The sequence below is a fragment of the Sylvia atricapilla genome, chromosome 2 (assembly GCF_009819655.1).
Source record: "Sylvia atricapilla isolate bSylAtr1 chromosome 2, bSylAtr1.pri, whole genome shotgun sequence".
Lineage (NCBI taxonomy): Eukaryota > Metazoa > Chordata > Aves > Passeriformes > Sylviidae > Sylvia > Sylvia atricapilla.
This window is the reverse complement of record NC_089141.1, coordinates 50,968,322-51,095,851: the sequence shown is the minus strand read 5'-3', so window position 1 is coordinate 51,095,851 and position 127,530 is coordinate 50,968,322. Positions and strand designations below refer to the sequence as shown.

The following is a 127,530-nucleotide window of genomic DNA, read 5'->3' as shown; positions in this document are numbered from 1 at the left end:
TATATAGAGGAAAACAAGGAATGAGAAATGCACCTGAAAATGGTGAAACATTGACAGTAGAATGTTGGGGAATATTGTAATAGATCATATTTATGACAAAACAGAAACTCAACACCCTGGAAAACATACAGAGCTCTTGAACTGTGTTTACTTCCAGGCACATTGGCCTTTGCATAGGGGTGGGCCGGGTGATTCAGCTGAATCTGAAACCTGATAAACTCTTGCCTTCTGTTTTTACATCACAGCCAGTGATTGCACATGACACATTAGGAACAGATACCGCTATGCAGAGGCTACCTTTGGTATTTATTGTATCAGTCCTGGTCAGGATCATTCCTTGGTCATGCTGCACTTCAGCCTTTCACTTACGAGTGTGTGTATGTGGGTGATAGAGGATATATGTTTAAATGGGGGGTCTTGAGCCTGGATTGTGAGTTGAGAGAAAGGCTTGTGTGAAATATTTTCTTCTGCTGAGCTTCTGTTTGCAAACTGTGACAGCAGACTCTGGTTCCCAGTAACTTAATTTAAAATTAAATTCTGATTCCTTATAAAATTGCCATTTAGAAATGGTTTCACAAAACTTTACCCTTAAACCTTTATTGTTAACATTTTTGCAGTTATTGAGAACAAATGAGGTATGAACAACACCAAAGGAAACTGTTCAAAAACACATAATAAATATTTTTGTTATCTATTTTTAGGAAATAATGTTTTTTAATATTATTTTTTTAAAAAAAAATATGTAGCTAAATATTTATTGGGGCACTTCTTTTAAGCCAGGGAGGTTCATCGTCAGCGGCCTTTAGGTCTGCACCAAGATTTTGGTGGCCCAACACCTAGCAGCTCCATCTCCTAGCCTGGGAGGCACAACCCCACCTTTGTCCCACTTGACAAGTCTCTTTTACCCTTCTTCCTGGCAGCAGTGCCTGGCAAGCCCTCTGGCCACTCTCTGCCACCAAAGCTGCTACAGAGAAATTGGGGGAGGAGGAAGGAGTTGGCTGCAGGTTGTTGCTGTCTGGTTTGAAGACTCACTGTCAATTGCTGGTGGTGGAGGAGAGGAAGAGGAGGAGGAGGAGGAGAAGGAGGGTGAGGAGAAGCAGGAGCAGGAGAATGCGGCTGTGGCTGTGTGAACCCCAGTCACAGCAGCCCAGCTCCCTGCAGCAGTCCCTGGGGAGATGAAGGGAGAAGTGTCTGGCTGTTTGAGCAGCTCTGCCATCTCCAACCACAGTTCCCCATCTCCTCTGAAAAGAAGGGGTGGGCTGCCTGAAGCTTGTCTGGGGGCTGGAGTTGCACCACATTGTGCAAAGATCTGTCAGTTCTCAACTCTGAAATATGTCCAGTGAGGTGGGCAACCAGTGAAGTCAGCACATAGTCCCAGTTCTAGCCACATGGATGTAAATCCAGTAGGGCCTTGCTGCTTCTATGGGAGCATTCAGAATTTTTCCCTGTGTGTAGGAGATGGATCTAAACCAAGATAACTTCAAGCCCCTCACCAACAAGTACCCTGTGGTGACAGTACAACTCTGTGGTGACACGAATTTTTTTATTTTAAGGACCTGGACCAAAGCTGGTCTGTGAGGTCCTCTGCACATCATGTGAATTCACAGCGGGCAGCTTTCCTCCCTGCAAAGGAGGACAAGTAATTTTGCCGTTGTTTTGCCGTCTCTCTGCAGCATCCTGTTAGCCTGTAAAGCCTTTGTGTGCACAGCCTTTTTCTCACTGTTGATGCAATGGCAAGAGGGGTCAGAAATTTTGCATTTTCCATGTCAAGTGGGATGAGTGGGATTTGCTGGCCTAAAGTCAGCTGGCTGAAAGTGACTGTGAAACACCTGAAGTAAGAGCCTGGCACCTCCATGTCCGATCAGCTCCACTATCTGGGGTGGTGAATCACCCACGGGAAGAACATATTTCTCTCCAGTGACCATGGAGTGACCCTAAATATGACACCCCACCTCTCCCTGGGCCAGGCAGACCCTGACCTGCCTGTGGGGGCTGCTCTCCGAGGCGGGAGGCAAAGAGCAGGTGGAAAGGGAGTGGGCTCACCAAGCTGTGGTGAGGGATCAGCAGATCTTTAAATTCCATCTGTGGTTCATGCGGTTGGTGGGGAAAGGTGTGCAGGCCCAGGAAGTAACTCACAGCAGTGAAGCTCCTGGTCTGAAATGCCATGCAAGAGGGACTGCCTTTCTCCAGTGGCTCTTTAAGAAGCCTCAGATGGCTTGGGAGAGCACTAGATCCTTCGAACTCCCTTGGCAGGGCAGTGTAAATGCCTTGTTCAGCCAGGACATGTCCAAACCCTTCCGTGTGGGGCAGCCCTGGGCTACCCTGGGCTGGAGGGGGGACTGAGGTGCCCTGCCTGCCTTCTGGTAACTTAGGCTGCTCAGAAACATGCACTGCAAATCACGTCCCCTCTGAGGTTCAGGGGAGGAAACTGGAGGTGCTGAACTACCTCATACTTCCTCAGGAAATAGGATTTCTCCCAGCTCTGATGATACCAGACACAACTCAGTGTTTCATTGTTGCTTTTTGTGCTGTAAAATCATTTGTACTCTCTCACTATGCACATACGTGTTAAAAAAAGAGCTGTACATAGAGTACGAGTGCTTTCAACTTCATGTAATCTCCTGATGAATTTAATCATAACCTCAGAACGTGAAATATACAGACAGTAGTAAAAAGACAGCACAGATCCTTTATTTTGGCTGCTTCAAACCCAGAATATGAATAGAAGGCTCTGCTTTATTTCAGTGATGATAAAAGGCAATCTTCAGGTCTTAAATTTGAAAAAAATACAAGTTGATGCTAAGGTAGATAGGAGATATTATATTGTAGAGGAGTAGAAAATGGGAGCAGGAGTAGGAGTAGAGAAATGAAAAGGTGGAGTGTAGGAGGAGGAGGGTGGGAGTAGAAAATGAATTGTGGTGTATCCATCAGCATTTCAGCATTGTGGGAGATGAGATAAACCTAATGCTGTCATTTGTAGATGCAGTAAAATTTCTTGTACTTTCTTCTCATCACTGTGCTGAGCTGTTTTAGGAGGAGGAAGCTCTCCTCAGCAGCTGAATGGGTGGGTTTGTTCTCATAGCATTGCCTAAGGGTGGTCAGCAGTGTTGGAGTGCGCTAGGAGAGCAGTGCAGACAGGGTTAGACACTTTTATTGTGCCTAGCATGTATTGTTTTGACTCTAAAATCTGTTGATTCAATCCCCAAATTCTTGATGGAGCGAAGAAATTCTAAAAAGAAAATATGGCAGATCACATACGTGTGGACTGGGGCCCTACAGAAGAACTCGCTCACCTGGGTGGTCCTGCCAAAGTCAGAACAAACTACCAGGACTACTCATTCCAGCAAAATGCACAGCATTGTCTCACTGGCCTTCATCCCTCCTCCAACCCTCAGCAGACCTGGTCCCAGATGTTGGCATGCACCAGCCAAAATCTCTGCAGCTCAGCTCTGCCTCTTGCATTGTGAGTCACGGGGCCACACTTACTGGGCAAATGCATAATTTAGAAGGTTCTGGTTCTATCTTCTCCACCTCCATGTCCCTCACATCTTATTGCAAACTTCTGTCTGCACTCTCTGTGTTCGCTGCTAACTTTTGAGCTGCAAGAACATCAGTGACATGGGGCACAAAGGCAGCAGAGCCCTGCCAAGAAGATGAGGGGAGTGACAGCAATGTCATGTAGGGCCAAGAAAGGGGAATACAACCTCTATCCTGCAGAATGACCTAGGCTGAACTACAACTGCACTGGGGCTTCCTAGAATCTCCCCCAAGTAGCTTTCTTCCCAGTTTTCACAGTTGGCATCTGACAAAGGAAAACTAGGTTTTTTGTTTGTTTTTTTTTTTTTTTTTTTTTTTTTCAACATCTGCATATACCAATAGAGTTCAGGGAATAGCATCTCTACTTTGGACAAAATAGAAGAGCAGTGACTGCAAGATTTAAAAGAAAAACTCCTTAAAAGAAAGCCTGGGTAATAAATCCACTTCCTTTAGCAGGATGGGTGCCAGTCTGGCTCTTAGACCTTTTTTTTTTTTTTTTTCAGACACCAAGGAAAGAGAAAGAAAATGTTTCTGTGTTCTCAAGCACTTCTTTTGTTTTGGCTCCCATTTAAACACATCCATTTGCAGCACGTCCCTGGCTGCTTCTCACCATTATATAACCTCTGCTTCTCCAAGGCAGGGTGCTCTCCCTTAGTGCAGGGCAACTACTGCAGCCGAGTTGTGTAACAGTGCCACATAAAGCTGTTCCAAGCTGAAACGTGGCATGAAAGTTATTAGGTTGAACTGGGACTACTTTCTTTTCTTTTCTTTTCTTTTCTTTTCTTTTCTTTTCTTTTCTTTTCTTTTCTTTTCTTTTCTTTTCTTTTCTTTTCTTTTCTTTTCTTTTCTTTTCTTTTCTTTTCTTTTCTTTTCTTTCTTTTCTTTTCTTTTCTTTTTCTTTTCGTATTTTTCCTTAAACTGAAAAAAAAACACCAAAAAACAAACCCCGAAAAAAAAGATGTTTTCTAAAATCCGTGGGCTAAACAGTATAAATTTGTGGGTTGAATTTTTTAAAGGTTTTACAAAACATAGAAATGACTTAAAGGCAAAGTAACTCTGAAATCTGATGAGCAGCCAACCTATAATGAGGTATAATCACCTTTGGCATTTGGTAAATAAACATCACAAAAACAGTGCTTTAAAATGTGATCAGTTACTATGCACTTATGCATATTTTGCTGTATAGTTAGGTGTCATCACATATTTTAAGAAGTGTTTTCATAATAGACAGCATGAGTATCTAGATGTATGATCTGACACTAAATTACATGCTGTGGCCTAAATCCAGTCTTGTGTTCTCTCCCCTTCATTATTGTTACTCATTTTCAGAAAATATTTTTATAGGAACAATGAACTGCATTTAAATAACATTAACACTTTCTGCCTTGATGCAGAGAGGAGGGAAGGGTAACAGGTTTTCTGGCTCAGCTTTGACAGTTACCCAGCTCCGGTGGTTCTTTGACAGGCAGCGTCAAATGCCATGGCTGGTTGTGAATTTTGTGACTTACAGAGCCACGTCTGAAGTGTGCTTTTTAAAAAGCACTCCTCCTACCGAAAACAAAACAGATTTTCTAAAATGTAGGGTTTGCCAGTTTGAACAAGGTGTTGAGTCGTGTCTCATCCTTGGGATTATTTCCCTAGTTTAAGCAAATGTCTTCTTTTTAAGTTTAAACAGAATAATACTTATATGTTAAATCGAACATATACATCATTGTTGGCGAGCAGGGGAGGCAGAGGTGATGTGTCCTGTGACTGCTGCCTCATTGAAAGAGAAGAATACGAACCGTAACGAACTAAGTAGCCCTGGGGTTTACCGGGAAAACTATGAAGTATGTTCAAAAGTTGATTTAGGATGAAATTATCCCGTGCTTCGTGCCTGCTCACGGAATAAAACACCAGCACACAGTATGAAAACATGCTCAGCCGAAGGGGAGATTTGTCACTTCGGGAGGTGCAGACACTTCTTGGCGAGGAGCCGGCCAGGGAAGGAGGGAGGGAGGTGGGCAGAGAGGCAGGGCAGCTGCGGCACCCCCGGGCCGGCGTGCGGAGCTGCCAGGCGCTGCCGGGATCCCGGCGGGAACGGGGAGACGCCCCTCGCTCCCGCGTACTCCCACAGCCGCCCCTCTGCAGCCGAGGGATGCTGCCAGGTCCCCGCTCATCCCCGCCGGCAGCGACCGAGGTAGAAACCCTCGCGGGGGCGTTTTCCGCGGCCATCCCCCCGCGGCTCGCCGTGCGAGCGCTGACTGCCTTTGGGCAGCCCCGGCCGCGGGGGGCACCGCCGGCCGCCCGCCCGCCGCTCCTCTCCCCGCTGCGCCGCCGGGAAACAAAAACCACCCAGAAGCAGCACGGGGGCACGGGCACCCTCCTGCCAAAGCGGCCCCGCGGCGGGAGGCGGGCGGCGGCGCGGCGCTGCCATTGGCGCGGCGCGGGCCGTCCCTCCCCGCCGGGAGGAGGAGGAGGAGGAGGAGGAGGAGGAGGAGGAGGAGGAGGGAGGCCGGAGGCGGGCCCGCGCGGGGCGGTCGCTCCAGTCGGTGCGCGCCGGGCGGCCGGGTCGCTGCTATTGCAGTTGCCGCGGAGGGCAGGGATCCGGGAGCAGGGCAGGGTTTAGGGCTGCGGGGCCGGGAGGTCAGGCCGGAGGTCTAGGGCGGCGGGGCCAGGAGAGTTGGCGGTCGCGCCGTCGGGTCCGCGCCGATCCGCGCCCGGAGCCTGCATGGGGCGGCGGCGCTGAGCCCGAGCCGCTCCCGCCGCGCTCCCGCCCCAGCCCCGCCATGGCCGAAGCACCGCAGCTGGTGGACATCGACCCCGACTTCGAGCCGCTGCCGCGGCCCCGCTCCTGCACCTGGCCTCTGCCGCGGCCGGAGTTCAACCCGCCCAGCTCGGCCACTTCCAGCCCGGCGCCGTCGTGCGGCGGGCAGCCCGATGGAGCGGCCGGAGCCGCGGCCGGGGCCGCCGCCTCGGGAGCGCTGAACGCCGACTTCATCAGCAACCTCAGCCTGCTAGAGGAGAGCGAGGACTTCGCGCCGCTGCCCCCCGCCGCCGCCCCCCCGGAGGCTGCCGCCTGCCGCTGCGGGGACTTCCCGGCGCCCGAGGCCGGCTGCCGCCTCCACCCGCCGGGACCGCCGCCGGTGCCGCCGGTGCCGCCGCCCGTGGCTGGTCTGTCACCGGGCCCCGTGGCCGGGCAGCCCCGCAAGAGCAGCTCGTCGCGGCGCAACGCGTGGGGCAACCTGTCCTACGCAGACCTCATCACCAAGGCCATCGAGAGCTCCCCCGAGAAGCGGCTCACCCTCTCCCAGATCTACGAGTGGATGGTCAAGAGCGTCCCCTACTTCAAGGATAAGGGCGACAGCAACAGCTCGGCCGGCTGGAAGGTAAGAGGCGGGTGGTGGGGGACGCCCCGTCGGAGGGGGGTCCCGGGAGGCTCCGCCGCCCCCGGGCAGGAGCCGCGGCGCTGCGGGCGGCTGGGCACGCCGCCCTCCCCGGCTGCATGATGCCCGCTGCGCAGCCTGCAGTGCTCCGGCTCCTCGCTTTCAGTTTAACCTCACGTTTCTACTTCTTTTCACCTTTCCAAAGGGAGGACTCCTAAGGGAGAAAAGCCTTCTGGCCCTCCCGCCGCTGGGGCGCTGAAGGGCCCGGGGCCGCCCCCCCGCTCCCCGCGTTCCCCAGCCCTGCCCTGCCCCGCCGAAAGCAAAAGTTCACGCGGTGTCACGGCGCCGTCCCCGGGCAAAGCCGGCAGCAGCGCCACCGCCTCCTGCTGCCGGGGGTGGCGGCGGGGCCCGGGGTCAGCCCCCGTGTGCTGGCGGTGCCGCCGGAGCTCCGGCGCTGCCCGGCCCGGAACGGGGGCGGTCCGTGCCGCCGTCCGCCCCGGAGCTGCAGGGCTTTGCCGTCGGGCGGCGGAGCGGGGACGGAGGCAAACAGGGATGGAGAAAGAGCGGAGGCAGAACAAGGGTTGCAGAAATACCGTGTGTTTAATGAGTAAGCCGCAGTATTTGACCTGATGGCTTTGTTAAACTTGAGTTGCGGGAGAGTCTTTCTTGTGTTACGCGGTGGGACGGAACTCCCTCCTGCCCTCTCTCCCGCAGCGCAGTCCCTGCCGCCCGAGCGGAGCGGTGGGAGCAGCCTGTTGGCGGCCGGGGTTTGTGCTCAGCCCACGCCGGCCGGGGCCGCAGCCGGAGCCCCCCGGGGATCTCCTGGCGCCCGGGGGACCCGCGGGCACGGCTGCCCCCAGACCGTGCGGGGCTGTGTGGCTGCGGTGGCAGCGCCATGCCCGCGGTACCCTCCAGCTTTGCATCCCCGTCACTGATAAAGGCTTGGCGCTGCTGCCAGTGGATTCTCTCTGTCTCCGAGGCCTCCGTCGAGGAAGCGTCACCCACCCGTGTCCCCGTGCGTGGCGGAGGCTCGCCGAGTTTTGTGACACTGCTGCGTGAGGGCACTGTCAGAAGGAGCTTGTGCCGTCTGCGTACAGGCAGAGCCTCCTCCGCCCTGTGAGGGATTGAATGATGGCAATAAACGCACGAGGTGCGCGCACCTGGCGCGGCATCGGCGCGCTCCGATGTGCTCGGGACTTAGTTCCTGTTAGGGCCAGTCAAACTCTTTGCTTCGCTTTCTAGTATTTGTATTATCTTTTTTTTTTTAAAATGTGTCGGCTCAAATACTGCATTTTATGTATTTTTAATTGCACTGCTAGGAATGTTTGTTACATCGGCTTTTTGTAAATTTCGATCTTTTTAGAGGTAAGCAACATCCTGCTAAGGAATTGCAGATTAATCTGTAACTCATTTTTAGCTGAAAGCTTCTAGGGCTTTTGAAAGTAGTTTGTTAGTTTCTAATGATGTGTTTGACTAAAAAATGTAAAGGGTAATTGTCTGAAGACATCTGTCATGAGAAACTTTAATAGGAGTGAAGTGATTGATAGCTGACAGCTTTTAAATAAGGTAACTTGTCACTTGAATATGCTGCTTTTTTTTTTTCCCAGTAGTATTTTAGTCTCCTTAAGTGCCTTTTCAGAACCAGTAGAAGAGAACTAAAAACCAAACAAACGAAAATAAAATCAAATAGCTCCCAAGTTCCGGCGAGCAAGTAAGAAACACTGATAGCTGTGTAACTTAATCAGCACTTACTATTTTATTGCTGCTCGTCCCGTGGTGCTTCAGCAAGGAAAAAGTCTCGCACACCTCCCTCTAACAGATTGAGCACATCCTATGCCCACATACCTCTGCTGTGACAGGGAGAGCCGCTACTGGTGTGTTTTTTGCCTGCAGTACCCTCTGGTAGAGTGCAGTACGTACCCTGCCACCGCTGGTGGGGAAATACACACGGACTCTCCTTCCATTATTAAATAGTCACTCTGTTATGCATCGGACACGTGTTGCCCCCGTCCCTTTGGCTGCATAGCTGCCAGGCTGCTCTGAAAGTTGCATGCTTGCAGGTTTTACCACTTGAGCAGAGGAAGTGCAGAGTTTGTTAAACACACTTTCAAGTGTAGTTACCAGCAGCCGCTGGGTGTCAACGCTGTAACTCCCCCGGCTGAGGCGTGCAGCCCGTTTGCCTTGTTTATCACCGATTCTCCACGGCTCGGCTGCAGTGAGGGTTACTTTTTGGTTTTTTTTTCCATTTGGGAGCCGCTGGTTTGCCCGTGGTGTGGGGAGCTGCTGTAGGTGCAGGCGTAGGGCTGGGAGCGAAGCCTGAGTCAGCCCAGGGCCCGCAGAGGAGGAACGTCGCTCCAGAGATGAGCACAGATTAGTGACTGACTTTTCTGCTGACAGAGGGAGCGCGGGTTCGCCTCAGAGCCTGGCACTGACTTAGGGCTGGGAGTACATTGTGCGCTGCTGACGCAGGCTGGGAAACGGGGGGTATTTTTTTTTTTTTTTCCCTTCAAGTAAAACTTTGAGACTCTTTGTCTTGTTGGGGTTTGCATGATTACAAGTGCAATAAGGTATCTTTCAAATTCTTCACGAAATGTATGGAACGCACAAGAAAAAGAATGTGCTCTTTCTGCATAGTGGCAAGGCAGTGTTTCTCAGGCAGAAGTTGAGGGCTAATTGCTCTAATGCTTGTGAATATGTACTGCCTTGATTTAATGCATGATGTCGAGCTTCTTTTTCACTGGAGAAAGTTCTGAGGTGTCGACATTATCTGGTAGGAGCTCAAACAGTATCCAAGCTGTTCTGAATAAAAACATTAAAATAAAAATGGCTTTTAAAATAAGTGTATAAGCCAAGGGTATTAGCCAAAAATTATCAGTAACATAAAATTATTTAAGTAGGTAACTTGTTCTCGGTTATACATACACAGTAGTTTATTCCAGGTTTTCTTGTCACAAACTGCTTTATGAACAAATCCGCTGTTGAACTCTAAGGGAGCAAAGTCCCCATGACCCCCCGTGGGGTGGCTGCCTTGAATGAAGCACTTGGGATGGGCTCTGCCAGACCTGCTGCATTGTTGGTTGTGAATGAGTGCTGATAGTGACCTGTGTTGCTCAGAGAAAGCCAAAGCAAGAACAAGATCTGCAGCAGAGATAACAAAGAAATTGTTGTGAAAGTGGCATGGAAGAATGAGACTTTTCTTGTAGTATAGTAGTCAAGTAAGAGCAACATTTTGCCTTACCTGTGACAGGGGGAGATACGAGGCTTAAAGCAGAGGAGGCAAGAATTCCACTGCAGCTGTAGATAACTATTTTTTCGACACAACTATGATAGTTTTTTTGGCTATTCATCATATAAAAAATATAGAACATCTCTATGATGTGCATATTTCATGATGTCTTTGCTTTATGGAAGTGTTGAGATTTATTGTAAGGGAGCTATCACAGTTGAGATTCTTTGGACGGTCTCATCTGTTCAGTCTGCTTTTGAAAATGCGTTCAAATAAAACCCTGTGACTTTTTTGACCAGAAAACATGGAGTTTTGCTGTCACTCATCTGGAGGTGGATGTGTTGTTGATTTTTCTTAGTGGCAAATGCTCAGGTCCCATGGGCACATATATCTCCTTGACTTCTAGTCCCAAGGAGGCTTGTTCATCTGAATTCATTTGCTGCCATTGTTGAAGGAATGCGAATAGATACATAGCTGCAAGAGGGATGGATGGTTTTAAACCTGAGGACAAAACAGGCATGGGACAGGTGCTTTGGGTGGCCTTATCATAGAAGCTCTCTGTGGTCAGCACTGTTTTGTAGTGAATTGGTCTCCATGCAAAATGAATTGTGGATTGTTCTGGTTCTATTGTATTTGGTTTGAAAATCACAAGTAGTCAGAAATATTAGAAAGGCTGAAAAATCAAGAATAATTTTCAATGAAGTTTTTCAAACTTTTTGAATCTAGATCAGCAAACAGCTTAAATTGTGGAAATTTAGATTATTTATTTAAGTTGAAATGAGTGCACAGAATCACAGAGTCATGGAGTAGTTTGGATTAGAAGGGACCTTAGAGATCATTTTTGTGAGGGTGTTTTTTTTTTTTTTTTTTTTTTTTTTGTGGGAAAAATCACAATGGAAGATTGCCTTTAACTCAGCTTGTGTATTCCCTCAGTACTGGTTACACACCTGGGGGCATCTACCTCTGTGCCATAAGATGCCTCCTCAGCTGATTTGTGGCCCTCCCAGCATCATGCTTTGTATTATACATTTATACAGCACACACAGGCATATGCAGGTAGAGGTGTGGCTTTCTGTTCGTGGATTCTGTCTAGGTCAGTACTGTACAGTCATAACTTTTCACATGTGGCAAAAAGCCTCAAGAGCTGGCAGCTGCAGTTGAGTCTGCTCTGCCGTGACACCTGGCCTCTGCCCGCCGTGTTGTGAGAAAACCATTTGGGGTCTTGCATACTTGTCACTGCCACCAAAACCCCTCTTGTAGCAGCTGATGTTGTCTGTGAGTCACCAGCTTACATTTTGCTTAGTTTCAGGTGTGGAAGTTCAGCTTAATCTTTGCAGGTGCAATATGCTCTCCTCACCTCTGTCTGAAAAAGTCATGGCTGAGCTGCATCAGTAATTTGGAGCTTCCCACCAGGGCCTTGAATAATGTTTTAATTTTCTGTTAATTTTCTTTGCCTGTTTTCTATTTGCTGTGGTATCTGTTCAGTTACTCGTATGATTATAGGTAAGACTAAATGCCAAAATGAAATGTGTGAGTGGCTTTGTACACTTGACATAATGAACTAAATTTTCCTGAAGTGCCTGACTTTAAAGAACTTCAGTACAAAGACACGGTAACCGCTCTCTGCCACCATATTTTTTATGGCACACTCAGCTGCTTCCTTATTATCATTATTTTCGTATCACATGGTTTTACAAGTAGTTAGTGAAGCTGATTGTTTGGGGAACTGGAGCCTTTGCTGCCTGTGATGGAAACGGGAAGCAGTGTGGTGCAAGGAGATAAAGATGTTTAGGTGAGGTATGTGAAGTTGCTTTCTTTTTCTCTTTTTCCTTCTTTTCAATACAATAAAATAGGCAATAGTTTTGGTGGTTTGGGTTTTTCAGTAAGGCACCAGAAATTGTGTAGTCTTGAGATGTCTGCTCATATCTTTTCAGTTTCCAAAGCATGATGCTGCCTAAATCTCTGTTTACTCAACTGGTGAATCATTTTGTAAAATATGTGCTTGGCTTCTGAAATAAAAATGCAGATGTATTTTGTAGCCGCAGATTTGTGAAATATCGTAGGGCTGTGGCTACAGAAAATCAGTCCTCAGCCCCTTCTTCCCTTTTGGGAAGAAGTTTGTATATGAAGCAAGGATTATCTGATGGAAATTATTTTAAAACCTTGAATAATGAATAATAAACTAAAACGTAGTCAAGATAACCTGAAATACAGTTTATTGTTTTCCTCTTCTAGAAATATGTAAAAAACGGATATATTTACTTAATTGTCAACTCTTATGAGAAAGGAACTTCAAATTCCCTCATGCTGGCTGCAGATAGTTACAGTTAAGCATATGGTAGTGCATGCTAATATTTTAATGAATTTTGTAGCATTTTGTTTGTTAGTCTGGTAGCTGAAATGAGTTTTAAATATTGGAGAAACACTGTTCTTGGTGATGATAGGTTGTGCTTCAGAAATTAAGTGCATTGGAAAGAGTCACGTTTTGAAGAACAAGCATCTCTGCTGCTCCATAGAGAGCTTCAGCATGAATTGAATTGATCTGTGAAGATAAGTGCTATTCACGTTTAAGTATTATTTTTAAATCTACTTAGTAAACATTGACCATGCATGTTCATCAGACAAAGGTGCATCATTCCTGCACTATGGTTTGTGATATGCAGATGTCTTAAGAGCATGAGGTTTCTTGTTAGGTCTCCATTCCTAATGGAGAAGGAATAAAAAGAACTAAGATGCATTTACTGGATTGGTTATTATCTTCTAAGATCTTCATTAACCTTCATGCTTATTCTAGATTTCGATAGTGGGCACTGGTCTTTATGAGATTTCTTAAAATGATACCTAAAGAGGCACATGTGTTAAGTTTCGAAGCACCTCTGTAGTAAGGTAAAGGCTTAGCAATGCTTTATTTTGTGGTAGATAGGACCAGAGGTGGGTCTAGCTTTAGAAATGTAGTCACTCAAAACCTCCTGGGACACTGACAGCTGCTGCATCAGACAGAGATTAGGAGCTGCTGGAGGAGTGGAGGGCAGCAGTAGGTTTGCCCAGAGGACAGTTACTGAGTTGTTAAAGGCATCTTGTATCACTGCACAGCGTCAATGATGTTAGAGTTCTGTTTGAAAATACATCTTATTCTAAAATGAATTAAAGTTAAAGGTACACGTTTTCTCTTGTTTTGGTCTTAGAAACCTAGTTTTTGGGAATGCATCTGGAAGTGCGTTCAGTCCTGTGGCTTCTTCAAGACAGAGTGCCAGGGATGGCTGTGATTGCATTTTTAAGTAGCCCATGTTCCTCCAAGTGCTTTACTGGTGTGTGGAGTGTAGGCTCGTGTTGGTGTGAGTGTGTGGGGCTCCTTTTTAGCTTTGTCAAGGCTATTGCTGTATAGGTTTTGGGGCCTGGCATAGGAGGGCTGGAGAGGATGTACTGGAGACATGGTCTCTGAAAAAGTACATTTTCAGATTTAAATTTGGACTGATTATCAGAAAAGTTCTAAGCATAGGTGCCCTTAACCATAATATTTGCTGACTAAATTATATCTTCTACCTGCGTGTAATATGTAAGAATTCTTATTTTATTAGCATCTTAATTTTTTTTTTTTGGTATATCTTTCTCAGAAGCCACTTAGTGCCAGGCTTCCATGCTGCTTGTGCACCAGCATGTGAAATGATGAAATGGGCTGGGCTCTGCTTCGTGGATGTTGTTGTCTCTCTTAGAAAATGTTAGAAATGCCCCTCCTTTTATTTAGTTGCCACCAGAATGAAATTTTCATCACACGCAGAAATCAGAAAACCTTTTCTTACTGAAATGAGCGTTGTGTATACATACAGCAGTGATACATGTGAGCAGCCTTTGTGGAAAGTTGAAAGTGCATGAGGCAGGAGATGCTGAGGCTGACCTGCAGCTCCATAGCCAAGCGGTATTGGCACCACTCTCACTCCACTGTTAGTGCTGCAGAGGAGGAGGGTGACAGATGAGCAAAGTGCTGTACCTGGGAGAGCTCTGCACCACGCTGGGTCATTTGGAGCTGTTTGTAAATTTCCGTGCTGGAGCTGGCCCTGTGTGGATGGGCAGTGGCTCCTGGGCAACCCTCCTTGGCCATTCTGCTGGCAGAACCTCCCCTGCTGATGGTCTCAGCTTCAGTGCTGCAGTGCTTTGTGCCTCTCAGCATAGACAGGACCTGTTTATCTGTGACCTGTTTATATATCAAATCTATACAGCAGAGAGGGGTCTTCGCTTTTGGTGGTGTGTTTTTTTTTTTTTTTTTTTTTCTTTTTTGGGCAGGGGAGCTCTGGAGCATTGGAATATGGCCATTAATTTTTGTAGGAGAAACTCAAAAGTGTGAAGTCCATGCTTTTTTTCCTTCCTGAATAAGGGGCATACGCATAATTCCGAATGTGGACTCTCAAAACTGTCAATTTACTCTTGGCTGTCTCACTTGCAATGGCAAGGTAGCAACTTCTTCAGTTTTTTTGTGCTTAACTCCAGAAACTGTGATGTGGGTGGGGTTTCACTTACCCATCACTGACTTTTCGAACTGTGCAGTTAGATAAGACTGAAGCAACTTGCTATAAATGTGGTGACTTGTTAAACCACATTTATTGTGCAAATGAGCTTACATCCTGCAAGATCAGCAGAAATGCTTGGTGTTTGCCTGGATGGAAATTAATTAAAATTTAGCTACTGAAATTAAAGGAATGGATTTGTTGTCCATTGTATTACATGAATCTGCCTTTCAGTTCCCACAGTGGAAATTAGCACAGTTGCAAATGGTTTTTTTGGCATATGTGAATTTTAAGTTGGTGCTAAGTTCTGGCATCTGTAGCCTTCTCAGATTTTTACTGCCCTTTAATATGTGTTAAATATATGTGAAGTCACTAATGGGAGTAAGGATACTAACAATCCAAAAATATACTGTGGTGGTGGTGTAGACTCATTTGCTTGTAGTTTGCATTTGCTTAAAAGTGATATGAGTTAGTCTGCTAATTTGATTGTAATTGTTAGAATTAAAAAAAAAAAAAAGGTACCGGTGCCATACATATCTTGGATATATAGCCAGATTTGAATTTTGATTGCCAAAAGCATACTTAAAGACTGAGATCTTTAGTGTTTGCCAACTAAATTATATCTTATAGCAATGCTTTGCAATATATAGAAACTCCTAATTAGATATTCAAAAAGTGAAGATGCTGTTATTCAGACATGCTTCATAGCAGGCCTCCGCAGTTCTATCCTGTCAGGATGTGAAAGGATTACATGCTCTGTGCTCCTGCTCACTGTTAAATGTGTTGATTTATCTTTCCAAAAATACGCTCTTCAAATCTGAACCTTCGAATTGAATGTAATTATTTGCCCCCAACCCCTTCTCCCAGAAAACCTGGCTTTCTGAAGGCATGCTGGTGGTGCTCTGAGGCAAGAGAGCTTTTATGTGCTGTTGTTGTCTACACCTGGGGAAGTGCAGTAAGCAGGTGTAATTCCTAACTGGTTGGACCCTCTCTTCTTTCCTTGCCCTTTGGCACCGTTCCCCTGCAGAACTGCCCTGGGAGGCTCCAGCATCCCAGCCCTGTGGGGCTGAGGGCTGCTCCCAGTGCCCCAGCTCGCCATCCTCACAGGTACCGGCGCTGGAAGGTGTGAGCACAGGGCTGTATGGGGAAGCCTGGAGCCTGGCTTCTGCCCCGGTGCTGGCAGTGTGCTGCTGTGCACGTTTCAGGGAGGGTTTGAGCCATGGCCTGGCAGCTGCCTGGCGCAGGAGCAGAGCCTGCCAGAGAAGTCCCACCAAAACGCTTCCGTCTGCCTGGTCCCATTGTGGGTACTCCGCTGCGTGTGGGTACACACACTGCTCAGGTATGGAGAAGAGGTCAGGGAAAGTAATCATATTTCCTCTTTGCAGTTACCAGAGAAGTTTGTAGTGACTCACTGAATAGATTCTCACTACTTACATCAGTTAAGGTACATCCCTTGGACTCTCCAGCGGGTACCATGCTGCTGCCTTTGCTCCTCAGTAAGATCTTTCAGTGTCTCTGGAGATTCAGGTGAGGAAAGCTTGTGCTAACTTAACTTGGAAGATTTAAACTGAAAGAGAGTACATTTAGATCAGATATTGGGAAGAAATCTTTTATTGTGACGGTGGTGAGGCATTGGCACAGTTTGCCAAGAGAAGTTGTGGATGCGTCATCCGTGGAAGTGTTCAAGGCTTGGGACTTTGAATAACCTGGTCGAATGGAAAGCGTCTCTGCTTGTGGTGGTGGGGTTGAAACATGATTATTCTTAAGATCCCTTCCAGCCCAAACTATTTTATGATTCTATGAAGTGTTGTTTCAAGGTAAATAATGTTTATTGATTAGATTCATTATTACTACAAATAATTTTTTTTAGATTGATTATTGCTACTACTAACTTTTTAAAATGGTGAGGTGTTAAGAAAGGTTAAGTTGCCCGAGCTAAGTCAGGCTTCGATATTTGCAGTTGCTGCTATGCTTGTCCTGCTTTACCCTGGCGTCTTTGAGATGAGCTGATGGGTCTGCAGCTCAAACCAGATGCTATTTGAAATTCAGGATGACAATGCAACCTTATGTTTGATCTGATCAAATTGTATTCCATAAATTAAAAATAAATAAAAGTGCTCTACACACTTCTATCTATCTAGATATATTTAGATTAATATCTAGAAATCTACAGTGGAGAAAGATACACACACACACACACAAAAAAAAAAGCCCACTTTAAAAAAAAAGTGAAAACCCAGAGTGTGGCTGTGTGTTTAACTTAGAGCAGCTTTAATTTTTCCTAGTTTTTATGGTATCTTGGCCCTACCATCATTGGGATGGTATTAAGGCAGAGCTGGAAGGCAGTTAAATGTTTTTTTATGGCTGAGGGTTTACCTTTGTGGCAAGAGCATCTCTCCTGACATTGTGAGTGTATATTCTGGCTGGTGAGGTTTTAATGCTGATCTAAGGTCTGGTCCCTGGTACTGTTTGTGTTTTGTGTCCTCCTTATGCACACGTGTAGTAAATCCACTAAATGCTACCTTGAAATACAAACGAAGATGGGAGTTTAAAGTAGTATATTAAAGTGCAGCCTGTTGCACTTGATTTTGGGAAAAATCAAGAGATGCTATCTTAATGCAGACTTCTCCGTGCTTGTTAGGAACTTGAGTCACTCTCGAATAATCCAGTTTGTACAGTCTATGAAAACCTGATACTGCACTCTTGCCTATTTCTTCTTTACAGTTCTGTGGCAATGACATAGTCATAAGCATTAAAAGGAGAAACCATAATCTTCTCTGCTTGCAGCCCAAGCCAACACTAGTCATCCCCTGATGCTATGAAGTCATTCTTTGCTTTGAGGTTTCTAGCTAAAACTCTGTTCCAAATGTCTGCTCTGGGTGCGCAGTAGAGGCCTTGGGGATGGAGTCCTGGTGCCCTTCCCTACTGCCTTCGACCTCTCTTCAGACCATCCACCTGTGGCCAAGAAGACCACTGCTGCAAAATCCACATTTTCCCTTGACAACGATCCCTCCTTCCCACTTCTGGAGCCCTGGAACAGAAGATGAAAATGAATTTGCAATGATTGCACAACCCGGTTATGCAACGAGGCTGACGTGGTAGCGTATACATATGTAGAAAACGCCTTTTTGAAGAGATGACATTAAGCACAGTTTCACCATCTTCTCCCCAAAGATGAGGGCAACTGCATTACTGGCTTCACCTGGTTAACCTGCATATTAAAGCACACCAGATACTCAGCTTCTGTTGACTGAGGGTTATTGTTGATGGAGCAGAAAAATAAATCAGTTCTTGCGGACTGTTTATTTGGGAAGGAGTTTTTTAGCTTGGGGCCCAGAGCCTGGGCAATTAGACTGCTCAGTCCTGGGGCCGTAGCCTACATTGTAGTGAGTTTTTACTGTCAGCATAATCTGAACCACCTACGAATGTGTTTTATTTCTCTTTTTTAAATGACTGATGGCGTTTCAGTTGGAGGCATCCTGTGCTAGTCCAATAGGTCATTGAGTGAGTGCTCAGCATTCCTTGCATCTGGCAGCCCAATTCCTTGCTTCCTATACTTTTAAATTTCTCTGAAAGAAGACATGCAGCACCGCAGACTCCTGTCTTTTGCATGAAGCAGGGGAACTCATGGCATGGTGCTTTTACTGCATTTTTGAGTCAGGCTGCCTGGTAAAGCTGCCTTAACACTGAATGTGATGCAGGCATTCATTTTGTCACTTCCCTGGCAAGTTACTCTGTGTGCCATGTGTGCTGACGGGCGTAATTACTGATACCTTGGGGCAAGGACAGACTTCCTGTGGTCCCTGCTTCAATGTTTTCCACTGAGCAGATTTGCATTCAGCTACTGGGCATGTGGAAAGTTGTTCTCCTAGGTAAGACGTGCAGTCTGTAGAAACTGAATCTCTCCCATCTCACCCGAAGTGGCTGAGGCAATTGTTAACGTGATGTGCTGTTGCTCTTGGTCTGACTGTGGCTGGGACATTTTTACTTAGGTGTGGGAAAATAAACCTTTTTGTGTCCCAGTTTGCTTCCCTTTGCAATAATTCCTGGTAGGTAGGAAAAGTAAGTGATGTTATCTTCATGTGTAGTGCTTGTTGCTGATTGAAAGGAAAATTCTGCAAACTAAGCGAGTAGACTGACCTGACGACTCTTCATGACAACTGTCTACTTTTAGTTAACATTCAGAATATTTTTATCCTAGTTTACTCCTTAGAGGCTAATAGAGTGCTGCTAGAGTAATTTTCAGATGAATCATGCCATCTGCTATGCATGCTTTGCTGTTTCAGCAGTAGGGGAGGAAAGGGAATATATACATACAGTGGTCTGAAACACTATGTTTGTATTCTCTGTAAAACTAATTTAAGTTTCAGAGGTTTTTTTTTTTGTTTGTTTGTTTGTTTTTTTTGTTTTGTTTTGTTTTATCATTATTATTTGTTTGGATTTTTTTTTGTTTCTGCTTTGGTGGTTTTTTTTTTTTTTTTCTATCAGGGCATTTTATGTTTTTTGCTTTGGCTGTGAGTTTAATTTGGGGCTCCAGCATTGATACTGATCTGTTGGGTGGTCACTGCCAAATTTTGCAGAAGCACTCTGGACATGATCTGAATTGCTAGTGACTTAATGTGAAGCATTGCAAAGTCCTTTTCTGAAAACACTGTAAAATGTTGAACATTTTGGTTGCCAAACTGGATCAGGTAGAATTTGCACCCCCTAAAAATAAAAGATCATAATAAAATTTGGAGAGCAGTATAACTGGGGGATGTGAAGGAAAATCAAATCCTGGGAGTTTTGAAGGAAAGGTTGCTTGTGGAGTGAGTTCTGTGTGGCTCGTGTTCAAGATTTGTTCATCTAGGAGCTGTCCTGAGCCAGGGGAGGAGTGTCCCCTGTGCATGCATGGGGCATGCACCCATCCTACCTGTGAGAGTGTGCAAACTGGTGCTTGTAACTAAAAGTTCACAACCACACTGGATGTGTCTCTTCCCTGCTGTGTTTTGTCCAGAAGCAATTATTTGGGACACTAGCCAATCTGTTAGTAAGGCTTATGGGTTTGGAGAGGGCTGGGATCATAATCTTGAGGAGTTTTTATGTCAACCGTATTCCATCTTTGAGAACCAGGCTGTAATATTAGATAATGCTTTAACTTACCAGGCAGAGTAAATTCTTCTGTTCTAATATATTAAAAGTCTTCATTTGCTGGCTGTCCCAAAGATCTTATTTTCTCATAATATGATTTGGCTGATGAACCATTTGCACTGAAAAGTATGAATAGATTGTGTGCTTTGTTCATGTATTTAAGCTTTTTCCAACAGTTTCAGCTCATGTGCTTGGTATTAGTGCCCTGACAACTGTATTTAAAGAAACTGAGAGCAGAATATTGAAATGTGGAGCAATTAAACTGTTTTCTTCCCTTTTCAAGCATTTCACCCCCACTTCTCAAGGGAATGATATGTCTGGTAAACTCCACTTAATTATGTGAGGTCAGTTGAAGGCTTGAGCAATAGCATGCTCTCTTTTTCAGGCAAGAAAGACAATTTTTAAATGCCAGGAATCAAAAGCAAGGACTGCTTGCCAATGGAGAGGAGTTGTTGCACCAGATATCGAGCTGACATGCAAGCAGATCTCTGCTACCCTTAGATGAGGATTAGTTTATGCCCTGAAGCAAACAGATTATTAACTCTTGTAATTTTATTTTAGCATGTTTAACAACAGATACTGTTGCTTATAAAACCCGTTTAATCCTTTTTTAATCACTGCAAGTCATTTTTCCAGCAGTTATCCTGCAGGCATAGGTTCCAATGGTTAGTTATTTATTGAGGAAAACAGCAAATATCTGTTTGCCCACGTGTATTTAAGTCATTCTTTAATGCCTTGGATTCATGTTTAAAATAAAAAGGAAAAGAAAAAGAAAAAGTTGGGCCTCTACCTCTGTTGCCTTTCTTCCATCTTTAATTCTCAGCTTGTCAAATACCTGCAAGCATCTTCTTTCTTTGGCTCTTTACTCTTTGCGTGCTCTCTGCCACATCCTTAATTCCCCTTCAGTTTTCTCTGGCCACCACTGTTGCTGATGTGAAACACCAGCGGATAATCCCAGCAGATTTTTATTAGCTTGGGCTTTGCTCTGCACCTCAAGGCATTTATTGATAAATAGCAGCCTTGTATTATGGGATGTATGAACAGAAGCATGTGACTGCGTTGGATATGAGAACATAGAGAATAGCAGTGGTGGTGGTGGCATGATGATGCTCTTAAAGGAGGCAGTGCCTTTTCTTGGAGCCAAGGGTGCCATGGGAAAAGGGCTGGCAAACTTTCAGGTGCGCAGGAGGTTTTTCCTGTGTGAAATCAAAGCTGTCAACATCAAAAACTATATGTTTGAGAAGAAATATTTCCATTTTCAAAGATGATGAGAGCAGGAATGTCATTGGCAGGTGTAGAGGAGGGGCACCAGGGGAGGTAGAAGCCTCTTAGAATAGCTCTTCTAAGTGAGAGGGATGAAAGCTGTTGCAATTTAGAGAGGTTGGTAGAAGCAGAGGAAAAGAAAAACCTGCATAGTTAACTGGTATAATTGGTTATATTTTACCCATGTTTCCTGTCTACTCCTGGGACAAGAGCTGGTATTTCCTGTACTTTCCATTGCCAGCTAGCTGCTGTGCTGTGCCGGGCAGGTGCCCAGCAAATAAACTGGTGCTGCAGCCTGTCCTTTAGTAACCAGGCTGGAGTGCACCAAACCTCTTAATTCTCAAGTTATCATCCAGGCTGAGACAGAGGTAACAAATAACTGACACCAAAAATTGCTTACCAGGTCAGGTGTCTTTAGCTTGTCATGATGTGTGAAAGTACCAGCACATGATGGATGCATGGCATACAACTCCCCTGGAAAGAGGGGTGGAGAGCCTCAAGCTTTTTCAGGTTTGTTGCTTAGTGTTGGGATCTTCCAGCATCTTGTAAAAATCTGTCCTCTCCATTCCAGCCACTAGGATACAATGTAGCAGTGCTGCCTTGTGTGTGAGAGTATTTCCATGTTCTGTCTAGTGTGCGTCTGAAACGAGGGAGTGTGTCATAGAAACACAGAATTGTTCAGTCTGGAAAAGACCTTTATGTATATATCTAGAAGCCACTTCCCAGTGCAGTGTGAAAGGTTAGGAGTGAGAATGAGACAGTGGTAACATTTATGTGTTTCTGACTGTAGGAGCTTTGTCTCTTGGCTCTGATTAAGCCAGAGTTTAGCTTGTGAAAAATATTTCTTCATCAAATGTTAGGAGATCTGCTATTATGAGCGATTTTGCTATCAGGGCTGGATGGCATAAAGTGAATATCTGACTGACCTGAAATAATTTGATGGGTTTTTCTTTTGCTAGGAGAATCCCTTGCTCAGTCCTATCCCAGGGATAAATAAATCATACAGAGCAGAAGTTGAAATTGCCAGTAAGGGCTTTAAGTTTGTTGCTGGTAAGTGACTGTTAAATGAGCTTTGCTTTAGGATATATGCCTTTTCCTAGAAATGTTTTAACATGGACCGAATTATACCGAAATACTAAACCTTCTTCCAAATTTAAGGAAAAATCCCAGAGGCTGGAATGCTTTTATAGTCAGAAACTTCTGACCAGGCTTATTGCTAATGCTGCTGATTTGCTTGAGTACCACACTAAATGTTATTACATGAGGAATAGAAATAGAGCAGCAAAGAATATCTACTGACTAGTCCCTTTCCTCATTAACACCTGTTTTCTTCAGCTGTGTAAATCATGTGTCAATGTTCACACAGGCAACACCAATAAGAAAAATAGATCTGGCTTACTGTTTAAGGTTTGACTTCATCTCGTACTGGTAACCTGAAGGTCCTGTGTGTAACTGGCGATGCAAACCAGTTGTGGCAGAGTCCAGTAAGGTTCTGAGGTTCCTCTGCAGCAGCAAAGCTTCCCTGGCCAATTAGCAGGTGTAGACAGCACAGTCCTCTCCTGAACAATGTGTGAGGTTTCCTGCGGGTTCCTTCCTACCTCAGAGGGAACTCCAGCCCTTTATTCAAGCCTAGTGGTTCCTATCCATTTGTTGACTTTTGTGATTCAAAGTACCAGTTGGTGTTGCAGGGAAAGTCCTTGGGTAACTGTAGAAGGGAAGGAAGATAGTTAGACGTGAAGAGGGTTATGTAGTCTGCTTTTATCTTAGACGACTAATCTGTGTGGGATTGGTGGTTGGTGGAGGGGAATAGGTTCCTGTTCTAAATGTTCACAAGGAGGACCTTCATCAGGCACAGTAATTCCTGAGAAAGGAGACAGCCCTTGTGTCTTTCCATAGAGGTCTTTTTTCCTTCTAGACTGAAATTATGAGACACCATTAGTTTAGGAAGAGGCCAAGGGACAGCTTCAAGTGTTGACAGAATAGCCTCATCAAATTCAGATCTGCAGCTCCAGGGGCATGGAACTAAGATGGTAATTTTGGACAAGTCGTTTCCTCCTCATGTGAAGGTTTTGCCTTTTGACTCCACAGGGGGCTGAATCAATTTGCCATGTTGTCCAGACACTGAGAGTTTAGGAACCTCTGGGTTTTCTGTGCAGGCCATAGTTTGGCAAACTGATTTGGAAACCAAGATCTGAGTATCTTTTTACCCATACCACAGTGGGCACTAAAGAACTGGAGAAAAGGTTCTGTAAGAAGGAGTAAAAAAACCAAGTATCCTCTAGTCTGTAGAGAAATCACAGGTTTCACTTGTGATAGTAACAGTCCTCCAGGTGAGGTAGAAAGGTGACAGCCATACATGGGGTTTAAACCCACACCTCACTCCCTGCTTGCCAGTGCTGGGAAGTCTTAACTCTGGTCTCCTAAATACTGAGCACAGCCACACAATTTACACACAGCAGAGGTGGTCTTTTTTTTTTTTTTTTTTTTTTTTTTTTTTTCAGATCAAAGCGTAACTTCCATGCATATGCAGTCCAAGAGGGTTGTCCCTCTTTTTCCTTTTGAAAGCAAGACTAGGGCTACACTGCAGTGTGATGTGTCCAGGTTGCACATGATGAGATACATTCTTTGAGCCAGAGATGGCCATGACATCCATCAGTCTTGGGCTTGCCTTCTCCCATGACAGATGTTGGGCATATCTGAACTGTGAGTTATGTGCTTTCTAGAAAGTCCGTGAGGGCTGGATGGTCTTCATACAGGAGCAAAAGCTGTAACATGCTGGTAACCTCAGCAGGTTGCAGAGAAATTTCCTTTTCTCTGGGAGTAGTAGAGTTTTGAAAATCAAAGCAAACAAATGTGTTTTGGTTGTGGTGTTTGTAAGAAAAGGCAAGAGAGGAAATGAGAAATACTTTGAAATGTGAGTTAAATCGTGAGTGCCATGAGTTGTTGTGTTTTTCTGTGTTTTTTCTCTGTAAAATCCTGCTTTTTGTCATTGAGGCTTAGTTAGGAAAGTTTTACTTTCTAAAGAGAAGACAATATGTGTCACAAAGAAAAGGAATATCTTAAAGGTATGTAATCTGCAACGTAATGGAAGGGTTTGTTATGGAGAAAAACTACAACTGTACGACCTTATAGGATTTCCTATCAGTTCAAAAAAAACAGTCTTTACTTGGAAGCACAACCTCTTCATTAACATTGTAAATGCAGATGAGAATGGAAGAAAAGATACAGAATTAAATGAGTGTCAAAAAAGAAGCTGCAATTAATAAGGAAGATTAAGTGCTGTGAGTTGTATTTAAGGAAATAAATATACCCATCCAGAAAATTAATAAAAAGAGTTAAAGGAAAAGCTTGTGCATTCAGAGCTTATGTGCTTTATCCAGCTTTATTGTTCAGTACAGGGTATGACAACTCCATGCAAATCTGGTCTTCAGAGAAATACATTCTTTTCCTTTTGGGTCAGAAGGAGGAAATTTTTTTCTCTTACTGGTGTAGGATAGAAAAGAGCAGGCTTGTGCTTTCAGAAGCAGTGCTGTGTAATGTCACTGAACAGATCTGTTCACATCACAAGCCAAAACAGAAATGAAATTAAAAAAAAAAAAAAAAAAAAAAAAAAAGTCCAGAAGCTTAAAATGAACCATTCTTCCTGCATTTTTAAGGGCTGAAGTCCAAAGTGTGAAAGGGATTAAGAATTCTAAATGTATCTGAGGGGTATTTATAAATCCCAATTTATTGCCATTCCAAATGCTGAGTGTTTTGTTCTTCTTTGTAATGTTGTCATCAAAATTGTTTTGATTTGTAACACTTGCTTGAAGTGTAGCTCTGATCTGAGATGTGGCCCAAAAAATGTGGAAACTTTGCTCAGTTTAGAAAAAAACCCTTAATGAGTCACAAGGCAGTAATGAATCCAGCTTCTGTGCTCATTGCTGGAATATTCATTATTATGGATGTCAGAAAACATCCTTTAAAGAAAAGGTTCCGTTCAAGAGTTAAGTAACCATGCTTGGGATTACCTGTTTTCTTCCTGGTGGGTAGCAGCTTGCTGGCCAGTCCAGGCTCTTTTAGGGACCTGGTGGATGCTCCAAGGAACGTTGTTCAAGGAGGAGGTGCAGGATGCTGTGGAGTTTGGAGTCCTTTCATCTGGGGCTTGGGGTATTTGAGGGCTGCTAAAGATAAAGGAGTGAAAGTAGTGTAGTTGGAGAGGGGTTGCAGATTGTGAGATTAAGATTATGCCCATGGGAAGCTGTGGGGTGTGTGGTGTGTGTGTGGTGGGGGTGGTGTGGGTTAATCTGCAGGAAATCATGAGAGGTTTGTTGTGCTTGCATGGCTTCAGTGTATCCACCTTTTTCACATGCCAATATTTTCACTAACCTGAAAATATTTCCTGCATTTCTGTTGAGGGCAGTGGGGAGGAGAGGCTGCAAGGGGGACAGCTGTGGATGTGAAGCCCAGAGGCAGGCTCAGGAGGAGTGGGATTCTGCTGTCCTCGCTGCTGGTGGTGGGCAGCTGAGGGCTTGGAGCAGTGTGGGGGCTGGTGGTGGAACCTGGAGCTGAAGCTGGGACCATGAGTCAAAGTCCCATGACTCCATTGCAAGATCATTAGCCCTTTCAAGTAGCTGCCAAGAATTAGGGCTGATGGATAGCACCAGAACAGAACTCAAATTATTTGGGGGTTTTCAGCTTGAAAGCAGCATGGGATGGAAACCAGTGCTGCAGTGTCTCACAGGCAAACTCTGGCATGGCAAAACGTGTGCAGGGTGAAAATCCCAGCCCTGCTGCAGTTGTAGCTCTGAGTCCTGGCCACTGCTACCCACAGGATGTTGATGTTTTAAAGGTCATCACAAAATTGAGTTACCAAAGTGTGCATAAGAAGCTGCAGAAAGGATAGGGAAGAAATGGAAATTGTTCATTTGTCCATTTAAACTGTACATTTAAAAAACTTTAGGTCAAGAGACACCACTCTAACATTAATTTTATACTTTAATCTGCATTTTTTGGTATAGTATTGGTCATAAATAACTTAGTTATTGATTACCAGTTTATTAGCAGTAGTACTCTGGGAATTAACATTTTTTTTCCTACTCCAGTCTAAATTATTAATTTATAATCTGTTATTCTACACAGAATACAGAAAACTGTGAGGATTTTTCTCCCCTACAATAAAATATTGGAAATATTTTATTATCTTAGTGCATGTTATTTTAATTCAAAGAGTTTTGTATTCTTTGTAGGTCTAATGTCAATTATTTTGTCTTTCAAATATGCAGAGTCCTAGAACTTGCAGTCCTTTCGGACAGATATTTCTCTGAAAACAGTTAGGGCTGTCTTTGTGATATTCACTCCCATTTTTTTCCTTAATAATTTCTGAAAATGCTCTCTATTTCTATTTTCTACTAATATAGGTACTTTATTTTTTGAGAATGGGTGTTACTTTAAAAATTAATAATTTGCTTATAGATTTTTCTCTGTTGTTCTAGTTTTTATGTATTATTCTGTTGTTTTAAGTATTCTATGTATGTAGGCCACTCTGTGTGTGTATAAAAATACGTGTGTGCCAAATTTGAGCTTGAAATAATAATCTTAATATATCTACTTTTTGTCCAAGTAATAAAATAATACTTACTTTCTTCCACTTGTTACTATTTGTTCAGTTTGCAAAAAGTGTAAGGGGTTGATTGCACCTTGCTTATAATACTCCTGCTGGTTTATATTTCTGTGCTAAGTAAAGGATGAGGTTTTTTTGAGTTGGTGGCATTTCATGGCTCTCTTAAGAGCTTTCAAGGGGGACATTTTGTGTGGTTTGTGTGTAGTGTTGGGGCAGACCTCACAGAAGTAGGGCACTGTTTGCTTGCCAACAATGTGCAAAGCAAGAGATGGCACCTTTCTTCTGGAGTTCGCAGCTAGAGGTCCTGAGTGTGCAAACACACCACTTGAGTTGTCATCATGTTGTGAACATGGGAGCCTGACTAAAGACAGCTTTTTGGGAGCAGAAGTGCCTCAAGGTTGCAGCCTAGACATTTACCTCAGCTCAGGCAACCTGTTGTTTACAGGAGCCGAGTGTTGGAATCACTTTGGCAAAGAGACTATTTGTTAAATTTCGTGTTCCTCAAATGTTTGTGCAGTATTTTTCTTCGGTATTTTTTCCTAAGGTATTGTTTTTGCAGGCCATGTTGAAAACATACTGTTTTCTCTTTTCTAATTTGATTGTAATAAGTGCCTTGTTAATCAAAAATAAGTGCAATAAGGCAGAATGAGTTGGTTATTTTTACATTTTCCTGTTTGAAAAAAAAAAAAAAAAAAAAAGCCTCAGTAAGTGAGCCACAATGAGCCGTGATGTATTTCCTCCATCAGGATGGAGAATAAGCCATTTATTATTTCAGCTCTGACTCACAGTGAACCTGCTGACACTGAGACATTTTATAATCATAAGGAGCAGGTTAGGGCAGTAACTTGGACGCCAGGCTGGGGATTACCTACTTATTACACTGTTTTACAACCTGGATACTTTAGGTTTTCTGGCAGAATGTCCTAAACCTCACACTAAACATCACGTTGTTATTGTACAATTACTGCTTGCAGGTCTTGCTGTAGGTGGTGCCAGCTAGACAGATGCCTTCATTATAATTATCCTTTTTGCTATATATAAAGATTTCATCCCTTTAATCCATGTAAAATTTACTGCTCTTGAAAGTGACACTAATAGTTAGACTTCTCACCCTTCCTCCTTGTGCTACGTTGTTCCCAAACTGGCTAGGGCTGGGCTTGCTCAATCCAGAAATGGGATTTCCAAGGAGAACTTGGGTTCTGTGAGAAGCAACGTTGATGACAGTAGACGGTGCTGGTGGTCACTGCATAGTCCCCTGACACAGTCTTTGAGAGCCGCAGTGCTAACTCCAGTGTCCTGGCCAAACTCCAGCTGAATAATTACTCTCTGGCTGCCTTGAATTCCTCTACAGCTTCAGCTGGAGAAGTTGAGCTTCATTTCCCTTCTTGTAAACAATCCTGTGATGTTGAAGCGAAGTCGCTGCTTCGTGGCACCTCAGAGGTGACTGTATTTTGCCATGGGGTGAGTGCCTTTAACCTTGCACTTGTGCATAGCCTGAAAAATGCTTGGGTTCATTTTTGGTTGCTAAATCCTGGCTTTCATTTTTTGTATCTGTAGAAGCATCATCCTTTATGCTTGTGTATGTACTGGGAATAAAAATAACCAGAATTTGGGTTTGATTGGCCAAGCCAACTCCTAAAATGCTTCTTTTACTATGACACGTGGCATCATCTTGTACTCTGCTTTTTCAGTAAGAGCTTATTTATTGCATTTACTTATAAATGAGGGCATCTGTGAAATTCAGGGCCATGTGAGATATCTAGGAGTTGAAAGAAGACTTAGAAGGTAATATTGAGATCCTCTTCAGTGGATAAGCTCCTCCCATGTAACTGTTTAAGCACAATGCTCTCTTGCTCTTTGATAAGCAACACAGGAGGCCACCCATGGCTGGGTGTCTCTAGTCTGCTCAAACCCACGGATGTACAGAGGAAATCAGAGAAGTAGGAAGCTGGGTAAGAAAATCATGTCTGCTTTGACAGTCCTCAAAAATAAGAGCATAGCCAGTGCCCTGCCCTCTGGGCATTGGTGTTCAGACAGCCTTGTCTCCCCATGCTGGGAGAAAGGCCAGCTTACTCAGTGAGAGGGAGCAGGGACCAGTCCTGCTGGCAGGTGAGTACTGCTACTCCTTCCACACAGGAGCTCTGCCAATATTTCATTGCTGTTTTCTCCAACAGTGGAGACTTGAGGTCTTCCGCTCCTGAGAGCAGAGATCACTGGCTTTTCTGTAGGTTGGCTTGTGCTGGTGATTTGATTTAACCTGAGATCTGACAGAATGTTCCCTGAGCTGCGTTGCTGATAGATCCTCGTGTTGGCTTGATTTTTGTCAGAAGGTGACAAATGGAGTGTGATTCAGACGTGCCTTTCCACATTTAACACATGCAAAAGTTACTTGCAAGAAACAAAGTGCAGGCAGAAGCTGAAGATCTTGGACTCTTGATTTTCTGTGGGGTGCATAAGAGTTGAAATGCCTTTTTATGAGGAAGATGGAGAAGTTAACCTCAGAGTTCAGCTTATGCTGAGGTTTGCTGTTGAATTAATCTTTTGTGTAATATGTATAATCTTTTCGTTGCCAGATACTGAGTACATGTTGTAAGTACAAATACCATGTTAAAATTCCATGACTCTTCCTATACATGTAAGAGCTAATTTTTTGCCATTTATTCTCCCAAAGAAGTTAGGCATTGCGTGATCCACTCTTAAAATGCCCTTTAGATTCATATAACCACCTCTTCTTGCTAAGGGGACTACTCATTGTTGTCTTCCTGAAGCCTGCTCCTCTATTTAACACATATTTTATTGTTTTGTCTCTTCCCTCCCTGGTTGCTCAGGAAGTACACCAGAGTTGTGGCATTTCTGTCTTGCAATATTGCATCTATTTAAAATCTGATACTTAATGAGAGTCAGAATAGTTGGTTTCTTTACCATTGCAGGTTGCCCACTTAGCTGTGCAGAGTGATTTGAGTAAGGGATCACAAAACTGCTTCTAAGAACTGTTTGCATAACAAATTTTGCTTTTGTTTTTAGATCACCGTTAGGGTGTGTGTTTTACTTAATGTGTTGTCATAATCGAGATGTAAGGAAGCACAACTTAGTTCAAAACTTAGTAGAGAGTCTCATGGCTCCTTGGAAAATGCAAAACTGGGTTTACAAGCAGTTCATTGTAGGAGCCCAGAAATTGGCTAGCTGTGCTGAAGCTCCAGGATGTGTAAAGAATGTGCGATGGCTGAAGGCATAGATGAGTTGGGAAAAAGGTCTGATGGTGAACATGCAGCTTGCTTAATAAGTAAATGGTAATGCCAGGCTTCATAACTTGCTGTCTATATGTTAAACTACATCTTCATAAATCTTAGCATATTTGCATTTAGGAAAAAGTCAATTATTCAACGAGTGTAGTTCTCCTTAAATCATCCAAGGATTCAAAGTTGTACCTGGTTTTCTGTAGGCTTGTCAGCTCGCATGGGTTTCCAGAGGCCTTTCAAGATGCAAAGGAAATACAGGATTCTAGGCTAAAATACAGGCATATCTAATCTGAAAAGTGACAATAGGTAAAGATGTTGTGAAAAATTAAGAAGTTGAAAGACAATGTAAGTTCAAGGGTTAGTTTATATTATGAATCCCTTATTTATCGTGTGAACCATGTTCTTTTAATGACTGGGTTTTTGTTTTGTTTTTGTTTTTCTATTCAATCTGGCCTGAACTTCTGTTGCAAGGAAAACTGGAAGGCCCAGGTTTTGAACAGACTTCGACTATGTTGTTTGCAGACCCAGGGAGCTTCTCCCAGAACGGGCTTAACATGTGAACAGCCCTGGAGCTCCTTTGCAGAGATGGGTAGCAGGTTTGGAGATAGGATTGTAGTCAATCAGTGCTTTCATTGGAGCCATGTGACTGTGTAAGTAGGAAGAGCTGCCTGATAATTTAAAGGAAAAATTACCTTTGTATGTCTATGAACAGAGAAGGTATAAAAAGCTGTTTCTTTGGGAGTTACAAGGTGGCTTTTTTAAGTGAGATTTTTGTGTTGTCGAAGTACTGTGTATTTTCTCTGCTGTTGTTACTTGGTCTGGTGGTAGCACTGTGTTAGGTGTTGGTTAACACAAGCCTTTTTCTAGGCAAGCCAGGTCTCCAGCTGAGAGAGTTTTCTGCTTCATACTTTTCTTTAAACTTAAAAAGACTCAGGCAAATGATTATTTATGAAAGAGAAAAGATATAACTGCACATGGGAAAAAAGTGATAAAAATGAGAGTTGAAGGACTAAATTCTAGGTTCTTACATCAAGGTTAGTAAAGAATATATACAGTGGTTACATGTCCCCTTAGATGCACAATGCTGGATAATAAGCCTCTTTGTAATCACAGACCAGGAATGTACAGGTGATTAACTCCACGCATGCCAAGCATCTTTCTACTGCAGTTATTTAGTATTATTAGCTTCACACTTATTATCAAAGACTTGTTTAAGGCTAAGAATGAATTAAATCCTACTAACCCCATATTTCCATCAATTTATCAAGCTGGATTTGTATTAAGCTCAAGTATGCGTGCTTCCCTCATCATTTGCTTTAAGATTGTTGAAAATTGAATTTTATGCTGAATTTCTGAGAAAAACTTGAGAATGTACACTAGTAAAAATTCAGATTTTTCCTTGAAGAGCAAGTACTTATAATAGGATCACTTCTAAATTTGCTCTACATACATAGACACTAAAAAACTTCCTTGAGAAGTATTCTGCTAGAGCCTATTTGTGGTAGTTATCCCAAATATTTAATAACAATGGTCTTTATGGGATGCATGTTATATCATTTAAAAGATGATAGATAGTAAGCTCACAGTGCAGAGAAAACCCATTCCATGGCATGTCAGAAACCATGGTGTGATCCTTCCTGCCTTTGGGTCTCTGCTCATCTCATTTCTTTGAGCTGTTGCTTCTTTTGTGAACCTACCACTAAGTATCTGGCCAAGAAGCCCCTGCGTCTCAAGGTAATAACCATGGAAAATCAGAGAAGGCAGCAAAGAAGTTTTAGCTATTGCATTGTTGAAAGTATTTAGGTGTGGTTTTGAGTCTTCTTCCTCACTGAGAGAGGGGAACATTCGTTTATGTTAAAGTGTGTTACCAGCACACAGTTTTTCTTGCTCTCCATTTGCTTGGTACAACTGGGTCCCATCCCTTTTGGTTTTTAAATTTTAGAATAGTTTATTCTTCCTTTTTACAGTATTCCTTTTACCTTCCCTCTGCTACAAAATAGCTGCTCCCAGAAAGATGTTCTGAATGGCATCTTGTGGCTTTTTCTTTACATCTGTGGGGAATGAACCTTCTCGTGATGGTTTCTGCAGAGCTGGGGCGAAGACACCTCCCTGCATCCTTGAACTCCAGCCCTTGTGCATGTCATGTGAGGGTGCTGGGGAATGTTACGGAGTATGTGAAGCTGGCAGGGTGACGGCTGCCAGTGCTGGTTGGACCAGAGGCTGTGAGGCACTGATGTGGTGCCCAGATGGCTTATTTTACTTCCCCTTCACACAGCTCTCTGCTGCACTGGGAGGAGCAGTCCATGTTTTTGTGGGAAGGAAACCCTCTTCAGCAGCATCAGTCATCACTCTAGCCTTGTAAGATTGTGGTGAAAGAAGAAAGCCCAACCCTCAGTCTGTGTCCTTTTGCTCCATTCCACTGCCTCCTTTCCCCAAGGCAAAGAAACCCCCTGCCTGGTTTCTTCCCTCTTGCAGCAGCCTGAAATTTGCCTGACCATGATTAAGGATTGCAGCACAACAAGGTGGAGGATTAACGGCTTTTGTAGATGGAATGAGGCTTGGATGGATCTGGTTAGTTGAGTTTGGGTTTGAGAAGATAGAGGATGGGCGTGCTGCAGTGGGGGTGTGTGTGAGGTAGATGGATGGATGGATGGATGGAGGTCATGCTGCAGGGAGTGGGAAACACCTTTTTTGGGGCTGTTCTCAGCTTCCCACTTACAAACCTGGTAATGCCACCAGATTCAGTTTTGCCTACGCTGTTGAGAAACCTTGAGCTGGTCCTAGGCAAGTATCAGTCACACGTATTTTGTCTGGGTGAGGATTTGGTGCCAGAATTGCTAATCGGATCAGGACGTCTGGGTATGCTTTTTTCCACGGCAGTGTGTGGGCAGAATGCTGTGCCTCATGCTCCCGTGGGTGATTGAACTTGCCGGGTTTTATAGCTTTGAGACTTTGGCCTCTATCACATGCATCAGCATGAAATTGGTGCCAGGCTAGAGCTTCTAAAAGAGGCATTTATGTGGGGAGGCTGAGTTCAAAAAACAGCCTTGGAGTCACTGGCTGCAGTAACGCACTAGTGCGGCTGTGAAATATAAGGAAAGCTGTATGAGAATATGCACAGCCAAAGCCCAGTGTTTCTGCTGTGAATGGCCAAATGGGAATTTTGACTGAAATGGGGTAGAGAAACACCAATGAAAGTTATATTTTTATTCAGTGTATATATATCTAGGTAAACAAATTAGAAAATCTGCTATTGCCAGAATTGGGCAGCTTTTAGGGGCTCTTAAACTTATGTTTACGTTGGAATTTCAAAGCGTATAAATAAATGGCATGAAGTTACAAACACGGTAAACAGGATAGACACATGACCGAGTGTTTACGAACATCTATCCTGTCACAGACCTGCAGCGCAGCATGTGATGTTGTTTCTCCTCCCGCAGAAGGTGAGGGGGGAGTCGCTAGAAAGAAGGGAGTATAACTTGGTTTAGTGTAATCTGAAATCCTTTCACAGGGAGTTTTTTAACTTAGAGCACACAGTACTCTGAATCATCTAAAATAAACATACTTATTTTTCAAAGACACTTCTTAGTTCCTTAGTGCGTGATTTCTGTTGCAGTCAGTGTTCAGTGGTGTTGGAAGCTGCAAGTCCCTTGGAAGACGCAAGTCTGTGTTTTGGTTTGAGAGATGCTTTTCTTGAATTGACTAAGTGGTTGCCACTGTTGGAAGGCGTCTTGGGATCCAGAAAAGTCCTTCTTCTTTGGGAGGAGGTGCTGAAATTTTCTCAACTCTAGTGAGCGAGATGCTACAGTTCCTTGTGTGGCGCTGCAATGTTGCAGTGCTGCGAGCTGTGCTGCAGTGCGGAGCCACGCACAGTGGGCTTCCCTAAGTGCAAATCCTTGAGGTCTTTTGTAAATGCAAACATCCTGCGGCCTGCACTGTACAGTGGCTCTTTAAAATGGTAACGAGCAAAAGACATTTCCTGCTCCCAAGCCCTGTAGCCCTGAGAGGCCTGCTGCCAGCGGGGCAGGGTTCTGGTCTCGGCATCGTTTCCTGCATGAACCTTTGCCCTCCCGTCTCGGGGCACTGTAACTCTGCGGCCAGGCTGTCACAAACCCTCTTCCTGTGATTGTTATCCCGACATCTCCCTTCCAGTTTGTTTTACAGCACAATGATACTGAAGGCAGGGAGGAAGAAGTGGGGAGGAGCTCTAGTTGTGAAAGGATTTCTCCCCACTTAGTATTGCCGTCTGTCCAGGGAAAGCTATGCATTCTTCTCCTCTGAGAAGGAGGATGTGTTGGGAGGAGGCAGGCAGTACCCCATGGCAGGGGTTCCATGAGATGTATCTGGCAAGAACAGGGAGTATTTGACCTGTTAGGCCTAATGTCAGAATTGAAACCAATTAATATGGATGTGCTTAGCACGGCCTGCAGGCTCTTTTCATTACCCAGCCACAGTCAAATAATGTTTTAAAAGTGAATTTCAGAATATAGAAGTGGTCTTTTGGGAATAAGGCCTAAGATCATTCTGCTCCAATCTTTTCTCTGCCTGGGATCTGTTCTAATTAAAGTTCAAGATGAAGGCATGCATCCATCCCACTCAAGCAAGGGTTTTGAATTTATTTTACTGAAAGCATGTACCTTTGACTTAAAGTAGATGGATAACTGGAACACTGAATTTTCAAGTTGTGCATATATCTTCATAAATACTACGTTTTCATTTTTTAAATTTGTCATGTGAAATTAAATTAATAAGAAATAATGCTACTGCTGTCACATTCGGCTCCTAAAATATGATGTAGTATTGTTATTTGTGTGCATAAAATACTTGTTAAATTTTGCAAGCTGAGAATTATCATCAAGGAGCTACTTGCTGCTGTTGAAGTTTTTGGTCATATTTCTTCCTAAGAGGCAGAAACAAAACAGTTATTTAATAAAAATGTGAATCCCATTGACTACCCTAAAAAAAATGCAGTAAGGCTGTCTGGTCTTTTAGAATGACTTTCACTAAAATCATTGCAAGCCTTCTTGGAAACAATATCTTTTGCATACTACCGCAAGTCCTGGAAATAAGAAGGCAGAGGGAGGCTACCTTGCATGTACAGACATGTCTGCAAATAGCAGTAAGGACAGAGTTCACTGTCAGCTGTGGATGGGGCTTGTAAAGGCACATTAAAATACTAGGGGTTATTTAAGTTAAACCTCCGGTTAAATATGAAGTCGGGGCAAATGTGATACACAAAAAGCAATTGAAAATGCATGCCAGGCAAAAATATTCAAGAATTTGTGTGTTGGTATGAGCCTTGGATGAAAGGAAGTTATGTGAGCCTGCTTCTGCTTATTCCTTTGGGAGTGGAGCTATGGAAGAGGAGGTGTTACCAGCTGTTGTGCAACTTAAGACTGCCTCATCTTACATTACATTAACATGAGGGTTTCCTCATCTTTACTTGTAAGGATTAAAAATATCCAAACATATATATGAGGAAATACATATATATATTATACCTACCTATAAAATTAAATATTTAAAAAGTAGTGTTTCTGTTGCTATTTTGTGTATGATGTGTCTATATTTTAATAAGCAGAGCCATGTAAAATGGCCAAAACACAAATAATGGTGCTGCTGCAAAGGCAGATGCTGTTTTATGTGCTCAAATCATATTTCGGCAGGAGTTATTTTCATGAGGTAGTTTTAAAGCTGAGGAAAATGTGTTGTGCCATTGTCCAAAGATTAAGGTGAATCAGACCTGAGACATTGCTGCTTGTTATGAGGTCTTCCATTGTTGTAGTCTTACTGCTTAGTGTCTATATATACAGTTTCTTTTTAAATAGAAAATTCTGTTTCTCTCATTTTCTCTGTACCACAAGTCATAGTTATTTTGATTCTCCCAGCACATGGTTTAATAAAGCCCATTTATTATAGGAAATAACTGAGTAGGAAATATTGGTTGAAGGATAAGATTTAGACAGCTGTGGCATACAGGGGATTCTTTTCTGTTTTTATGGGGTTGCCACTAGGTTTAATGTGCACCCCGGGGAAACAACTTCTGCTGATGTCTGCGTAACTGTGTCAGCAGAGTGAATGGAGTGAAGGTACCCCAAGACCTGATTTCGTGCGTAATCCGATTCCTTTATTCCCTTTTCACTTGGTTGTTAAGGATAGAAGATATTCCAAAATCAACAAAAAAAGCATTCATGGAATCCTAGGTAGGAAGAGGGGTTTTTGCTGGATCACGGGTAAGAGTAAACTATAAATTTGGCAGATGGAATGATCTTCAAGGGGAGAGCAATGTTTACGTGCAGCTCTTCAAAGGAAACTGTGTGGGGAGCAAAACTTCAATGTGCGGTGCTGTTAATGAAGCCTTTAGCTGTTGCGTCCAGAAAACTAACGCGCACTTGGATTTTGCCTCAAAATCCTGGTATTCAGAGATAAACAAGTCGTCTCCCCCTTGAACGTCACTGTGGTTTCTCAGCATGGTGGGAAGTTGCTGCAGAGTAGATCCTCCCAATTGGAGGAGGATCAATTATGACTTGTAGGAGAAGCCTTAACAGATAGGTGTAGGTGAATTGGGAGGAAGACTTGTTTCCAGTGTAGTACATGTGGTACATACACTGCTCAGTCTTTTTTTTTGTAGCCTGGTTGTCCTGGGTTGTCAGCCCTCTGGGTCACTGACTTGGTTACTCTCTGCTTCTGGCACAATGAGGCCCTTTCTGCTCAAGGTCTCTGGGTGCTACTGCAGTACAAATATTTAACGATAAAACATGCTTATCTCCCGCCAAAAATCTGGCAGCATCCTTATCAAGATATTATTAAATTGTCAGTTCAACCATATGCCGAGCGTTTTAGGCGAACAAATGTTCGCACTGGCTCTCGCGTGGTACGTGAAGGCTCTGGAGAGAGACAGGTGGCCGTGTTTACACCCTCGAGTACTGCCCGGCTCCTTACAAACAGAAACTTGCATTAAGTGCCTCTTGCTTTATGGCAGATTCAAAATTTATGGACTTGATATGCTTGAGACCATGTTAATTTGATTACACTTAAAAAGGTTTAGTGTAGGTTGGTGGAACCTACATAGTTTGCGTGTTAAAGATGTCTCTGCATTGACCATGGCAAAAAAAAACAATAAGGGAGAAGTAAATTTATCAGGCCCTGCCTACAAGAAAAAAAGAAAGCTTGGCAATGAAACAATGGCTTAAAGTTTTTCAGTACTTTTTCTCTCTGAGTAGTTAACAGAAAAATGCCTTTACCAATAAATTTGACTACCTCTAGTATTTGACACTGATAAACACTCAGGAGAATCCTGGTACTTTTTTTAGGCACTTTTTTTTCATCTTTTCATCCCCTTTCTCCAGAGTACATCACTTATTATCACACCTTGGTTCTTGGAATACTTGAGTCTATGATCCATGAAGTAGTTTTGTCAACCTTTTCATTTTATCTTCAGATTGTCTCTTTTTTAGGAGTGAGAAGTAAGGATGTTGTTCTGTCACTGTACTAGCATTTTTTCCCACACTTTTATTCTTGGAAGGTAGCCTGTTTGGCAAAAAATCAAAATAGTCTGATTTTTGTGTACATGCTTGGAATTTTCTTTCAGAAATCTGTAGCAATATTGCACAGTCTCAGCTGTGGTTCATCAAAAAGATACATACATTCATTTTACTGCTGATTTTTTCCCTTTCCTATGCTCTTGTTTTAAAAATAAATTTATAGATTAGTTCATTGTGAAAGCTGTATACCAGGACAGCTATTTGCATTCTTTTCATTAAGAATTATATTATGTTCTGGGGGACTGCGACAGCTTGTGGTGTATGATTCCACTTCCTTTTTTCTCCCCCTCTCCTTTTTTTTTCTTTTCTGTAAGAACAGACTTTGTACCAAACTTTTGTAATGATAAATGAGAGAAGAAGGAGATGGTACTTCTTCTTTCTTGTCTTTGTCGATGGCATTTGAATGCATCAGGAGGTAATGAGCTGAAAATGAATTAGAATTTATACTGAATGCTTTCTTCAGAAAAATAAATGGAATTCTGAATGCTTAATGCAAATGAATTTCAAGGAAACTGCTTAGCTGTCTTTATTGATGGATATTACTTTGTAATAATTGTGTTTGTTCTGCCTGTGTAATTTCTTCAGGAGAGAGAATTTCACAGGCCAATATAAGTTTAAAAGTAAAACATCAAGAATATGAATACTTGCAATCTTTGATACATGTTTAGGTGACCTTCCCATACTCAAAGCACTAGTTGCTTTGCCAGTGACTTAATTATCTTTTTGACCTGTGTGTTCCTTTTTCTGCAGTCTTTTTTTTTTTTTTTTTTTTTTTTTTTTTTTTTTTTTTCCAGAATGAGAATCTCTGGCTGCAAAGCTGTCCTGCAGCTCCAGAGTACCATGAACATTGCCACCCAGCCTCTAGATGCCTCCCAACACCATCCTTGCAGGTTGAAGCTGGAAGAATTGGGCACCACAGATCCTTTCAGAGTAGCCTTATGGCTGATGGATATCCCTGGGGACACAGAGGGAGCAAGGAGAGGCTTGTTGCTGTTTTGAGCAGAGCTCCTCAGATGCATGCTCTGGGCCTGTTAAGGGTGATGTAAACACACAGTAGCTGAAATACAGCTTGCAGCAACTGCATGTGAACTTTGTTTTCCAAAGCAGAGGAACAGTAATATCTCCTTAACCCATCTTGTTCTTCAGTTCTTCAGTCCATCCTGTTCTCTAGAGAGAAGTCATTATTTCTATACTATATTCTACAGGGAAATTCCACTGTCTAACCAAAACCTGCTCCAGAGCAGTGTAAACCAAAGGTGTGTTGTGCCAGCTCTGTTTCAAGGGGTGGATAGAGTGCATTGGGGGAGCAGTGATGTGGTTTTGGAAAGCGCCAACAGTGATGAGTCAGTGTCCAAGGTGGTTTGGAAACATGAGGCCACTTGTAATCTTCCATTTAATATTTGAAAACATTTTATGCTTTTTGTAAAATACAGAGTTAAAAAAAAAGAAGTTTTTAGTAAAATTCCTTAGGAATTGCTGTGGGCCAAGTTGTCAAAAGAGCAGAAAGGCAGTGTGGGTCAAAGTGATGTTTAATACAGGGTAAATGGCCATCCCACCCGTGGCAGTGGAGGGCCTCCAGGCTGTATAAGATGGCCAGCAGTGGAGACAGGCTACGAGAGACACCACAGAATTAAAGGGTAATGGAGGCAGGAGGGTACCTCTGAGAGATGGATCAGGCTCGTGCCCACAGCTGGATCTGCTGAGGCTATGCTCAGGGTCAGATCCAGCTGGGTTCTGAATATCTCCAAGGGTGGAGGCTCTACAGCCTCTCTTGAGCAAGTTTTGCCTCTTCTTGGCCGTGATCACAGTAAGGGGGTTTCTTTTCTTAGAACATAGGCTGATCCCCTAGGGAAAAGTGGAGACAGTTCCAGAGACCTGGTGAGGTGCTGTTACAAAAGCAGATGACTGATTTTGCTAAAGGATATGAAGCACATTTCAACCAAATTGGGGATCACTGTTGAGAAGTAAGAACTTCTCAAGTAAGTAGTAAGAAGAACTGTTTATGTTTGAACTCTGCCTCTAACTATGAGAAAAGCACCGTGTATCCATTCACAGTGTGGTTGCAGAGTTAACACCCCATATCCCTAACTGGGCCATGCCGCATCCTTCCTAACCACCTCCTCCACCCTCCCCTGTCTGTCACGTCTGATCTGAATGGCTCATATTCACTTTCAGGGCCTCATTAAAGCTACTGTCATTTATCCTTCTACTTTTACTCACTCCTGTGATGTTCACACTAGGTTCTAGTATGCTTGCAGTATCTGTTTCCTTTGCCTACTTGATGCACCTGTACAAAACTTATTTCAGTGGTCTCTTGTTGGAGAGAAACCTACAAAATTGCTTCATTTTCCTCATTTTAAAAGCCTGTTTCAGCTCTTTTTAGTATTTTAAAGGCCTTGGTGAAAGGCTTGGCTGCTTGTGTGCTCAAGCTACTCCCTTCCAGATGAATGTTCCCTCATTGATTCAATGTCATATTGCTCCCATATCACTGGTTGTCTGTTCCAGTAATGTGCTATGTCATTTTGACTGAGAGGCTGCTGGTTTCCTCTGCAGAGGGCCTTCTAGAATGGGATGCAGTCTCTGGATTGACAGGATAATCCACAACACAAGAAAATTACAGTGGATCTATGATGTTGAGATCTGATTTGTTACGTAGGTGAACTTGAATGAACAGTTCCCTTTTACAGGGAGCCCCGTGGTCCAAAGGTTGCAGTCAGGTTTAAGCACTTAAGTGAAAACATATAAAAGGAGACAACAGAAAAATCCTTAGTATTCTTGTAACCTGAGCTTTGTTAGATGAAGAGGTCTGAACTCTTAAATAGCATGGGCTTGGTTTGCATGTGGGGGTAACAGCAGTGGGGTGATTTCTTTTTTGCAAAGCTGCTCTGTATCAGTTTTGGCAGGGTTGTCAAGAAAGATCAGCCAGATGAAGCCCACAGAAAATAAACTGGAACAAGTTTGGTTACTGGGAATTTTGGCTTAACTCCTGTGTCTCTACTCTAGTGTACTCCATCCCTGGTTTTTGGGCAATACACTGCCCAAATCATCCTTGTGCTTGTGGTGGCAAGAAGCTGCCAGTGGTTGGGTTGGAGGCAGGGAGAAGTGATGTAGCTGCTGGTGGGTTGGTGTGCTCCTGTTGGATTTGGTGATATGACCAGCCTAATCTGGGCATCGCTGGTGCCTGTCCTGTCTGTGGTTGTGTCTGTAATACAAAGCAGCCACCAGCTGGCAAGATAAGGTGGCTATGAGTACAGTGACTGCTGTTATAAAGTTTCTAGAACTTGCTTCTTCCCCCTTTCGAGAGGGGTTATATAGGTAACATCACTAATATAGAAAAAAGTGAGAGGTCTTGATGCATTAATACAGAGTTGTTTTTTTTCATTCTTATAATGTGACATCTGTCTGTGGCCTAAAGCAGAAGCATGTTCTTGCCACGACTGAGATAGTACAGAAGTAAATGACACTGAAGCTAAATGAATCCATTTAAAAATAAAATTAACTTTATAATTGGATGCAGAAAGTTGTCTCATCACAGCTGTGCTTAGGAGTTGTACTAGCAGTAAATCAAACTTTGGGATACATTAGCAGTCGTAGGGACAGTGACAATTAAATGCTGGCTTTGAATGTCTGAACCCTTTTCGAAGGGGTGCTCTCTATTATGGAATAACTGAATTGAGTATTAGTAGTGTTTCATCACTGAGATTACTGTCACACTTACGGCTCTGAAATTCTGGTTTTAATATACTTAGTATTTTAGAAAAGCTGGAATACCAAAGAGCTCTATTTGTTCTCAGTAATTTTTTATTCTTACTGCAATGCCCGGATGCCCCATGATTTGACCTGCTCAAAACAAATATGTATTGGATGAGTATTAATCCAAGCCTTCTTGTGTGTGTCTTTTTTTAAGATATGTTTGCACTGTAGCTTAAAAAAGTCTTACATGTGTTGAGGCAACAAAAATGGCACGTGACTGTCCAACACAAGTAAACGTATTTGGTTGAAGTTAGATGAATATGATGGAGAGCCAGTTAAATGCTGGAAAGCGGCTGAATTTCTAAAGTCATCAGCTTGATGACTTGTTTGCTTTTTGGAGTTCAGAAAGTAAGTTTTAGTGTATTTGTCATTTGAACTAATTGTATGTTGCAAATTGTTTATGCTCTACATGGTAGAGCTCTGGTAACACCAACAGCTTTGATTTTTCTGGAAAACTCAAGATTGTAACTTGAAAGTTTATGCTATGTCAAAGAATGAACAGACTTCAGTCTGTGGCTTTGTAATCATTATAAGCAAAAATATATATGTGTACTGTATCTGCTGATTTTAGGAGGTCCTGAATTTTTTTTTCTATTCCCCATATCATGTTCCTTTGGATTATTTGGTATGACTGAGCTTTAAGTTTAAGCTCTGATTTTTGTGCTTAAAAAAGGAGTTTGTTAATTTTATATAGAGGGGAAGAAAGGACACTGTTTTCTTACGTGCATCAGACTGTAATGCTCTGTGTTATCATGAAATGTCATTATCCCATTCTTGTTTCACTTCTCCTTCCCCCATATCCATATTACATTTTTTTAGTGTTTTATGCAAATCACTTCTAACCAGTTGTTTAGTCATCTTAACGGAAAAGTTTGGTCTCGGATGGGTGCTGAATTTCAAAAAAATCATTTTAGTTTTTTTGTCTTAGGCTAGAACTGTTGTGTGCCTGTCTCCTGCCAAACACCACCAGTTTTACATAGTCTTTATGAACACTATTTGTCTGTATGAAGTTGGCCATTGCTAAGGAAGACAAGCTGTGGTGGAAAGTTTGTTGAAGGCCCTAGATTGCATGGATCTGAAATATTTTGACTAAGATCTGTTTTCTCTGTCTCAGTGCAGAATACACTGTGATTCCCTATCAGGTCAGTATGTATTGACCATAAAAACAACAAAAAATGCAGTAAACATGATTGTCTGGCTGAGTAAGTTTATCAAGACCAGAAAAGCAGTGTGGAGGCAGTGTGTCCCAAAGCCCAGGAGTCACATAGAAAAGGTCACTACCATCCAATGAACTTTGCTTTTGATTCCTCTTATGAAAGGCGAGGTGGAGCGACAGCGTGCAGGTTTTAGGTTTCTCCATCCCTGTTTATGAGAGCAGTCTCAGACATCTGCTCCTGCCGCAGTGGTGCGGTTGTGCTCCGGTGCCCCCCGCTGAAGCGTGACCCGTCTCTGTGCCTCCGCGCACATGGGGACGGTCAGTCTGAGCTCTGCCTGGGCAGGCTGAGACACCCGACCAGCATGCCCACATTCCAGCTGCAAGCAGAGATGTTCCTGGCCCTGCAGGATAGGATGATCTCTCTCCTGCCGCAGGTCAGACCCTTTTACAGATGGTGGCCGTGGATTTTGGGGCTGCCCTGATACTCAGGTGAAAGTCCATTGGCAGTGGGGTGGCTGACCACCACCCCATAGTGTGTAATTTCTGGGTTATGCATCCAGGACGTTGACCTTGGTTGCATTTCCCCAGCCTCACGTGTTTAGCTGAAGCTCAGACTTCAGAGGCCTGTGGTTAGCAAGTGTCTTGTGTGTGTCAAGGGTGGGACCCTGGAGAGGGCCTGCAGTACCCTGCAAAGTGAACATCGAGTTTTTGTTTGAATTTAACTCTTATTTTTGGAACCATGGGTGACTTATTCTTGGAACCCCATTTTTCAGAAACCCATCTGCATGCAACATTGCCAGAATTTCTGTTACAAATATTTTGTCATTTGCTCTTGAGACAATCTGTTGTTTCAGTCCTGGATGAAGTTTTGTAATATGTTGCTTGAGATACCATGGAAAAATATCTAAGTGGTGGTACAGTCTTCTAGGTGAAAACACAAGGTTAAGAATTTTTTTCCTTTTTTAAAGAAAAAAAAGATTATTCAGGTTTATCAATTAAGGAACTCTATAAATTAAACAACAAAACCCAAGAGATTAGTGCATCTATTTTTTCTGTCCCTGAAGCAATTGAGTTAGAAATGAGCCACCTTTACTCTTCTGAGCAGTATTTCAAGTTTTCACATTTGCTGCTCATTTTGCTCCATCCCTTCTCACCTATTTCACATGCTCAGAGCATTAATTGTGCTTGGATGCCTGTGTGTTTTCATTTGGATTTTTTCCTCTAGCAACAGAGCTCATTCCCTTCTCTTATACCTCCCTTCATTCCCTTCATTCCCTTCTCTAATACCTCCCTTAGTGTCTGTACAAAATCCTGCTTTTGCTAGCCAGCAAGGTAGCAGAGGAGTTGCTGAGAAGTATTAAAATTTGGAGATTTAAAACCAAAGTTTAATCTTTACTTTTGAATGGCAATTCTTATTCTTTATCAGATTTGTGTGATGCTGCACATATCTCTTTGTGTATACAGAGATAGATGGTACTTTGGTGTGCCGTGTCAATAACAAATGGCAGTATGCTACAAATGCATTTCTTAGGGTGCCCGTTCAGAACCATAGAATGATTTGGGTTGGAAGGGGCCATAAAAATCATCTAGTTCCAAATCCCCAGACAGGGTCAGGTTCTACAAGACCAGGTTGCTCAGAGCCCTTTCTAGCCTGGCCTTGAACACTGCCACAACTTCTTTGAGAAACCTGTTCCAGTGCCACACCACCCTGACAGTACAGAATTTCTTCCTAATATCTAATCTAAACCTACTTTCAGTCACTTTGAAGCTGTTCCACTTTGTCCTGTCACTACGAACCCTTGTAAATCATCTCTCCCCATCTTTTTTGTAGGCTCTCATGAATACTGAGTCTTACAATCAACTGCTCAGTGTTAGTGTTGTCCCTTCTGGTATTGCCAGCTCTGTGATCTCCCCTTGGGTGATGGCACAGGGGGGTGTTGTAGGCTGGTTGCTCTTGCTACCACCGTGAGTAACTACATCAAAGGGGTAACTACTGTAATTCTGTTTACTGGAATGATTTTTTTCTTACTTTTCCATCTTTGGTGAATCTCATGACCTCTGCAGACAGACAGATCAAAAATCTCAGGATGCAGCTCCAAGATGCTATGGAAGAAAACTCTAATTGAGTTAGGTCAACTTTGTGCGTCTGGGGAAGCTGTTGCAGATGAGGTTTCTAACTGTAAAGAGAGAATAATCTCCTCCCACTCCAAAACTGGAGCATGAGTTGTGTGGTTTATTTTGGCAAAATAAGCATTGTGGGTGATGGTTGATGCTAAAGGTGTGCTAAGAAAAGCTCTTCTCTGTGATGAGCAACTTTGAGTTTGAGAGGGCTTTGCATACCCAAAAAATTCACGTAGAGACCTTATGAATACAGCTCCTTTTGGCACTTCCCCTCTTCCCATTCCTATAGCTGTGCCTAGGAGCAGGCAAGTGGTGCTCCTTGCTCAGTCACTGGCAAGAAATTCATTCCTTTAGTGCTTTGCTTCCTCTTGTTTTGCTCTCTGGATACCTTCCTCCTGGCGAGCATTCAAGTGCTTGTGGCTCCTTTGTGCAGGAGAAGTGGGCAGGTCTGACAGCACGTAGCTGTGCTGGTGTACTTAACTTTCACTTGTCTTCTCCCTGCAAAATAAATAAATAATTGATGTGTGAAGGGGAAAAGCGTGGGAGGAAAAATGTCAGGAAATTCAAAGGTGAAGCTATTTCCTCCCTCAGTAATATTTTTCTTCTACGTGTTGTTTCTTCTCCTCAAACAATGGGGTGAGTTAAGAATGGATTCAAACTATCAGCTTTGCCATTGTTTATTGAAATCCTTTCATGTGTGTGACGGACCTCAGGAAAAGCCCACACTTCCACTGCGAGCCCTCTGGGCAGCCTCTCTGCAGTGCAGTGCCAGTACAACAGGGCTCCAGTGTTCTTTGGGTCCCCAAGTGCCGATGAGCTAAAACAAATGGTGAAACATACAAGGTGTGTGATTTAAAGGTGTTGGCTGTGAAATCTGATAGCTCCAGCAAAGCTTATTTTTTTTAAAAAAAAAGCAATTATATAGCCCACCCACTCAGAACAAGGATTTCAGATGCTAATTACTTAAGTAGAAGGTGTTTGTGAACTTTTCGTGTCTGTTTGTGTGTGTGTGTGTGCACACTGCCATTTGGGGGAGGGGGTGTTTTGCTGAAACAGGTGAAAGTCAGCTCTGTAGTATAAAACAGGAAGCAGATGGGTACTAATTAAAGCCCTGTTGATAAAAGCGTGACTGAGCTTTTGAAGCAGCTGCTTTCCTTATTTTATATATAGCCGGTGTGTGCCTCATATGAGAGCCAGGCTCCCCACACTTCATTGTTTTCGCCAAGCCGCAGGAAATGCGTGTGCATGTGCGTGCGTGCTGCCATGGCTGAGGGACGGCGCTTGCTGCTTGCTTCCTCCTCTGCCCCAGAGAAAGCGCTGTTTTCCCAACCTCCAGCAAAGGTGCCAGGCACCTCTTTGTCTCCCTCCTCTTCTCCTCCAGCTTTCCGCCCTCAAGCAGGCACCAGGCTGGTGGGAATGCCTGTTTCTAATGGTGCTGTAGATAAGGGATGGCAGCTTACTTTGTCTCACAGGTTTTTGTGTATCAGATCATTATGGAGAGCTGCATTTGGGAGGGAGACCAAAACACCAGTGAGGGTGTCGGCCTCCTCTGTTCGTGTGACTTCCTATTGTCATGGTCCTTAATCCAAACAGCTGCTCTTTTACTGCCTTTTCTCTTACCTTGAGGCTTGTAGAATGGATAATAAACTAATCTTCTGGGAAAAGAAAGGAAACAACGAGATTTAAATGTAATGTCGGCAAAGGAAAAAATTGCACCAAAGCAGATCAGATCTTCTCATGGAAGAGCTATCATAGAATCATAGAAGGGTTGGCAAAGACCTGAATGATCCTGTAGTTCCAACTACCCCTGCCATCAGCAGGGATGCTTCTCATTAGATTGGGTTGCTCAGGGTACCATCCAATCTGGCCTTGAACACTTCAGGTATGGGCATCCACAATTTTCCTGAGCAGCCTGTTCTATAGCCTTACCACCCTCTGGGTAAAGAATTTCTTCCTGACATCTAATCTAAACCTCTCCTCTTAGTTTAAAACTGTTCCCCCTTGTTTTACCACTACCTACTTGTGTAAAATGTCGCTCTCCACCTTTTTAAAAAGTTCCCTTGAGTGATGAAAGGCTGCAATGAGGCCTCCCTGGAGCCTTTTCTAACTAGCAGTGTTAATTTTAGTATTTTAATGCTATCAATAGAAAAATGTGTGCTGAACACAGAGAAATGTTAAGTTTCTGTTGACTTGAGTCGGGTAAGTTTTGTCTGTATATTGAATCATTGGAACCTGTTTACGGGAGGCTTTTTGGTGTGGGGAAATTTGTTCTTTTACTGAGGAAGGTCCCAGTGTTCAGTCCTTATGTGGGGGATGTCATCATTCCAGTAGAAATAAGCTAAGTTTGGTGTGGGCAGGAGGAGAAAGAGGAGGAGAATTTTGGTCAGTGATGGGCTAGAGTCCAGTAGTGTGTAGGTTCAGGGGTTGGTCCCGGAGGTGTGGAGCAGTATCTTCTGTATGGGGAAGCTGTCCTTGCATTGGCTGAGTTGTTTGGTGGGTGATGTTTGGGAGTCGGGGTGGTGTTCAGATGAAGCTCTCATGGGGTACTCTCTGGTCATCTGCTTGAAGCTGCAGCTTTCCTAATTTCAAGCTGCTGCTGAAGTTGCAAGTTCCTCATTTCATCTGAAGCAGAAACAGCTTGAGTGGCAGACCTGCTCCCAGAGGCAGGTGCTCCTAGCACCCAGTAAGCCTATGACTGCCTCAGAGGAGCTGGACTGTCCAGGGTGCTCAGGGAAGCTTTTCCTGCTTTGGCAGTCAATACTCCTTCCCACCACGAGTGACTGGTATCTACAGTGCCTTGTCAAGTAGCTGTGATGAAACTGCTGTACAATACAAGCCGTGGTCCTTAAAGCAATGGTCTTCTCTTGTTGACAATGTTAGTGGGGATTATTTTCATCATATCTTTTCATTCTCTTGAGAAGACAACCACAAATTGGTAGAGCTTCTTGACTGGTGACCTGTTCTTGTTTGGTTCCTCAGTGTGAGGAGCTGATAGGTTTTTCATAGAAGTAATTCCAAAAGCCGTTTGCCCCTCAGCTGGAGTGAGATGAGGCAGCCAAAGCATCTGTCACTTTTCCTGTACCTTGCTAATATTGCTGATGGATGAACTGTGCACTTCTTCGCTACTGCAGTTCTTCACCTGACTGCTGTCAGGTGAAAGGAAATCTGTCTGGTCCCATTTTACATGGGAGAATGGCAATGCCATCCTCTCCACTGGACAGTGTGTGGAGTATTTTTTTTTTACTCTGGAGTTATCTGGCTCGTCTGCATTTCTGGTTATGGGCTCAGTGAATTGTGCTGCATTATAACAGCCACAACCATTTGCTGGGGTTCACCAGGTGCCAGAACCTGGATTGGGAGAGCTTTCTTTCAGGCACAGACTGCAGGGTTACGAGTCCTCCTCTTAAATGTCCTGGTTTTTACAACCCCTCAGTGTTTGTCAAGAAGCTGTTGCTGTTTGAGTGTACTTTGACATCGTACTTGAGTTAATCTTCTTTGGCCTTATCCTTTAAGTCAGCTTTTTGACAAAGTCTGGGGGCCAGGTTTAATCTTAGATGGTTCTTGCTCTTTTTCTAGAGTCAGCAACTTAAAATTGTCTGTTTTCTTCCTGTGGTGCACGTGTGTTTAAGCCAGGATTACAGAAAAGCCCAGTGCAAACAGACAGAGGACATTTGACTGCCACTACCTCCCCTAGCTGCCTTGTGAGGGATTTTAAAAGTATCTAAGAGCCCCAAGGAGTACGTGGGCTACAAGCTGAGAACAGCTACAATAGAAAGGATATGAGTTTGTCAATAAACTTATTCAAAAAAGTTAGAAATCCATGTGGTTAGGGCTAGTTGAGATGTGGGTAGCCTCTGTGGCAGCGTAGAGGAGTCAAGCAAGCTGAGGCAAAAGTTGTGGTGTGCCTTTAGCTGTGCCAGGAAGCCAGTGCCTTGCCACTGCTGCTCTCTGGCAAGTTCTTTCTTAAGGTGAAAAGGCCTTTAAATCTCCTTTAAATGGGCATCTGTGGTGTTTGTTAGCCAGCTACACTGCACAGAAATCACTGCAGCCAGGGGATTTGTACAAATCATAGGCTTCTCTTCAGTTCTCCTTAGAGGTGAATATGTATCTTAATATTTTGGTTGATTATGCTTAGTCTTGGATGTTTTCATGTTTAAAAACTTCACACAAAAATAGACAGAATATTTGAGAATTAGAAAAAACCCAATCATTCAAGTTTAAAATATTACTTCATTTTTAAAAAGATCTGTGGAACACAGAGATTTGTATTTTTTTCTTGTAAAAATTACTCAGTTACTGCTCTCCTTGGAAAATCAGTCAAATGTGTTGAATACATACGTGTGTGTGGGGGGGGGAAGAGCTGCTGTTGTTATGAAAACTTTGAGGAAGATAACGCACCTCCTTATCAGATGCCCCAGAAATGCTTGGCATTGAAGGAAGCAGACAGCAGTGGACGAGTGAATGTGGGGTCCTTGAATAATTGACAGAGGAGGAAAAAGGGGGATTAAGCCCATGGCTGCTTTGCATTAAGTTTCCATTATTTGAGGAATGCGTGTTAAAGTGGTAGGTCCTAAACTTCTCTGATGCCTTGAGAATTTTATTAAAAATAGTGTCTAAGAGCCATTAAACTTTCTTAAAATTGCAATTGGTGTGTGGATATCTTCAAGGCACTAGGTCCAGATCCTTTGCTCTTTGCTCCAACACTGAATTTTGAAGTATTTTTTACAAAGCCAGTGTTGGAAGAAATGTTTTCTTTTCTTTGTCTCCCTATCCTTCTTAGGTAAATGACAAATTCTTAAGACTTTGCTAACAGAGTGGAGATAGAAATCCTTGTCCATGATAACTGAATGCTTGAAATGCAATGTTCAACTTAAACCTGTAGAAAAAAAAAAATCCTTGAGAAACTTTTGAAACGTAGTTCTGTAATTTCTGCTTTTGTCACAGAGACTGTTTTGTGGGAATTGTGTGGTGTGTGGAATGGTGCCTCTCTTTTTTTCTAATCCATAGGGCATTTTCTGGAGGTCACGATGGGTTTAGTAATCACATCCAGTGCAGACCGTGATCCTGCTGAGCAGCAGTGATGGCACGTAGTTCAAAGTCTCTTTCCTAACTCTGTGCCGTGGTGTCAGGGTGAATGTAGGCAAACAGGGCCTTGCTGGGGCTCTGCCTTGTCCAACTGTGTCACCTGCAAGGCCTGGCTGCATGTGAGCTGACTTCAGAAGAGCTTTGTTGGCTTTCCTGTGATTTCAAAACCAGCCTTCAGCAAATATGTTTACTTTATATTCTACCCCTCTTTTTTTCCTTTTTTTTTTTTTTTGATGTCCTATTTCTTGTTCGTTTTTGTATTTTATTCTGAGCATGTTTGTGAGCCTGTGTTTTACAGGTCGCAAAACTGTAAAATTGTGAATTATCTTGCTGTTGTAAGCCAGCAGCAGACAGGAAGAAAGTGGAAAATACTGAATAGGCAGCATATTGCTGCGTAGGCATTTAATGTTGTTACAGTGTGATATAAGTTAAAATATTGCTTATTTCCTCTTTACTGTTCAAAACAACCTCGGAGCATGTTATGAGCAGGTTCTAAACAATAACTGTGAAAAGTAAACACAAAATTTTTAACAGAGAAGGGCATGGCCTGCCAAATACCCTATGTAATTTATGATTACATGAATAATCAGCAAAAAGAATACTTTAAAACACCTGACTTTCCAGGGCAAGACTTTAATTTCTTTTTAAAACCAAATGAAAATGTGTGAAAAATTCCCTGCAAAATCTTCAAAACCGCAAAGAATCAAAAAATTAAGCGTGAGCAGCAAGAGCTTCAGTTTTTCCTTCAGTGGCTAGCAGTTCAACAGATCTGTGGACATATCCCCAAATATATATCAATAACAAATTATTATAAAATTTCATAAACAAAATTGGCTAGATTCTATTGGAAAACAGGCTTCAGTAAACATACTTTCTTTTTTTGTTTTGTTTTGTTTCATCCTTGTTTTTAAAGAGGACTTTATGTGACCCAAAGAATAAATAACTTCCTGTGTCTTGATAGCTATTGCAAATGACAGCTCCTACTGCTGACATTCCTGCTATTTTTAATCTGATGCAAGTTAATATCCTTTAAATTTTATTATTTTTTACTATTTTGAAACGAGTGCCCCATTGTGACCAGCTCAGTTTAAGTGTTCGCACATGTTTGGAGCTGCACAGGGGGCTATGCTGCTTCTCTCTCTGACTGTGGCTGAACTGCAGTACTTGAAAGAAGCAAAAACTGTCAAATACTGAGCAAGTCCCTATAGAGTAATCTAAGACTTCCTTGTTGCACCCCTTTGAATTGATTTAGGGTGTCTTAGCTCCCGGTATCAGCTGTTCTTGTGCCTTAATATGCTTTAATACATATTTGGGGACAGCTGGAGGGAAGTTCCACTGCCGCCTTCATCTTTGGGAAAAAGGATGGGAGGCCCCTGGCAGGTTTTGTGATTGGGAATCTGACTGTTGCAGTCCTTAAATCTGAGTATTGAGGCTGGCAGGGTCAGGCTGCCCAGTTACACGTGGGCTTCTCATTGAGGAGGATTTGGGGTGATGATGGTAAAGCCTGCACCACGTGAAGACTCTGACCTCCAGGAGGAGGAATTGGGAAGTTCCCTAATTGGGAAGTTGATAAGAGCTTTTTGGTTTTGAAGGATTAGCATAGAGGAGGAGAGGTTTTTCAAAAACAGTGTTTTCTTTTCTGAACTGATGAGTGATACAGTGTCCTCCCTGGGACACTTCCTATTCCAGCTGGTAAAAGACACCTTGTTTCCAGAGCTTCCTGTGTCATGCTCTATTCTGGGGGATGGAGAATGTATGAGGTCTATAAGCAGCTGTGGTAAGGCCAGTTTCCTTGTGTATATCAAACGGAAAGAAATAGTAATGAGGAATAATTAATTAGACCTAGTTGGCAGGAGAAATCTAGCACCCAAAATATCTAACAAAGCTTGTTTTTGCACAAGTGTCCCACTCTGGAAGCTGTCTTATTCTGTGTCCAGTAGGGTCCTACACCTGTAGCAGCAGGTGTGTATGTCAAAGATGATGTCTCAAGCCACAATGAAAAGATTTCTTTTCATTGTCCTCATTGTAATATTCTACTGCTTAAAAAAAAATAATAATAAAAAAAAAGGCATTTGGGTATTGCGATGAGTGCTGGTGCATCAGAGCTCTTGGACTTTACTCTGTTAATTCCATTCTTGTCATTAAAAACATGGGTTTTTCTTGTCCTTTTTACTTCTCTTGTTTGTGAAGGAGGAAAGCAAATAAATACAGAGCTGATATTTAAGGCACTGTTGCCAGATGACATTCTATGGGAATGTGGACTTGCCAGTATGTAGATTGTAAATAGTTCTTTGATGTAATAAGGGTCTCTTAAGTACAGAGCACAGCCTACAATAGTGAGGGACTAGGAATGCTTCCAAAATGGGTGTGAGGGAAGAAATTGCCCTTTAGATTTCCCTCCTCTGGGTGCCCATTTTGCTCTGAGAAATAGTGCTCTGCCTCTTGTACCCTGCTGAAAATGGTGAGCCTGTCAGGGGGGTAGCTGTTCAGAGTTAGTGCTACATGTTTTGCAAGACTGGACGACTCTGGTTTTATAATACTGAGCAGATGTCATAAAACCCAGTGATGGGTGCCAGCAATTCTTGAACTGCAGCGTGAAGAACATCACAGAAAGCAGCATCTGAGAGGAAGATGTTGCCATGAACAGGGCAACCACCCAACAGGAGTCCTCAAAGTCCCAAGGAAATCAACTAAAATCCCTTCTAAGGATAAACTTCACCTTTTAAAAGAGGGTGGCTGCAAGTGGCCAGACAGTGGAGAGGGACAGTGCATGCTGGAGTATAGCCAAAGGCTGTATTGAAATTTGGATGAGGGGTTTTTGCTGGCTTTGGAGTAGTAAATTGTGTTACATAAAATCTGCTAGGCTGTGGGAGCAAACTTGAATTGGTAAGAGCTCTCCTGAAGAGAGTGTGCTGGTGGTCTGACCTGCTTCTGTGGTGGGGGAAAATAAGCACCAAGGCAAACTGTGTTCTAAGAAACTGGGGAGAAACATAATACCTAGTTTATGTGGTGCCTCTTTGGGATGTACAAAGAGGAGTAGTTGAAAATATAAAACTGCTTCTTGTGAATTTGGGGTATAAAAACACAATGAGAAATGGAGAAATAATGACTGTGTAAACCAATATCCTTTATATATTTGCAGATACACAGGAGTTTAAAGAGAACTTAAATATGATCCTATTTAAACTATTTTAATAAAAACATAAGGAATCAATTCTTTTCTGCTAGTACTTTGTTAACAGGAAAATGCTATTTTCTTTTCATGTGTGAGACAGATAAAGGGTAAATTGGCCAGAGGAAACAAAAATAGTAAAACAGTCACCATGAACTGAACTGCATTCAGATTCAGATACAGAGAAAGAAACTAAGGGAAAGAGAAATGTCCTTTTCTTCTTTCCTCAGTTTCTCTTGTTTACTACATCAACATGAGATATTTACAACACTAGGTGAAATTCATGGGGTGGCTGTTATTTTTAAGCTGATACTATCCCCTTACAAATATGAAACCTGCAGCATCTTAACCATTAGATGCACTAAATAGTTTCTAAAGATACCCTAAACCAAACAAAAAGGTCCACTTAACTTTGTTTTAGTTTTCTTTTTGTAGTTTTAGGGACTATGCTAAAATTTTGCTAGTATATCCTTGCACTTGCTGTAGTCAAAATAAAGATCAAATGCATAGTGAGATGCAGCCTAAGATATAATTCAGCCTGTAAATAAAAGGCTTTGCCCTTCTTTTCACAAGCCTTGCAGCTTCCTTAGGCCAGGGATTTCCTGTGGGGCACAGCTAACCCTGCTGCAGAGGAAGCTTGCTGCTTTCATTGACTCTGTTTCTGAAAAACTGGTATTCAGTGACATCCATGACCACAGAATGTGAGTCCTGTAGTCTTTTGCTTGCTAAATGAAAAGACTGCCTCCGCAGTGCTAATACAAGTGTAATGAGGAGATACGTTTACTCTTTTTTATTCTATGCCAAGGGTCAGTCAAGAGAACTTTTTATACTGTTGGGTCTGTACATCCCCTTTGGTATGTTGCTTCTCAAGGTAAGAAATACCAACAGCCCTCGAGCTTCTCCAGGCATGGGCAGTACAGTGGATGGGGCACGTGTCATGAGCTTAGCCCGTGTCTCCAGTACATCCTGCTTTACTTACCTTAGTTTTAGCTCGTTTTTGGCTGTTGTGGTCCGCACATTGCTTGTAAATCCATCAGGTCCTGACAATCATTCCAACCCTTTAGGTTATCAGTGGTTTTGTGGAAGCAAATAGTCTTGATTCATCAAAATGAAGATCTGCAGCTCCCTAGCAAAGTATCCCGCTGAAAACATACAGATCTAGGTTTGCTTGTGCCTTTCCTTAGACAAGTGGCAGAGGTCTGCTTTGGTCATTGTGCAGGGATTTTAGTCTGCAAAACTTACGTGGCTTCTCAGGCAGGGATCTTAACAGTTGTTTCATTTAACCAGTGAAAGCTTTGAGTAAACATATCTGAGGTGCTTGAGTTCGGTTTTTCCTGTGGAAGTTCTCTGTCACTCTTAAGGCAAATGCAAAAAATCAGCCCTATTTTCTACTGCAGTGTGTTTTCACCTCTGTAATTTGCACTTAAGACTTTGGCCTACTTCTGACCTTATTGCTTCTAATTGGTGAGAACATATTTCCAGTGTTCCTTTTAAGATGATCTACTAGTCTAATTAGCATTGATATATTTAGCATGCACACACATTTATACCTCTTCATTAGAGCTAACGAATGTCAATAAAAGGCAACTTAGTTTTAGAAAGGAAAAGAGCTGGGGGGAAAGATTTCTATAAACAGTGCTATAGTCTTTGTGATGAATTGGGTGTAACAGTAGAGAGTGGCAGAGGTGAAGCAGGCTGTCTGTTAAACAGGAAACAAGTGATTAACATTTTTTGTCCTACTGATCATAATTATTCCCACTGGCAGAAAAAAAAATAAACACTGATTAATCTCTCTTTACTATAGGTGCAGCATAAAATTTTGAGCTATTAGTCATTCTGGCATTGTACAGATGAAGTGCTACTTTATTACCTAATTTTTTTTTTTCAGTTTAATGAACTCTGCCTATAGTTGTGATTCACGTTCTCCTTGCAAAAACCTGCTTTTGCTGCATTTGAGGACAGCTTTTCCTCAGACCGTTATGGTTGTGTGATACCTGTGTCCCTGCAGTCGCATTCCTGGCCACTGCATTAGAGCCCACAGTGAAGGCTGGTTTTGAAAGTCTGATTATTTCCCTGACCTCTGATGTTTTATTAATTGAATCCTTCACCAGCTTTTCTATGATAGCACCTGGTCACTCAGTTTTTTCACAAGTCCCCCTCCTTCTCTGGTTTTGTGTTACTGATGTGATTGTGAAGGCTAGAGGTGTGAGTACTTAAGAGAGCAGAGAAGAAGCCCTAGTTTGAAGGGCATCCTGACTTTGAAACATTCCTCTTCAGTGAGATCTCCTTGTTGGCCTCCTGTGTCACTGGTGAACTTGCTTTGTCATGAGCTCTGTATGTGCATACACATATATATGTTTCATATTTGTGGAAAACAGAAATGTTTATTTACAAATATCGAACCCTTATATTTATCAAACACTTGTTTTCCATCTGTTGGAATAGAAAGCTTGCAGTTTAGTAAAGGCAGTATTAGAATTTGTCTGGATCACCAAAAAAATAGTTATCTCTGCTATCTCTGAATTTTTTAATCTGCTATTTATTTCTTCCCTTTTTTCCCTACACTTCACAACTTTCAATAGTGTGTGATAAGTTAATAAATGAAGCCATCATTTATCTGATGGCTATTTGCCTTTTTTTGTAAATGACACTGTGGTGCCTTCTTATTGTTGCTTTTCTTTCGTCTTTGAAAATGGATAGATTTTAGACAAGCTTGTTGGCTGTCTTGGTTCCCAAGATGAGTTTACCAGAGATAAAATGAAGGTCCATTTAACAAACTTCATTTAAAAATCTCATGTTTTTCATGTGCATTTTTTGTCCCTTGTTTTTTTGTAGCTAGTGTCACTTAGTTTCCTTGGCTTTGAAATCCTAGGAAATGCCTATATATTTGGTCTACACTGTGTTGATGATACATCATGCCTGTATTGTGCTCACAGAAGTAAATGTAGTTAGAAAACAGTATTGACACTGATGTAGGTGATTGTTAACCTGGCTGTGGCCCTGTGTCTCTCTTGGTGGTACAGAAAACGTAAGAGTGGTTAAAAGTTTTGGTTGGGGTCATCATATGTGGAACAGTGTCCAGGTGTGTGCTGGCCCTGTGTGCACATTTGACACACTGTAAACCTTGTTCGTGGTTTTCATTTTGTTCTCCCTAAGTGCCTGTGTAGGGAGAGTAGGCAGTGTTACCATGTTGTTAGAAATGTCCAAGCTGCCGTTATGGAAAAGTGCTTTCAAGGTGTCTGCCTAAGAGGAGGAAGAGGTTGTAGGGTATAGCAGTTGGGAAATACTTAAATACATGTTAACAGAGTTGCCTGCTCTGACATGTGGGCATGCATAGCTGGACATCCATGTCTGATGCTGGGTATGATTTTCTGTTCCTACACGTTACCATGATACAGAGAAGAAAACTCCACTGGTTGAGAAATCCCCTCCAGTCCCTGGTGGCAGCAGGATGCAACCTGGAGGATGGCCAAGCACCTTCAGTGTTCAAAGTTTTTTTAGTCTTTCACAGCTGTGAGAAGGAATCACAGGGTAGTATAAATCTGTGAACTTGAATACAGAATGTACAGGACTTAGATTAATGCCACTGACGTATGGCCACAGGAAAGCCCCTCTGTGTTCAGGAGACATGTATAGCAACCATATAGCAATAACACACACTCCATCCTGTTCTTGTACATTTATGCGCGGAAAAAGGGATGCCTTGCTAAAATCTTACCACATGGAACAGTTTATGGAACTGTCTCCATGTTTAGAGGCAGTGTTTCATGGATGGTGGTCTGGGAAAGACTCTCATTATGCTACCACATGTAATGGAAAGCACGGAGAAACAAGTGCAAGGTCCCCCTAGGAAGAGAAATGTATTTCTTTACTTTTTCCAGCTGATACTTCCTAACTGTTTAACAGTGCAGGAGAAAAAATGAAGTCAGACAAAAGCACCTTCCCAAGAACAAAGGACCCAAAAAAGCATGACCTGTTTGGGAGGAAATCCTGCCCTTCCACCTTCATGCAGCTGCAGGTGGCAAGTTTCCAGCATCTTCCAAATATGACTCTTTGACCTGAGGCTAAGTGGCATACTTTCTGTCCATACTCTTATTGGACAACAGAGAAGGTTTCCGAGCTGTAATAAAAAAATACCACAACTGGGTGGCAAAATTAGCTGTTTCATTAGTGTTTGAGGCCTCTGACACTGCAGTGTGGTTGTGTTGGTGAACGCTGTAGTGTCAGAAAACTTTTTGAGAGAGAAATGTGTGCTGTCTGTAGACCAAGTGTTTATGACAATTCAGAGCTAGCTCTGAGGCAAATCCAAGCTCCATGTGCAGCACTGGCATCTGAACTTCCTGTATTTCATAGTTACTAGGTAAGACAAACAGGATTGCCTTACACCAGACTGTTGTACCAAAGGAAATTCTGGCAGGTCTGGAGTTACCAATGTTTTCTTTCCTCCTCAGCCTCTTCATCCAAGCCCCGTAAACTTGGCAGCATGGCTGGAAACCACAGCAAAATGGGTGCAGGTGGTGTGGCTATTGCAGGCAAACCTGCCTGTTCTGCCAGGCATGATCTAACTTAGCCTTGGATAGATGCCACATGGTGCCACTTGCCATGGATAGCCCCTGCTGCTGCTGCTGTCCCGCTGTTAATGCTGAATGAGCCGTGAGCAAGTGTGCTGGAGAACTTTCTGGCCTATATACACTTTCCTAGGAGTGTTAATGACTTCTTTTTAGAGTGGTGCTTGCTGCTGAGGCTCCAGGAGGAGAAGGATGTGAACATCTGGACCTGCTGTAGAGTCCCTATACAAAGACCTAGAGAGGCAGACTGAATGTCTTCTGTAGGAGCGTATGGAAATCCTGGGGGGATGTCTTCACTTCTCTGCTGCAGAACTTCACTTTGGTGTTGTCGCCACAAGGAGATTGTGCTGGCTCAGAAACCTGCTGTAAGCTGTCAGTAACAGGATGTGCTGTTACTGCCCCAGCTGATGGCAGAACAAGCTGGCAGCTTGTGCAGGCCATCCCCTTGGAAGAGGGGTAGAAAGCAGTGAACTCCTGGGATGTCGTCTGAATGAAAACTTAGTGGGCAGTCATTAGACGGTTAATTTTAATGGAAATCCTTGACCTGTGTGTTGTGGAAGCAGTGTTGCTCCTATGGCCTCCCAGTTTGTTATGACTGCATCTGCTTCCAGAGGACAATTCTTTCCTACCTTTATTACTAGTTACTTGTGAATTTCCCTGAGATGCCATGGCATGCTTTATTGCAATGCTGTCAGCCTATGCACCTTGATAGCAAATACACTTGTTCTTGTGAAGTGTATGGACTGTCACATCGATTCCTCACTCTCCCTTTTGGTGGCTATCATGGCATCTTGGTGGGATTAGTGCTGCCTGTACCCATGGATGAAAGTAGGAGGGTGGGAGAGACCATGAGCACTTAGTGCTTTTACAAATTTGGGGTCTTGCAGCTCCCCAGACAATCACAAATTTAGAGCTAGGTCCTGCTTGGAGAGGTTTGCAGTTGAGGTAAGGAGGAGCTCTGCTTCTCTCTGCTTTTGGCTCTAGGGTCTGGGATGGAAGAAAGACGGCCAAGTGTCACTATACGGTCTCACTTCAGGAAGTACAGTGTTGTCAAGGTTAACAAAGCAACTGAGCTTTCAGGTGTTTAGTAAACATCAACCCAATTTACTAAAAAAATAATTAAATACATCAACTTCATCTGGGATAGAGTTATAATTTTTCTCAGCAATTAGTCAAGTTTAACTTAAGTTGCGTGTTTTGCTATTTATGTCTTGGGTTTAAATGCGGTATTGGATATCAGTAGAGCTGTTGGAAATGTCAGAAGTACAGCTGAATTATATAAATATGTAGACTCAAAGGAATAATAATTTTGGCTTCGTGAGTTTTATTAGCTGGGATGTGCTCTTCGCGTTGCACATAGCTGATACCAGTTTTGTGTATATTGAGTCTTAAATCAGAAAGTAGCGATAAGCATATCCACAGTTCCTGGTCTGAATACTGAAGTAAGTTTACTTTATCACAGAGGCAAAAACTCAATCCCAGGAAGCGCTCCACAAGTGGCAGCAGCTCTGCTGCCATCCTGACCCAGATTTTGATAAAATTTCAGTGCAGTTACGCTCAGTGCGATCTGGCATGAACTGCTGCTGTGTAAAGACCCGCTTCAAAATGCAGATGTTTGCTTTCGGAGCCATTCAGGCCAGATTTTGGGAGGCTTTGCTTTGAAGTCCAGGTGGAACCCATGGCTGAAGGCATCTCTGCAGCGTTCTGGGGCTGGTAGTGCTGCCGCACGCCCCAGCCACTAACAGCTGCGCCATTCCTCTGGCTGCCAAGATCCACTGCTGAAACTATACTTTTTTATCAGGTCATGTTTGCATCTGGCAAGGATTTGTAGACACAACATCATTAACAGCAGTGCATATTTTCACAAGATTTACCTCTTCAACACTTTTTCCAAGTTAGTAAATCATAGCTTCTTTAATGTCCTGCTGGCTGCGTGAAAAACAGGAATTTATGTAACAAGCTCTGGGCCGCAAACCTTTTCCTGTTAGGAAAATTTTTTTTCATTGCTGGCAGAGTTAGGAGACAGCTCTGTTACTCAAAGAGCGACCTCAAATGTCCTCGGTACAATAATACCAGATTATAACATTTTTTGATGACTAAGGAATAGCAGCGATTTCTTAAATATTTAACACTTGTGTAGCAGAGAAGCGGGAGCTGAGCCTCATCACGGTGTTTTCCCTGACCGATGTTTTGTGTGTTTGATATGGCTATTTTGATACTAAACAGTGATCCTGAGCCAACCGGGTATGTTTACAAAATACAGTAAAAAAATGAACTGGCGCAGGAGGTTTTTTAATCAACAGCCACACAGAGCAACTTTCTTGCGACATTTGTAGAGCTGGACTTGTGTCAGCCACAGATTCATCTGTGGCCCTTGAGTGAAAACAATGGGGCTGCGCCAGGCTGGCCTCACAAGGCTTCTTGGCCAGCCCCTTGAGCTGCAGGCAATTCCAAAGATGGATATTCAGGCTTGCCCTCCCTATGGGTTAGCTGCACCTGGTGCAAATAAAATTCCAAGGCCTTCCCTAGCACCCTGTTGCTAGATCAAAGATGGTATTTTGATTGTAAGGTTACCTGAAGTGAAGAGATACAGACAGTCCTACATTACAGCTTCTAGGAGAATTTCTTTTCGAAATTGAGCAAGTAAACACTCAAGTCATAGAGTCATCGCAGAGTCATAGAATGCTTTGAGTTGAAAGGGACCTTAAAGATCATCTAGTTCCAATAGCTCCTGCTGTGGATGGGGATGCTTTCCACTCACCCAGGTGGCTCCAAGCCTCATCCAGCCTGGCCTTGAACAGTGCCAGGCATGGCGAATTTTTGATGGTTTCTGTTTAGCTGGGATAACTTGTAAAGATGGTTCTTTGGAGGAGAGGTTGGAAAGGCTTCTGAGTTTAGGCACATGGTTTGACTCAGTGCTGTGCTGGTTGAACAGTTGTCCTTGAGGCCATTGCTCTGCCATCCTCTGGTGTTAGGGAGTGTCTTGTGCCCCTCTTTGGGGTGAAGCTGCACTTCTGGGGCTATAGTCCCAAGTCAAGCTGCACTTCTGGGGCTATAGTCCCAACCCATGAGATGTTGCAGGGCTGTAACACCTCCTTGCTGCCCATATCTACTCATCTCCTCTTTGATCCCAGAGAAACCACTTCTGTTGAGCTCTGCAGATGGTCAGTCCTGCTTTGTTTGGCTTTCCATGGTCCAAAACATACCCTGGCTCTTGCAGGGAATTTGCAGCTGCTGTCTCTGGTTTAAGACATGAGATGACTGTTAGTACCTTGTTTAGATGCCTTTTTTAGATCTTTAGACAAGTTGCTAAAAATTACTGTGAATGGAAGGCAGGTAGTGAATTACTGATTTCTCTGCCATTGAGATCTAATTTCTGGTTTTACACATTTATTTCATGTGTTGTTTTGTGGTTCCCTTCTCCTTGTTCTGCGTGAATTGCAGTCCCAGCATAGACCATGGTACTGTCTCGCTCTTCTGTTAACATCTATGGCCGCCTGTTTCAGTGCTCTTCGAACTTGGGCCTTTGTTAGCAAACGTGTCAAGATACAGGAAAACTTTTCCATTGATACAATATTTTTACATATGCTCAGGAGAAAATTGTATGAGGAAAAATAGGTTTATTTATAGCTAGATAATGCAAAGATTAGACTCTTGTTAACAGGTCAGCTTGTGGCCTTCCATTTTGGATTTTTTTTTTTTTTTAATTCTTTGTCTGTTTTTAAGAACAAAACACGAAACATTTCATATGGCTGAGGAGGTAAAAAAAAACCCCTCCAGTACCTCTGCTCGTTCTTGGCGCAAGATATCTGGTGCCCTCAGGTATTTGAAGAGTCAATTTTGCATATTAAAATGTTGATTTTAAAAGAGAAAGATGGTTTTAAGACTGATGGTTTCATTACAGGCTTATAATTTACATTCCTTTACCTTCTATGATTTCATAGGCATTCATAAATGATGTTTACTTATAAAAATCAGAACTTAATCCTCAACTGGTTTTCTCTATGTATTTTCTCATGTATCTCATATAGTGATATAAATGTCAGTAATGCTCAGTGGCAATAGTAACAGTTTGTGTGTCGTGTGTCTGTATGGATGTGCAGGATAAGAATCCATTAGAAGGACCATAGAACAGGATTTAGGCATTCCTGAACTTTGCATAAAATAATAATTAAAAAAAAATCCATACGTAACAGTCAGGTTCATTCATTAGACAATTCACTAGAGTTGTCTTCCTGATCTTCTGGCTTATTTTGTCTCCTTTATGTGGAATTTTTATTTCAGAACAGTTCCCGCAGTTTTATTCAACATTTTATAATGTCAGATGTGATGAGGGCAGAGGACAGACAAATTGATGTGGTGACTCTTTGCAAGCTTGTTTCAGCCAGTTCAGACCCATGAGCAGATAAAAGATGTTTCCAGGGTGGCATGTTTTCTTATTTAATGATTACCTCTGTGTTTTCTAACAAAATGAGAGTTTGCTTACAAAAGCAGGTGTTAGTATGCCATAAAAGATGCATGTCTTCTCCATTTCTTACATGCTGTTCTGTTTTTCAGAATTCAATCCGTCACAACCTGTCTCTGCACAGCAAGTTCATCAGAGTGCAGAATGAAGGAACAGGGAAGAGTTCCTGGTGGATGCTCAATCCTGAAGGAGGGAAAAGTGGCAAATCTCCTAGGAGGCGAGCAGCATCCATGGATAACAACAGCAAGTTTGCCAAAAGTAGAGGCAGAGCTGCCAAGAAAAAAACAGCCCTTCAGTCTGGTCAAGAGGGAAATGGTGACAGCCCTGGATCACAGTTCTCAAAGTGGCCTGCAAGTCCCAGCTCTCACAGTAACGATGACTTCGATAACTGGAGTACATTTCGACCTAGAACAAGCTCTAATGCTAGCACAATTAGTGGAAGACTTTCTCCTATTTTGCCAGAGCAAGATGACCTTGGAGATGGGGATGTGCACTCCATGGTATACCCACCATCAACCACCAAAATGACTTCTACTCTACCGAGCCTTTCAGAGATGAGTAATTCTGAGAACATGGAAAATCTTTTGGATAATCTCAATCTCTTGTCACCTAATACATCAATGACTGTGTCAACTCAGTCTTCATCTGCCACCCTGATGCAGCAAACACCAGGTTACTCGTTTGCATCCTCGACCACAAGTATAGGTTCAGCAAATCCTGACTACAGGAAATTCACTTACGCTCAAGCTAGCATGAACTCTTTGTCCCAGATTCCTATGCAGACCCTCCAAGACAGTAAATCAAGCTACGGATCGATGAGCCAATACAGCTGTCCTGCAGGACTTCTGAAGGAGTTACTGACTTCCGATTCTCCCCCACACAATGATATCTTGGCATCAGTGGACACTGGCGTTTCTCAGGCTGGTGGCAGGGCGCTGGGCCAGAGCGTGCTGATGGTTGCCAACTCGGTGGTGCCCAACTACGGCAGCCAGCCACCCCACAACAAAATGATGAACCCCAATGCCCGCCCTCACCAGGGACATAACCAGCCAGCGCCTGCAGTCAATGGCCGTGCCTTGTCACACACAGTGAACACCATGTCACACACATCAGGGCTAAACCGCCTGTCCACAGTGAAGACATCGTTACAAGTGCCTATGAGTCACCCGATGCAGATGAATGCCATGAATCCGTATGCCCCTGTTAACAGTTGCAATGGCTACGGGAGGGTGGGAATTGTTTCCCTCCACCAGGAGAAGCTTCCCAGTGACTTAGATGACATGTTTATTGAACGGTTGGACTGTGACATGGAGTCGATTATCCGTAATGACCTCATGGATGGAGAAACGTTAGATTTTAACTTTGACAGTGTATTGCCTAACCAAAGTTTTCAGCACAGCGTAAAGACAACCACACACAGTTGGGTGTCAGGCTAGGATGTAGTAGGAGGTAAGCTGTGCTTTTTATAATAAATCTGCAAAACAGCTAAAGGGAAAAGAAAGAAATGTCAAGATGCTTGAAACCTGGGAGTTTTGTGTTGGCATGTGAACTCCCTCAGTAACAGTCAGTCACTTTTCAGTCCTTTGTTATTTGAGAATCACGTTTGCGCTGGTGCATAAGGACTGTTGAGTACTGACTTCTCTTACTTCATGTGGAGCGCTAATGTTTTGTCATTGATGTTTTAAAGAAAAACTTGCTGGTTACTAGCCAGTAATGAATATATATTTTTTTCCCATTTAAAGTATCTTAAAGCTAGCTTGAGCATAGTTTAATAGATTTATTCATCTCTTGTGAATGTTAATTTGTTCTTTTTGTTGTTTTTTTCTTTCTTCCTAGGCTATGGTCAAATTCTTCAGACTTGTCTGACAGCAGGAACTGAGAAAAGCAGTACAAAGATGTCCTTCGCCTTTCTTTTTAGTTTTCTTGACAAAGCTGTGCACATGCACTAACTTTTTTTGGGGTCTTTTTTTTTTTTCCTTTTCTCTTCCTTTCGTCAAAGTTGGCAGCAGAGAGAATATTTTCCTGTACAGGATGTTTGCCCAAGGTTTGCAGGTTATGTGCTGCTGTAGATAAGAACTGTGCCATTGGAAATTTCATTACTCTGAAGTGCCAAATTCACTACACCATATAATCACAGCAAAGACTCTTATTTACATCATGTTGTGCTTTCGGTTTTGTACAGTATGATCTGTAGAAGAAGAATTGTTTTTTAAGACTATCTGTTTTGGTCCAAGAAAAGTTTATAAACTTTTGTAAGAATACTGTGATGATCTCATGCCCTAAGTAAGCTTAACCTTCGTTGATGTTACCTGTGTTTTGATGAATTGATATAACTGTGGACTTGCCTTGCAGCAGTACGAACTGCATTATTTTACTCAAAATTGCCACACATTTCATATGGGAATAGAATAGCCTGTTAAATATGATCCTACCTATTAACTCACTGACTATTCAAAGCAAACAGTAGGTTAAATGCCATTTGATAAGTTACCTGTATTTGTGTAAATTTATGCAAGAATACATCTGGATTTCATTGTCAGATTAATCACTTTATTGTTGGGCTTAAGATAATTTTTGGAATACTTTCCAAGCTATTTTTCTTATAATTAAAATCTACTTTTGTTACATAGGCAACTTAAAAAAAAATAAATCTGAGATCTGGCAGCATTCATAACCTCTTCATTTTGTACAGTATTTTAACTGGATTAAGTATGTGTTTTTATAAATTTCCCTAGCACTTGGGAGTCCTAATAAAGGAAAAGCTTAATAAGGATCTTGAATACAAAACATTTCTGTCCCTTTTTTTGTTGTGTGATGTAAAAATATAGACAACTTTATGTTTAGAAATATTTAATCAGTTTTATATATGCATTTTTAGAAATGTCATCTGCTTCTATTATCATTTTAACTACCACAAAGTGTTGAGTATTCATTGTTAAGACGCTTGTACAATGCTTCACGTTTATATTTATTTCATGGAGGTCTCATAATGTTTGTGCACTCAAGAGCAGGACCTTTTGCAGAAAATTTGTAATTGTAATAAAATAAAATGAGAAAATAGTAATTTGTCTTGATTAGCACTAATTATAGGGTTCTTCAGTGTTTCTGTTGTAAAGCAGTAGATTTCAAGAGGCAAAAATGCTACTTTTGAGTGGGAGACTAAAACTTTGACCTTATTGCAGGACAAAACATAACTTTTTTCCAAAAAGAAAGATAAAGTAAGTGGCAAAGTTATACAAATGCATGAGGTTTAGGGGATGGGGGGAGAGCATTAATAGCAGAGATCTTGTTTCTGTGGAAAAGCGTGGTCTTGCTTGAGTGAGCACACTGACAACTACCTGAGCATTTTCAGGAGTGGGTCTCGGAATACATGATTTCTGATTTTTTGTAATTGCATGATGCAGTCTTAATGGATGTGTAAATAACAGGCCTCACCTCTCTTTTCACTGGTTGCTACACAACATTTGTGTTACAGAAATCCTTGGAGCTTTTTTTTATGCAGAATTAACAGCTTTTTTTGCTAGGGTTGGCTGTTACGAAGAAGGGGAGAAACAAATATTTTTAAACTGATTTGGGTTTTTTTTTGTCTAAATAGCCCACAACTAGAAAATGTCCTAATTGAAACTCATCCTCCCTGTAGTGATGGTGTATGGTGGAGAAGGAAACAGGACGTGCCGAGTAAATGAAGTTTAGTAGCAAGCCATATATTTAATGATCCTGTTACGACTTTCCTAAGGCTCTGCAATGTATTTATTGATGTGCTGGCATTTAGCTCCCTGTTGGGCTTAAATCACTACTAATTACAGCTGGTCCTACTTTTTTAGATATGCTATTATAGTTGTCAGGCAGTTTCAGACGCTGATGTGATGCAGGATCTTCCCCAGCAAGAAATTGGTCTTTGAACTTGTTTTGAGCAAAATTAAATGTTCTTAGTGCCAAAGCCTCAATAAAGCCACCTGCTTTTACGGGCAAGTATCTCCAGTAGCATCTTCACCATCAAATGCCTAGTCTCTGAAACATCATAGTAAATCCTGGCAGTGGAGCAAGTGGAGGGCTCATACAGGGGTTTCTGAAGATCATTCTGTCTGCTGCATGTACAAAAAGGTTTGCTCCCAAATAGGCACTGATACACATAGGCCAAAGCAGTCATAAAACCCACCTCTGCATGCAAAGAAAGCAGTAATCAATGCTATACTCCATGGGGATGCAGCTGAACATGCTACATTTAACAATATACCTCCTGTTTATTATTTACTGCTACTTTATAACTTGTGTAAACAGATATTTTATTAATTTCCTTTTATGCCTATGAATAACATAAATGTTGCCTTTCCTTAATTGCAACAGTCTGTAGAAAGCCCTTTTAATTATTGTGAGAAAACGGTTGTAGATAATCAGAGATTTGGGCTGTGTGGTCTATTTGGCATTTTTAGGGGTTTAGGGTTTTTTTAATTTTGAAGGGGTTTTTTGTTCATTTGTTTGGGATTTTTCGGTTTTGGGGGTTTTTTTTGTGGTGCCATTTTAATGTTTTGCAATTGTAATTCTGGAATACTGTGAAGCTGGTGAAGGAGCATGTTGTCTGTCTTGAAAACAAACATTATGTGACCTCTAGTTATAAATCCTTTTTCAGTAAAAGTACCAAGTTTCTGGAGTAAGTTTGTCAGAATTGTTGTAAATGATTGGTTTGTGAATTGTGCAGATGATCTTACCTATGCAGCCTTGTTTTTGACTTTTCTCTGGTTTGTACTGTTATTAAAAATTTATTGTATTATAGAGCTGTTCAGATATTTTAAATATAAAGATGTAATGTTTCCATAATATAGCTATATAATGTATGTTTAGGTAGTAGATGCATTAATTGGAAAGCTCTGCTTTGATAAACTGACAGTTTGCCTACACTTATAAGCAAAAGTCATATTGCTTATTATTGGCTTAAGTCAACAGAGCATCCCTGAGAAGTTAAAATTGGACCAATTATAAAACAGTATAAAATTTGCACTTGTTAAACCACTGGATGTATGTTAGTACTTTTTTATTTTTTTACTGATTTGAAATTCCTATTTTCATTATGAAATTGCTAGGATTCTTAATTTATGACTGATTTTAAATAAGGTATTCTCATTATTATTATTATTATTGTAATTATTATTTTGGTAATTGTAAGATGCAGCATGGTTTATGCAAGCAAAAAGCAAATTATTCGACATGAAAACTGGCCTCTTTTTTGAAGGTGTTCCACAAACCAGCAATATATGAGAGATTGGCATGTACATACTGCTAGTTCTATTTGCGAGTGGTGTGACAGCTCTTCAACGCTTCACTGCTCTGACTTAGTCACATAGCAAAATTAAAATTCATACGTGGATATTTTCAGAAAAAGTGCCTGATGTACTTCTACAGACACATGAGAACAATCCCTGACAGTTTGTTGTATAAAGCCATAAATGTATATAAATTATGTTAAAAAGATTTTGTGTCCTTTCTTGTATACAGAGAATGAGATTTGTATCAGGATTCTACTTGTGATTAGTAATCCTTCTACTGAGATGTTGTCGTAATCACTTTCCTTACCGTGTAATCTTTTTAATAATGATGATCCCGTTTGGACAATCCTGATGGCATTAGCAATTTTATACAGAAAAATACCTCATGGTACCAAGTCTTGCCTGGCGAGATGATAACACATTAACGAGCAAACACTAACTGCAGAATAGTTAACAAATTTTCCATTACTTGGTATAAAGGAATTTTTCTCTCTTGGCATTGCTTCTGGATTTGGAACCGTAGCAGGTACAGGAACCTAATAGGGCTGTGTTACCAGTGTTTAATCACAACCTAGTGTGCTAAAAGTAACTTGTTTACAAGTCTTTGAGACTAAACGCAAGAAGAATCCATGCCTGACTCCCAGGGCTCACGAGACACCTTTGTGTAGAGTTATGTTATTACTGGAAGATGCATGAAGCGGCATCAGACCGTGTTGCCAGTGCTTCAACAAGCATAGTTCAGAGAAAATGGCAAAAAGTCCTGCAATCGTTTCGAGAATGGGTATTGTAAGTATAAGCTCTTAATAAAATTGCTATGACATGAGATGGTAATTAGTGTATCAGAATGTTATGTAATACATTATTAAAGAATAATAAAAAAGGGGATGTTAACATCCATAAAAACACAGGAAAGAATTAGTCTTTTAGTCCAAATTACATGTTGGAACCTAATGCTGTAAATGTTGAAGAGAGTGGGCCCCAGCCCTCTTGGTCCTCTTTCCCCTGGTTTTTGCCTCTACCCCTCCTGAGGTCTAGACCTTTACTCAGAGTAAGTTTTTGCCTTGCTGAAAATTTGCCATCCTTCCTGATGCTGCTCCTTTTGCAGTCATGCTTTAGGCTGTGGTGATGGGAACACTGCTGATGTTAGTGAGTAGGGAGAGCAGGAATGTCTAATTTTTTTTTTTTTTTTAATTTTTTTTTTTTTTAATTTAGATTGTGTTTCAAAACAGAGCTGAAAGAAAGGATGAGAGGCTGCCAAAACAGACAGCCAATAACACCCACGCCACAGTTGTCTTGTGAGGCCCAGATCCCTGCTTGCCTGCAGGTGGGGAGGGAAGGGGTGGCAGAGAGCAGGCTGTAAATGAATTGCTGGCAAGAAAAAGGCAGTTTGATCTTAAAGTGAGCAGAGGTAGACCTAAAGAACATGAAAGAACTAATTGCATGTAAAAATAGAAATATTTAAAGATAGCTAAAAAATAATTTCTGCTTGTACCTTGCAGTTCCATCTTTATTTTAGCTTTCCCCTTTTTTCTTCAGTGTACATTTTGGAAGGGCGTTTGCATGGTAGGGGAAGCTGAGGATATCTTCCCTGACATTTTCAAAAGCCTGACTTCTGGAATGAGAGGATTGTAAGATCCAAAGATACTCTATTTGGGTGTTCATGACACTGTTTTTGGAAAGGATGCACATCTAATTGGTACATGACTAGTTACTGTTGTCAGGAGACATAGTCAAAGCTTGTCTCTTGGGAAGGGACTGGCTAGCAATTTATGCCAATCTGGCAACAAGGGATTTGAATCTGCTGATCAAGCAGGAAAACCTCAAAGCATCTTTGTGCTCTGAGTCAGTTCTGCATCATTGTAATAAACATGTTTTTGTGCAGAAACATCAACTGTGTCACCTCAGTTGATAATCTGGTTAAAACTACAAATGACATTAGGTCTTGCAGCCCTTTATTGTGCAGCTTGTGTGCAAAGATGGGATTTGTGAAGATCCTTGGATGGAATAATTTGCAGTGATCAGTGCCTGTGGTCATGCCCACTGCAGGAATTGCATGCAAATCCCTGTTCATTACCTGGTTGTGTTTTGCTTGGGGTAATGTTCTGGCATGTGCCAAAATGATAGCTAAAACAAGGAGGCAGGGACAGCGCCCCATCCTATTTCTTCTACTTGCTGTTGGACCCTGGGGCATGTAGAAATTTTTGCATGTGTTTTTTGCAAGTAAACTTCTTGTGGAGGTGTTTATCACTGAGATGATGGGAAAAGGAATGAGGGCTTCGTGCAGTACAACTGGAAGAGCATTGCAGGAGAAGCTTCTGATGGGTATAATAGGGCTGTGGAGGGAAGACAAAGAACTTGTTCATAACTTGGAATCTCAACATTTTACATCCTTCCTGTCTGCTTATGTACACTTGCTCATACCGTCCTTAAATGAATTGCTTTTCCAAGAAAGATGAGTTGAGTGTTGGTCTCTTCTCCTAAGTAACAAGAAAAAAGAGGAAATGGCCTCAAGTTGTCCCAGGGGAGATTTAGTTTGCATATTAGGAAAAGTTTCTTCACAATAAGGTTGTCAAGCATTGGAACAACAGGCTGTCCAGGGAAGTGGTTGAGTCACTGTCCATGGAGGTATTTAAAAAGCCGGGTAGATGAGTCACTTAGGGACATGGTTTAGTGGTGGACTTGGCAGTGCTGAGTTAATGGTTGGGCTCGATGATCTTAAAGCTATTTTCCAACCTAAATGATTCTATGATTCTATGGTTATGTTTCATTCTCAGTACCCTGGAGTGACACTACCTGAGCAGGCAACAGCCCAGACCTTTCCACAAGAACCCTGCTGGGTTTCCAGGGAACTATGTTTGGCAGGAAATGTCTAAATTGTTTCTGAAATATTCAATCAACTTCAGTCAAGTCAGCAGAGTTAATGGAAAAGCCCATTATAAAAGTGTATTTGCATTGGAGAGAGGGGGGAGAGATGAGAGATTCTGGGATGAGGAATCGTGGTAAGTGATTGCTTTAAAGGCCAAAGAAGATTGGATTTCCTCTGGGGAAAGGACTAATGGTGCAAATAAAAGACCTTTCTTTTTGTTGGATTTTTAAGTTGTGTCCAGGAGCAATCACAGACAGCACAAAACCCTGTCCTGAATGGTTGCTTCAGTTTTTTTGACCAGGCAAAAACAAGTGGTGAGCTGTGAAACCCTGTGAGTACTGGAGTTTCATTTCAGGAGTCCAAATAAGTTACCACTTCCTGCTCCTCCCTTTCTTCCTCCTGCTCCCCCACCAATTTACAGCAGTTGAGAGAAGTGTTCCTGTTTGGTTGGGGGTTTTTTTATTCATGCTGCTCAGAGAAGCTGGACTAGGCAAGACTCTGTGTCCTTTCATTCCCCACAGTGATGGCTGAGTTGTGCTAAGGAAGTTCTTTCCTGCTCCTTTCTCAGCCCGTCAAGCAGATTCTGTCCATTTAACTCCCAAATAACCCCTGAAGCCAGAGTTCATTTGCAGGAGCCTTCAGCCATTCTTGGATGACTCCAGGAGCCCTTTGAGGTGGCAAGTTTTGTCTGCTTGTGGCTCTCCTGCTGGAGGGGGCTTCCAAATTGAAAACAGCCTGGAGATGACCGGGCAGTCCCTATGAAGGAGGCTTGTCTTGGAGCCATTCATCTGTTCTACGGTTATCCCTGTCTCACTCACTCTCAGCATCCTGTAACACTCTCACTTGTTGGTCTGCAAGGCAAGGCTTTCGCAAGAGGGCTTTCTGAGTAGGGTTTCCATATCTTGTTCTGCCATGGGCAAACCCTTCTGCAATAAGCACATCTGTCTGGAAGTTTATTTTCAGCATAAAATAAGAAATACAGCACTCTTTCCTACATACTCTTTGAGCAGCTGACTGTCTCCATCTCCGTGGTCCTGGTGTGGTAGGTACAGAAAGGCAAAAGCCTGCTGGTGGCTGAGAAGAATACCAGGCAGATAGGGGTAGAAGTGACTAATTATATTGAATATGCTGGACTCCAGCTGCTGGGGTCCTGTTGCTTAAATAGGTCCAGGTATAATAAGTTTTAAAAAAAGTCTTTGCAAGAGGTTTCATCATATTTTGTGACTAGCTGATTAACCAGTACATACGATTGTTGGTAATGTGGAATAATGCACAGGGAGAAGGGGGAAGTGAGTCTAGCACATATGGATACATAATGAGCTGTGGATGAGGTTGTTACCACCATGAGGAGCATTTTAGAGTCATTGAAAGGATTTCTCACGAGCCTCAGCCCATTTAAGCTGTGGACAAAAAAACCCATAGGAGAAGTAATAGTAGTGCTGGCAGACTCCATAGCAGAGATTAAATGGCAGAAAGGATGAGTGAGGGTGGGCATAGCTGAGTAAGGTGATAGGGGTCTGTAAAACTGGGTGCTGTGGAGAAAGTGAATAGGAAGTGATTAATCAGTATTTCTTGTGACACAATTGGAGGCACCCAATGAAATTATCAGGCTACTGGTTTGAAAGAGGAAGTACTTATTCACACACTGTATTATTGAAATTTGGATCTCATTGCCCTGGGATGTGGTGGAAGCCAAAAGTATAAATGGATTAAAAAAAAGATTATACAAGTTAAAAGAAAATACGTACATCAGTGGCTACTAAATACAATGGTCCGGATACGGCCTTTAGCTCAGGAAGTCTCTAAATGGCCAGTGCTGGAAGCTTGGAGCATACACTAGGGAAGGGAATACTCAGTCTGTGGCCTGTCCCTTACGCTGTTTTCTCCTCTACATCTGCTGCTGGCCACTGTCACTGATGGGACATAGTTGTAAGTGGACATTTTGATCTGACCTTGCAAGGGTTGTCTTCAGAGCCTTAATTATGCTGGGAGTAAGTACCACCAGAAACCCTTCTGTGAGGAGGTTTCCAATCTCCATAAGTCCTTTTCCAATTCTCTGTCAGTGGTCATGGACATTGTGTTGGGTGTCTTGCTTGATACCTCTCACCAGGAAGGATCAACTGAGATTACGCTCTCAATGTAATTGGCTGTGAGGTAACAAATGCAAAATACCTGGTTGGATTTTTAAACTTACAGGGCAGAAAAAAATGCACAGATACTTGTCAAGAGGGAGACGGAGCAGGGAGAAACAAAATCTCTGTTCATCCCAAATGGCTCCTTCCTAGCATCTCTATGGAGGCTGTGTTAAGGGTGAATAAGATAGTGTAACAAATCCATCCTCCCCCCTGTGCCTATGACTAAAGCACTACCTTTTTTTTTTTTTTTTTTTTTTTTTTTTTTTTTTTTTTTTTTTTTTTTTTTTTTTTTTTTATTGGCCAGTAAGGAGTTAAAGGCATTCATGTTGGCATTTGAAAAGCCTTTCAAAGATACTCAGCAGTGATGCTGGACACTGAGCCTAGCAATACTGGTCTAGAAGTAGTGGTGTGTCAGTAGCAGGAGCTTCTCCAGTGCTGATAGCCGAAGCCAGCCAGTGAGAAAAGTGTATGAAATGTGCACTTTTACTGCTTTTTAAAGGTCTTAATGGTGTTGAATGGAGTTCCAGTGGAGGTCAGAATAGTGTTTTCTTGTCAGATCCGTAGTTTGAGCTCTTTCCTTTGGATGTTAACAGAATGACACCAGGCTTGTTAACTCACGGACGTGATTAAGAAATGCTGAGGTAAAGATGCCTTGCCCGAAGCTAAACCAGCCCATTATAGGACTTCATGTGAAGAGACACTGAGTAGACATTGCAACTGAGTCTTTAATGCCAGCAGCTATAAATATTGTGTGAGAGTGAATTTATGCTGTAGCTCACCAGTCAACATGCAGGAAATCACAGACTTCACTCAAGTGTTGAAAATATAATGCTAATGGACTACCATATGCATTGCAAACGTAGCTTTCTTTCCTTAGATCTGTGTCCAAAGCTGCTTCCTCTGTGAAGCTTTGAAATGTGAAGTCTGATCAATGCTGACTGTTCTCAAAATATTCAAAAAGAATTTTTAAGAAAGCTGTCACCTCTGTATGTTCCTCTTCAAGACTGAGTGGTTATTTTCTCTAAATTTCCACTTTTAAAAGAAAAGGAAGATACCTAAACCTCCATTAATGCAAACTGTAAGGTGTTTAAACTAACTTAATGTTTGGTACCTCAACTGACTGAAATCTGGACTTTTTAATGTATTTCAAATTGAGTAACGGAGAACCGTGCATTTTGTAAAGCACTGTTAGACTTTATTACCAAGCAGATCCATTCTCTCCTCCCTGTCTTTTCTCCCCCAACTTCTCCTTGGTGATAAGTTTGGCAATGGTTTAAGGACACCCAAATAATGGGTGTAATGTCAGTATCTGGGCATCCAGAGTTCCTTCCTGTTTGTATTGGTATCAGCTATTATTTTGCAGCTCTTCTTTTGTGTGCTTTGGTTAGCAGTGTTCACAAGGTGTGGAGCACTTACTGAACAGGAAAAAAATACTCCTATTATTGAAGAAGCTTGCAACTCACAATTTGTAGTAAGAAATGGTTTTGTATGATTGGTTCTGAAAGCTCCTATGTCTCTCCTAAAAGTTTCGTAGTTTGTCCTGAACCCTGTTTTGACTACATTAACCATTAGCAATACTAAGATGTGTTGAGGTCATTATGAGAACTTCAGGAAGTTCTCTGCCACCCACTCCAGAAGCTGCACAGATACTCTGAGGCTATTGCAAATGCAAAGTGAAACATGTGAGCCTACTCCCTCTGAATAAAGTTAATTTGGAGGTGGTGCATATTAACTATTTTTTTTTTAATTTATTTTTATTTGCCTTTTTTTCCCCTCATGTGCAATAATCTGCTGGTATTTACTCAGTCAGTTACTGCAGGTTTGTGGAGAAGTTATGACTTCTTGCACTTCTGGCAGGGTAAAGGGAACCCAGAACACAGCTGACCGTGACAGCTCCTTTATTCACTCGCAATGTGCATCCTCATAATTTGACTGAGGAAGGCTTCATAATCCCATAATTTAAGAGGCGATTGCATACCAACATCACAGTTGCCTTTTGTGCATTAGTTAACTGAGTGATGATACAAAGCTGTTTCTGGCAGCCAAGGGGATGAAATCCAGCTGGCAGATCTGCTGGCGCAGGGTCTCAGTCAGCCAGCTTTGCACGCTCTGCATTCCTGGGGCTGCTGTGCTAATTGCTGGAATGTGACTCCTACCCACGGCGCAAGGGGAGAGCCCTGGCTGGCCAAGGCTTGCCTATCCCTTTGCCAAGCCATGGCTGCCCCCAGCTCCAAAGGCTGCTGTGCTTTAGGTAAGTCACTGCTGCTTCACAGGCATCTGTGAGCTGCCCACGGAGAGCCCTGAGCCTTCCCTGCTGAGGGCTGCATGTGGGGGCTCACAGCAGCACTGCTTTTTTTATGGGATTTTTTAAGGGTTTGGTTTACCCAGTTGGAAAATACTCAGGGAGGATGGAAGGAGGATGATCTCTGATTCTGCATGCTCAGGTTCTTGGAGGCTTTAGTGGGACAGACATAATAAATTGTACTCAGCAGCTGCAAGAGCAACCTCTAACTTCAGTGGCACTGAAAACCATAGTTAAACAGCATTTAGGGGTGTTTACTAGGGGTGTTCTCTATCTGTTGACAAGATGATCCAGTTCTCTAGGGGTCTGTCATGTTTCTTACAGCAGTAGCATTTTAAAAATTCCTAAGTGTGATTTCTTTTAAGGTCAAGATGTATTTTACCATATTTTTAAATTATTTGCTTATTTCTCACTTGAGAAATCATTCTGCTATACCAATATGAACATATTTAATGACTTATTTTGACTTTTTTTCCAAGGCAAGGCAAAAATACGGCACTGATCAGTGAATTTAAATTTTAAAAAAATCTCTATTCCTTCATGCTCCTTTAGCTTATAGAAAACTTTGAAACACGTTTTATCTATACATTTGAACAAGGCACCTCTGCGTTTCTAGGTTTGTGTGGAGAAATAACTTGATTTTAGTATTACACAGTCTGAAAGAAATCCAGTGGTGTGGAGCATAGATATAAACATACTCTTTGAAAGATGGTGGAAATCAAGGAGGGCTGAGCTTCTAGGTGCCAGTTTTTGTTACATTCCTATGGTCCTCCACTCTTTGAACAATTTTGTACTCCTGCTTATCAGCATTGTATGTGGCAGAATGGAGTCCGTCTGCCTGAGTTTTGGAAAAACCTTCTTCAGGAAGTAATTTCTGCTTTGCAGTCTCTATGGTCTTTGTTGTGAAAAGGGAAACAGACTGGGAAAAGGGGAGACAAACAAATGGATGGAATAGCATGCTGGCAATGAGTGTTACAATCCAAATCTTTCATATTTGATTTTGATTGGTCTAGGAAAAAAGAAACTCGGGGAAGGAAAACCAAAAGGACATGAGTTGCAGAAAGGAAGGAAGGTAAGTGAAAGTAGATTGGGAGAGGAGAGGTGAAGGCCAGGTGGAGAAAGGAACAGCGAAGGACAGACTCAGTTGCTGGTCCATGCAGAACAGAGAGACAGGGAGAGTTATCAGTCATTTGAAGCAGTGGCTGGGCAAGATGTACCTGGTCTGAGAGTTGCTATACTGCAGAGAGCCAGCCAAAATTGCTGGGAGAGCATCTTCTCAGTCACACATCCAGGCAAAGCATCTTCTCAACCCATTTGTGCAATGTGACGCTATGTGGTCTTTTTGCCAAAGCTGATAAAGTAAGCCAAAGCAATGAGCTTGGTGGAGATACTTGTAACTAAATGAATAACTATGTCGCATTATGGAGTGAATTTAAAGTCTTATATAAAATGAATTGTCTGGACTAGATATGGAGAGTATTTGGCCACCAGGCTGCTGGGAAACAGCTCCTTGAAAAGTCATTCATGGAATTTGTGTAGCTGGTCAGATGTGAAGCATAAATGTGAGCACTTTTTCAGTCACTGGGAGAGTCTGACATCAGGTAGAGATGTTGTCAGTGCAAACTTGGAACCAGTGGGATTGAAACAAGGCAGATGGCAATGGAAATGGAGGTTTTTCAGAACCGAAAGCAGTCTTCGAAAGACAAAGTATTCCTGAATCCCTAGGGCTACAAGCAGGTATGGGCAACAAAGCCCATACCCTGGGCTTTTTTTCCAGTACATCAAATCTGTTCTCAGTTTTTGCTAAATACATATTTGCTTGCTATATCAGCCTCTATATCTATCACCTATTTACTCATGGCGTTGAGGTGAAGCAGATGAATTTGTGGTGTGTAGTCTCAAGAAAACGATGAGTGCATGTGCATGTCAAAGACCTGTTTTCAAGGCTGGTTTTCTTTAGGGAAACTGGAAATGGGATTCATCTAGCTGAGTGCTGAGTTTTGGGAAGAGGCTGTTAGTTGTCTTCTCACCAGCAGTCGCCTGCAAAAACAAACAGCTGGGACACACCTTTCAGCTCCAGCCTTTCACCTCCACTGGTATCTACAGAGCCTCAGAGGCTCTGGTTACTTGTCCTGACCTTCCTGCTGACCGTGCAGGGGAGCTGTGCAGGAGCTGGCTCAGGGAGCTGATTCAGCCAAAATATAACATGCCAGAGAGGAGGCCTTGGAAATTATGGAGTTAGCAGCTGTGGCTAAGAGATGGAGCTGTGCTAGGTCAGCAGTCCTTCCAAAGAAAGGCTTAGGGAAACCCAGGCATTACAATCCAGCCTAAAAGGCAGGTGTAGAGACCTACACCACTGACTGTGCCCGTGAAACCAAGTGAGAATGAGCACTGGCCAACCAAGAAAGCTTTCACTTTTGTGAAAGCTGTGAAGGATCATGCTTTAAATATTATTTCTTCCACGTCAGTTCGATTTTTTTTCCTCTGGAAAGCCAGGTAGTTTGATTTACAGAAGGGCAAACAGTGCTTCCAGTGTAGAAATTGTGGAATAATTTCATCTTTTTATCCTGTTTGCCAGCCTATTTCAGTTGAGAGTGACCTGGCTGCAACTAAGCAAATGCTGAAGACAAAACCTTAGAACTGGAACAGGGAACTGTCCGTGGATTTAGCACCCTAAATTTTCCAACATGGGCAGTAAATCTGACTTAGGGTCTAAACTTATTTCTGGTGGAAAGTCCCCAACGCTTCTTTTTTCAATTCTGGTCTTAGAGGTCTAGCCCCATTTCTGATGCTAGCCACCAAATTCCCATTTATTTGAGAGAGTTCATGACAATTGACATACTCTCTCTGCTCACTTTCCTACCCTCTGGTGGCTCTGCTGTGCAGTTTGGGCCCCTACAGAGACTAGCAGAAACCAACATAAGCCTTATTTGCATTATAGAAAGATTTCTAGGAGGCCCTTTACTTTTAGACATGGATGGATCTGTGCAAAGTAAGGCTGTCTGTACCATAGTCCAATACTCATATTTACTCTTAGCTTGTCATAATAATTTTGAGGAAAAATGTCTGTTTGGAGGAGAAGGTTGAGAATTTTTCCTTCTCCCATTAATTTACTTTGGTTTTGGTCTGTGCAATGTTGGGATTTTTTGAGCCTGTGGTTGGTGTAACCATGGATTTTACTGTCAGAGGCTTGGGCTTCTCCTTGCAATGGACAAGTGCTCCACAACCAGGTGTAGCAAGCTGCTGTTTCAAGTCCAACATTCTGTCCAAACTTTGGCTTTCATGGCTTTGTGATAAGGCATGAGCATGCCCATAACACATGATACTTGAAATAGGTCATAGTTGAGATATTTTGCTGTGCTTTTATTAAACCGGCTGATGTCCCCAGCTTGAACTGTCTGGTTCTAGCAATAAAACTCAGCAGCTGCAAAGACTATCAGGTGCTGAGGGACCTTTAAGCATAGGTTAAGCCTGATGTCTTTAAGTCTGAGATGTTCAGCTTTGGAGACTTCATGCTATAAAACTGCATTTGTTGGAAAATTTAAGCTGCTAAATCCAGAAATGTGTTCTGGTTTTAAGGTCTCAGCTTCAGCATTTGTTTAGCTTCCAGCCATCTCACTTTTAACTGAAATGGGCTGGTAAAATTAAAAAAAAAAAAAAAAAAAAAAGGAAAAAGAAAAAGAAATTATCCCAGGCCTTCTATATCATGTCCTCAAACCTATGAGGCTACATATGTATTTTGCAGGAAATATTGAGAAGTTAGTTAATGGCAGTTTATAAATATTTTGAGGTCTTCAGATGAAAATACATAGGCATACCTAAATGTTATTCCTACAGAGGCTGTTTACTTAGGCTAGAGCTTCCCTCTCACCTTTGTGCACACCATAAAATGGAGATCTGTATCTACAAAAGCCATGCACAGAAAAACTGGAGAAGCCTTTTGGCCGTCCCCTGGTATTTTTGAGGAATTGGACTGGTAAACACAACGGGTGCTTAAGCTAATTTGGAGTTTTGGACTCACAGCAAACACAGGGGTTTAAAAGTGCCTAAAAAACTTCTCATCTGACAATCTTTTTTTTGTTTTGTCACCTGGCACTACAGAAAGTGACTAGACGTCCTCTACTCTCTTAGTAAACTTTTTTTTTTCTTAGAGCAACCTTTCTTAGTAACACTATCCTCTCTCCATGTGTCAGCTCGACCATTTGTCAGTGGATTGGATTCTTGTTAGGCAGCTGTTCTCATTTGGTTTAACAGTGACCCAACTAAATTGAGTTTTCTGCTGGATTGAAGAACAGATTTCACTTGATAATGTGAAAATAGCCATGTCACTTTCTATTCCTTTACCCATTGCTCTATTATCTTTGTTCCTAGGGCTGCCAGGGCAGTGATAGTACCAGAACCAAACTAGCATGGACAGGTTAAGCTGATTGTCTGCTTCTTGGTCACACATGGGACTGTAATAGCCCTTGGCTGGGTTTCAGAAACCAAAGGTGTGCAATTCAGTGGCAGCTCCACCCTAGACAGAAATGAGGGAATTATTCTCCCTAATTTACAATAGCAAGAGCAAGAGTTCCTTCCCACAAAGTTGCAACACAAGATGTGAACTGGCCCAGATAACTCCTGCCTTTCATTCAACCTCTGCTTCCTACCAAGGTAGAACCTGAAGAGCACAAAAACAAGCAGCAACTGTGAATGTTTTTATTAGAGATGCTAGGCCAGCATTTGTAGGTATCTTCTTAAAAAAATCTCCATTTTGCCCAGAGCGTGGACAAGCCAAGAAGAACTGCTGGCAAGGCCTTATGTCTAGTTACTGAGCAAAACAATTTAAATGGTCTTTTTGGATGTGTTTCTGCAGTTGCTCCAATCCCTCTGGGTTGAGGAAGATTGTCACTGCTTCACAGGGAATCAATAAACAATATCTACTAACTTTATAATTTTTTTTACTACGATGTCAACAAACTGGTGACTCTTCACCACTCTAAGTGTCTAGATGTAAACTGCTGCTGTGCTAAAGCACCGGTCTGCTTGGTGAATCATAGAATCACCAAATTATGGAATGGTTTGAGTTGGAAAGGACCTTAAAGACATCAGGTTCCAGCTGCTCTGCCATAGGCAGGGACACCTTCCACTAGATCAGTTTCTCAGAGCCCCGTCCAGTCTGGCCTTGAACACTTCCAGGCATTGGACATCCACAGCTTCCCTGGGTGACCTGTGACAGTGCCTCACTACCATCACAAGGATTTCTTCCTAATATCTAATCCAAACCTACACTCTTTCAGCTTAAAGCCATTCTCCCTTGTTCTGTCGCTGCATGCCTTTATCAAAAATCCCGCTCCAACTTTCTTCTAGCCCCTCTATAAAATCTTCCTCAAGTTTTTTCGAGGCTGAACAGCCCAAAGTGTACCAAACATGGGTGTTACCTGATGCATGGTACCAACTCATGCACCAAGGCAAGCTATTTCTATTTTCTGTTCCAGTTTGTGCAAAGTAGGAAGCTGGGTGATAACCCACAAAGGATTGGCTCCCCAGTCATCAAAAATTTACACTCTTTATACATTTTAACAAATGCATCAGCATTCTTTGGTTACAGATTACATAACTTTTTAGTTATGTAATAGCTAAATCTGTAGTTATATTCCTCACTTCTCAAGGTAATTAGTCTGCATTTGTAGTTCTTCACTCCATCCCTGTGACTGATCATCTTCATAGCCCTCCTCTGGACTCACTCCAGCAGGCCCATAGTCTTCTTTTGGTGATGCCCCCAGAGCTGGATATAGCACTCCAGGTGGGATCTCACTAAAGCAGGGCAGTGGGGTAGAATCACCACCCTTGTTCTGCTGGTCACCAAAAAAAGCATCAGAAAGTCACCCACAGCCTAGATCCAAGTACACTGTAGTGAACAGTGAACTGCTTGCTCATTTCTGGGTCAAGATCGAGTCATAAATGTAAAAGCTCTGTATAGATACACGTGTTTTATGTTTACATATGTGTACACAAGCACACAAACAATGTTTATTTAAGCCTGCATAGTGTAGGCATTCCTACATGACAGCAGTCAGTGGAACAAGACTGATGGTTTCAATAAATGGGCCTGCTCATGTGAGGAATTCAAGACAACTTGCAAGAAATTTAGGCAAGCGTAGATTGATGGAAATCTAGAAGGAAACACTGCAGCAGCATGGGCTGACTGCCTTCATGATGCAGGCCGTGGGACTTGTCACAACACCTTTGCACCCTCTGCCCCGATTTAGATGCCTTTGCTGAAGGAAATCTACTCCTGCTCTTGAAATGTTGTCCCAGTGCTGTCAAAAGGGAATCTGACCTCCAGTTAGGCTGGGTGCTTTATCTCCCTGTCAACTTCAGATCTCTGCATAAGGGATCTTCGAGCTTGTTCCCCTCCACCCCAGATTCTCTCTCTGGAAAGCACAGAGCCATAAGCAATTTTGGTCTATGATTAATATAATCCAAAGTTTGATGTCCAAAATGTGTGTAGATGGAGAACCTACAAGAATCTATTTTTATCTGTGGGCTATCAAGGGAGTCTAAAGTAACCAACCCTGCTGAAGGTGCTGCATCAGTTGCCTCTTCCTTCAGCCTGTGAATCTTTTCCTCATATTTTCTTACAGAGTGGATGAATCCCTGCTCCTTGGTGAAGTTTTCATTCTTTATATTTTTGAAGAAAAAAATGGAGCGATGGGTTGTAATATTCATAAGGCACATCTTTAAAACCCCTTGGTCATCCTTTGGGGTTCCATCTGATTTCCAGTGTTCCCCTCAACATCAAAAGTAGGTGCACTGAAGCAGCCTTAGTCCTATGATTCCCACAATGGATTTAGTACAGATCTGTTCAAAGATCCAAAGTTTGCATTTGTGTTTTGGCCGAAGTGCAGCACTGCAAGTTTGCTATCAAATCATGACCCATGACTGGTCAGAGCCATAGATGCCTGAGGGGATTCTCTGCCTGTGGGGCGTCCCTTAAGACTGTTGCTTGATGGCCATTGCCACTGACAGTTTGGTGATATGGTTTTGATTAAATTTACCACACTCTTTATTGATTTCTTCATCTTCTCTCTTTCTGGTGCAAATGTTGGTGCCCATCAAAATCCTTTCTATGTATTTAAGCTGTTCTACCACTCCTATTACTGCTATAAAAAAAATGTCATGATAGGACATCAATTTACTTGATAGGAGTTATTTTCCATAAATATATGTTGATTATCATTATATATATATATAGTTCTACATAGTTCTCAAACCTTCTGTCAATCGTGTTTATATTTTACTAGGGTTAGTGTCAGACTGATAGAATGGGGTTGACCTAGTTATTTATCCATTAGCCTGGGGTACTAATTTGACAGTACAATTTATCCATGCTCTTCCTCTTTTCCAATTTTCTTTCACCCTTGAGTGCTGAGCGTTTCTGAAGTTCTGATGCATGTCTGTCTTTAGTTTGCCTAGTACCTTGCCTGGCACAGCACTAATATTCTGAATGGAGTCACACAGAAGTTATGGTAAAAATGAATCAGGAATATAAGCATTTGGACTGTCTTGATTATCATACTTGACAAATAGTTTTATTGCTTAAGAGTTGCACTGTTAAAGATTTTCTTCCTTTGGTAACCTGAAAGTGCTGGGTGGGAGGCATGGAAACCTGGCTTTAGAATGTGAGCAATGATTGTGAGAAAAGTTGTTGCTTGTCTTCAGATCCATAAAAATGAAAAGTTTAGACAAAGAATTTTAAGCCATATATGGACTATCTGTGTTATTAAAGCCTCAGCTGGTGATTCTTAAATTGCAGTTTGTGGATCTTAATGATCTCTGAGTCCATGGTAAGTACCCTTTGTATTTCACTGGCACATCAGGTTTGCCACTTGCAATGTGTACTCTTCATTTCTGTCAGCTGGGAGTAGTTAACTTTCTTCAACCTCTGTCCACAATCTCCCCATGTGAACAGGATCCAGCATACTAATTTCTTCTCTGAAATACTTATCAGACCACCAGATATGATGGACTCTGCTGCTACACTCCTCATGACTCTGAAATAGTCCATGGAAAAAAGACATGGAGGGACCTAGGTTTGCTTGGTGGTTGCCTTAGGACCTACAGATGAACTGGAATGAGTTGAGTGTCCTTAGCTCTTTGCAGCCCAGAGACGCCTGCAAAACAAGCTTATTATCGCAGAACAGTCACTCAGAGGCATTGAAAGGCATTGTTGTTTGCTGTAAAAAAAGGGTGTGGACCAAGATGTGCTGCTAGATTTTTGTAGAGGTAATTAAGGGGCCATCTACAATGTAAACAGTCCAAATAAATTTGGCAGTCTCTGCCAGAAGCTAGATAGTGAAAACCAGCCTAGCTTATGTTAGCCCACTGACTACATTAGTTTATTGTCTTGAATTTAAATGCTTTGCAAAGAATTTATGGTGCTGAGGATACTGGATTTTTAGTTGTGCCTTTGGGTTATAAAGATGTATCTGACTAAAAAATTTTTTTACAGAAAGGAATAAACCTATAGACCAGTCTGACTGGTTGATCTTGGAGACAGCACAACTATCTAAATGAAAAATATCGTTCTAAGGATATTTTTTGATGGAAATGGAGTTGTTTAGTGGGAGGAAATGGATATTATCCGGTGGAAGGTGTTGGCAGGGTCATTCTAGTATTCACACAATCAACATATTCCTAGCTCTAGGGAAAGGTGCTCCACCAAGCAGGGCTGTAATCCAGGAGTTACTTCTCTGGGAACAATAGGAAATTCAAAAATGTCGAGAAACCTGTAGAGGGAATGGAACATTTGCTCTCCAGGATAGTTGTTTGTGAACAGCTTGGGTGCTCTCTGTGGGAGGATCCAGGCGTGTCTCTTCTGGCAGGAGCTAAAGCTCATGTCACCCTCAACACCTACACAGCAGGATGTTCTTGCCAGCCAGGGACTCCAAGTCTGGAGTGAAGCCACTGAAGTTGGACTTGTGTTGTGTACGTGAATCAGGTAGGCTCTTCCCATGGTTTGGCAGAAAGATTGAGGGATCAGGGAGAGCCTTTGTGTTCAGAGTGAGAACTCGCACCACCTGGGTCTATTCCAGCTCACAATGTAGAGTGTTGGTTGCCACATCAACACCCTAAAGCAGATTTTAGCTCTGGTGAAGAGGTGATGGAAAAAGCAAACCAGGCAATGGAAAGGTCATACAGGGCCTCCAAGAATCTTCTTTGAAATGTGTGTTGGTGTGTGGCAGATAATACTTTGAAAGCTTACCTTTGCGCAAAGGGGAGCTTAAGACCACCTTGATGCTGATTTTCAAACAGAACACCAGCCAATAGTGAAATACTGGGAGAGGCAAAATGAAGAAAATACAACCCTAAAACACAGAAACACTTCTGAAACTGAGAGCTTGCACATATTGCTCTGCTGTAAATTTTATGTCTGCCTGTAGATCAGAACAGGAAGCAAGGTTTTGAGAGCTTCTGTCAGAAAACCTCAAAGCTTTTGATGGTATTATAAATGTCAAGTATGTTGTAAAAAGGAGGAAAGTACCAGACTCTGTTCTGTTCAAGACAATAGAGACTTTATAACATTACAGGAAGCTCTATGTAAGAATTACAGAGAAGTTCAAGTCTGTGGTATTAATGCACTGTAATAATGGAGGTCTCCTAGCATTCAATTTATCCCTCTTTCAGTATATTACCAGGCACAAGCAGTATCACACTGGTTGCACTGTGGAGCACAGACTTGTCATTTTCAAGAGCACCTGAAGAGAATTTTCCCCCAAGTTCTGGTCCTGCTAAGTAAAAAAGTTGAAACAAAGTAGTGAAACCAAGCTCTTATGCTTAATTGTACATCAGATAATTTGGTCAGTAGAAAGCATTGTCTGTAGCATCTGATGTTGAGAAAAGGACAGAACCAGTGCTTTTAGAAGGACAGAGGGTAGAAAGGCAGACCGTATCTGGACCCCGCACAAATGGTGAGCTGGGAATTATTCACATCTCAAAGAAGTTTGAATTAAGCAGAAAAGTAAAAACTTCTACCTCAGACCTGGATATGTACTGAACATAAAATGGTAGGATTAATTTATGCTTGGACACACTGTAGGAAGGTTAGAATAAGAAGTGACCCTTAAAATAGTTTAGCAATCTTCTACTTCTTTGCTGCTGGCCTTGTACCAACCATCTATGATTCTGTCTTGGCTGAACTGAAGCAGAACCTATTATAATCCACCCAAGACTAAATTGTCTGTCGATAATTAGACAGTGGAGAAACTGAATTATAAAGTACAAATATATCCGTGGGAGAATACATTCAGGAGTCCTGAACAACTGTTCTATCTTATTCAGTGGCCTTTTGTGTGTTTTGTTCTTCATGTCTTACCATAGATTGTTGCTGGGGATTTCTGAGTTGATCATATACATGGACCAATAGCACTATATTTAACATTTCAGGGGTTTTGTTTCCTATTTTATACCAGTAGACCAATGCTGACTGTGTATAAAGATGGATACGTGAAATTTCAATAACAATCAAGTTGTCTTTTTGAGAGAGAAATAATAACAAGTGATATGGACTACCAGAGCCCACTGGGGCAATTTCTAGACTTTATTTTGTTGTTGTGAAATATTTATCCAGTCTAATAAATAGTACGGGGAGAAGTTATCCTGTAAACTTAAGTAAAATCTTGCCTTTCTTAAAACATTTATTTATGAGCCCAAGAAGAAATCTCCCCTTTTCACCTTTTTCAAGCATTATCCCTTCCCACTGGCTTTGCTGGAACATGCCAGCTCTGCCACACCAGTAAATATGAGGACAGTAGATGTGGTGAGTATAAAATTTCCTGATTTACTGGTGAGCACTAGGCTAAGCTGTTGCTTACATCTGTCCTGTGTTCTCACCACAGCAGTAAGTACCAATCTGCATGGCAGGCTGCAGCAGGGCTTCTTTTCCTTGTATAAAGATTCTTCCTGACTATTGACTTTCTCTGACCACATCCCTCTTTGTCATGGGAGATGTCTCCTTGGTGGTCTCAGTTACCTGTGAGGCCATCCCAGTGCAGAGCAGACTGGGACAATCCCCTTCCTTGCCCCGCTGGTGATGCTTTTCTCAGGTCTAGATCCAGTGAAAGGGGTAGTTTGGAGTGGTGTAAATTCCAATGCAGCTCCCAGCTGATGCTAGTGGGACTTGATTGTGGGACTTGATGGTGTCTCATTGTACATTTATGTCTAAGTGCTTCTCTGAACTGTGTCTCTTGTTGGTAGGGAAGGAAGAGCAGAGAGTAGAAAAAAGAGCATAATTTCCAAAAATTATTTTGAAGCCTTATAAAGCTAGCCTCCTTTTAAGTCCAAGAAATTCGATTTCACAGAAATATGATGATTTACACTTGCAAATTGAGATTGATCATGTCAGCAACTTGCACTTGCTTAATATTGCTTTCCTAACTGTGCTGAATCTCTGTATCTTTAATTTTTATTAGTTAAATCAAAATCCTGGTGCCTGGAGTAGAATTTGTGTAGCCAAAGAGCAAGGAAGTTTGAAGTCTGGATAATCATTATTATTTCAGCTCTGCTTTCATGCCTTCAGAGGTCATAAATATCGTCCCTTGCCACAGATATTATTTTTCACACACTAAAAGGAAGGATTAAACTAGGAAACTAGGATTGTTGTGGGATTTTTTTTTTTTTTTTTTTTTTTTTTTGTCCTGGCCTTAGCTGAAGATTTTCAGGAAGTATATTTCCCTTTCTTAAAACAAAAACATGGGGTGATTGAAATGCAGGGTATCATTTTCATATTTTTAATTTCTTACTGCAGCTCACACTGTAACAATCATACTTTAGAGCTCCTCAGATCATAGAGATTTTGATAACGTTAGAGATATGCTCAAGATCTAGTCACCCTTGAGTTAAAAGGATGTAAACTGTGTCTAGCAAACATGGCATTTCCATAGAAGATTTGAATTAGTTTGCTTTCATAGTGCTGTTGCAAAACAGGCACACAGAACCACCTCACAAGCAAAACAGGGGCATCAAAAAGACAATATACGTTCCTTCCTGAGGCAGATATTTCAGGAGTTGGGGAAACACAGCTTCCTATGTTCTCACATGGATTTAGATAATGAAACTCTTGACTGATTCAGAAAGAATAGAACATTACACAGCTGCTTGAAAATATTACGATGTTACTCTACCATGTGCTGCAGCACTAAATTGTAGTGAAATCTTTCATGTACATGTCCTAGTAAACAATCACAGCCCTCAGGCTGTGACTGGTCTTTTCACATTGTATTCAGGCTGGGATGGGAGGAGCTGGAGATGAGTTGCAGGTGAGGAAAAAAAAAAAAAAGGTATAATAATAATGAACATAAAGAGGTCAGAAATGGCTGGTTCATTTCTGTTCCTTTAAAGATGTGGTTATTGGTGGAGCTGGTAGCTTTGGTTATCATTGAAGTCATGTAATATGTGGCAGCTCAATATTATGTTTTTAATTATCACTCATGTTCTCAAGGCTCAACAGGCAGGCTGAAATTTTCAATGCAGTGTGCTGCCATAAGGTAAGTGTAACAGGCAAATGAGGCCAGAAAAACTTTTTTCCCCTCCAAAAGAGGAATTCAAGGTAGAATTAAAAACAAATTATTATTTTTTTTTTCACTCAAGTGATTTTTTTTAATCTTCTCATTTCCATTCTTCCCTCTGCTTTATAGGACAGATTCAAAATACTCCAGGAAATTGTTGCTTTTCCATAAAAATGGCTCTTATCCATCCCTCTGAAAATCTCTCCAGGTTTATTCAAGTTACAAGTCATGTGAAATATGCATGTTGCACAAATTTGCACTGTAGAAACTTGCAGGTCTTTTTAAAATTCAAATCTCCTGAAGACACCTTCCTGACTGGCCAACTTCCAGCCCTGGCAATGTCCTCATGTGCAGGCTCTATCCCTGCAGAGCATCTGTGTTTTTTGTGGTGGCTGGAAAGCATCTCCTGTGATGGTGTCTTGAACTGCCTTGGACAGCTGCTGGAAGTGAGATCAGGATGGAGAACGGCTCTCCTGTGCGTGATCTTTTCCTGATGCCACAGTAGTATTGAGGAGAAGGCTGTCTTATCAAATACGGGGAGATTTATATGGGGCTCAGCAGGTCAAGGTGGCAAAAAGGGAGAGAAACAGTGGTATGGAGGCTGAGAAATCCAGTTTAAGCAGACGAAGCATTTAGCAAAGAGGGAAGTGTGTGGGAAGACAGCTAGAGTCAGCTCTGTGGCTGAAGAGGAGAGGCTGGGAATGACTGAACAGGGAAAACTGTAATCAGTGAAATCCAGTGTCCAATACTGGGTATGTTCTTCTCGTGAATGAGAAGGGTGAGAGGCTTTTCTCTTCAGACAGGATCCTGACCTGGGAAATGTTTGCTCCTTCTCAGGGTCCTGATGACAGATGCCTTAAGCAGGCATACTGTGCTGTTTCTGCTTCACTGTAACCAACTTCTTTTTCCCAAGCGTGTGTGAACGTGGAGAACCATAACCACTCATAGTAGTGTGGATTTGCCAGTATGATCTCTGAACACCTGAGGGTTCCTCAGTGCAAGGCAGCAGCATTACAGTACTTGGGGAAAAGAGCAGAAAAGGCAGTCTTTGACTGGAAATGAATTTCTAGACCTCTTGAAACATTTTCATTACTGCTGATGCATCTTTATAACAGAATTGGGAATTTTTGTCTTTCACTTGATTCACGTCAGAGTCTTGCTGGAAAGCAAAGCACAACACAGCTGTTACCAAGAGTCTCGAGTTCATATTCAGCTGGAGCATTTGGTGTGCACGAGGCTGAGCAGTGCTGAGGCAGCACTGCATCCATGGCACTGCTTGTCGGGCTCACATGTTGCCTCTGGGCACCAGGCAGCTTTTGGATGAGCAGTTTGTCCTGTCTTTGAGGGCATTGCCATGTCATGTGTTGACCTGAACAGAAGCAAGACCTTGCTGAAAAACAGCTATTGAACTTGGGTTAATGGCAAGATCACGGAACTTTAAAGCAACTGTAATCAAAAAATTGCCTCCAAACAAGTCAGCTAAGGTGAAGTAAGGCTGCAGCAGTGATTTTCTGGTGGGAAAGTGAGTTTATTGAGAACAGGGTACCTCTAATTTTAATGGGTGGTCCCTGTTTAAATTTTCTTCTCCCATTTCCTTTTTCCCATTTCAGCAGAATTAGAACTGATGTGTAAAGTGCTTATATTACTAGGAACAACAGTAGGAAACCCTTTGTTAACCTTAATTTCCCATCTAATATTTCTCTGCAGCGTCAGCCAGTCTCCAAGGCAATGGGGTTGTTGACAATAACTCTAAATTGCTGTGTAACTGTTAGACTGTGCAGCTTCTAAAGAGCAGTTTGTTTATTTTGCCCCTGCTCATTTGTTGATAGTTGGTAGGTGTTTTTCTTCTTTTCCCCAGAGTTTGTAGAATATGCAGAACTTGCTACATTTCTCAAATGTTAAGTATGTTCAGTTAAACTCAAACCTGAGTTTCCTACTTAAGAAACAGTACATTTTTATCAAGGGATAAATCCAGCAGGATGCTGAGAATCTACTGTAAAACACTGAGAATCATGCACTTCTTAGGAAGCCAAGAGAATGGCAGAGCACTCAGTACCACAGGAGTTACACAGTTATTTGCAGAATCTAGACTTTGTCATTTAAGATGAAACAATAAGTAGAAACCCTACTTAGCAGCACAAGCCACCAAAGATGTCCAGCATGATACATGGATCCACTTCTGGACACTGTGATGGTGGATTTGAGAGCCCACTTGGCTCTACAGAAGTTACCCAGAAGCAGCACAAGTATCTGTGTCTGTAAAACTCCCTTGGGAATTATGAGACTCCAAAATGTTTGTTCAGTTTTGCTATTTTACACAGACATTTTGATGAAAGAACCATAACAGTTCATGATGGAAATGTTCAACTCAGTGAAATGTCAGCTTTTCTAAATGTATCTGGTTCATCAATTGCAGTCTTCCAACAGAGCCTGTGCCATTTTCCTCACCACCTACCTATGACACCTGCTCTCCAGGGCTGTTGGTGTGATTTTTATTCTCCTGGCAACAGGAACTTTGAAGCTATCATATTTATTTTTCCGTCAGGAATGGTAAGAAGGTGATCTGCTCAAGATCTTTCACTCATTGCTAACGTATGAAAGCAAAGCAGAACAGGTCTTATCTCTGTGTCAGAAGCGCTCTTCCACCCCCTGGAGAAGTAGCAGGTGAAGGAGGAGGAAAGCATCTAAATTAAAGGTCTAAATTGTCATTCAATCTCCTTCCAGATCCATAGAAAGAACGTAGCTCCCCAAGAGGGACATTATTGGTGAAGAAAAGCACAGCATCTTGGCATTTTACCTCTTCTTTTCCATTAAATAGATTTATGAAGGCTGGAAAATTCAAATGTAGGTCTTGGGACATCAACAAACTCTTGTCAAGGAGAAATAAAATAAATAACCTTAAAAGAAAAAGATTCAGGGTAAGAAACATGACATGGTTGAAATGTCCCTTTGCTTCACTCCTGAAGGAAAAAAAAGTGAGGCAATGTGTAGAAACAGTGACTCAGAGCAGTAACAATTAGTGAAAGAAGTAATTAGCTTATGATTAGTCTTTTTTTCCTGTGTGTTCTCATGTTTAGGTAAAGTATATTGTTCTTACAAATGTTGGACGGACATTTATCACATCCTCTGTCATAATTACTTGTGACAAGTCAAGCCTGAATGAAAACAAATGGAAGAAGTAAGTGTTTATCTCACTGTGAATTCTTTCTGATAATGTCTCATGAAATTCTTTCCATCCTGTACTTGCGGAAACTGGAGGAGCGTTTTGACCCTGGGACAAAGTGACTGTTCTACTGCTGTTAATTGGAAAGAGCATCCCCTCTAATTCCCTCCACAGTAGAAGAAAGAGGTCAGTTTCATTCCCAGGAACTTTGCACTTCTTTTGTTGTCACACTTTTCTTTTAAACCTGAATTGCTCTTAGTTGTATTGTACAAAGCACACAGTCAGTCCCTCTGATCTGTTCATAGAGCACCCAAAATGCCATCAGGTTTTATACTGGAGGAATTAAGCTGGATGAATTTCCTCCCTGGTTTTTTTTTTTTTTCCACAAGAGGAAAAGTACAAGAGGAGGTCACATTCCCTCTACTGGAGACACTCAAACTCAGAGGTGTGGAACCACGTTTTGAGGATTACTCCAGTGCCCTAAAAGGTGAGAGGAGCTGAAACCTCTGGAGCTCCTGCTCGTTCACAGCCTTTCCTTCTTCTAGTGGTGAAGTGATGCAGTGAGTTGTACTGGATATCAGCAGAGAAAGGAAACAAACCTGTTTGGCAGAAAAGGGTATTAATGATATCTCCATGTGTGTGCTTCTAGAGATTAGACTGGATTAAGAAAAGGAGGTTTTAAAGGCGAGACCTTCAGAAGAACCTTATAATGGTCACTTCTTTTGACCCTTCAGAAAAAATGCCTGTGGATTTCAGTTACAGCTTTATCCTAAAGATCTTGGATTGATCCTTCATTTCTGAAGCCAACTGACCCTGCGGAGCAACTCGAATCTCAAAGAAAAGGACCCCAAATTTGCCTGAAATAGTTTTCTTAATGATTAGATCACATGCTTAAGGGTTTTTTTTTTTTTTTTTTTTTTTTTTTTTTAATACTCCAAGAAGTATTACACTAAGTACAGGCTGAATCAACATTTCCCACTTGTTTAAGAAACATGAGCAAAAAGACTAGGCAGTGTGTCTAAAAACAAGGCTGTTGCATGAGAGCTGCTGGGGATCACTGTATGGAGCACTGGGATTCTGTAGGTGTTTCACTGTGGGGAGATCGGGTGCATTCATGTGTGTCCTGTGAGCCCTCCAGGGCTTTCATTAACTCTTCATTGCAGGGCTCTTCTCCAGAACATGCCTGTTGGACTGGGGGAATGCAGAGAGCAGCCAGAAGAAGCAGCTTCAGAGGAATAGCTGATGGTTTGAGCAAGGAGCCCCAGTGACTGGATGTTAAAGGCAGTCAACTTTGAAATCAGAGGGATAAATTCACAGGCAGGCCTAAGAAAGCTGCTTTTCACCTGCAAAATGTGCCAGAAAGGTGTGTCACCTCCATCTGCTTTGGAATCTACCAGTCAACACAAGAACATCAACAAATTAATAGATATGTGGCAATTGATCAAAAGCCAAGAGCCTTGAGCCCTCTGTAGTTTTAGAAGTCCCAGGAGCTTGGTTTGAGCTCCTAAATGTTGAGTACTTCAGTGGTAAAAAAAAAGGTCTCTTCTCTCCTCAGCATATTAAGAAACATGCTTGGAGTCCTTTTAGCATCTAGAAATGCTGATTTTTGATGTTTTGTTATTAGATGGTGTGGTTGAGATGGAGAGGAGAGAGTTGGAAGCCTGAGTGTAGTCTGAAACTTCAAGGAAATCAAGCCTAAAAGGCAAGCGTGATTTAAATGGCACTTGAGCAGATTAGGTGAAGATTATATTCCCACAGCATCAACATAAAAATCTGAGTCATATCCAGCACAGGGGCTATTGTGTAGCAGCAGGATCAGCTAGGTAGGTCAGATTGTCTGTGATTGTGGTTGGACCCCATAATGTGACTATGGTGAAAGGAGCCACCTCTGGTTTTCAGTTGCTTGTCTTGCTCTTTAGGATCTCTGTATAACACTACCCTGTTTTGGTGGGATCACTGCTTTGCAGAAATTTTGTGCCATTAGTATACAAAGGCAGTATGAACGTTATTGAATTTGGTTCTAATATTTTTCTTGCATTTTTTTTTCCTGCTTCTTCTTTCCTTGGGCTTGCTTGAGAGCAGCTCAGAGATTCCTCCCCTGGCATTAATTTGCTCTTGTGTTCAGTATCTTGAAGGTGTGTTTATACAATTGGTCATGAAGTTTTGCCAGGTCAAAGCCTGCACCTGCTTCTGGCCCATCCATAAACTTGGTGGGAAACGTATGGATGAATCCCTGGATGTTCATGTCAAAAGGGGCCCTCAAGGCTGGTACCCAGCAGTTAGAGAGAGGTTCCAACCAAATTCTGAAGCAGTCACATGCACTTGGGGACAAGCAAGGTCTGAGCATGAACCTTTCATGTTTAAAAGCCAACTGCTATTTAGTTTGCTTGCTTTTTGGAGAGGTTTCCTCAGCAGATGAGTTTCATTGGGAAAAGAAAACAGTCTTCTGGTTTAGGCCACAGCCACTCTGGAAAAAAGAGAAGAGAGAACTACTTGATGGTGAACTATGTGAGGCTGAACTCAAAGTAATTTGGGGAGCAATGGGTTTGGCAGTACCAGTGACCTTAGGTTGAGTCTGTGGAATCACACCAGAAACAGACAGATCCATATTTCAGATAGTTTATTACATAACAGCCCTTAGTCACACAACTTTCCCGAGGTGAATGAACAGAGATTACTTTCAGGACATGCTGCTTTCTCTTTATTTTTCCAGTCCTTGCTGAGCTGAAAATACAGTAAAAAGGAGGTTTTTTTCATGCAGTATTTCAGTGTTTCCCTCCCAGACTGAACAGAGGAAGCAAAGAAGAATGGGAAAATAAATAAATCAAGTAAGATATTCTGGAGGATCAAAAGAGTTTAATTTGAGTTTTGGGGTAGAAGTTTGAATTGCTTTTTATTTTCTATGGGTTTATTTTCCTTTCACCCTGGCTCTGAACACAGTGTACTTTCAAGAAAACATTGTTCAAAACCTCATGAAATTTACACATAAAGTCTCTTAAATGAAAGGGAATATTTAAGTTTGGAGATAGTTGTAGAGTGCCATGATCTAATTACAATAGCATTTTTGAAGGATAACAAACGTCAAAAGAAATAAACTAGATGTTATGGAAAATAAAAGTAGGGCCAAGAATCTAAGGCTAGTCAGAGAAATTAAACATTGAGGCTTTTCCTTTGGAAGGTTTTAAATCAATTTAGTGTTGGTGAAAAGTGCCAGGTTCATAGCAGAGGAAAATGATGCCTTTTATTTATTTACAGGCAAGGCTGGCATGCGCCTGTGACAGCATCTCTGCTTTAGACTACTGCTGTACTTTGACATTCAGCTGAACTGACCACCAGGAAAAGCGGCTGAAAAGTCCTTCTGTCTCTCTTTCCTTCTGTCCTCTAAGCTTGCCAGCAGCCTCACTACACTTTGCTTTTGAAAGTGGTTTTGATCATGTGGATCTATCCATCAGGAGCTACACTGGGACAAATGGCTCCTCACATTCGAGTCCAGGAACAGCTGCTCAGACAGTTAAAAAAATTTCCCAACTTCTAAATTTTTTTATTTGTTTACAAGTTTGAATGCTTATGGTTGAATAGATGGACTTAGGACAGAGTTTCACTTTTTGGAGCACACGGTTTGTGCTGAAGCTTATTCAAGTAAGTATGTATTTCCACCATGCTAATTAAGAGGTAAGGAGAACCTCCAAAAATTTTAGCTCCTCTCCAGTGAGGCTTTAGCAAAAGAAAGTGTTTCAAATTGGTTGTGAAGAGTATAGATTTCTGATGGCAGTAATTTCATCTTTTCTTAGCTCTTTAGAGCAGCTTTTTTTGTGGCTGAGCTTTCGAAATTGCCTTATAGAGTAGGATATGAAAACTTTTTACTGTGGGACTCCCTTGTGGAGTCCATAAAATACAATTATTTATTTTATTCTTTATACTATTCCATAAGATACAATTTTTATGATATTTTACCTCCTACTGAATGTAGAACTGAGGCTGATTGAAGGAATTAATTTCTTTTGGATGTTTGGCGAGTAGCTGAAAAGAGAGTCCTTTCATAGGGCACTGGTTCCGGTGGTGGGGCTTGATCACACATTGAGGAATGCCTAGGTACCTGGGGGCCTCCCTAAACACACAGTTCAAAGCATTCTACAGCTCATGCAGGAGGTGTTAAGGTATCAAGCACACCTCCTTTCAAAGGAGATGCTGCAGCCTTGTAGTCTGAGTCTCCACATTGCTGGCTGCTAAGAAATCAGGTCAGAAATGCTGAATACCTTCATGCCACTTGGAGAGCTGCACACAGTGGAAAGGAAAAAGGCAGTGCCTGTCTGCAGCTGCAGATTACACAGCTTTGAATCACTGGGGCTAATGGGATCCACTGACTAACTGGGTGTTTCCAAGAGGCAGCTATTTGCCAAGGAAGTGACGGAAGGGAAGGGAAGGTGTCTATCAGAATGTCTCTCTTTCTCGCTCTCTGGCATGTGGTGCCACAGATGCTGTGAAATTTGGCCTGAGATAAGACAGAAGTTGCGTAGAGCCAGTCTCATGTCTGGTTGTCTAGAGCCTGGGTGTTAAAACAAAGGCTGAAAAGGAAATAGTGATCTGGTTTGAAAATGAAATACAATAAATAAGGCACGGCATGGAAAGTCTGAGGGAAAACTAGTGCTCAGAAGGCTGTTCTCAAGCATCTGAAATCAAATTCATAGGAAGGGGGACAAAAATAAATGGCAGGGTGAGGAATCTCTGGGACCTGTTGTGGATGAGGGAAGAGAGGCTGGAGTCAGGTTTTGTGCTGCCCACTTTAATCAGCAGAGGGGGACCCACTCTCCCCATGTGAGCAGCCTCCTCTGGTCACAGCCCTTTTCCAGAGAGTTTCTGTGCTGCAGCGACCTTGGCAAGTTCCCTGTGACTTGCAGCTTTGGGGAATTGCTTTGGTCTCTTGAGAAGAGAAAAAGGTTTGTTGCAAGCAGGTCACAGATGCTGCAGGCACGGTCTGCTTGGGGTGGTGTTCCAGGGTGGCTGACTAGTCAGGGCTGCTGGTGGGAGCAGAAAGGGCTGATGGCTGGCAGCCTCCCATGGGGGAAGAGTTTTCATGCAGAAATGTCACAGCTGGGTCTTTCAGGAGAGACAGATGGCTCCCTGCAGAATTCGAGAGGAAAACATGAAAATATTCCTCCCGTATACAATAATAAACTTGAAATGGCCAAAGGAAAAAGTACTTAGCACTCATAAAAACCTTTGGCTTACCAAAAAGCCCAAGAGAAAACAGCACTTCACTGGTTTGTATAGAGGCTGTGCACTGGCAAAAGAACTTGCCAGCTTTTATGCACTGCCCCACCAATCTAAATTAATTTGAGATCTTTGGGACTGACTCCAAAGGTGATAAAGTCGGTCAGCTTTCATTTCCTCTTATTCTTTGATCTCTCTCCTGAGGCTGCCTTCAATGGAACGTAATGAATTGATTTTATTGTTATTCTTGATGATGAGATGACACAACCCCAGTGGGAATAGAGTAGAAATTGTGAGGGGTTTTTATGTTGTTGTTATTTGTTTTTTTCCAAACAAGATTTCAAGAATTTAATTTATTGGGACTGTGTTTTAGAGAGGTTGCACTGTGCTCTGCTGATCTCCATGCATGTGCGTTTGGGAGGAGTTTATAAAAGGGTGGTGTGAATCTTTACCTCTGCAACTCTGCAGCTGCCTCTGTGATACACCCCACCTCTAGCCTTGAAAGAAAAATTTCAGAGTGATTATCAGACCCACATTTGTGTACTTCTGTGATGGGAGAAGTATATTTTTGTTGAGAAAAAAATCATTTGTGCATTACCTACACACACCAAAGTAAAAATAATTTTAAACAATCTTTACATCCATTTTTCCACACACCTTATAGAAATTTAACATTATTTTTTCATATTTCTTATTTTCGTGTAGTAAGATTATTTAACAGGATCTACCAGTACTGAACTTCTAATCTCTGTCCTTCTGGACAAATGTTTTTTCCTGGGTGACTTTGGCATTAAAACACAGCATTACAGCCGGTGTCAAAGAGCCTGGCAGCTATTTTGGCAGCTGAGGTAAAGAGAATTTCAGTGCACTAGTCTTACTCTTTTGAATTAGGGTTGGCAACACTACTGGCAATCTACTAAAGAAGACTTTTACTTTCCCTGCCTGTGGGACAGGATCTCTTTGAGCAGACGGAAATGATCCTCCCAGTTTTCTGACTTCCCAAGAGAAATGCCTTGAAGTTGCTTTACACTTCTCCGAAATGTGTCTGTGTTATGCCAGTGTACACCATAACACCTTTGGCTGGTTAGCTTTCCAGCATGTATCCTCTAGAGTTTTAGTCATAAATCCAGTGATAAGTAAGACAGTGATCCTGAAGACTTCTGGCAGCTCTGTCGTCTTTTTTTTTTTTTTTTTTTTTTTTTTTTTTTTTTTTTTTTTTCCCTCTCTTTAGTGTGGTGGTAGTCTGAGGTTTTGTAAATGCTGAGATTGGTGAAAAAAAAAAAACAAAACCCAAAAAACTACTAAAAATCCCCTCATTCCAAACCAAGTCAGTTCTTTTTGTCTACCTGGAACCTAGTTACACACTTCTGTTATCTGACCTATTATAAGGTCCGGTATTTGCAGTAATGGTTACTCCAGGATTGTCTACACAGGGAAAAATAAATGAGAGGATTAGTCAATCCATAAATAATTGCTTAAATGATTTAACTATTTAATAAGTATAGAATTATTTAAATGGTTAGGGATTATGTAGCCTGCTCTTCCCACCACATTGCTCTGCAGTAGGATTAATGTGGGTTTCTTACTCCCATACATCTGCTCAAGCTGATTCTTCATCTTGTAATGACTTTTAACCCTAACCAGCAGCAAGCTTTAAAGCCTTTCTTGCTTTCTCTGCCTTTACTTCTCTGTGAATGCTTTTGGTAGATCTCTGGATGCCTATGTGCAGAGAGCTGTACTCTGTCCTGAAAGGAAAGCAAGCAGCATGGCCTTTGGGAAGGTCTAAAAGCAGCTGCAGAGGGAGCTGGTGTGAAACACCTCCTCTGTTATTAAATGCATACCTAGGTGGGGCCTTCCTGTGTTATGAATCTCCCAATGCTGCAGGTAACCAACATTTCACAAACTGACTCAGGCCCATCCTGAAACTTATTTCATTTTTTACCCTCTTTTCTGTTGAGAGGCTGTTTCGGAGTCTCCAGATTTTGTTCTAATCAACAGTCTGATTATATCCAAGCCTCATTTACATCCAAACCAAATTTACATCTTTGTCCCAACACTGCCTTTTATTCTCAATAACTCTGCTCTTTTCCTGGTGCTTTCAGTGCTTTGTATAGAGAAGAATCATATTAAATTTAATCAATTTAAAGCTTTCCTTTTAAATTCAACTCTTATGATGGATTCTTCATGTCCATCATAGTTTGATTTTGTACTTCAGTTCCTCTTCAAGGTGAAGATATTTCGTAGGCATGGACGACTGCATTAGACATACAAACACTAGATTTATACCTATCAGAAGGCAAAATTAAAATCCCTATCCACATCAAATATGGGAACTATGAGGAGCAGAAAGAGGACACATCTTCATGACACAATGTGTGACAATGAACCTTGAAAGCTGTCCTGCTCTCCTTAGCTTAGAAAGGGCCTATTTAATCTGAAAGCAGGGCAGCAGGACTGACCAGGGGTACAAACTGACTGAATATATGGGACTTGTTTGGTCTGAAAGAAAGGTCTTTTGGGAACTTATGACAGAAGATTACAAAATTTGGGAAAAAGCTGATGCGGATTGGCTACTCTGTGTTACATCCTGCAGAAGAATTAAGGGAAACATTATGAAATTATTTGAAAGTAGGCTCAAAACATTTAAAAAATGAGTTATTATTCATGTGATAAGCAGTAAATGTAAGGAAGTCCTTGCAGAAGGACAAAGTGGATTCAAGAAATTTACACTGGCTCATGAGTAGATTGAAAATCATTTAAAAGAAAAATCCATTGTGGGTTGCTTAGCAGTCAAATGACAATTAACAAAGGAAATCCCCTTTGCTGTACTTGTTTCAAGGCTGTGAGAGTATCAGAAGGAAGTCTTAGATGTGCTTGTCCTATTCTTATTCTTCCTGTTCTTACTCTGGCCACAGTTGAAGAAAGGGTGATGGGCTAGGAGAAGCTTTGGCCTGAACTAGTACAGCCATTTTTGTGTTATTACCATTCCTTGTTGCACTACTGCTTTATGTCATGACAACCACTACCTGTCTTCTCTGGAAATATCTTGGCTGACATATCCTAGGATAGCATTTGCTTTTTCTCATTGTTGCATCACCTGATAGCTTAAGTCATCCTATAATTAACTGATGCTCTCTGCTTCTTCTCCTCAGTCATCTCCAGTTAATGAGCTCTCAGCTCATGGTGGCAGTTCTCACTATTGCTCCACAAATGTATGATCTTGTGTTGAGTGGCTTTGAATTTCATCCCATTTTAGTGTCTCCTGTCACCTTCTCCTCCAGTTCTTAGCTTTGCAAGCCTCTCCTAGAAAAATGGGGCCTGTTTCCTTTGTGCTATGAGCAAATACCAGCAACACTTACTTTGCAAATCAAGGTCACTTGCAAAAACATTAAAGATAGACCCAGGGCTGCTCTCTGAGTATTTCTATTGTAGCTTCTCCACAGACTGACAGTTCCCCTTTCATCAAAACTCACTGCAGTCTCTTTTTCACCTCCTTCCTTCCTGCCTGAAATTCTGCTCTTTGGGCCCTGATTTTGCCAAAGCCTTTGCATGTGGAGGACCCTCGGGGTGGGATCTGGGTCTTTACAGGCAGGCAGCACAGGTTTAACCTTGCTCTACTGAAGTCAGCTACTGTCTCCCCATGCCTTTGATTTCAGTGATGGTGGTGATGGGCCAGCATAATATCACAAAAAAATGCCACTCACATCAATTTTTTTAAAGAGTAGACCTGCTTTTTCAGCCAAATATTTGTTTTCTTTCATGAAAAACATGGAAAATTGCATTAGGTTAGGATTTTGGTGTTTGCTTCTCTCCCATTTAGAAAAATGACACAGTGACACTCATCACCTTTGATTAAAACTTCATTTGCCTCTGAACTATGTTTACCTATGTAACATTAACTGATGGGCTGTGGTTAAAACCAGAAGTTTTGCTCTCTCATTGCTATGGTTCCATATAATGTGAAGTAAGTTACAGGGATTCTTCCTATATTCCTGTACGTTATTTATAAGTAGGAATTTATAAGTAGAACATTTGACCCTCAAAAAAAGGGTGACCAGATTCTGATTATTTTGCAGATGAAGATGTCATTCCCCAACAACTGAAGTTTGTTTAGGATCAGAGTTGCAGAAGTATCTGGCATCAGAAGGTGCACTTGAATACTGGAGATGCTGGTTCCAAGGACCTGATTTCATTGAGAAGGGATCCTCTCCTGTGCTTTGATACCCATTTCCTTCCTTCCTTCCAACACTTTGGATATTTCTTTGTGTGGTGAGAGACATTTGAAGTTGCATGTAGGTCCTGTGCAGTTATTTTTGTGCACATGGATAATGCTACTTGGGCACTGGTACTCCAGTGTCAGAGGAACACAGCACTGTAGATACTTCCAGATGCTAAGCCATTCTAGAAGCTCGTATCCATGTTCCTCTCCTGCAGGGTTGCTCCTAGCTAAATTGCAATCTATCTTTAACACTTGGTTTCTTAATCACCAAGACTGGACTAAGAAGTGATTTTAATATAAAGAAGTCTGTCAGCATCTATCTCTCAGAAGAGTGTTCCCTGTTTCTTGAAAATCAGTGTTCCAAAACAAGAAAGTTGGCAGACCTGGAATCTGCCATCCAGGTGCTCACTCGCCAAATCTTTATTTACAGGAAATGAATGCTTTAATATGAAGTTACCAAGAGAAATAATGTGGGGCAGGATTAGTACTGTAGTCAGAGAGGAAATAGAATTCTTTAAAATTTCATCATGTGTCAGCTGTTTTTTTGGCAGGAGCACGTAACATAATTGTAGCTTTAAAAAGTGAGCTCAGTGGACGCATGATTAAGGAGGTGAATGTTCCAGAAACTCTGTTTGCATGCACCAGCAGAGCTGCTGGATGGCTCCCTCCCAGCCAGACCCTCACTGTCCTGCTGGCACGCTGGCACTGCTCTCTATGGACTCAACAGTGTGGCTCCAGGGGAAACTAAATTACTTGGAACTTATCGAGAGGTTGCTGGGCTACTTAATCATTATAATGGCTGGCTCGTAATTCCCTCCAGCCCGTGGTGTGTGTGTGTGTGTTTTACAGAGGCCTGAACAATGACAAGCACACTGATTGTAATTGGATAGACTTCCCATTGGCATGAACAGACACAACACCGCAGGTCTCAGGGTCTGCACCTTCTAGGAGCAGTACTGGGTCTAGAGTTGAAACCACCTGCTTGCAGAGAAAAGGAATTTTTCTAATGTATACACTCAGTAATCAATTGCCTGTGGCTGTTCACTGAATGGATATAAACCCACCCCTTTGAGAGCACTTGCATTTAATTTTGCATTTAATTTGCAGAGTAGAAGCTGTTTAGTTACATTATCTGTCACTGCTGGTGTGCATGACAGGAACTGTAATTTTACTGTCTCCAGTTTAAAAACAACTGTTTGGGGCAGTCAGTGCTAGTGACTCTGATTTCTAAGCAACTTTGGAAACAGCATTTCTTCCTCTCATGTCATCTGGTCAAGGCTGATTTACAATTATGCTTTTAGTGAGTGAACAAGAAGGAATGATATTTTCTTCCTCTACTCTAAGCAATGTCTTTCCCTCATTGCTAAGGAAATTCCATCGTGGTGGCAATGTCTCTTTGAAGTGTTACAATCCCTCAGCTAATACTTAGCACTTATCTCATGCTTTTGTGTTCGTAGATTTCCAAAGAGGCTAAATATTTTCACCTCTCTAAATGAGGCTGACAGAGACCCAGCCAAGTGAAGTGATTTGTGCTGGAAAGAAAACACACTTTTCCTGATATTTATGCAGTTACCATCACCTCCAGCTCATTGTGAATTGCAGCTCAACCCCTAAGTGGATTAAAGTGGATGAAGATCAGCACCTCAGAGGGAAGCAACATCTCAAGGAAACAAGCTTTGCAAGTAGGCACAAAAGTGTAAGGTAATACATGAGGTATGCACATCAGGACAATTAGGAAATAAATTGAGAACTTGAGGAACAGATTTAGTCTCTCAACATGACTGAGCTATAATCACAGAATCCTCTCTCCTCTCCTCTCCTCTCCTCTCCTCTCCTCTCCTCTCCTCTCCTCTCCTCTCCTCTCCTCTCCTCTCCTCTCCTCTCCTCTCCTCTCCTCTCCTCTCCTCTCCTCTCCTCTCCTCTCCTCTCCTCTCCTCTCCTCTCCTCTCCTCTCCTCTCCTCTCCTCTCCTCTCCTCTCCTCTCCTCTCCTCTCCTCTCCTCTCCTCTCCTCTCCTCTCCTCTCCTCTCCTCTCCTCTCCTCTCCTCTCCTCTCCTCTCCTCTCCTCTCCTCTCCTCTCCTCTCCTCTCCTCTCCTCTCCTCTCCTCTCCTCTCCTCTCCTCTCCTCTCCTCTCCTCTCCTCTCCTCTCCTCTCCTCTCCTCTCCTCTCCTCTCCTCTCCTCTCCTCTCCTCTCCTCTCCTCTCCTCTCCTCTCCTCTCCGAAATATGGTGCTCATTGATGTCTCCCACTATGGAACAAGTTCCTCTTTCTCTCAGCTACCTCTAAAGGCATGCTGTGTGCTGTGTTTGCTTTTCTTTTGAAAAAGGCAGGATAAGAGAAAGAAAGCACCTCATGCCCATTCCCAATGCTGCCAAAGCATCTTGCTTGTTAAGATTTTGCCTAATAAAACAGACATTATAGTGGTCTACAGCTCTGGCCTTGGAGGTGGGAACCTGACCCACTGTGCCTTGATCCCATTAAAGCTCCATTTTAGTAAATTCTTGCAGTAATAACACAAATTAGGCACACTATCTTTTCTGCAAAATATAGGATTAGCTGGGGGAAAAGAGATTAGCAATTGAAAGTCAAAAATGAGCTTTGTAATGAATAATTTGATATTATTCAGGAAAGTTGCAAGAATTACTGTTCCAGATTAGGTCTATGGCAAGTAGCTGTCAACACTGGGATTGTTAATGCTGGTGGGACCTATGCAGCAAGAGGCCTGTGTATGCAGAAGAGAACATCCCCTTCACATTTCCTAGTTATGCAGAGGCAGTATTTTATGGAAAAGTTCATCTATTCAAGATTGTATTTGATGGAGTATTTCAGATCACTTCAGATCACAGAGCTCATCTGGCAGAAAATCTGCAGTTTCAGATACTGAAAGAGAGTAGCTCCTGGCTGATGCTATTAATATTGATTCTTCTGGTGTGTTCCCTTGTAGAGAAAGCCTTGAATCAGGGGAACAGATGGTGTAAGCTCTTCACCAGTTCAGATGGGTCCTGGGCCTGACTCCAGGTCAGGTGAACCAGCCCTTTTCTGTTTCTTTGCTTCTTAAATGTAAAATGGGACAAATAGATTTCTGTGCAGGAAGGAGTCAGTGCTGTTGCTCACAGCAGCAGGAAATGCCTGTTTTCTTGTCAGTTAAATCCACCCAGCTGAGGCTCTTCTTGGGTGACTCTCACCGAGCTTCTATGGCATGCAGATGGCTAGGGTGGGAAAATCCCTCCCAACCCTGGGGTCCCTGCTGTCTGGTCACTCACACCAAGGCACTGCAGACACATCTTCAATATTTGAAACAGGCCTGGTCATTCTTCTGTCACTGCAAAGAGTGGGGTTTTGTGTGCAGGCATCTGCAACTGCATTCTGCCTGCCCAAAATAATACAGTACTTCTTTTTTCTATTATCACATGTGTTCTCTAGACCTTTGTACTTCCATATAAATACAGTTCAGTTTCCCTCACTAACACAGACCTTGAAAGCCAAAGCAATAACTAGAAATATGTCACTGGGAGCTGCACTTTATTTTTCACCTCAGATGACACCTGCAGACCCTGCCCTTCCTGGGTGAGAGGCAGGAAGCCTTCAGAACCCAGCACACCATCTACACACTCATCTGCACTGCACACTATTAGTATGACTTCCCCAAAAACATTTTTTTATGATGGTTTAGTGCAGAGACATGGGGAGGGTCTGGCTGTAGGCTGCAAGCAGCAGCCATGAGATAAGTTTGCCCACAGTGTTGAGGTTTGTGATGGTGTTCTTAGCAGTCTTGCAACCTCTAGGTTACGAAAGGTTTTGCACAGTAACTTGTCATAGGAGCTGACATCAGATGTGCTGATATTCACACAGATAGTGTACCACATGTAAAAGCAGGTCCTTCACCAGACATACTTCTTTTGTAACCAGCTCATCTCTACTGCTTTTCCCAAGCTTGGGTTTGGCTTCTCAAAGCAGTTTTGTTTCAGTACCATGCTGTTCTCTGACTAGACTTTGTAATTTAGCAGCATCAAACAGCTGATGTCTTAATGGGGCCATTTTCTAATTTTCTCTTATTGCTGCATCTTCTTTTGTTCCTGGCAGAAGCAAAGGTGCTTTTCTTGTGTATTTCTCCTAACAGAAGGGGCTTATTTGTAGTCTCAAGAGATACATACCCTCAACAACTCATGGCAACATATCTTTTAAGTGTCCTATATGATGTTTCTCACAATGTTCTGTGAAGGAATTTCTGTTTCTGCTCTGGCCTGGATAGCAAAATTTGCTAAGCAGGCCAATGCCATTGCCTAAAATGGTGAAGTGGCTGCTGACAATTGGATGGGCAGGAACACAGAATTGCGGACCAGGGTCTGCACTAGGCTTCCTCTCCTGTTATTTCACGGGGGTATAAAGCAGGGATAAAATCTCAGGGGAGTGACCCCAGTGCTATTAAAGCTGCAAGAGCACAGACCACTCTGGAGGAAATTTTTTGGGTAGTACAATCTCCCTCAGGAGCTCTTGTGTCAGGTGCAGGTGCCAGACCAGTCTGCAGTGCAGAGGTTGCTCCCACAGTCCCTCCCAGCCCCACAGTTTGTGGTTTTTCAGGTTTGCTGGCAGCAAGGAAGGAAATGCTCTTGCTGCTCTGCCTGCTGCTTCCCCAGAGCTTGCAGACCTGGTCTTCAGAGACAAAAAAGTGTGTGTGTGTGCTCCAGGTGGCATATTAGCATCTGAGTCCTCCAAAACTGGCCAAAGGATCACCCCAGGGCCTTGGCAGCTGCTTCTGCTGCACAAGGACTGTGTTTCAGCTTGTAATAGTTCTTCTTAGCAGCATAGGTGCTTGTCAGAGTCCCAGTGGGAGTTCATGGTCACAGGAGGAGAGCTTGTCTTTCCAGTAGCTTCCTTCTGTGAGATGAAACTGGCCTTGTCAAGAAGGGAAGTGTGGAAAGTGGGGCACAGGCTCTTTAGGGAATCAGCAGCATTTGCTCCTGAGCTTCTAGGATGCAATGTCAGGAAGGGAAGGAGGAGGACTGGACAGAACTCAAGTTCTGTTATGCTAACTGTCCCAATCATACTGAGGAGATCTGGCCCTTTAGTGCCAAGTAGTGACTTTAAACTGCCCTGACAGAAGAATTTGGTCATTAATTTTAATCTAACAGTTTGAGCACTGCGGTGTCTGGGACAAAATGAGTCTTCAAGCTGGCCCGCCTCATGGCAGCAGTAAGAGACAGTGTCACAAATCAGAGGCAGGGTAAATAAAGGATGCTTTCCACAAAAAGTGCTGATGTGAGGGATGGGCCGAGATCTTTTCTCTGAGCTGGAAATGAACACCTGCAGCTGAAGGGATGGAAGAAAGGGAGGAGGTAGGTCATTTGACTAACATGGTGTCTTGTACTGAGCAGGTTGCTTCCATGGGGGTACTATTTGCCATGATCACTAGGCTTTACCATAATCTTGCTGTAGGAATGAATGAGTATGTTTATGCTAAGATGCTTAGCATATTCTAGCAGCTCTTTATGAAGATCATTATCTATAATTAGGTAAGTGTGTTTAACTGTTATTGCTCTTGTGCTAAAAATTGCTGCAAATGGAGCTGAGGAGGGAGAGGATTCTAATTTAGACATCAGATAATTGGACCTAATTTGCTTATGAGAACTACTGGTTGTGGCCGCTTGAAACAGTATGTCCTAAGCTCAGAAATAAGATGCTTTTCTAAAAGTATTTAGTGCCACTGTTCATATTTGTGTCAATATTTCCACTAGAGATGTGGTTTTGTTACTGAAACTTAGCATATGAAAATACCAGTCAGTGCACTGCTGAACATGTTGGTCCTGATTTTGCATTTTCTCACAGACATCTGAAATGAGAAACAGGCTGCCATTTCCTAAAATTTGGTGAGTTCTGCTGACCTGTGCTGCAGTTCATTGCTCCTGTTCACACCAGTCAGATTCCCAGGCAGGGTTTAGAGGTACACGTGCTGTTCCTGTGGTCACGAGTGTGATGGATTCAGATGTAACTAATAAAGCTATCTGGGAAGCTAACACTGTTCCCTAAAGGCTGAACTTCACCTCTTTGCACAAGCCTGGCCCTAGGTCTAGATTTCACCATCATTTTTGTGAAAGGATGTGCTGTGTTTACATGCTTTTGGAAAGGAATTGCTAAGTGAATGTAATCATCCCCACTCTCATCTGCTGCACTGCACTGGTACCCAGTTGCCCTTACATTTCCTGAGGCTGCTGTGGCACCAACACTGTTCCTGGGTGGGGTGGCTGCCCTAAGTGCAGAGTGCTTGTGTTACAATGTGTGTGATGGGAAGTACTCAGGTCTATGTGCACTGTGAGCTTCAATGCAGCCCAAGTTTACTGTAGACATCTCCAGAAAGTCAACATTGTCCTCACTGTCTCTCTCTCCCAGCTCTCTAGCCTGTTCAATGCCTTCTGGAGGATCACGATATACTTTTCATTTCCAGAAACAATGGACCCAGCTCCCATGATTTTAAAGCAATTATTTTTAAATACCTGTACTGCATTCTCACTTTTGACACTGAAAATTTAACTTTTTTATGCTTTCTGTTTTACTCTGGCAAGTATGGAGATGGAAATTGACTGCTTGTCTTAGTTGATATATGAAATAAATAAAAAATTATCTATGCTGTTTAAACAGAGATGTCAGTTGTCAGTGTGCAATATTTGGGGCTCAGTGTTATCTGCTGAGTGTAAGGACTAAATAGTTGTACAGTTTCTTGGGTGCCTTTGTTGGAACCTGAGGCTGATGGCTTCATGGACAGGCCAGCAGTAGATGCCAGTGACCCCCAGAGGTAGGGGGGCCTGGTGCAGACTGAATCCTCTGCAGAAGGGATGGAACCCTGACAGTCAAAAGCTTCCTCCATCAGGTTCAAATTCTTCTCCTTGGTAGCAAGGTGAACTGTTACCTGTGGAGAATTATGGTGTGAGGTTTTCTTAATCTCGGTTTTTGAATGCTATACAAATAAGTTATGAGGAGGTTCTGATCCTCAGTCTCTTGTATTTCAGATGAAGACCCTGTTGAGCAGATTCTGAAGCAAATTACCAGTTGACATGGATAAGGGAAGAAGAAATGAAATAGTTCTAGCCAAAAGCACACCCCAGAATATCTGAAAGCTTAAGAGAAGATGAATCAGGTAGAACAATCTCCAGATTCTTACTTAGTCACCAGGTAAGTAACCACGGAGATTTATGTGCAAATATGGTTTCTAAAATAATCTTCTGTGAAAATTATGTAAAAGTCTGATGACAATATATTCTGCATGTGCGTTTCTGCTTTTTCCCCACCCAAACTCCCGATAAATTTTAAATTATTTATCTGATTTCAATCAAATAAAGAAAATGGAAAGAAATCTCAAAGATGCCAGATTTCTCCAATGGTTCTTTAGACTGTGTAGCCTGGAGACGATGTGTGGCTCCTAGAGCTGATTGTTTGCCCCACGAGGACAGACTGATAGGCTTAGTGGAAGTCGTGAGAGAGCAACCGGGCAGCTAGAGTGTGGGAATGCTAAGTGGCCAGGAGACACATGCTGCTGATCCATTCAGCTTTTTAGGCTATGTCTGTCCTGCTGTTACTGTGTTGATATTTTGTCTTGTTGAATTCTACAAAAGGGATCCCAGATGGGAAGAAATATAAATGCAGTGTGGGTGCAAGAGGACCAAGATGCAGAGTAACACAGAAGCAGAGCTATTAGATAATGGAAACAACCCGTATATACTTTAAGCACTATCTCTCTCCTTTGTGTCTTTGCTAGTTTAAGTGAATCCCAGCCTGGCTGGTTTCCAGGATCTCTTTCTTAATCCGTGTTCCCTGGGAATTGCATGCATTTGGGGATGAAGATTTCACCATGGAGTGGGGTTCTGTGGGGTCAGACATTACAAAAATAAGAACTGAGTATCTTTGAGGACTTTGTCTGAAGTGAATGGTGGAATGAAGGATGTAAACACAGACATTTAATCTAGAAAAGATGCTGCATACTCTCTTTCTTTTTTGCAGCAATGATTTTGTTATGAGCCATAACACCCTGATTAAGTGTAGCTGTGGCAGGGATTACTTCATCAGCCAGCCTGAGTTATTGCAACCTAACAGAGAAATGACTAAAGAACGAGATCACAGTCTACTCTAGAACCACTGTGTGTTACCATCATCTCCAGAGAAGTGGGATACAACTGAGTATCCTTCTGCAATAGTTATTGTTGGCTTATTGACTTGATTATTCTCCTTGGATATGTATTCACTCAACAGATCACAGCAACCCCAAAGAGATTAATTACATGTATTTTTAAATTCCCTAAGTGCACATTTGCATAACTAGCATTTTTAAATATTCATAAATACATATTTGCTTGATAGATTGTAGCGGCATCATTTGCAGCTTCAAAAGGGACCTTCACTTAATCAAACCAGAAATGTTAATCATTTCTCGAGGCTCAGACATATGATCAGCATATTGTAGCACAATAAATATATTGAGTATCAGCTGGGGCACAGCCAGTGAGTGCATGCTCCTACCCTTTGGCACATGGGAGGAAATCTGAACAGTTTAGCCCCCTGTTACTGTGGTTTAGACAGGCACTCTTTGCATTTTCTACAGACAGAAAACAGACTCATACACAGCTACCATGGATCAGCTCATTTGATTTAAATGGATCCTGCATCCTTGCTAGCTGCTGTTTCCCAGTGACAAAAGCCTTGCAGGTAGGCCACTGTGGATGTTCCCTGAAAGGCTGTGTGTCCACATGGCATTCCATGCCCACGGCCCCACAGGGTATGTCCATAGTGTTAAAGAGAAAAGGCCAGGAAAGTATTGTGGGCACTGGAGCCATGATTGACTCTTCAGCTTGGCTCATTCCCTGGCTGTCTTTTGAAACCTGTCAGTGAGCTGAGTCCAAGACACAGGGCCATAGAGTCCTGGGAACAGCTCCTGTTGTCCCCCAGGGAGGGCAGCAGGTGTGCATGCCTTTGCTGTGCACAGTCACTCTGTGCTCTCAGAAGGCTGTGTGCCCTCAGCCATGCCCACACACTCCTTGTCACCCCAGGAGTATGCAACATGGACCCTCTCATAGTGCCACAGCTCTATACCTTGGCCTAGAGCCAAATCCTTACTACTTCAGAAATTTTCATTTAAGAAATTTAATACTCAATCACTGAAGAAGGCTCCTCAGGGAAGTCATCATGGCACCAAGCCTGTCAAGAGTTCAAGTCCATCTGGAAAATGCTTTTAGTAATGTGGTTTAGCTTTAGGCAGTCCTGTGATCATCAATGGGTTGGATCCTTATGGGTCCTTTTCAAGTCGAAATACTCTGTGATTCTAGGAGTCTGATACTGTTATAGGGGATCACAGTGGAACAGATCCAGGGCCATGTACTGTATAATAGAGCCCCTCTGCCATCGAGGGATAATCCCAAAGTATTGTGAATGTGGGCTGGTTGGTACATCCCACACCTGCAGTGTACAGGCAGAGCTGCTGAAGCCAATAGCAGCTTGTATGTCAAATACTGAAGTGCAATTCCTCATCTCCCACTTAGTCTGGCTGCATGTTTATTTAGTTCTGGTTGCAGGGAAATAGTCCTGATCACCCTCAACTCAAGAGAAAGAGGAGCATAATTTTTATTCCTGCAAGCAGATCGTGACCAGGTGTTGCAACAAGAGGGGCTTCCCCCCCTGCCTTTTCTTTTTCATTCTTTGCAGTATCAAAGCAGGAAACCTCAAAGCAGGGTGACAAGAAAGTTAACTCCTGGGTCTGTCTGTGAGGTGGTGAGTCAGATGTGAAGGGTAGACCCTCAGCAAGTAACTGAAAAGGAAAAAGAGAGGACAGCTGCTCTCACCAGCTGAGTTTTGAGCTCAAGTTCAAGAAGAGAGGAGCATGAATTTGTAACAAACCAATGCCAGAGTTGGCATTCACACATTACAGCTCATAGCTGGGAGGTGCAGGAAGTGGAACTATAAGAATGGATTAAGAAATGCCTCTCGTGATGTGGGTCTGGTGGGAGCAGGGTACAGGGGAAAGGCAGGGGGACAGTCGGTTTGGGGGAGGGAAGGAGTAACCCAGAAAGAAGGAAGATATGGTTCTCATGCATCAGCATCCCTGGGCTCACAAAGAGGTCTCTGGTGTCTGGGCTGCTGGTCCCATATCCACAGGTGCACTTTGGGGTCAGTAGTGACTGGGTGCTCCCAAATCTGCTGCACTGCCCTGTCTGTGGGCTACAGAACATCCTGAGTGGCTGCCAGCTTGTGGACTGTTTGTTTGCCTAGGAGGAGAAGGGCCGTGAAAGGGGAACCGGTGACCTGAGCTTTTGCATGATCCCTCCTCATCAGACCACATCCCTGTATAGTCCTGTTCTGCTGAGTCAGTGTGGGACACGTGCATTTTGGTTTTCTGCTGGGCGATATTGCATAAACTGTGACATCTACACCAAATCAGACCCTCCCTGGCTTGGTGAGTGGGAAGCAAGGCTTTGAAAGCAAAGCCTGCTTGGCAGATTGCCCCAAATCTGACCTTATGTCCCAGTGCTCGTATTTTGAAACATTTTCATAACATCACATCTTAGCAGAAGCAATTTCCTGACCTTAATCCTTCAGGACAAACTCAGTCTGAGTTGTTTGGGGCTCAGTAGCTGATGGTTGACTGTCTTGTTTAGAATTATTGTGGTTTGGTCCATTGTGAATAAGAGCCAAAGTGTAATTACAAGTATATAATTTTATTTAAAAATGGATACTCCTTTGTGACTGGGTACCAGACTCCACCCATTAGACTATCCCCTGTAGTCAGTCATTTATTTTGGAAACATACAAATTCCAGCCAATCACAACAGTTTGATCATTGAGGAATAAAAATTTTTATATTACCTGAAAGCCAACCTTAGCTTGAATATAATTTCGTCAGGAACCTACTGTCCTTTCAAACTTCTCTGCAGGGAATGGTGGAAGATCCTGACACAGCAAAGGTTTGGGGTTTTTTGTATTTCATTGCTGATAGATCCTTTTCAGATGGATAAAGCCACCTCTATTTGTAATTGTAATGGTAAAGAAAAACTACCCCTGCAGTTTTGGTTGAGTCAAAATTGCAACGGCAATGAATGCTTAATATGAATCCCTGATTCAGGGGTACTAAAATAAGCCCCTTACATCAAACAGCAAAGCAGTCTTACATGGAACAAGCTTATCTGACCTGTCGTCATTGAGAAGCAAAGGAAGAATGGAATACTGAAGTGGATTTTTGCTTTGTACAGATTTGGTATCTGCAGGAGAGGAATCTGGAGGCTGAGAGTTACTAGACCCATGAATTAATCTTCGAGTTCCCACTTGTCTGGCTTCCATTTGGCTGTGGCTTTTATAATGTGGATATATCTTAACTCATAAGGGACCATAGAGCTCTGACCTACCTCAAAGTGTCAGACCTGCAGCTGGGCTGGTTTTCACCAAGAATTTTGGAAAATAACTTAATGTTAACTATTCAAAATACCCTTTTGGGAAATTATTACTTTTTTGGCCACTTTGAACTCTCCAAAGTTCCTGCATGATCAGATTTATTTTTGTCATTAGCAAGTAATCATGGCACAACATGTAAGTGTGCATACTTATTCTTTCTAAATTGAGTTGTTAACTAGCCTGTATTAGGATAATGCATGGCTCTGCATGACCTCATGGTGGGAAGGGAAAAGAGAGACAGACAACTTGAGTAATTTCTTTTTCTTCCTTTGCCAGGCAGTACCAGGGCAATTTTTGATGTTACATGGAAAACAAACCAATTGATAGCTATATATTAATTATATTATATTTAGCTAGATTTTTCAATCAATAAAATTAAGTCTGTCAAAGCATGATTTCTAGTACTGTTCATCACTGAGAAACTGAGTCTCATGGCACTGTACAGATTGGTAATACAACACTTAGCTTAATTAGTAGTTATGCCCAAACTAAAATAAAAGAACTCTTATATATTTTTTTTTCTTCTTACAGACTTAATAGTTTGGGCAAATACGTCTGTGGAGAGGTGAGGACACTCTGCTTTCCCTATGTTCACATGTTGTTTCTACTCCTTTTTATGCTTTGGAGAGGTGACTGTTGCAGGACAAAGGCTGGAGATGACAGGTAAGGTGCTCCCAGACCTAGGAGCCTAAGCAGGGAAAGCCCTTTGGCTCAGTCAGGTGCTTGCTCCTGAGCCAGGAAGGGGCAGCTCCTTCAGGGCTGCAGGAGCAAGTGGATCTCCTGCTTCCTGGCAGTCCCCATTGCCCAGGGCAGAAGGGCAGCTGTCCACGAGGTAAACACCAGAGATGCTGCAGCCAAAAATACCAGCCTCAGGCTGGGGACAGTGCAAAAGAGGCAGCCTAACATGCAACTGAAAAACCACAGACTGAACCATAATGGACCCTGCTTGCTGTTGGTAGTCTGGAAGGGTTGAGTTTAAAGGATTAGGGGTTGCTGCCACAGTCTTTCCAGGACACAGCCTCAGTGCTGCAAAATGAAGGGGTCTAGTGGGGAGTCTGGGCTGCAGACAACGCTAAGCCTTTTTAAATGATCATGTCTGCAATGTGTGAACACTAACAATATACTGACTGAGTTCCTACTGCCAGAAAATGAGAGGTTTGATTTAAAACCTGGGATGCACTATTTTGGGACAGTCTTGATTTTAGCTTTTTGATCCTTGGTTCTTGGTGAGGGATGCACAGGGAAAGTCACATGCAGATTTGCCTATGTAGAAAGTACTCCTTCAGCTTGGTATATTTAGTTTTTGCTCTAAGACCTACCTTGTTGACATGTTCTAATCATAGCTACAGAAATGAACTGATCACTTGGCCTGCCAAGATGGGAACTGTATGACCAGAATCAGGCAGAGTTCTTCTGGATGCTCCATGCCTTTGTGGTTACAGCTGTCCTGTAGGTGAACTGGTCTGAAACACCCTCAGACTGGAGGAGGGCTTGCCATGGGGTTCTGGTGTCCACAGGGAGTACTCTGGTTTCTTGCACAGCTTTTTTTTAACTGAGTCTAGAGGAGACAGGATTCCCATGTTGTCCATGTCATGGAGAATCTAAAAGGGATGAAAACTGCTTTCTGCACTCTGGAATCAAGCGCTAAACTTTCTCAGAGGTTATTTCTTAGAAAAACTTACAGACCTCCCTGCTCTTTCATAGGTACACATGTCCCTGAGATGCCTGCACATGTTGCACAAGGCTTGAAGTTGCCTAGGTAAGATGCCCTGTTGGCATTCCACCAAACTGCAAACTCTGCTTATGTTCTTATCTAATTTTTGCCTCTTAAAGGAAATATCTAATATAGGAATCTGGATGCTCCACATTTCTGCCATCAGCCACGGGTGGAAGAATGAGATCTCTGAGAGGAACCCAGGGCCTGAGTGGACTGGAAATACTTGTCTCCTTCCACTGACTAATGAGGTGACCAAGGGTGAAGAGGCTCTTCAGTTACATGCCTGAGTCAGAGAGGGTGAATTCATGCATAAGCCCCTTGGAAGTCCAGAATGGGACCACTGAAAACCACTCCAGTGTTCATCTGCTCTCACATCTGTAGTGTTTCATGTGCCATCTTGTTTATTCTAGGGTTCGTAGGATTTTCTTTTACATCATAGCCTCTGCACATGTTCGAGCCTCCACACAAGAACAGAGCTTGTAGATATTCTTGCCAGATAATGGAAGTAAAAAAGGAGGTGGCTCAACCATCATTTGGATGGGAACCAAGTGAATGATAGGAACTGAATAGACTAAAATTTTAATGGAGGGTTTGTGATTGCGACTTGAAGATTCTGCTTGGCTTTTTTTGTATTTCTTTTTCCTTTTTAACTCTCATTATCTGGTTACCATGGAAAGCTTTTTCAATAGAGCAGGAGAACAGCTTCAATATTTTTCTTAAGAAATTAATGAAGAAATAAGATTCATCTCTGTCTCTTTCTTTTTAAAGTCAAGAATCTCAGGCATGGAAAATTGAACTATCCAAAATGGATTGGTTTCTCCTGGCCTCCATTTTCCTTCTGGAAATGTGGAGAGCAAATAAGAGCTGCTAGCCACAGCACCATTGAAAATGCCCTTTCTCTTGTATCACTAAACAACTGCTGGTTTGTTTTTTTTTTTTTTTTTTTTCTTTTAGAACAGCCGTGCATGAAATAAGCACGCATTCACAAGGCTGCCTGTAACTAAAGTGGTTTGATTATGTTGCAGAGAGTGCCAGTTTAAATTGCAAACTCAGTAGGCCTTCTTGGAAGCTTCTTTTTGCTCATTGGCAAAATAACTTGGAATATATATTTGGCCTAATCCAACCTAATCTGATCTTTCACAATGGCATCTGGATCTCATTACAGGCTGGATGCTTTCAGTATTTGATCCAGGCAAATTTTTTTCATCCTTAAGGTCTATTCTTTAAGAATTAAATATTTTGGAGAAGTGTAGTTCCCAGTTCCCTTATTCATTGTGTGGAAGATATCCAGGAGCAGCCACTGAGATATTTATTGCCACTAAGGAGCCAATGGCTAATTGAATCTGAATCAGTTGCTCTCGGTAATTGTCTTGGGAGTGGCTCAAAAACATTTCTGTATCTTTCAAGGATGGCATATTCCTCACCAAATGTTAAGCCTGAGTAAGCACCTGGTGGATTTGGATGACAGCACAGCGTTATCTCAAAGCATTTCTCAGTGACTGATATGTCTTCCAGTAGATGATCCTATTTTCTGGGAAGAAAAACTTTCTAATGATAAGGGTGGTTATGCTCTGGCATAGGTTGCCTAGGGAAATGATGAAATCTCCATCACTGGAAGTTTTTAAGAACTGGTTAGACAAGCAGCTGCCAAGAACAGTTGATGTATAGTCAATTCTGCCTTTGGGCACTACTAGATGACCTCCTGAAAGCCTTCTAAATATTTTGATCACTGAGCTTATAGCTGAACAATGAATCAATCAACAAGAAATTACAACCAGAGAATTGGAACCAATATTTTGTTTGTGTAAGGATTAAAAGAACAAATGGAATAAAAAAAACATACTTTGTATATGACACTTCATTAAATAAAAACCTGAATCATTAGAGAGAAATCTACAAAGATACAGACCTAGGAAGTTAGGCGTGAATGTGGAGGATCCTCATTCCAAAAATAGCAATTAAAAAAAAAACCAAAAAAACCAAAAAAAAAACCAACTAGAGAAAGCCCAATTACTGTCTAGAGATTTCATTTATAGGGCTTAAATGAGAGATATATAATTGAAGAGTGTGTTTTGAGATAGTCTGTTGAATTGTTTTTAAGTCACATAGGGATACCTGCCCTTCTTACCCAGACCTTACAAAAATTGAGGGCTTTGTGTTCCAGAGCCTTAGACCCATAATTTAAGACAGAGCATGATGGAGACAGAAATTTATCTCACAGCTTCCTATATAGGAGCCCCTTATTTAAAATACGTGAAAGAAAGAAAACATTTTATTGCCTCTCAGCAGTTTCTGACAACTTAAGGGCACCAAAATTTGATCTTGAAATAATAGAGCACAGACTGTTTATGTGGCAGTTGAAGCAATCTGGCATCAGAGTTGGGACGTATGGGTACATATAATGTAAAGACAAGACAAAGTGAAGGACAGACATTTAGTAAACACCACAATTTGTGTTGTGTGTGTAATACATGTGTCTTCACAGTTCAGGAGGAGATTTTGTTCAGTTTTTAATTTTAGGTAGCTGCTGCTGTAGCTAGTTTTGTGTGAAGGCCACAGCAATAGAATGCTGAACAGATGTATGGGTGACAGGGTGGCTGCACCCGAGCAAACCAGAATAGGGATGAAATTCAGTGTCTGTGGCTGGAGGAGTAAGATGGCAAAACTTCATGAGGAAAGAAAGGCAAAGTCTGACTTCTTTCAAATATCTTCCCATGCTCACTGAGGTGATCTGCATGGTTAATCTGCAAGGGAGTCCATGATACCTGTATGTTTCTGTTTAGTTACTAAATGTGTTTTGACATGCAGGAAAGTTTCTTTCTCATTCTGACTGTATGATATATTTATGTTGGGTACTGTGCTCTCACTTGCAGCCACAGCCTGAGCTAAGACATTCCTTAGGAGGCTGATGGAGCCATTGCTTGTTTTAGAAAGCAGATATTGGCCCATGAGACTTCTCTACCTCTTTTATCCTTACTGCTGTTGACTTTTTTTTTCCCACAAGCAGAAAAAGATTTGAACAAAGTACCTGATCCTAGTTCAGATAGGAGCATGGTCTCATTACCACGGACAAAAATCTCTCTTTTAGCATTTCTGAGATTACAGTGCCTAGATCCTTTATTCTTTTTCATATCACTACCTTCTTTGTTGCTATAAATATCCGATTTTTTTTCATCTAAAAGGCCTAATTTGAATGGGTCAGATTAATGGCCAAAGTAAAGGTATAAACCTTCATTTATAATTTAAAAATTAAATAATAATTAGAAGCAAAAATAAAGCTATTATTTCTGTTACTGGTTGGATTTGGGCCCAGAGCCCTGGCTGGCCTGTGTGAACAGGACATTTGTTTCACTTAGCAGGTGAATTTTTAATCTTGAATGAGGTGGTGGTCCTACTACTTTTTGTTTTGCTCAGCAGGTATAATGGCCCCTCTGTAAAACAGGAAAGCAATTCTCAGTCAAGTTTTCCTTTTCCTCTCCATAGCTTTCAACTGTAAAAAAAGAAACAACCTCAAATTTATTTAAATTCACTAATAGTTTAATTGAATAATTATTTCCATTTCAATGATTTGTCTTCCTTTCTCTTACCCGCCTCCAGACCCCATCTTCCCAGAGTCATAACCTCTATTCTGCTTCATTAACCCCTCCTCCAAACTTTCTACCTTTCTCTGAGGACAGCAGTGAGTAGTGTCTATATACACTGTCTTTTCCTGCTGCAGTGATCCTAGCAAATCCCTGTGTGGGCCTGGCCCCAGATCCCACAGAAAGGTGTGAGATGTACATGGTCTGGGTGCAACATCCACACCGTGCTTGCCTCTGGCTCTCCAAGGATCAGTGAATCCTAATGGCAATAAACTGGGAGGAGCTGTTGACTCCCTCAAAGACAGGGAGGCCCTGCAGAGAGCCCCTAACAATTTAGAGGGCTGGGCAGTCACCAACCATATCAATTTTAACAGGAGAAGTGCTGGATTCTGCACCTGGGATGGGACAGCCCTGGATGTACAGACAGACTGGGGATTGAGAGGCCGGAGAGCAGCACTGAGGAAAGGGACCAGCGGATTCTTCTGATCAGTGGCAAGTTGAACATGAACCAGCAGTGCCCTGGGAGCCAGGAGGGACAGCCTTGTCCTGAGGTGCATCAGGCACAGCATCACCAGCCGGGCAAGGGAGGGGATTGTCCTGCTCTGCCCTGCACTGGGCAGCCAGCGCTGTTCTGTGCACCACAATATAAACAAGACATTGAGCTCTTAGAGGATGTCCAAAGAAGGGCAATGAGAATGGTGAAGGGCCTTGAGGGGAAGCCACATGAGGAGCGGCTGAGGTCACTTGGTGTGTTCAGCCTGGAGGAGACTGAAGGCAGAGCTCACTGCAGTTACAACTTCCTTGTGAGGGGAAGAGGAGGGGCAGGCACTGATCTCTCCTCTGTGGTGACCAGTGACAGGACCTTCAGCAATGGTCTGAAGTTGTGTCAGGGGAAGCTCAGGTTTGATATCAGGAAAAGGTTTTTCCTCCAAAGAGTTGTCGGGCACTGGAACAGGTTCCACAGAGGAGTGTTCACAGCACCAACCCTAACAGAGTTCAAGAAGTGTTTGGACAATGCTCTCAGGCACATGGTGTGACTCTTGGGGATGGTGCTGCGCAGAGCCAGAGGATGGACTTCAATGATCTTGTGGATCCCTTCCAGCTCATGATATTCTGTGATGCTATGACTGATCCTCAGGGGGCTGTTAGAGAGGGAAAAAAGGGTGAGGTGATGAACTCTCAATAGTCTGCTCTTTTTTCCTTCCTTTTCCATTATGAAAACCGTTGAACCAGAGAATTCTTCACTGGATTTCTTTTGCTTTGGCAGCTAAGATCCTTGGTCTTCTGTACAGAATACTTAATATTTTTATTTGTTGCTTCTCTTCAAGTTGGAGGCACTTAATTTAGCACAACACAGATGACATTGTCAGCATATAGAAATGCTATTCCAGTAAATGAAAAGAGGGCCAACAACACTTTAAAGAAATGTTTTATCAGGTTCTTCCCTTGGCACTTACCCAGTCTTTATTCAGACCTGCCATTGACTCACTGAAATCTATATGAGGTAACACTCTGTTTTCTCTTTCTAATCCTTTCATGTACTTTTATACCTCTGAGGTCTGATTGTACAATGAAACCACTCTGATTAGGCCAGGCCTAACTGATTACACAAATCTCAGAACTGTGTAGCAGCAGGTCTGATGGGAATTTAGCTAATTAGTGACTAAAAGGATGTCAGGTTTTAGCATGAAGTGGACAATCCATCTTAATGAATGGAAATGAAATGCAATGCAGAAGATGTACTGTCGCAACACTGAAAAGCTATTTAAGAATCTTCCTTATTTGAGGAGTGTCAAGAGGTAAGACAATGGGCAATATCACACATACTCAGTGGCTCATGAGCACAGTGTTCTGATCCTGGCTTCATAGCAGACCAGCTTCCTCTGGCTGTAGACTGCAGTTTGCCTCATGAATCTTTATAATCCGTTCATTTGTGTACCAGCATTTTTACATCATTTGACTGGTAAAAATACAGTTCTTAAAACTATGAGATTTAGACCAGAAAGATCTTGGGTTTTAAAAGAGGAAGTGTATTCCTTTTATGTGACAGAAATTTGAAGTTCATCATTGTCAAACATGTGAATGTATTTCCACTCACTTTTATGTCCTGTAAAACTTATTGCAATCAATGTGATAAGAAGGGTAAGAGGTAATAAATTTTTTTAGTCTGTTACTTTCATAAACAAATGATCTAGTAATGCAATTTGCAAAGGCCATTAAAATGAAATCAAATGCTTTTACAGGTAATGCATAATTATTACTTTTAATTTACAAGCAGACCTGGGCCATATCTAAGACTTAGATCAATTGGATTACTTCTTCCATCTCATCTTCCATAATAAATCCCAGGCTCTAAGAATCAGTTGTATCTTAAACCCATCCCTATAGTTTGAAATAAATCTGCCATTGTTTATTAAGCTCTTACTGCCTTTTATACTTTCTAAATGTAAAGCTTTCCTGGGTTGTGCAAATCTTTGACACAATCTACTAAACCCTGCTGAGGGGATGTTTTGGGCTACCAATAAAGACCTATGGAAATGAGCATGATAGGAAAAGATCAAGAAGCAAATAAGAACCTTAAGGAGCAGAGGGGTAATAAAACTGAAGATTTCAACAGGAGGCAAGAAAAGAAAGCTTACTGCAAGGACAGTAAACAAGAAACACATTGTGAGAGTGTTGTGTGAATGAATGGATCGAGACAGGAAAGGTGGATTTGTAGCTTGGGTCTGTGCCCTGACACACACAGTTCTTAGAACAGATTTGGTCAGATACCTAATATTTCTGTCCCTCACTTTTCTATCTGTAAAACATGGATGATAAAACCATTGCAAAGTCATCAGTTTTGGGGTTTTTTTGTGACTCGTTTGTGCTATTTACAAACAGGGTGTGGAAGAAGGGGCACCAATATGGCAGGAAGAAGGGAAGAAACAACCAAGATTAAACAGAGAGCAAAAAAATAGAGAGAATGGAGCTCCAGAAAGACTGAATTATGACAGACTAGAGTAAATCTGGCTGGTTCGACATCCTCATTTTTAATTTTTTCTCCAAAGATGTTCCACATACTCAATGTGGCTGCCTGCAGTGACATCTGCTTTGGAGGGAGAGGAAGGGTGAGAAAGTCAGGGCACTCAACACTTCAGCTTTTTTCTTTACAATACACCAAAGTCTTGTTGAAAGCAGGGATTCTTAGGAGAGCCTCCAGGATGTGGCTGTCCCTCAAAGATCTTATGGATTTAACTATTTGCAGCACTAACCCCTTTTTCCTTTTCACTGACAGCAACCAATGCCAGATATAGTTGTTGTTCCCCTCTATCAACCCCCCTGGCTTCCCTTTCAGCTGACACTGAAGATTAGATTCAAGCTCTAAGCCTATAAAGTCTTTGAGGAAAAACCTTAATGAGGATCTGATCCTTTTAAACTCTGATCTAATTACTGTTAGTGCAATGTTTCTATTTTGGATGCTGCAAACAGATCAAATTTGCATGTTTGAAGACAGCACTGTTCGGTGGACAAGAAGCAAACCCCACCCTGTAGGTTAAATAAATTTTCATACATAAATAAAAACATGAATAATACCTATGTAAAGCAGCTGGCATAATTTCAGAAGATGTTTGGAAACTGAGACTGGGGAACTGCAGGAATATAGAATTTTTTTCCCCCTTGCTGTATTTTTACTGGTCTAATAGTAGCAGAGGAGATTTGAGGCCACAGTGGTGTAATCTGTTAAGTGTATCAGTAGGGAATAAGGGCAAATAGGACTGAAAACTACAGACCCAGCCATGAAGATTGCTCTGGAGTGCACAGAAGTGTTACCCAGAGCACAGCTGAAACCTCATAGGCTCCAGCTTAGTGACAGCAAAGAAGGTGAGGGTCACTACTAAAAGCCAATACTTGATCTATTTCCACGGCTCCAGTGTTTTGTGTGCTTTTACCACGTGTTTTTATCTCGGCTGGGGATAAAATGATTCTATGTGCTGAGCTTCAGACAGTGTATGGGGATGCTGTTCCTGTCACATGCACTGGGTAGTTTTGCCCACCATGAAGCACATGTGTACATATTTCTGTACAATGACTATTGACAGAGAAAACATATCTGAGCTGCAGATATGAATGTGATTGATTCACAGTCTGTGCCTGAAACCCCCTATGCTTTTTTCAAGAGGTGGAACAATGTTGCCTGCTTTCCTGGCTGTAAAACTGCCAGTCACTGCATGGATGCCTGTGCGGCTGTTTGGCTTGGCTGGCAGCCTTGAGAGTGTGAAATGCTGCCACTGAGAAGCCAGGTGTGAAGTAAATTTGCCATGTACTGCTTAATGGGGTGTTACTGTAACTTCAAACCCTCATGGTGACCACTTCTGGGTTAACACCCTTCAGTAACTAACCGAAAGACAAACAGTAAGCAGGAGAAATGTTAAGATGCTATTATGAGCCATGGTTTTGTCCAATTAGCAGACTCTGCTTTAGGCTTGACTCAAGTGGCTTGTCTATATAAGGATGTATTACTCATTTTCTTTTTTTATTTTTCTTGACCATAAAAACAACAGATGTGATGCTCTGTGGTCAGCATAGACAAGAATGATTCATGGCTAGGCATATTTAAGCCTCCACTAGAAAACTCTCCATCTGAGACCCTTTCCACCTCTTCCCTCTCATTTCAGATAACCAGAGCCAAAAGCACCTGTCACATAATACATCTCAAAATTCATCAGCAATTCTCTCCATATGTCTTGGTTTTGAGGTAGCTGGAAGATATCAGCTGCTCCTGCCTAGTCTCTTAGGACTGCATGGGCTTGAGGAACACTAAGGTACTGATAAAGAAACTTTTGTGCAGCAATGATGTGGATGAGCAAAGGAGCTGTTATGGCTGAGCAAGGATCAATTCACAGCTGGCAACTTGGGCTTGTGTAACACAGTGAGTTTGGCTCTGATATCTGTTCTCTGGCCATCCCTGGAGCACTTCAGTGAGGAATTTAGAGAATGTTGGAGTCAGTGCTTTCAGATGAAGATGTGGAGAGGGATGGGCTCAGAAAGTAAGGGAAAGAGGCTGTGAAAGAGGTCAGCAGTGAGTGCTTCATCTGTGAAGTGATTGTGGGAAGTGGTGGAAAGCAGAGATTTAGGCACTGAGGCTGTGTGTGAAGCAGTATGGAGTAGGGAAATAAGAGAATCAGAAATCCTATTACATATGGGCTGGGCGTCTTGGCTTGGGGAGCTGGGTTTTGAGGAAAGGTAAGAAGAGGGCTTCCACCAGAACAGGCAATAGAGAGGAAAAGGCTGTCATGCCATGATCTTTTTGCTGTAAACAATGAGTCTTCTTGGCTACTCCTAATCTGTGTGGAATTTCTTGGAGCCCTAGGGAAAAGTGCTCTGCTTAGGCTGGGAGGTGTCTGCACACCACTGGGTGCTGTACAAGAAGCTTGGTCTTGCTTGTGAAGCAGGTCTGAAAGCTGGGGCTGTATGTGCTGTTGCCCTCCTGTTAGCACTGCTGTCAGGTCTGTTCCCCTGTCACTTCAGCAGCACCTGGCTATCTGGTGGCCTCCCAGAGCTGCACCCCCAAGGAGTGGCCTGCTAAGGACTCTCCTGAATGGTGACTCATGAATGACACGTCCCAAGGAAGTTAAAGTGATTATCCAAGTGCCACTGAGTAAAGACAAACAATAAGTAAGAGATATATCTGTGTTTAAAATATGTGGAAAACACAGAACAATGAAATTCAATGTAGGTAAAAATAAGCCAGTCCTGTAGAGGTGATGCAAGGTCTCCTCCCACAGAAATGAGAAACTGGTGGATTAGTAAGCTTGAAAAACTGGGATGGGGGGCAGGTAATGGAGATGAGACAGCTCTGATGAACCTTGTCTGACAACTGATCAGATGTGAGATTAGGTTCTGTAATGTGGAGCACAAACATGACAGGCCAATGAACTTTTCCAGCTGAAGACTCAGAGGCTGTAAATCACAAAGAAGGAAAGCACTGGTTTTGCACTCTTGGCTTTTGGCATGGAATAGACAACCCCTCCTGTGCTCTAAAGTACAAATATATGCATGCACCAAGCATGTTACAAGAACTTCAAGGCTGCAAAATTCAGCTCTTCCAAATTAGGCCAAGTGTGAAGGCTCTTTCTGGATTTTTAATTTAAAAATAGTTTTCTATGTCTATTTCCTGGCACAGTCTTTAACTTCCTGATGAAAGGCTCAGAAGCACTGCTTATTTCAGTGTACAGGATCAACATATCCTTCTGCCTCATCCTGTGCCAAATCTGGCTGCTTGTTCCAATCTTCTTCTCCATGACCAGTCAGCTTCCTTTCCTCATTGTAAGCTCTTCTGGGTCAAATTCCCACTTCCTCATTCAGCAGGTGCTCTAATGACCTCCCAGTGCAAATTCCTCAGTTGGTTTTGACTGGAACTAACCTGGTCTAGTGGAAGGCATCTCTGTTCATCGCAGAGGGATTGGAACTAGATTGTTTTTAACGTCCCTTCTGACCCAAACCGTTCTATGATTCCCACTTGGCATTACATGACTTTGATTTTGTCATCCCTCTCTCTTTGCTGTGTTCTTCCCTTTTGCCATTCTCCATCTTCTCTTGTGTTCCTGGTCATCTCTCCAGATTATGTCCATGGGTCAACCTCCTTCTGGGGCAGCTTGTCTAATGTCAAAGTTTTGCTCACTATGAATCTACACAGTTCTTATGTACAACATAGCTCTTTGACAGGTTGTCCATTGCCTTTCCCTCAGCCATCTCTCTCATAGTCAGTCATGGGATGTGAGGAACTTCCCCCATCTCCTTCTCCAAACTCAGGCTTTTTTTGTAATTCTCTCCTTCCCAGCTGTCCTTCCTATTTTGCTACACACTTTCAATGACTGTCTCATGATCTTGTCCAGTTATCAAGACACGAGAACTTTTGATAGAACTGTGGAAAGGAAATAGCAGGACTGTTTACAGTGGAGAAAACAAGAGCTGAATTTAAAAATAATCCATCCTTCCCTTCGCTTGAGAGGGTAGGGTTTCCCACCACGTGTGGGTTCCAATGCTACCCAGACTCCCTGATTTCCTTGGGATCTGAACCCATGTGGGTGGGCTGGAAGCAAGGCCCAGGGTCCTGGTGTAGTGTGGGGTTTTGTGCACAGCAGCTGCCTGACATGAGCTCAGCCAGAAGGGTGCACATCTGCATATTTTCTATTTGCAGAAATCACCCATGTCAGTGGCAGGGGCTGTGTGGTCAGTGAAGCATCACATAGCACAAGAGTTGCTACTTATGAAATGAAAAAGCTCAGCCAATTACAGTGCTCTTCCTCCTGCACTGCTACCCAAAGCCTCCCCTCTGCAGTGACCATCTATCTCCTCTTGGTTGTACATCCTTTTCTATTCCTGTCTACCCTGCAGCCCTGCTGCTTGTGAACTGATGCTACTGGTTGTCCACTCATCACCCAGAAGTGTCAGTGTTCTCCTCTGTCTCTTCCTTTCCATGTTTAGGTTGGAGTAATGTTATGCTTTGTGGCAATTTCAAGGGGAGAACTGGAGAAAATAATGATTCCAGGGGACAAAGCATGTGGCATTGCATCAATTTTGGGAGTCTGAAATCCAATTGCAAGTGAGACCCAACACTGAAAATCTTTTCTATTTTTCCCTGTGTTCCTTTCAGTTTTTGCTAAAGTAATGAGTGCGTAAACCAATCTTATTATAAGATTGATATTTCAATTGCTGTTCTTGTTTTCAACAGTTCCAAAAGGAAATTCATTAAATCTTGGTGGAAGAGTGAAGAACCACAGTTTTGTACTTGTTGATTGTGAAAGCTGAAAGCTGGGATTGGGGTCAGGTTTCATGTACTTTTGGATGTAAAGAACATAGTTTATTTAATGAGAAATTGTCATGATCACATAAGAAATGTTTGACTTCTGACTTCTATGCCAATAATGTAGCAAGATAGCACTCGGTACCTTGAGTAAATTCCCTAAATTCCTCTGAAAAGGTTTTACAAAGTGCCTGACAGGCTTTAATGATTCTAGATACAAACTTAGCTAAAACTCTGCTCTCTCTGAATGGGACCCTTCAAGTAGTACCCTGTCTGCCTTTTAGAGAGCTTCACACGAATTGTGCTTACATACAAATCCTAAATTCAAGGGAATGGAGAGCTGAAAAAGCCACTGGGTTCTGCAGGGCTACAGAGCTGTCTTTTTGTCCAGCCACCAGAGATATAGGAGCTGTGTTCTCTAACCAGTACTTATACAGTGCCTAATGTGGACACTGTGACTATTTGTCTCCAAAGGCTCTGTGGGGAGCCAAGCCAAACTGCTCCTGTCTCCCTGAGCTTTGGCTCCAAAGCTAGAGTGTTAAGGCTATTTTAGGTAGTCTGAATATAACCCTAAGCATGTGTTTATTATATTAGCAGGTAGCAAATGGTTGGAATTAACAATGGTACTAAGTGTAAGCTGCAGGTTTTGTAAGTTTTCAGAAGTCCAATACTAGACTAGTACTGTTGGAATTAAAAAAAATACATTACAAATATGCAAATATAGCCATACCATCAATTAGACCTTTTGAGGGGATAAAAAAAAATGAAGAAAAGGATGAGGTGCTTGACTTAGTGTAGCCTGAGAGATAAACAGGGCAGATGTGTCAGATCTTACCTGCTTGACAACCAGAATGTTTGCTGGGTATCAAGAATGATGAATATACAATCATCAGTTAAATGATTTTTATTTATCAGCAAGAAAGCTTACTGTGCTGTTCCATGTCAATAGGCTACTGATGTGAGTTCTGTTTTTGTGTGTGTGAGTGTTGACTTCTCCTGCCCTCCTCCAAAGAAACAGCAACAACAAAAACAGGAGACTGATGGAGGCTGAAGTGAGTATTGGGGCTACAAGTGACAGGAAGGTCTGAGCAGGTCTTCACATCATTTCTGTAGTGACAGACTGATGGGGGACACAGGGGACACACACAGGTGCCTGCCATGTAAGGTCATCCCTGAGAGCAGCCCTCTCCTGTCCAGGGATCTCCACAACACAGACAGCTCTTGAGCCAGGCCTGAGGGCTGGTGGCTGAGAGCTAAAAGCAAGCCAGAAACCATCCATCCTTGTGGTGTAGGCCATGGGGAGGGTTGCCTGATACATAGGTATGTCACCACTGGCAGGAGAATATGGGAGTCCTCAGGACAAAGGAAGCTCAGAGAGCACCTCCTTCTTATGTGAAGCATCCATATGAACCAGACTTAAAACTTCCTTAAAACTGGAGTTATTTAGGTTTGAGGTTTTGCTTTGGGCCCCTCTCAGTGTTGACTTTAACTTACATTTGGACTGTCTAGGTCAATACTACATTTTTTAAACCCTAGAAAGCACCTACTTTTAGCTACCAAAAGAGACAGTTTTGATCTATTTTTCAGAAAAAAAAGGTACTATAAGGAGAGGCTTAAAGCTGTTTATGCAGATAGTGTCATTTAGAGCTATTACAAATACAATAACGCTCAGTGTACTGACTTTTGTCAGCCTTTCTGATAATTTGTTAGCAGATGAGCTGCTTCTTCACAGACTAACATTGATTTGTTCAGCAAACTGCTTAAAATGCAAGAGATTTCAGGAATCTCTATTAAAAAAATGAGTTTTAGTTCAGTTGGGCTTGCTATTAGTTACTTCACTTCATAATTAATGGTTCTAATAATCAGTTGGACTATTGATAGAATAGTAATATAATTTGTAACGCTGGTAGTTTTATTGAAGCATATTGCTATTTTAAGTATGCTATTTTATTTTCAGAGCATCTGAAGGCCCCTGATATATTGGGACCCTGCAACATATTATGTAGTCAAACAGCAAATTCTGATTTCTGCTACACAAATCTTGTGATTTTGGTAAGGCTTTGTCTGGCAACATCTACAGGCTTGTAACAAACTCTGACTGTGTTTTTTTTTTTTTTTTTTTTTTTTTTTTTTTTACTGAGGAAACATATCCACCTTTAGAAACATCTTACTGCATTTGAGGCACGATAAATGCCAAGTGGAGGACAAAATTCCAATCTACACCTTTGCATCCTTGCTTCTGGCAAGGATGGGAAGTGTTTCACACAACCATTAGGTGTGGTAGCATAGAGGGAGCCCTGGCAGATGTGTCCACTATCACCCACGTTTGCAGCTGGAGTTGCAGCAGAGCAGAGGGACCACAAACTCTTGTTGCCACGTGAAGCAGCAGCTGTAGGACACTGCTACAATGCCTCTACTTTGCTGAGCTCCCCAGGAGCAGAAGAGTCTGATTCTCCTCCTTGAAGTCATCTTCAGCTCCATCTGTTTCCAGGAGCTGCAGTTTGGGATTGCACATTTCCTCTCCCTTTGTCTTCCTGTTTGTATTTTTTCTTTTTTTTTTTTTTGTGAAAAATAATTTTATGATTGAGAAACACAGTTTTGAGCTGACTCCAGTATTCTTTAAATTTAACTTAAATTAGTGGAACAGATGTGATGGAAAACTTTCCCTTGAAAGATATACAAAATTATGGGGAAGCAATATGAAACTCTTATTCTAGTAGATTTGGATACATTTTTCTTTGCTTTCTTGTGAGACCTAAATGTTCCTTCAGTCACCAGGTCATTGAACATTTTGAGATGGTTTCTTCCCTGTTTCTCAAGATTAGGCTGTTGCACTTTGCACAGAGTGATTAACTGGAGCACAGAAATGTTGTCTGGATCCCTCTACCCTGGCTTCAATGATCTGCTGTTCAGTCAGTCCCTGGGCCCTGTTTCCTTCCATGGAGCACTGAGCTGTGAAACAGCTCAGTGGGAGACTGGGGGATACCTCCTCATAGCTCTCCAAGGACCCTTGGGCTGTGGAGCACGTCTTAGCCTCAAACCCCACACACCACCTGACTGCAGGTCACTCCACTGTGCAGCATTTTCATTAGTTTCATTAACTACCTGCCTTTCTTCCACTGGCTTTTGTCTATTCAAAAACCATCCATGAGTCTTAGAAAAATGATAAATGGCAGGTAAGTTCCCAGCCTAGTTCGCTGTCTGGTCTCCCCTCCATTTGCTTTGCCATGTGCCAGGTAGTCGCTACTACTGAGCTAATAAAAGAATTTTTTTTATGTCTGCTTAAGGGGAGATTTAATAGAGGTGTATATATCCTTTACTTGAAATGGAGTTCATCACATATATTTTGGAATGATAACAGATTCACCCTCGAACAAAGACTTTGAGGTGCATCTGACTATTTTTGTTGACAACCTGGCAGTGGCTGCATTGTCCCTCCTGCAGTCCTGTTGAACTGACCCTTACGGTACTCTCACCAATGTTCTCTCTTAAGTGCCTGCATTGCTGTTTGGCACATTTATCGATAAAGTGATTTGAATTCTAGGAGTTTTATGGACTAGAGTCATGCTGCTATTCCTAA

At 42.3% G+C, this 127,530-nt stretch overlaps 1 protein-coding gene across 1 annotated transcript; it reads left to right on the top strand.

The window, feature by feature from the left end:
* Nucleotides 1-6,248: 6,248 nt before the first annotated feature.
* On the top strand, nt 6,249-67,897 carry FOXO1 (forkhead box O1). Its single transcript, XM_066313223.1, has 3 exons — nt 6,249-6,905; nt 61,821-63,177; nt 63,565-67,897. Exons 1-2 carry the CDS (start codon nt 6,306-6,308, stop codon nt 63,162-63,164), a joined length of 1,944 nt encoding a protein of 647 aa, XP_066169320.1. The 5' UTR covers nt 6,249-6,305; the 3' UTR covers nt 63,165-63,177; nt 63,565-67,897.
* The last annotated feature ends 59,633 nt before the right edge of the window (nt 67,898-127,530 follow it).

What these genes read in the sequence shown, in the direction of transcription:
- FOXO1 (XM_066313223.1), top strand. Translation starts at nt 6,306, where the DNA reads ATGGCCGAAGCACCGCAGCTGGTGGACATCGACCCCGACTTCGAGCCG. An exon ending in ACAGCTCGGCCGGCTGGAAG is followed by an intron (nt 6,906 to 61,820) that starts GTAAGAGGCGGG and finishes TCTGTTTTTCAG; the next exon opens with AATTCAATCCGTCACAACCT.